Here is a 144,179-nt window from a genome sequence, read left to right as displayed (position 1 = left end):
TTCAAAAAGCATTTAGTAGGACATATATAAAACAAACTTAATTGAGATTTCCCAAAGTTGACAATTTCTATGAAATTATTAAAAATGTTATTTTCTGGATTTTGTAGTGTTTGTGGCCTTTGTAACCTTTTGTATTTATTTTAAGTAATTTTATTCTATATCCTTTATCTTATAGATACAACCCAAATAGTATGAGCTTCAGGCTCCAGAAAGCCTAGGTTTTGTCCCTGTTTAGCATATAAAAAATACTCTGTAAATATTGGTTGATATTTTTAAATAAGTAATAGTTAATGTTTCTGTATTATGTATCTAGGACATTCTATTTCAGGATTTTACATATAAAAGAATTATCTGGAGGTCAATAACTACTGAGACAACTGGGCTTTTCCTTTTTCCAAAATCAGTACTCATAATATAACTTTGTTTTAAAAAATTACTCAAGATTTAGGTCAAAGATGAAGTAACCACATTAGAAACTCTGAAGGAAAAAGTAAAATAGAGAAAATATCCAAATGTTTCCATTTATGTGGGTGGCAGAGGTAAGGTTAGTGTCCAGATTTTCCTTCTCAGACTATTATCCAACAGCTAACTTTTGCTTTTTTAAGAAAAGTAATGCAATAGTTTTGAAAATGACAGAAAATTGCCACGGTCTACTGAAAACTGAATGAATGAAAAGCTTATTAAATAAGCAAAAGGATAGTAAAAAAAATGAATGTTTTTACTAATTCAAAAAAACAGTTCTATCAATATCATTTATTCTTTTCCTATCTTTCAGTAAAAACTCTTCTAACCAATTTCTTAGACTATGAAATAGATAACCCCCCCCCCACCCAAGAACACTTACTCAGATCAGATAAATGTACTTCCACTTCCTGTCCTTAAGAGCTAGCTGCTGGCCCTTATTCCAGTCAATATTATTGTGTTTGCCTTACTGTTGACGTTAAGGTCTTGCTATTTCTCATTATGGAAAGGAATATGAGATGGTCATTATGCATAGGAGGAGAATCTTAGTCCAGGATAATCCCATTGGGATAAGGAAGTGATAGTAGAAGTTATGATGGGAATTATTATTCGGAACAGACCTCATCAATGGAGTCCTAAGCTTTGCTATAGTATACTCATAAATCAAAGTATAGGAATCATAGTACAAAATTGGGTCGTGTACAAGGAAGAATCATGCATAATAGAAGCATCAGTCTTCTGCGAGAGACTAATTTACTTTAATCAATTCAGGTGGTCCAAAACGAGGTAGAAACTTTGTTTCATCAAAGGTCATACAAGAAGCATCAGAGAAGTAATCCCCTACTCTGATAATTGCCTTTTTTATGCCTAATATTTGAGGGCATCAGATCTATACCTGTACCTCCAGTCCACAGAAAATAATAAATGCTGTTTAAACAGGTGATTGCCATTGTTTTGCTTATAAAAACCTTAATCGTTGAGCTATATAACATATTCCTGAGAAATTAAGTGAAGTAACAAATCTGAAAGCCTCTAGTCCTATACTTCTTGACAAGCATGCCGTGGGTTTTTCAGAGTCTAAGAATAAGTAATTTAATGTTCCCAGCTTTATTGAGATATAATTGGCATACAAAATCTGCCTATAATTAATATATGCAATTAATGAGCTTGGAGAAATATATATATTTCTATATACACACACACACACTCATGTTACCATCAACACAATCCAGGTAATAAACATCCATCCAAAAGTTTCCTTTTTTCTCTTTGTTATTTGTTTGTCTTATGGTAAGACACTTAACATGAGATATGCTCTCTTAATAATTTTTATGGACATAATACTTTATTATTAACTATAGGCATTATGTTATACAGCAGGTCTCTGGAACTTAGGCATCCTGTATAACTGTTAACTTTACAGCCACTGAACAAATACCCCATATCCTCTTACTCCTACCCCTGGATAATCATCATCTTAATGTCTACTTCTATACTGTTGACTATTTAAGATGTCTCATTTAGGAGGAAGCATGCAGTATTTGTTCTTCTGTGACTGACTTAATTTGCTTGACATAATGTCTCTCAGGTTCATCAACAGATGCATAGATAAAATGTGGTGTATACATACAATGGAATGTTATTCAGCCATTAAATAGAAGGAAATTCTACTATTTGCCACAACATGGATGCACCTGTATGAATATAAAATTATAACATTTTAAAAATACCTCAATAAAATAAACCCATTGGCACTGTGACTATCAAGTGAACTCAGACTTAAAGGACAGTCAAATGAGCTCAAGAAAAAGCATTTTGTTTGAGTTCCAAACTATCAGAAATACAACTAGTTTTACATATGACTACAGAGAATATTTTTATATACCTGGACCTTCCCTTCTTCCTTCCTCCCCATCTTCCTCCCTCTCTCTTTCCTTCCTTTCCTTCCCTTCTTCCTTTCTTCTTTTCTACAGTGTTTTCTGATATTGGCATCCTATGGATACCATTAAATTATTGTCAAAATCTTTACTGATAAATAAAAGGAAACAAAATAAGGAAGCTAATACATTAGGAAGTCTAATTGGATGAAGAAAGTAAAAATAGCAATCCTACCTAAAAAATTTTGAGCTAGAACTTTCCTAACATGAATGAATAATAAAGACAAACCTCATAAATATTAGAGATAATATTTTGTTCCAATACCAACTTTCATTGTTATAATTGGTTAAGAATTTAAAATTTGGTCAAAAGTAGTTAAAAGCAATCTTAATTTGGTGTTTTAAAGAAAGCAACATGGAAAAAATATATAAAACAACCTTTTTAGAAATTCATTTCATAAGTATTTTGAAAGCTCTAAGTTAATGAAGGAACTTTTCATTCAATATGTAAGACTTTATTTGGGGCATAATGTTTAACCTCTACTTATTTAACATGAAAGATGATTTTATGAAAAGTCATAAATACATGGACCTCTTCTTTAAAAATTTATTAAAGAAATGTATCTAGTTAGAACCATAGTTTCTAATTTGATATTATGGAAATGTAATGAACTCAACTGCTTTTTAGATTCTATAGATAAAAAAATGCATGGTAAATCATTTTTATCTTTCAATAAATTAGCAAACTATAATTTCAAGTTTGAAAGACATACTCATTTTCATAAATAAAGACAATAATCTCTTAACTGAGAGCTATCAGATTTTGGTGATATTTCACAACCTTAGAGATATCTATTAAGAGATATATACACACAAAAAAATTTACGCATAAAAATTAAACCTAAAGTTTTATTCCAGCTTTCTAAAATTTTGAATTGAGACCTTTTCATTAAAAAAATTTAAAAGTTACAGGAATTTATGCCTAAAATAATTCTCTGGAATAGAGTTTGGAAACCAGATTTAGCTGCTAGGTAAAAAGGAAAAAATGTTCTATGTTGCCAAATGAAATAGAAATGGTTATTAAAAAACAAAAAGCTGATGTTTGAAAACTTCCTTTCCTAATTAAACATGTGAATATGCCTCAAACCACCTTCCAAATCCTGACTGGATTTGAGATATGAAATTTGCATTTATTATTTCATATTGAGCATTGTTGCCAGAGAAAAATAGCCTGGCTAACTTTAATTCCAAAGAAAACATTTTATTTCAGCAAATATTTAGTTATGCAAACTTTTCCAGCTCCTCTTTGAGATATATTATTTATGTCCTGAGATATAAGAACAAAGTTTTTCTTTCTTTTCTCTCTTTTTTAAAATATTTTATTTATGAGAGACACACAAAGAGAGGGAGAGACATAGCGGGAGAAGCAGGCTCCTCATGGGGAGCCCAATGTGGGACTCAATCCCGTCCCCAGGATTACGCCCTGAGCTGAAGGCAAATGAGCAACCACTGAGCCATGCAGGCATCTCTGAACAAAGTTTTTCTTAAAAAGTACAATTTTTATCAATGTGAATAAATATTTACCCAAAAATATATGATGACTTATTGTACAAATCAAATGTAATCATATACTTTTGTTTGATCTTAATTTTTCCTGCATTCCTACATTTCAGTATAATGATTGGTACAAGCAATAAAAAAAATGTTGCATGTAATAAAAATGATTCCATGTTCTGTAATGCCAGGACCATCCACATAGGCTTAGTTTATTTAAGCCTGGTCCAGTATTTAAAAGTGCTATGAAAGCTACCATTAACTGTTTGCTGGATTTTTGCAAACTATTTCTCATTTAATCTCCACAAAATAATTTTTAAAAATATGGCTGTGTAGGGGTGAGACAGATCATTGGCTAGAAGATATGAGACTTGGAGAGTGCTTCTCTTCCTCCTCTTCCTCTTCTTCTTCTTTTGGAAATGCTTGTATAAAAGCGAATGGGATTTAGGATGCAGACAACCACATGAGAATGTTACTTCTACCCTAAGGTAAAATGTATAGCTGACAAAAACATAATTTTGGCATTTTCTTAAAATGTTAAATATACATCTAATGTGCAAACCAGCCATTACATTTTTAAGTATTCAACCATGTAATTTCAAAACATATATTCACACAAATACATATATGCAAATATTCATAGCAATATTTTTTGCAGTAGCCAAAACATGAAATTAACCAAATGTCAACAAGACTAGTGAATAAACAAATTCTGGTATATTCATACAATGGAATACTACTCAATAATTAAAAGACAGGAAATACTAATACAGGAAGCAATATGAACAGGGGTACCTGGGTGACTCAGTGGTTGAGCATCTGCCTTTGGCTCAGGCATGATCCCAGGGTCCTGGGATAGAGTTCCCCATCAGGCTCCCTACAGGGAGCCTGCTTCTCCCTCTGCTAATGTCTCTGCCTCTCTCCATGTCTCTCATGAGTAAAACAAATACAATCCTTTTGTAAAAAGGGAAGCGACATGAGCATCTTGGGAGTATTAAGCTAAGTGAAAGAAGTGAGACACAAAAAACTTATATACTATTTTATTCCAATGATAAGAAATTCTATATAACATAAACTATAATGACAGAAAAAAGATTGGCGGTTTCCAAAAATTGATGTAGGGGAGGCAATCATCTCCAAAGACACACAGGGCAATTCTTTGAGAGATGAAAATATTGTATATCTTGATTGTGGTAGTGGTTTCCATGATTGTATGCATGCCAAAACACACTGGATTTAAAGTAGGTAAATTTTATTAAATATAAGTTACACTTTTTTTTAGGGGGAAGATTCCATTGAGAAATACATTTGATGCATACAAGACTATGAATAGATAATTAAAAATAAAAGTTTATTGACAACACAGAGGAGACATGAAACAAAATGCAAAGGCAGTACTGGCCTAAGTAAGAAGTACAGCGTAGCTCTTGTTACAATAAGGAGGTTAGGGTAGGTACAGATGCAGACATGTATACATGTTTGGTTGCAGCTCTGATATTCCCAGCTTTGAAGTAATATGCTCTATCCCCATAGTACTATATTCATGTTGCTAATAGAAATGAGATTACATTCAAATTATTGTTGTATTTTGAGGGATCACTATGTGAAACTTGTATAATCAGAAGATCATGAGAATCTCTACCAAAAGGACTCATCAGTCATTGCATTAGATAGGTTTAGTCAGGATAGTAGAAGCCACTCTAGATATCTTAGTAGTAAAGTAAAACGGGAAATCTGTGATTTATAAAAACAACAAAAACAAAACCTAGAACTAGGGAAATGAGATCAGGAATGTTGCTTTTAGAAATTCAGAAGTGAGAACATCACACAAAAGCCACCATCAAAACTTATGGCTGGCTGTCATATTAAAATGAATGATTCTCAAGAGATATTTTGGAAGCTGCAGGCACAATTTCCCTCAATGTGCTGTCTGCCAGCCCCCATATGTCTGCCTACAGATGCTGCCAGAAAATAATGGCTACTCCCAGAGTTTATAGAAGTGTCTCCTGTTTATGGAATCTAATTGGAATCCTGCTGGCAAAAAATCTAGTTTCCAATCTTTTATCTTTAACAAGATAGGGAAATGTCTAGAAGTATGGAGATGATACTTAAACAGTAACTGTCATGGTATCATTTTACTCAATGAAACTTCCATGGTCTGTGATTGGGTCTTATTTCGCAGATGAAGAACTTTGATCTTTCTAGTTTCTCAGAGTTGCTGGACTTGGGAAGTTTAACTCAAAATATTTAGAATTATTTTATTTAATTATTTTATTTTAATTATTTAGAGTCCTAAACTAGTGCATCAAACAAATATAACTGTTACCTGAGCCATTTTAATAGGAGCAAGTCTTCCTACTTGTTGAATGGTCACCATGCATCAGGCTCTGGGCTAGACTTTATGCATTATTTAATTTAAACCTCATATTAACTCTAGGAGATAAACATATATTTACTTACTGATGAAGACAACTAGGATTTAGAAGTTAAGAAGTTTACCAAAGTTCTATTGAAGAGTACACTGGGAATTGAAGCAAACTCTCTAAGTTACTGTAAGTTACTGTACTGCCTTGAAATATGTGTTTCCACATGCTTAGTAGATTAATGCATTATCCATAATCTGCTTATTCTACATATAAAGCAAAATTATATGTCAGCCTGAAATCAGAACAGAGGACATTGAATAATCCAGAAGTAGTAGCATGTGCCTAACTCCATTATCACTAAAAACAACAACTGACTTTTACTTCTCATATATGCTGGCCACTGTTTTTCTATGTACTTTACATGTATTAACTCATTAAAGGCAGATATCATTAGTATCCTTTAAAGATAGGAAACTGAGGCACAGAGAGATTAAGTCACTCAACCAAAGAAACGTAACTAGTAAATGGTGGGCCAGGCAGTCTGGCTTCAGATGCTTTTCAAATCTTGTTTTGAAATTCTTTGTCTCTCAAATACCCACCGCTTCAACATGGATGGAACTGGAGGGTATTATGCTGAGTGAAGTAAGTCAATTGGAGAAGGACAAACATTATATGGTCTCATTCATTTGGGGAATATAAAAAAATAGTGAAAGGAGAGAAAATGAGTGGGAAATATCAGAGAGGGAGACAGAACATGAGAGACTCCTAACTCTGGGAAACAAACAAGGGGTGGTGGAAAGGGAGGTGGGCAGGGGTTAGGGTGACTGGTTGATCCCAACACTGGGCACTGAGGGGGGCACTTGACAGGATGAGCACTGGGTGTTATGCTATATGTTGCAAATTGAAGTCCAAAAAAAAATACACATACACAAAAAGAAATTCTTTGTCTCAGATCAAGACAATGTCTTTGAATGCTGATGAATCGATATTTAGCCATAGTTCTAATTTTCTCATGAATGTATTTCTAAAGGAAGTCAATCAAAATTTATTTGATTCATCAAAAACAAAACAAAAACTAAAACAAAACAAAAACTAAAAACCTGAATGAAAGAATGTTGCTACCAAACTTGCCTTTAAAAAAATTCTCTGACCAGAAAGGAAAAGGTAACAGAAGGCTTGAATTTCAGAAAGCAATGTTAAACACTATGCTTCATATAACAGGTTTCTCATGAGTTTCTAATAATACTTGATTGTTGAAGCAAAATTATAATACAATGTGATGTGGTACTCCATGCATACAGAAGAAATACTTCAGATAATTATATTTTCAAAGTAGGAAAGGTAAAGTATCTAATGAAAGTTTTCTACAAAACTTAAAGTGGCAAAACATCAGTAACAGTAGATTTATTGTAACGCTTAGAGCAACCATTAAGACAACTCTGTAAGGAGATATACCCAAAAATATTATAAATAAACCAGAATGGGATCCTAAAAAAGAGTTCAAATAATTCATAAGTTTAAAAAAAAAAGAGATAAAAATAGAGGAATAATAAACAAAGGAAACAGAAAACAAAATGGCAAACAAGACTTTACATGTTGACAATTATCTTAACTCTAGATCATCTATACCAGTTTATTTTATTTTTATTTTTTTATACCAGTTTAAAAAGAGGCATTAGCAGAGCGGATTAAAAAAAACATGAAAGACTCCTAACTCTGGGAAATGAACTAGGGGTGGTGGAAGGGGAGGTGGGTGGGGGGGGGTGACTGGGTGACAGGCACTGAGGTGGGCACTTGACGGGATGAGCACTGGGTGTTATTCTATATGTTGGCAAATTGAACACCAATAAAAAATAAATTTATAAAAAACCAATAAATGTAATCCAAAAATATGCTGTCTACAAGAAACTCATTTCACATACAATGAAATAGGTAGACTAAAAATAAAAGAATGGAAAAAATTATACTAAGTAAACAACCAAAAAGAAAATAAAAGAGGAGTTGTCCAATGACATCAGATAGAATACAAAGAAAATTATTAAAGCCAAATGGGTATATTTATAATTTAAAAAAGGGTTACTTTACACCAAAACAAAGCATAGGCTGTGGCTTCATGAAAAATAGCTAAAACTCATCAGAATAGCTCAACTATTTTTTTTAAGATTTTATTTATTTATTCATAGAGATGCAGAGAGAGAGAGAGAGAGGCAGAGACACAGGCAGAGGGAAAAGCAGGCTCCATGCAGAGAGCCTGACGTGGGACTCGATCCAGGGTCTCCAGATCACGCCCTGGGCTGCAGGCGGCGCTAAACTGCTGCACCACCGGGGCTGCCCAGAATGGCTCAACTATTAATTAAATGTGAAAAATACCAATCCGTAAAGGTTTCTGAGTAACTTTCATTGTGAATAGTGTGGCACTATGGTAAAGTGAATAAACTATCTCCCATTCTGATGTGTATCTTTCAAAGCCCCTGTAGATTTATATTGATGGATAATTTACGGTTGCAGTTCTCAAACTTTAGCATGCTTCTGAATCACCTCAATGCTTGTTAAATCACAGGTAACTGGGTCCCAATCCCATGGTTGCATCTCAAAGTTCCCAAATAATGCTGATGTTGTTGGTTTGAGAACTACCCTTTGAGAGCTACCACCTTGCCACATCACCAGGAGATCAGTGGACAATTAAATGTTCATTTTAATTCATCACTGGACATTAGAAATGTTCTTGTATCTCAACTATGTCAACTATTTTTTAACAATGATGCTAACTAAAATGAAGTACTTTACATATTATTACAAGTATATTCTAAACAACTACCAGCACCATATAAACTAAGCCAAACGAAAGAGGCAAATACAAAAAGAAATCACTCTTTTAAAAGTCAATTACAGTATAGCACTATATACTTGAAACAGTAATATTACAACAAAAATTGACAACTAGAAGGAGAGCTGGAAAATAATGTTCAAAGTGGAATTGAGAGGATCAACATGTCCATAAACAGTGGACAGTAAAGTAAAACAGTTGCCAAAATATAATCAAGCTGCAGACACAGTGAAGTTCTCTCACTCTGTAATTGTTCCCAAAACTGGCTGTAACTGAACTAGCAAAGATGGTTTACCCAGCTTTTTTGTTAAGAGCTTAGCAACATAAGTCATTAAGTAAAAAGTCAGTGTTATCATGTGTTTCTCAATCTATCTCTAGAACTCCTTTAAAATCATTTAAAATGGGTAAAGAGCAATGAAAGAATTGGTATATGCAAGTCTGGTATGTCAGTGCCTTGACACATGCATGTGATTCTTAAAGCATTTTTTCAGACACAGAGTCATGGTAATAAGCCTCAGATTCTGAGAAACACAGCATGTTAAAATAAGAGATGGTGAAAATAAAAAGAACTATAAATAGTAACTGGCTATAAAACCAGCAACTATAGCAAAAAAAAAAAGAAAAAGAAAACATATTTTTATACATGTATACATATTCTAAAAATCATTTTAATGTTGAAATTGTCAGATTATATCACATATATATAAGAGATTGTTAAAGATAAATTCTGAAAAGAAAGAATTGTATATAGAACAATAACTAAAAATAATGATGCTATTTTTAACAGCAGTCACTTTAGTTGGCCTTTCACTGGTTTGAATTACTACATTATTTTCAGCACATTCCTTCCAACATTCCTCATTTCTACTCCAGTATTTTTATTCTGACATGCACTTTCTTATCTTATCATTTTAATTTTTCATGCAGCAGACCTACAATATTTTATTTCTTTTAATGTAGTGATAATTTGGTGGCCTACAAACTAGGACAGTGGATTTTAATGTTTCATTGTCAGTGACCTCTATCTAATCTTAGATAAACAACTTGGCATAAGATTATCTGCCTATGTAAATGTAGATAGGAAGTAAAAGGAAATCCTAAAGGCATGCTCTGAACCAATTTGAATAATAACCTCTATTCTTGAAAATACATATTCCTTGAATGTAAATTTATTCCAATTTCTTTGTATGCAGGACGATATCTGTAACATTCCAGGAATATCATATAGTTTCATACCACCTATGATTTGCTTCTGTAATTAATATAATATTATCAGTTTTCTGGGGGCACCTGTGTGGCTCAGTCTGTTAAGCACTGAACTCTTGGTTTTGGATCAGGTCACAAGATCGGAGTCATGAGAGTTCAAGCCCTACATCGGCCTGTGTTCAGTGCGGAATCTGCTTGAGATTCTCTCCCTCTTCTCCTCTCTTCCTCTCTACCCCTCTCCTCACCCTCTCTCTCTCCTTCTCGCTCATAAATTAACTAATTAACCAATCAAAAAATTTAAAAAATATTAAGTTTTCCAGAAAAGAGGATCTCTAGTAACTTTCCCATGTTTAATTTTGTAAATATATTGTATTCTCTTTTCAAGAATTCAGATCTCTATCCAAGAGTTCAGTGACATCAGATAAGGGTCTAGAAAAATTGCAACAAATACTTCCCTGTGCTTTTCCTTCTGTATATTATTGAGTAACCAGTGCTATGTTGTTTGCTGTAGGTAAAGACACTGGAACTTGTTCTTGGGAGGCCTGCATTTTAAGCACTTTAAAGTTACCAAATATTTGAATAGCCTTGGGCATACTAATCATTCATTAAAAAATAATTATTGAGTGCTTGAGTGCTAGACATTGGGAATACTACAATTAAAGACAAAGTCTGTCCTTAAGTTGTTTACCAACTGGCAAGCAAAAACAGTTATATTATAGTTGCTAAATACTAGATAAGGTTAATTATAGGTTTCTAAGTATCTCAAAGCAGGATCACTAATAAACTATGGTTAGTCATAGGAGGCCTCCTAGCTTGACATGCAAAGACAAACTCAACTTGATCGGGCTGCCTGGAAACAGACTTTGAGATGGAGAATCATATGCATAAGAGGATGTAATAATGAGTTCTGCTAAAGAGAAAATCTGGAAAGGATATCATGTGTCCATTCATAACTAGTGTGTGTGTGTGTGTGTGTTTGTGTGTGTGTGTGTGAGAGAGAGAGAGAGAGAGAGAAAAGGGGCAGGGGGAAGGCCAGGGTGATTTCTTAGTTTCTGACTTTTTTTTAAAAAAGATTTATCTATTTATGTTAGAGAAAGAGGGCATGTGGGGGGGGGGAGTAGAGGGAGAGAATTGTCAAGCAGGGAGTCCACTCAAGGCTTAATCTCAGGACCCATGAGATCATGACCTGAGCTAAAGCCAAAAGTCAGATGCTTAACCAAATGAGCCACCCAGGCACCCCAGTTTCTGATTTTAATGACTGGATTAACATGGTTGTCATTGACAGGCATGAAAACACAAAAGGAAAAGTTTATGGAATATCCAGATGAAGATGTTTAATAAAGAGTTGGAAATGCAAATCTGTGTACTAATGATTTGGGTAACTTACAGAAAAAAATAGAAACAATTATATAGATTAAAACAATTTAGGAATAGTGTAGAAAACAAAAAAAAAAAGATGAAAACCATTATTTAAGGTTGCACTAAAGAGAAAGAATCTGTAAAGTAGATTATAAAGAAATAGTTCTGTAACTTTTAAAAATGAACTTGTAAAAACTATAAGAACAGGCACTTTGCCTCTCCTATCTTCAATTGGAGATGGAAGTAAATTGTCTGACAAGAAAATTCCTTGGAAAAAATAAATTACTAGACAACTACTATTACTTTATTTAGGTGACTATTCAACTTATACACCTACTTCTCTCACTGGTTCTTGTCTCCATATTTATTTTTCTGCCAGAACCTTAATCTTAGGGTTACCTCAAGATTCATTCCTGGTTCATTATTCTTTTTCCTCAGTTTCATTTCTTGGTTTACCTCTTCTCCTCTAAAGATTTCAAATGCCATTTATATACTTAGAAGTTTGAAATATTTCCAGGTCTGGCAAATTTTCTGAGGCTGAGTCACATTATGAGCTCCTAAAGAATACAGTCAATGATGTGCCCACTAAAATCCCAATTTAATTTGCCATCTTCCTCAGAACTTTTATTTCTATATTCTTGATAAAGTTAGGAGTACCATAGTCATATAGTTATCCAAGTCAAACTTGAGAACATATAGACTCCTCCCTTTCTTTAAATTCCATAGTCATTCTTATGATTATATATTTTTTAAATTAATAAACTGTATTTTTAGAGCAGTTTTAGGTTCACAGAAAACTTAAGTGGAAAGTACAAGTAATTCTCATTACCCCATCCCTGCCACACACACAATTTTCCTCATTATTCACACCCCTACCACAGTGGAACATTTGTTACAATCCATGAAACTCTCTTGACAAATCCTTATAACCCAGTCTATAGTTTACTTTAAGATTCACTGGTGTTGTAAATTCTACAGGTTTTGACAATTGCATAACGGCATGTATCCATTATTATAGCATCATATAGTAATTGTACTGCCTTCAAAATCTTCTGAGCTACGCCTATTCATAACTCCCTCTCCACTAAACACTGGGAATCACTGATCTTTTTATGCTTTTCATACTTTTGTCTTTTCCAAAATGTCATATAGTTGGAATCATAGAATATGTAGTCTTTTCAGATTGGCTTTTTTCATTTAGTAACATGCAATTAAGGTTCTCATGTCTTTTCATGGCCTGATAGCTCATCTCTTTTTAGAGCTTAATATTCCATTGTTTGGATGTACCATTGTTTATTTACGCACTCATCTGCTGAAGAGATTCTGATCACTTTCAAGTTTTGGCAATTAACATATGTGTGCAGATTTTTGGGTGGGCATAAGTTCTCAACTCCAGGAGGCACAATTGCTAGATTGCTCCATAAGAGTATGTTCATTTTGTAAGAAACCACCAAACTGTCTTCCAAAGCTGCTGTATCATTTTGCATTCCCACCATAACAAATGAAGACTACCTGTTGCTCCACATCCCGCCAGTATTCGATGCTGTAAATGTTCTGGATTTTGGCAATTCTAATAGGTGTATAGTAGTATCTCGCTGTCATTTTATTTTTTATTTAATTTTTATTTTTTAAAAGATTTTGTTTATTTATTAGAGACACAGAGAGAGAGAGGCAGAGACATAGGCAGAGGAAGAAGCAGGCTCATCTCAAGGAGCCCGATGCGGGACTTGATTCCAGATCCCAGGAATAACACCCTGAGCCAAAGGCAGATGCTCAGCAGCAACTGAGCCACTCACATCCCTCTCACTGTCATTTTAATTTGCAGTTCCCTGATGGCATATGATGTTGAAAATCTTGATATGCTTACTTCCATCTGTATATCTTTTTTGGAGAGGTGTCTGTTCAGCTCTTTGGGCATGTTTTTTTTACAACGGGTTGTTTTCTTAATGTTGGATTTTAAGAGTCACTGTATATTTTGGAGAACAGTACCTTTTGCAAATATTTTATCTCCATCTGGGTTTGTCTTCTCATTCTCTTGACATTATCCTTTACAGAGAAATTTTTAATTTAATGAAATCAGGCTTAACAATTCTTTCTCTCTTGGATTGTACTTTTCATGGTGTATCTAAAAAAATATCACCATACACAATATCACCTATATTTTCTCCTATGTTACCTAAGAATTTTATAATTTTGCATTTTACATGTAACTCTATGATACATTTTGAGCAAATTCTTATGACAAGTATAAGGTCTGTGTCTAGATTCATTCATATCTCTTTTCAATCTACCTTCTCCTCACCATCCCCATTACAATTTCCTTAGTCATTGCCTCAGCAGCCCTTTCTGGACTGTTGCATTATCCGCTTAAGTTCGTCTTCTTGAAATCAGGAAAATCTATCTAACAAGCAAATCATGCCACGTGACTGGTGAAAGCCTCCTCTGGCTTCCATTCCTAAAAGGCTTTTAGCATGATCTTTAGCATATCATACAAAGCCTTCGTATCCTCTACTTCTCTAGTTTCAGTTCTCAACCACCTTCCTCTAAAGTCACACATTATTGAACTATAATTCCTTGCATGAAATTTGTAATCCACATCTCTTTGCATTCATGAATATTATTCCTTTTGCTTGTTTTCCCTTCTGACTTTTTCTGTGGCTAAAACAATAATCCTTGAAAGCTCGATCCAAATATACTTCCCCAAGACAGCATTCCCCAATTCTACATCTTACTTTAAATTCTGCACACATTCTCTGAACTTCTCTAATGCTCTTATACACTCTTGGATATTCACACTTCAGAGACTTTATTGCTATTGCATGTGTTTATATGTCAGTATCTTCTCAAAGATAGCAACAATGTCTAAATCATGTTTGCAGATTTATATAGTCCCTGGCACAGGCTAAATCCTTCAGGAATATGTGTTGAGCTGAATTGAAAAAAGTAAATAATAATACCAATGTAGTACTACTAATGCCATCCCACCTGCACTATTCCAAAATATCTCTGATTTAACTTTTCACCTTTTGTTCCTATAACTGATGACTGAGAACAGAAGAAATAAAAGAAGGGTAAGTATTAAATTCAAGTTTAATAATACCTTCTGTTCTGGGCTTTATTTTTCTTTTAAAGCCTGTTAGACTCTTGCTTTCTTAAGCACCAAAATGAACTGAAATAAATGATGCCAAAATGGCTCACTCTTTCACCACCAAAAAGTGTCCAAAATCTGGCAGTTGTGCCAAGAACTTGGAGTGAGAAGGCCTGTTTACTATTTCTGGCTTTGATTCCAACTTGCTGAATGTCCTTGAGCAATTTCCTTAACCTCTCTATTTGCTTGCATTTCCTGTACTATAAAAGATGCCTATGAGTACTTCACATGAGACTCATGGGAATCCTTATTTGAAAGGCAGTACAGAAATGTTTTTATTTGCATCTCTTTGAGAGCAAGGTACTTGGATATCAGTAAAAAGAAAGGCACCCTCCCAAGAGATTAAAATCAAGAAGCAGAGAAAACTTGAAATCAAGTTAGGTGATGAATTGCAAAGCCTATTCTGTTTTTTAACATGAGTAAGTTTATTGCCCCAAACCAGTGTAGATCATCACTTCAAAACAAGAAGGCTTTATTTTCCAGTCATTTAAGGCAGGCCAACCTGTGTGGCCACCCTACAAGCTAACAAAATATGTTTTTGTACAGCAGCATGTATCCTACTTTTATGTTTATACAGTCATGTACAGTACACTTGCTTAAAAATTATTTTCCCAAAAAAATGACAAGTTGTTGAAATTTACTCTTCCTTAATTATGTACTTTTAACTACACAGATAGTTGAATACATAAAATTTACTTTGACAAGATATAAAGGGCCGGACAAATCAATATGGATTTTGAATATGGAAATCTAGGGTATTTTATTAAGTTATTTTTATGACATGAATGGTAAAATCTAAGAAAATATTCCACATGACCTCTTATGTAAAGGTTATAAAGTAGATATTTATAAGGTTTTAAAGGCCTTTATTAAAAAAAGATTTATTTGAGAGAGATAGAGAGTGCAAGAGTGGAGGGGAGAGGCAGAGAAAGAGGGAGAAGCAGGCTCTCCTGCTAACAGGGACCCTTATGTGGGACTCAATCCCAGGATGCTGAGATCATGACCTGAGCCAAAGGCAGATGCTTAACAAACTGAGCCACCCAGGTGCCCTTAAAGGCTCTTTTATTGTTGTTAATGGAGGAGAAAATACAGTTCTCAGGCCAAGCTATAATTTGTTAGAAAATATAAAGGTTGTGATAGAAAGCCTAAATAATGTATTTTCTATATTCTGATGCAGATACAAATCCCAAATATCCTTTAACTTTATAGCAAACTGATATAAGAATTAAACATTTCCATATTGCTTGTAACTAAACTTCCGGATTAAAGGCAGCTAATCATCTCCAGTGGCCTCTTTTTTTATACTGTCACATGAATAAGGAAGGGTTTTGGTTTGTTTGTTTGTTTGTTTGTTTGTTTGACAGAGAGATAGTGAGAGAGCACAAGCACAGGGAGCAGGCAGAGGGAGAGAAGCAGCCTAATGCAAGGCTCGATCCCTAGACCCTGAGATCATGACCTGAACCAAAGGTAGATGCTAATCAACTGAGCCACCCAGGCACCCAGGTTTTAAGTTAGAAAAGAATTTCTTAACTTTACTTAGAAAGCTAAGCCTATCTCCTCTATTTCATCTGTACATTCAGGCTCTTTCAACAATTAGCCTGAGTCTTTTATACACTGTTGCCAGGAGAGTTAGCTTTGGAAGGCCAAAAATCATAAAGTCTGCATGGTGACAAAAATAACTTTGATAGTTATTCACTGTTTTAAAATAACTACACAGGTGATGCCTGCTGCCTGGGTGGCTCAGCGGTTGGCTGTCTGCCTTTGGCTCAGGGCGTGACCCTGGAATCCCAGGATCGAGTCCTGCATCGGGCTCCCTGCATGGACCCTGCTTCTCCCTCTGCCTGTGTTTCTGCCTCTCTCTCTCTCTGTCGTTTATGAATAAATACATAAAATCTTTAAAAATAAATAAATAAAAAATAACTATACATTTACTCTAATCTTTCATAAATTGCTCCTCATCTGACATTCCTGTTTTATCTTTTAAGGAAGTCCTTCTTCCTACTAGTGAACATTTTTACCACTGTGATCTTATTTCAAAATCCAGATCAAAGCCCATAGTTCCATCCTCCTATGCTTTCCTTTGTCCCATGGCACATTGTTTAACTCTCACTATAATACTTATCATACTGTAACCTTATGAGAAATGGTTATGAAGTATTAGAGTATAATACAAAACACAATACTCATAGCACATAGAACAACCCTATTTAATTGGAGAAGATTATGTCTGAAAAATCCAGTGTTTTAAAGTCGCTGCTTTAAGACTCCATGCTGAGGTAGAAAATCACTCACCCATTCAGTCACTGCTTAACTGAGCATCTACTGGATAGTTAGGACTTTTTAAATCACCAGTGGTAGAGATTCATGAGTTAGCTAGCAAGCTTATTTGTAAGGCTATAGTTACGTTATGTGATCAATGATAGACAATGAAATGAAACTTTATTTAACATAAGCAAAAATAAGTTTTTAAAGACTTATTTATTTGACACAGAGTGAGAGAAAATGCAATGAGTAGGGGCAGAGGGAGAGGGAGAGAGAGTCTGAAGCAGACTCTGGCACTGAGCACAGAGCCCCATGCCAGTGTCAATCTCACGAACCTGAGATCACAACCAGAGCTGAAACCAAGCGTAGGATACTTAACAGACTGTGCCAACATTAGCAAAATTTTTAGAAATGAGAATACTCATTTCTGATGAGACTGTGGTTAAACAGATGTTCTTATGCACTATTTTCAGGGCATAAATTAATGCAATACTTTTGGAAACCTATTTTATTGCATGTATAAGAGCCTTAATATATTGATTCATTTCGATACAATAGTTCTACATAAAATAATTTACATTTAGATAATTATTTGAAACAAAATTTAAAATACTACTTTACAAAAAAAAAGATTATGTTACAAAATATGTACACATGCAAGGACATCCTAAAACTTTAGAAATGCCCCATGATAAAACATAGATAATTATGAGATAGCTTTAATTAGAATATATGTAGCAAGTTATTTCATCTTTCCATTTTAGCAATGAAGTAAATGAAATTTTTTCTAGTCAACAAATACTGAGTATTGATATGGGACAGAATATTCATGACATTCTGTTATAACATTTAACCAAAATATGAAAATCTCTGTCCTCAAGTAAATCACATTATCGTGGACTGAAAATAAAACAAAATAAAATATCTACATTATGTTGTGCTCTTTACTAGATAATTTCATACTCTATTTTGCTTACACTCAGAACAACACTGAGGGGTAGAAACCGAGGCTCAGAGAGGATAAGCAATTTGTCCCAAATCACATAGCCAAGTAGCAAGGCTAAGATTCAAACCTCTATTTATCTGATTTTAAAGCCAACAATTTTTCTCCAGTTAGATTTGTCAAATTTAGGGCATTTTTCAGTTCTCTCTTTTGTTAAATTCCCCTTGGGGTATGAATCCAATCCAAAGTTGCTATAGGACTGTTTTAATTAATGACTTTTGGAGGATGGTAGGGGGTGTTCATTTTATCTTTTTAATTACATTTTTAAAGGTGAAAAATTGACCTTAAGGCCTTAGCCTGGGGACAGATATGCCAACCACTGGAAAGGTTGCCTTGGAATTAAATAAAACAGTTCTCTAATAGAGCTGTAGAGCTGCAACTTAATGAGAACATTTATATAAGCTTTTGGAGTAAACTCAGTGCTCACTGGAAATCTACTGTATTCAGTTTCTGCTTTTAATACACACTAATAACTCAGAGTCCCCCTAGGAGAGCTTGAGAATTTGGTGTAAAATAAATAATATGGAATTAGTTTCTCTGGATTCATTCCCGATTGTCACAACTAACAAATTATTGATCCTACAAATTATTTATCAAAGGTAAAGTTGGCAGAAAAAAGTAAAAATATGCCATCATTCAAAATTTAATGATGTAAACAGCTAGTCTTACTCTAGCCTCACTAGGCTAACTTGCCAGTCTACAACCTATGCCAATCATAATAAGCAAGGCTGACCTCATGCCAAGATGTTGGAGTATAAAGCTGAAGCTATTACAAGGTTTCCATTCTATAATTTCGTATTAAGTTGCTCTACTCTTTTCCCCATGTAAACAAGTGAATTTTTTCACATATGAGGTATATTAAGTTCAGAGATGAACTGGATAATCATCTGGCTTTGATTGTACAACTGTTTATGTTCTCAGTATAGATAAATTCAAGTCTTGAGTGTTTTTTTGAAAGGTGGTGATTTAAGTTTTTTTATCTAAAAATGTTTCACTGACAACAACATAACCTAAGATTTTGGCATTACCTTTTCAAAAGTTCACAGGAAAAAGCCTCATTCCAAACTCACCAACCTAAGTATAGACACACATGTAAAGAAGAAGAAGAATTCATCAGCAATAACTGGCCTTCATTAACTTTCAAATTTTGGTAGAAATCATTCTAAAAGGAAAACATTATAACTCAGAACTATCAAAAGAAGATATAAGCTCCTGATAATGTTGTCTGAGAAGGCTTATCGCTCTAGGAGGTGATCCTTACCTTTATAGATCTCATCTTTTCTTCCACATGAAGCAATACAGCTCAGATATCTATATCCATATCTTTATCTTTATCTATATCTATGTCTATGTCTATACATATACACACACCCTCACTTTAACAGTAAACTAATGAAATGACAGAATTTTAATTTTTAATTTTAATTTCCTCATTATAATGAATATTGCTATGTCATACTAAGGATCAAGATATGTATTTCTATATTAAAATACAGTTCTTCCCCCCCAAAAAAATTAAATGCTTGAGAGACAAAATCAGTAGAGTTAAGGCTTCTTGCTGAATATGGAATTTAAATAAATGAGACTGAATATACTTAGAGGCTGTTTACTCCTTTAGGGAAAAGTCCATAGAATGATCTTTGGTCCACTGTAGAGTACAAAAATTTCATTTCAAGAATTCTTGTGTCTCCCAAGTAGTGCTTCATGTCATCATATTGTGGTAAGCAAATGCTGACAATTTTTAATTATGAAATATTTTAATTAGAAAACAGTAGTTTCATTAGAGGTAAAATACTGATTTCTCTACATTTGTTATATCCACATATTTCCTTTCCAAAAATGAATTGGCAAGGCTTTGAAATGTTTTCATCAGCAATTCCAGAAAGAAACAGGTTATATGTAGTTAGTGATCTTAACTCAAATTTGAAAATTTGGTCCAAACTCAAATTTGAAAATTTGGTCCAAAGAATGTTTAATTATTAGAATAGCTCTTCAAGCTAACCCAAGAGAAGTTGTATATTTCTTAATTTCACTCATGTAACCAGAAAATATTTACAAATTGATTCATTTCAATTCAGTCCAACAAATATTTATTGAACAGCCACTACATGCCAACCATTGTGTTGGCCACTGGAGGGTGAAAACACAAAGAGGTAATTATTACCCAGCCATTAATAAATGACTGGCAGTGGGAACAAATTTAGGTTTAAAACAGCTTTGGTTTCTCTAATGATATCTTATTATCATAAGAAAAACTATATGCTTCAGAAATTTTTTAAAGATAAGAGAAAAAATGTAAAAGTAAAATTCCAAATGGAATTCAGCATTCATTTTCTAAAAATGTCTATTTTTCCCCAAAAAAACAAAAAATTAGAGGATAAAAACAAAATATAGAGGTAGAAAAATAATCATGGTATTAAGTTATTATTGTCACTCAAAGTGGAAAATAAAATTTCAGAAATTGAATCAGTTAAAAATCATATAAAAATGGAATATTATGACTAATTTGAGTGGCATTTTTTCTAACTACTCTTTAAATAAATCACATAAGTTCTAAACATTAAAAACAAATAGAAATTTATTTTCAGTGTGAACATTTGGAGGTTTATATGGAGCATCAGAAAAACTGGCAAAAGTTAGGGCCACACAGATTAAATTCTGCATACCATGTTCCTTGTGCCCCCTTACATCATTCCATAAACCTCTATGGATTATGAACCCTGCTTCTGGTATTAACTATTAACTAATGCTCCCCTTGTCATAAGATTATGGTATCTGCCAGCACACTTTTTTAATATTCTCATTTGAATGTTGACATTTTCACCTATTTCATTATCGGGGCATACTATTGCCTTTCTTGGACCTGCCTAATGTCACATATTTCCCTTACAAAAATTTCTCTCACTCCAGCCATCTCAATATGTATCATGTTCTCTCTGACTCAAGGGCTCCCTTACATCTTTCTTCTGTCCCTCAAAGTCCATTTGTAGGACAAACCAGTTTAAAATTTCTCACTGTGGTTAATATTTCCATCCCCATAGCCCTTCAAGACATTATAATGATCACAAATTTGTATTTGATCAATAATATTGACAATAATGACAAACTGATTAGATGGGAGACAAACTGGAGCCAAGAAATCTATCCAAAACTCTACTTCCATTATCAAATGAAAAGATAATTAGGGTTTGAGCTAAGGCAATTTTAGAGTCAAAGTGTTGACTGTTCTACCATCATAATCCTGCCCACTAAGCTTCACCTTCTGATTTCCATCTCTTCTATTGTATCTTTTGAAATAACAGATGACCTTAAAATGATATATTTGCAAAGCCTGAGTTTATTTTCTATCATTTCATTAACCTCTTCCTTAACCCTGTATCTTCAGCTTCATCTTTCTGTCTAGTCTAATTTAAATTGTTTTGAAAAGTATTGATTGCCAAACACCTATAATGGCTGGAATGAAATAAATAATAGTAATTTAGCATATTTATATCAAAATTTCATATAAAGAGAACTTCTGAACTTCCTTTTATTTATTCCAAATACAAATTTTCCAACTTTAAAAGATAACATATATGTAGTAGCCTATGGTAGCTTTTGTTTTATCTATCCAGAATGTCCTATCATTCTTTTTCTATTAGAAACAATAGCCTCTTTTTTTTGGGGGGGGGGGGATAGCTACCCCCACCCCATCTCTATGAGGTTTAAGTAGAACTGTCAAACACATGCCCTCCATCCCTCAGCAGATACAGCAACAGCAACAGACAGATTATGTAAGTCTGGTCAGTCTAATTTCAGTTCAGAAATGACTAGTGACCCAACTCTATCCAGTAGTCATTGACCCAACACTGATTCCTCTCAGAAAATGTCTGTTAGAGATAGCAGGAGAGGCTCTCTTTCTTATGGGGCCAATATGCTGAAAGGAACAAGTCTAGACATCTTTGATGACATCTCACCCAGCTTTGAGATAATAAGAGGGAATTAGGGCAGTTTATGAAGAGTTTCATAAATAAATATGAGACACTGATGCATAGAGTGATTAAAGCATCATTTGTGCCTCTAGAATAGCTCTGGAATAAACATATGCAGAGTAAAATGTCTGGGTTTCAATTTAATTTTAATAGAACTCAACAAAATATCTATGTGCCAAGAACTGTTGTGTTTGTGTGAGGAAGACTGCAATTAAATTGGTTCCAAGAGCCTGGTGCCTGTATGCTCCCAAGGCAGGCACATTTCCTTTCCAAGCTTCCAGCCAAGCACAAACCTAAGTGCAGATTCATGAGCCATTCTTTCTGAGAAGGCTACTATAAACTCACACAGTCCCTACCTAGAACACTAACCATTCCTACAGTCATCAGTTCCTCAGCCAGGGTCTCAATAGGTTCCTGGATTTGGAAGAAGTTTGTATTCTCCAAGTCCATGCCCACATTCCACTGCCCACAATCCCCAGACAGAGGCCTAAACAGAGAACTCCAACACTGAGTATGAAGGGCGGTGTATCAACAGCACAGCTGCTTCACCTTTCCAGTTTTGTCTTACTGTCCTTCTCCATCAGAAATATTTACATCTAATTGTACTCAGTGTTTCTACCCCAGGCAACTTCCCTGGGGAGCCCTAAAATATCAACAGCTAATCAAAATCCAAACAAAATATAGGTTACTCAGATAATTTTTGGAAAATTGGTAGAAGTGGGAGAACACACCACATTAAGCAGAGACTGGCATAGGCTTGTAGGAAGATACTTAGGTGGAAAGTACTATCTGACCTTTTTGCATTACATGTGTAATCTGACCAGTAAGAAGCAAGAGACTGGTTCCCAGGGCTTTTTCACTGAGATAGAGGTAATTTTCCCATAGTTTTCTGACTTCTTCAACCTCCATCCAAGGGAATCCACCAGATAGTTCAAGTATGCCTTTTGCTCTCAGCCTGCAGAGACCCTACTCTTCACTCCGATATATCTGGAGGTCAAACTGAGAAAGCCTCTGTAAAACATCCTATGACTCTATGGCTGGCCTACTGCCTATCCTACTGGGGAAGGCCTGGGCCCAGAGAAACAATTGTGGGAACAGGCCTCCTATCTTGAAAATGATGCCAAGCATATTAAAAGCATTCAGTAATGTGAAGAAACCTGACTTCACACAATTCATGAAAATGTTCTGTACAGCCAGAGTGCTCTTAACATCTTCCCCTGATTCAGGTACACACCCCAGGCAACTTAAGAGCCTGAACCTAAGACTCTTCCCTTGCCTTAGCACTTGTCCTTTTAGTTGTCCTGTTACAGACCCCAGGGTCATGTACACTGTGCCTTTTTTTATCAAGGACACTGCCTTTTATCTTTTTGGGTTCCCTTGTGCTCATACCACACAGGTCAGTGTCATTCTATTTCCATAATCCAGCCAAAGAAAGCTCATTGGACACCTATTTGCCTCAAGAAGAAAAATATCTGTGCTAAAAATCTTTTTCCAAAAATATCTTGAACGTAACTGAACTAAATGAGCATTTCACTTTTCTACCAATGACTTCTTAGAGTCAATGAATATGATTGTGTTTATATTTCTTTGTATGAAACACAAGTGCATAAAGCAGATTTCACAGGATTAGAGGTAGAATTGGTAAAGCAGGCCTGGAAAGTACAAATCCTGCCAGACAGGTTCCAGAGATGGCATGTCACTATTACTCATTCTCTTCTCATATCAAAAATCCAAAAAAGTGAGAATTACCTCTTAGTTACAAATATCTGTATTCCCCCAACCACATGTGATCATGTCAATTGATATGCTTAAATACAAAAATACTCCTAATATCCAATATATTAAGAATAAATATCCTAGTCATCCTATGTATGTATATAGTTAAAGCCACTTGTACCATATGTAATAGATAAACATGCATAGAGTGAAAGAGATGCTGATGGACTCACTCAAATTCAGTATTGTTTTTCTTGCATCTAAGACTTGCACATGAACTAAATCAGAAATCAGTGGTTTGGGAGATACATATAGTACCAGCAACCAATCAGTGAATGTGACTATGTCATTGAGGAAAAGGAAGAAAATTTAATTAGGTGTTCTAGGCAAATCAAGCCACCCACGAGTGTATTTTCTGGACATGGTGGTATTTTTACTGGCATGGCATAGTTACATGATGCTGTTTTACTAAGTTAATATATTTTTTGAACAAAAGTTTGACCAAAGCAGTTGGCAAATATCAGATCTTTATTTTTTCAGTTGAAGAGGTGGTTCAGAGGAGGCATCACTTTGACGTTTGTCAAGTATAAATGGCTGTAGGTTCTAAAATTGCCTAAAAGTGCACTACTGGAGTAACATTAAGAATTCTTAGGAGGGAAAAATTAAAACCTGGTGAAATCTGAAAGGCTTGCCAGGAAAACTGACACTCTATTTCATTTACCATTCCATTACTATTAATAATTAGCTCATCTTCCTTAAGAGAAAAAAAATGTTTCAGATGGCCAGTGATGAAAAGAAACAATTGGAAACATTAAATAGATTAGGCAGCGAGAATCAATAAGCTAGTTAGCACTGTGCAAGCACTGTCAATAATATGAAGATTTATAAGATGTGATCACTATCAAGACACATTAAAATTGGAAACAGCTAAAATATGTAGCAAAGAAAACAAGATGGTATATAATGTTAAACTGTACAGCAATATTCTTTCTCACCATCTTTGCCTGGTTAATTCTTATTCGTCTTTAAGATTCATTCTACAGGGCAGCCCCAGTAGCTCAGCGGTTTAGCGCTGCCTTCGGCCAGGGGTGTGATCCTAGAGACCCGGGATCGAGTCCCACGTTGGGCTCCCGGCATGGAGCCTGTTTCTGTCTCTGCCTCTCTCTCTCTCTCTGTCTCTCTCTCTGATGAATAAATAAAATCTTTAAAAAAATTAAAAAAAGATTCATTCTACATATTGGGTCTTTCAGTAAGTATGCCCCAATTTACCACACACTTTCCTTGTCCCAGCCCCACATCACACTGGGTGGTATTTCACTGCACACTATGCCTATCCCTAAAGTATATTGGAGGTCACACTGTTATCATTACAATCTCCCCAACTGGGCAATGAGCTCTTGAGAGTCACATCTTTTCATTTTTGTTTTCCAGTACTTGGCATCACTGGCAGTTGAGTAGGAGCTCAGTAGGTGTTTGGTATATTAGTGTTAAACCATCAATGGAGACAGAAGGAAAAGGAGGGGATACAGAGGTAAGGTATATAGTGAATACGGATTTTAATATTTATCAATCCCTGAGTTAAAATGGACAGCTCTCTCTTCTCTGCCCAGCATCCCTCTTTCCAGAACAAAAGGACTCTTTTCTTATCCCTTGTGAGTCTAGGATGCCTACCCGTAATCATAGCCATGTGACCCCAAGCTATGTACAGAAATCAGTCAAAGAATTGAATATATAACTCAACAATAGCTGATTAGAACCATTTTTTTTTGAAATGCACCACCTAGCCACAGGGATGAGAGAGGGTCCTTCTTCCTTTTATATGTCAAGCTAGAAACCTGTCATCTACTACCTTGTCCTCCAGGTGTGTAGCACTATATGAAGGAGCAGAAGATGGTCAAGAAGAGAGGCAAGATTCACCAAGAAAAAGAATCACGGCAAGCATCAGATTCAGATTTGAACTTGCGATGCACATTGGTTTCATTTCAGCTAGAGTAAAAGGTATCTGTCACTTACAACCAATAGGAGCCCAGCCTAATCAATAAATTTATATTAAGCAGTACAGTAAACCTCTCCTATGATTAACTTTTAAATTCCCAAATGATCTTCTATGATTAACATTATTATTACTCCAGTTTTAAAAATCAGTAAGTTGAAGCTCAGAAGAGTCAAAATTATCTTGCTTATAATCTCACAGGAAATGTGTCAAATTTACCTAGAGAGATGCCTGGGTGACTCAGTGGTTGAGCATCTGCGTTTGGCTCAGGTCATGATCCGAGGGTCCTGGAATAAATTCCTGCATCAGGATCTCCACAGGGAGCCTGCTTCTGCCTCTACTTGTGTCTCTGCTTCTCTCTCCTTCTCATGAATAAATAAACAAAATATGTTTTAAAAATTTACCTAGATATTCTGATTTCAAATGCAGTGCGCTTTTCATTATACATTGCTGCTTTGGGTTAGAGTTAAGACTCCAGCTCAAATTTACAAAAGCACAAAACATGCTATGATGCAAATGTATAGTAGGTTGACCTAGGCTGAGTCTATCCCTCTGAGAATGAGGGCAGGAGAACAATAACTGTCCTCATTTCTGTGCAGAGTACAGGGTGGCTTTTGCTCAGAGAAAAGCATTTTTATCTTTTCTCCCCCTCTGGTCTTTCAGCAGCCCCATATGAAGTCATTCATACCCAATGTTATATGCTGTTTCAGCATGAAGCATACTCTACCCTTGAGAGGTCATATTTCAAGAATGACGTGATTTGTGTGTATAGGGTGGGGGATGGGAAGGTAAGGAGAAGAAGGAAAGGCTATGTATATATTCATATAAGGAACTGGGGCTTCCACCTGGTTGAAACACCATATAAACACATTATTGTTAGTAAAATTGAAGACCTGGTTAAACTGGAAAAACATAAGTAAGAAAGACTTTTTGTTTTTAAATATGGAAACAGAAGAAGCCATAACTGAAAATAAAGTGGGGTTCCTGGATAGTCAGTCTCCTGTGTTTTTAGTTGGTGAAAGTCAATGGAATCCTTTCATAGCAAGCAAAAGTTGGCTACAGGGGCAGCTGACATTGGAAACATAGCACAGAGCTCATGTTTTGTGGAGTTTATTGACTGCTTCCCAAACAGAAGAAATAAACAGAGGACTGGGTTTTTAATTTTAGGATCTATTTGCACCCTACTAAATTAGAGAACCCAAATGACGTCTGCCCAGAGGAGCTCCTGGCTGCACCAGTGCTTTCTTTCTAGCTTGACAAAAGAGGATTCAGTTCTAAGTAGGCACATATCACTCCCTTGGCCACAAGTACCAGTCAAGTCCTTGGGATGAAATAGAAAATAATGCTGTTGCCATTGTGTTTGTGATAATGTTACAACTTTAGCTCTGCCAATTATTTAGCTTGAATCAGTTTTAAGTCTATGCAAAAAACAAGTTATGTACTTAAAGTCACAAACCACCAAGTTTGCTAACCTGTGGCTTGAAGGGGGGGGGGGGGGGGAAGCTTACAGCTTCCCTCTCAAATTTCCCAATTAAATTTAATTTTGAACTTTATTTTATAAACATGCATCAAACATTTTCCATATATATTATTTTCTTCTTTAGACAGAATATAGTTTGTTTAGATATTTTATGACTACATTATCTCTTTTTAAAAGATTTTATTTATTTGCGAGTGAGAGAGAGTGCACATAGGAGGAGGAGCAGAGGGAAAGGGACAAGCAAACTCTGCACTGAGCACAGAGCCCAATGTGGGGTTTGATCTCCTGACCCTGAGATCGTGACCTGAGCAGAAATCAAGAGTCAGATGCTCAACTGACTGAGGCACCCAGGCACCCATATTGATTGTCTTTTAACATTAGAATGAGAGTTCAGAGAGTAAGGAAGAAAATTTTCTGTGTATTTGTGGGGCTGAGCATACTATCATATCGTAACTATACAATAAACAGTCATAAAACAGAAAAATAACGTGCACACACATACCTGTGAAAGATGGTGTGTTTGACTTCAGAATGATGTATTTTTAGCAACAGTTTTGCTCTGTATTATCTTATGACTTCCATAAAAATTAATGAATTATTATAAAAGACTTAACCTAAAATCTGTAAAGTGGCAACAGACAATGAACAATAAACTACGGATTTTTTTTCTTCCCAAAGTGGCTAAATTGTATAAGAGTCCATGTAGTTTTATAAACTTAAAGGCTTCCAGATGATTTGAACACTGCTTACCCAATCAGAAATAAATCTTATTCTAAAGACAGATAATAATTCCTGGATTTTTAGTTAAATGCTTCTATAATTGTAATGTTGAAAGAGAATGGTATTGATATTCTACTATCATTTTTTTTTACTTATGTAGCGACATAAAAGTTAAAAAACAAAAGGCAAGTTTTAAGAGACTACATTTTATTGTAATCTCAGGAAGAATATAGTTGAAATGATTCTTCAAAATAATGATTCATAAGTCTTCTTCCTTCCCCAAATGGAGGCACTATGGGGAAATTATGCTTTCGGGAGTTTAGTAGAAGTAGGCTTTTAGCATGCTTTCATGTTGTGGAGTCAAGCTGTTTATTTAAATCTAAATAACTTCTTCCAAGATTCAGTTCATAAATTCACAATGTAGGATGTTTAAAATAAAGACTACTTCATACAAATGTATACTGTATGTGTTTGCTGATTTCCTTTATTGTTAGAAAAAAATACCATACAAAGACATGGATTTGAAGAGTGGAGGCCAAAGTTACTAGTTAAGAAAAACAATACTATCTCTGTATCTTAGTGTTCTTATCCCCAAAACAGAAATATTACCTATTCTCTCTACCCCCCAAAGTCTATGTAAGGATTAAATAAAACTAACTTGCATTATAGTGTTTTTAGAATTCTAAAATACTATATAAACAAAAGATATTATATTCAATAATACAATTAAACTTGAACTTTCAGATAACCATAAAAAGTAAAAATCCAGGAAAATGTGGCAACTAGCCAAATTTAATTTAATTAAAAATATGTATTAATTGAGTATCACTATATATCAAACAATATTCAAGCATTTGAAATATGGTGAACAAAACAGACAAAAAACCCTGCCTTTAGGGAGTTTACCATCTTGCTGAGAGATGTGTCAGAGGGTCTGTTTTTAGAGAGTGAGGATATACATTTAAATGTGGGCAGAGAAGAAAGTTATTTTAAATCTTTTTTTTTTTTTTTTAAGATTTTATTTACTTATTCATGAGAGACACAAAGAGAGAGAGGCAGAGACACAGGCAGAAGGAGAAGCAGGCTCCATGCAGGGAGCCTGACATAGGACTCGATCCCAGGTCTCCAGGACTAGGCCCTGGAATGAAGGCGGCACTAAACCGCTGAGCCACGCCTGGGCTGCCCAGAAAGTTATTTAAATCTTAAATGTACTGTTTCTCCCTTTTGTTTCTATGAGACCTAGCCTAATTCATATCAAATGGTGTATACAGGTTTTTATTTCATTACATAGAGATGTATTGAAGGAAGGGAAAAAATAGGTGTAAACTTCAAAACCACTAAGTCCATTTTAGTTAACTAAATTAACTCATGAGAAGCCATTATGAGTCAAGAATTATGTGGAATTGCTTTACATGACAGGTGAGAGGGTTTGAGTCCCCTGGTAGAAAAGAGGGCCTGGAAAAGAAATGAAAAGGATAACAAGATGTAAAACATCACCAATCTGGCTGGTGTTGTCCATTGGGACAAAATATGTATTGAATTCAAATAATGGAATGCGGGATCCCTGGGTGGCGCAGCGGTTTAGCGCCTGCCTTTGGCCCAGGGCGCGATCCTGGAGACCTGGGATCGAATCCCACGTCGGGCTCCAATGCATGGAGCCTGCTTCTCCCTCTGCCTGTGTCTCTGCCTCTCTCTCTCTGTGTGTGTGACTATCATAAATAAATAAAAATTAAAAAAAAAAACAAATAATGGAATGCCTAACGGATTATTAAATAACAAGAACTTATAATCAATTTTGAATCATTTTTGTTGTTTCAATTTAAATGCTTTCTATTAGCCTACACTAAGATAAGGTCCACTATACCATGCACACGCTTGGGTTTTAAGAAACTCAAGTAAAGTAATTTTTTCTTCTTTTTTGCATCTGTAATGGTGAAGCAAAGAGCATAGAGAACAACAGTCCCAGAAAGTAAGACATGAGTAAAGATTAACTGAGACCAGGAACTGGGATCCCAGTGTCACCATAAAAAATAAGATCCTAGAAATGCACAGCAATCTAAGTGAAAACTCCGAGATACTGCCTCCCGTCTTACACATACAGAAACAGAATATCGATTTGTGTGTCTGAGTCACGTTTTTGCAAATATCATGCAAATTTAAATGGATGGCTTCAGTGAATGTTTTTCCAACATTCCAACATATTGTTTTATTCCAATGGAAAAGATTTCTTAAACAAGTAGAATCACAAAAGTAAAAAGCAATATACATTTAGATTGCGGAAATCTACAGATACCTTGGTGTAGTTGGGTCATAAATTCTGTAGCCAGAGTAGCAAGTAATAGGGCTGATTGTAAAGGAGACCCATTTCATAGTGATGGAAAGCTTTATATGGATCAAGAAGGAGCTTGGAATACCCCCACAGGCAATAGAGAACCTTGGAGATTTAAGCAGATAGGTGATTTATGACTTAGTAAAATCACTTGGCTTTGTGAATAACATGGTTATAAGGGAGATAGGTATAGAGTGAAAAAGACCACTCGTGAATCAGTTCAGCAACAGGATTAGCAGCCCTTCAGTTATCTAATACTTGAGTAAGTAGTTACATTCAAAATTTTCTTCAGAGGCCTAGCATCCCTGCCAGTGTAAAGTACTGAGGAGTAAGGAAATGCTGCCTAAAAAAATGGAAACTCAGATTCAAGTTAAAAAAGACAAAACCACAGAAGGATGAGTTTGGTATTTTCTTTTAACTAATGAAAACATCAAAAATTGCTAATACCCACAGTTTTCCAGGAAGAAAGAATTGCTTTACATGGGGCTTTCCTGCCAAAGTTTTCTTCTCCCCTACTTTTTAAAGGACAGCCTTTGGGGCACCTCATACACTATAAATTCAGTATTTGAGTAATTATTTTAGTTCTATAAATTTTGTACAGAAAGTTAATTTCTCTTACAAAAAAAATCTTACTAGAGGGTGACTGACAATCAAGGGTGCCAGAAAATTAAGATTTAAAAGATGTAATTCAATGTGTTCAATAGATAGAAAGGAGGATCTTTAAACTATGATAAACTGGAAAAATAATCATGAATATATACTGCAAACAAAATTGAATACAGAATCACTGAAGACTAACTTCTTAAATTTCCTACACAAAAGAGCTTTTTAATTATGTTTTAGGGGTTAACACAAAAAGAAAATGCCTAATCGTTAAAGACGATCAAAAGAAGGCCTATCTATTCAAATGCTATTTTCTTTCAATTTCTCTGTCAGAGTAGTCAGAAAAAAATGACTAAGAGGAAATTAATTCTTCCAATCCATGTAAAAGAATACCTTTCCATTTATTTGTTTCTTCAATTTCCTTCAGGAATGTTTTATAGTTTTCAGTGTACAGATGTTTCACCTCCACAGTTAAATCTATTCATAAGTATTTAATTTTTTGCATACTATTATACATGAGATTGTTTAATCAGTTTCTTTTTCAAATAGTTCATTTAGTGTATATAAATGTGAGTGATTTTTCTGTTGGTTTTATAACTTGCAACTTTACTAAATTCATTTATTAGTACTCAAAGATTTCTTTATTGAGTCTTTAAAGGGTATTCTATCTATAAGATCATTCATCTGTAAACAGAAACTATTTCACTTCTTCCTTCCGAATTCTAATACCTTTTATCTCTTTTTCTTACTTTATTGCCCTAAGACTTCTAGTACTCTGATGGATAGGAGTATAAGAATGGGCACTCGTGTCTAGTTTATGATCTTAGAGAAAAAGCTTTCAATCTTTCACCACTGAATATGATTTTAGCTGTAGGCTCGTCATATGTGTCTTTTATCATGTTGAGATATGTTCCTAATTTGTTGAGGAGTTTAAATCATGATTAGTTGTTGAATTTTGTCAAATGCTTTTTCAGTATCTATTGAGGTGATCATATAATTCTTATACTTCATTCTGTTAATGTAGCTTATCACATTTACTGATTTGTGTACACTGAACCATCCTTGCATCCCAGGGATAAAACCCACTTGATATGATGAGTGATCCTTCAAATGTACTGCTGCATATGGTTTGGTAGCATTTTATTGAGAAATTTTGTATCCATATTCACCAGGGATATTGGCCTATAGTTTTCTTTTCTAGTAATGTCCTCTTCTGGTTTTGATATCAACATAATGCTGATATTATAAAATAAGTTTGGGAGTATTCCCTCCTCTGGATTTCTTAGAAGAGTTTTGAGAAAGATTGGTGTTAATTCTTTAAATGTTTGGTAGAATTCACCAGTGAAACAAACTATTTGGTCCTGAACTTTCTTGGCTAGGAGGTTTTGGATTACTGATTAAATCTCCTAACTAGTAATTGGTCTATCCAGATTTTCTATTTCTTCCTGATTCAGTCTTGGTAACTGGCATGTTTCTAAGAATTTTCCCATTTCTTCTAGATTGTCTAGTTTGTTGGCATATAATTGTTCATAGTAGTCTCTGACGATCCTTTGAATTCATGAGTTATCAGTTATAATGTCTCCTTTTTATTTATAATTTTGTTAATGTGGGTTTTCTCTGATTAGTCTAGCCAAGGATTTGTCTTTTTTTAAATTTTTATTTTATCATTTCAAAGAAAGAACTCTTAGTTTGGATAATCTTTTCTATTTTTTGTTGGTTCCCTACTTCATTTATTTCTGCTCTCATTTCTATTATTTGCTTTTTTCTGCTAACTTTGAGCTTATTTGTTCTTCTTCTGGTTGCTTATAGCAAACAGTTAGGTAGTTTATTTGGGGTATTTCCTACTTCTTAATGTAGGCAGTAATTTACTTTTAGTCTATTTTCTGTTATTTAGATCAGGTAAACCCTTTTGATCTGTTATCAAGTTAATAATTTTATCCTCTGCCATCTCCACTTTTGTAATGAAACCATCCAGAGAGTTATGTGTTCAGTTATTGTATTTTAGAATTCAATAATTTCCATTTGGTTCTTTGATATTCCACTTTTTAACTGAGATTTTCCCTTTTTTATTCATTTGTTACAAGAGAATTTTTATTTTTTTAATATCTATTCATTTTAGAGAGAGCATGAGCTGGGGAGAAGAGGAAGAGGGAGAGAGAGAAGCAAGCTCCTTGTTTAGCATAGAACTGAACACAGGGCTGGACATGAGATTTGATCTCAGGACCCTGAGACCATGATCTGAGTGGAAATCAAGAGTCAGATGCTTAACCAACTGAGCCACCTAGGTGCCCCAGTTTCAAGAGAATTTTAAATTGCTTAAGTGCTCTTATGAAGGCTACTTTAAAATCTTTGTCAGATAATTCCAACATTTGATTTGTCTCTATGTTGCCACTGTTTTTTCTCATTCACGTTATGGTATTTTCCTGGTTTTTGACAGGATTTTTTTATTGCATCCTGGATTTTTTGATTTTGTAATATAAGAAAATGAAATACACACATACAAATTTATTTGTGCTATTTTCAGGGATTTTACATATATTTAAATAAGTTATAAAATATATTTATAAAAGACTTTCCTCCTGTTGAGGTATAGCAAGTAGTTATTTAAGGCTTGTTTCTTGCCTGGTCCTACCATACCACCCCACATAAGTGGGATACCTATTAATGGAACATTATTTTTTCCAAGTAGAGGTACAAGAGCACTTCCCTACCGGGTCCCATGCTATTCAAGGAAGAGAAAGGGAAAAGCAGATACAAACTAGTACTACATCTTACCATGTCATCAAATGCTGGGGCGGGAGGTAATAGAGGGGTAGGTAGCCTGTTTTGCATTACTTTTTTCAGTCTCCTTGATGTCAGGTAGTGGTGGAGGTTCACCAACCACTGGACCACACTGAAATTATCCGGTTGTAGTGAGGGGGGGATAGGAACACTGCCTGCTTCTGCTGGATGGGGAATGGAGATCAGTTTCCCATTCAGCCTCAGTACCACTACTCTAGCAAGGGAACCAAAATATCTCCTGATTAAGCTAGTTGAGAATGGAAGGTCAGCTGCTTGCTTGGGCCCACCAACATCCAATGGAACAATCAGCATCACTGGATGCTGTGAGGCAGATACAGTATGGAAGAGCAACTTCACCCTCCACCTCTCTGAAACCATAGGTATATGGTGGTTGTTTGTTGGTGTTAAACTGCAGTAAGGGAGGTATTGCCACAAATGTGTTGTCAGACTTTTTAAATCTGTACCCTCTAGACTAGAGGTTTCTGCACTACTCTGTCCAGAATGCATGAAGCAAAAAGAAAACCCAAGGAACTCCCATCCAAATAGTGAGTTCAAGTCTGAGTTTCCTAAGCAACCTATCTTCTTTCTGCCTTTGAGAGATGTCCTATGCTTCATTGTTGTGTGTTATGTCCAGGAATTTTTAGTTGTAAGGGAGAAGAGTTGGACAAATGGGCTACTCCATCCTGGTAGACTTCTTGAAGGATACTCTCAAAATAGTTTCTCCTCTTATTTACTACATCTAAGGGTATTTTCAATGTGTGTCTTTGTATGTAAAACCTTTTGAGATTGTGTATGCCTGAGAATATTGCTCTGATATCTTCACATTTGAATTTAATTTGCTTGAAAAGTCTAAAATTTTAATTTATTTTCAAAACATAAAAAATGCTATCCTTTTGATATTTTACACCTAGTGTGCTATTGAAATCTCTGATGTTCATCTGAAACTTCTTTTCCAGTTTTTTTTCCTTTCTTTCTAAAAATATTTACATTTTCCCTTAATCCTTTTAAAATTCACTGCACTAGGTGTGAATTTTCCTTTTTCCTATTTTGTACTCTCTGAATACTTGCAACCTCAGACTTTTTGTCTTTTGTTTTCAATCCTGGGAAATTTTGTTGTTTCCTCAATTTCTTTCTACTTTCATTTTTCTCTCTTCCGGGATCTTCAGTGCGAATTTACATTTTTTTAAAAGATTTATTTATTTATTCATGAGAGACACATACACACACACAGAGGCAGAAACACAGGCAGAGGGAGAAGCAGGCTCCATGCGGGGAGCCTGAAGTGGGACTCGATCCTGGGTCCCCAGGATCATGTCCTGGGCTGAAGGCGGCGCTAAACCACTGAGCCACCTGGGCTGCCCTGAATTTACATATTTCTATTTCTGGTCTCACTATCTCTTAGCATTTCTTGTATTTTTTCTATAACTTTATATTCTTTTACTGCTTTCTGGGAGAGTTCCTTAATTCAATCTGTCCAGCCTATTCATTCTCCAGCTATATCAATTCTATTATGAATGTGCAGAGATACATTATTTATCTGCCCTAAGCCAAAATCTTTAACCCTTTGATGTCTGTTCCATTATTTGAATTTGCTACGTCTGTCCTGTCTTCAATGTAATGCATCTATATCATGGATATTATTTTTACGCCTATCCTTTGAATTCTAAGTTCTAGCAATATCTTATCTTGCTTATACACATCCAGCTCGTCAAAGGTATCTGAACTGTTCCTTAAACAATGTTTATGAAAATTTACATATCTATACTCTTATATTGCATTTGTTTACAGAAAAATCTGATTGAAAGGTTGATGTTGGCAAGTTTTTTCTGTCTTGTCTATTCACAGATGTCTACTCATCTGTTGATACTACAAGAAAAAGTGGTTTATTGTTCTCTCTTCACGCAACTTAATCTGTACATATTCAGTTTATGAAAGGGGTTTGCTTGTAGGACAAGTGTAATGACATTAATAACCTTAAATATTTTAACCTTTACTTGTAGTTATTTTTAATGGTGTTTCCTGAAAATATATTTTTATTACAAGAGCTTAATTATTTGTTCCTGATCTTCACCGTTATCTTTCCAAAAATGAAATTTTTAGGTTTTATTACATAAAGTATAGAATAAATTATATGCACCTAGAACATACAAATACATGTTTTATTTACTATTATGATAGTTATGGTATGTTAGTTATGGTTATATTATTCTTAGGAATTCACTAATACTTCACTTTGGTTAATACCTTATAATTAAACATTCTTTTTTTAAAAAAAGATTTTATTCATTTATTCATGATAGACATAGGGAGAGAGAGGCAGAGACACAGGCAGAAGGAGAAGCAGGCTCCATGCCAGAAGCCTGACGCAGGACTCGATCCCGGGACTCCAGGATCACACCCTAGGCCAAAGGCAGGCGCTGAACCACTGAGTCACCCAGGGATCCCCATAATTAAACATTCTTAATGCAAACAAACATAAATCTTTATTTTTAATTAACATATACTATTTCTTTCACTTACTCTGTGAGTATTAGGTTTTGAATAGAAATATTTTTCAACATCTGTTCAACATCAAGTCCTCTCAATCTGACAATTTTTACCTGAGTGAAACAAATTACTAGTTTCTTGTGAAGACATAACTGGAAATGATAGCTAGTATACATTTATCTGTAACATTCTGAAGAAGACTCCAAAGGACGAAAACAGATTGGCTAAATTTGGCTCAAAAATGTTGAGAACAAAGACAGCATTTCCTTAACTATTATGGTAGCATGTTTCCCTGGAAGTAAATTTTCATCTTGTCTTGTGAGAACTGCATTTCTTCCAAGTATAAATAATTTATAAGAAGTCAATACTGTTGATATTTTTATTGAAACACTTTTTCCATTGTATTGTGTTGTTTTAAAAATCCATGGAAGCAGCAGTTAGGTGGCTATGAATTATACATGAATATTTTCCCCTTTGATTCATCATTCTAAAATTTTTATTTTTTTATTTTTAAGGAAAAGAATTGTTAAATCCTTTCCCCTCTTTTCCCCCTGAACTTTTCCATGTCTTCTCCCTCTCCTTCAACCCAAGTTTTAACATCTATGTTTCTCCTTTCCAGTCAAGGGCTCCAACCAGTGGGCAAGGCTGCCAGTAAAGTAAAGATTTACTCAACGTGTGAGGATGTGGATGAATATTGGCTGCTGCATGCACAGGCTAGCTTTCTCTGGCAGTGCTACACTAACAGCTACTGTCAAATAGAACATCATATTGACCAAAAGACCTGGGGAAGAGCCATTAGAACCAGTAGAAATTACCTGTGGCTCAGTATAATTTTTTGCTTTTTTTTAAACTCCTTTTTTCCTTACAGGATTGTCACAGATCTTCAATTGACACAAGGAAAATGCTTAAATGGTTTAAATAGGATGACTCATATAAAGAAGGAAACACAATTCAACATATGCAATAAAGATTATATTTATTAATAACTACTAGTAAAAAGCATATAAAAGACTTACTCATATTCTCATTTTCAAATGTTTGCAAAATCCTCACATTTATTGTATTACATGCCAAATGCCATAATTTCAACACTTTATCATCTGTGGTGTTATGAGGCAATAGATAAAAAGAACAGATAAAAAATAATGCATATATAAGAAATAAATTGTCTTGTGCTCATACTTAAATGATTCTTAATATGTATATACTGTATGTGTATACATTCTTGTATATAAATTCTTAAGTGTGCCAATATTTATGGACACTGTGATGCATAAAAATATTTTTAAATTATTAAAATGTAGTAATAGTTAAAGAAACCCTGATTTATACTGCAACGTCTCCTAAAGGCTGTACACATTCAAACTAGATCTTGCATTGCAATGGACTAACATTCCCTCAGATAATCTTAAGTGGGTCCACACCACATCACACGCATTACTACTTCCTTTTTATATAGAGAGTGGATCAGACATTTCAATTGATTACACTATTTCAACAAAGGAATGGTACAATGATGAACTCTCTGAGAATAATATGTTCCAGATACACATTAACACCTAACTCTGTTGTATCTAATTTACACAAGCCTCCAGACCAGCTGTATATACATTTCTACTTGAAGTCACAAACAAACCTGTCCAGATACTTAATTTCTTCTGCATTTGCCCTGTCTTTATTTTTCTGTTATGTTTACCTTAACTTTAGGTATTCCAGGCTCCCGCCTAATTTAGCAACCAAGAACTGATCCCCACCATTTTTTGATCTTCCAGATCTTGGATTCCCCCAATGTCTTGAAACTATGAAAGCAAAATTTGATGACTCATTGACTTTGGTCCTAAGTGTCTGCTCTATCTGTGTAACTGTTAATAGCCTTGTTTCAGTTTGGCATCAATCAAATTAATGGAGGATAATTCCCCAGGTATAGCCAGGTATTTAAAAGTTTTTACTATTTACAATAATGTGATGAATATGTGGAGCAGATAGAGAGTTAGGAACTAAGTGAGAATATAAACTAAGTTAAGTGCATAATTCAATGTTGAAACATATTTTGCTACACTGGTCTTTTTGGTGCTGACTACAACTTATTGCCCATTTATATTAGGTAATTTTTTGTGATATGGTTTATACATTTATGTCATCAAAGTCCCATTTAAATGGACTAGGGCTGGTTTTGTAACAGGGGATAGAAAAAGAAAAGGAGGTGTCAAGGGGCTCTGAGATGTATATGGGGGAAGTAGGGATACCAGCACATCACAGAGCATGACATATGACCTCAGGTCATAGCCTCTAGGGATACACTTGGCCCAGTTTAACAAGAAGGATAGAAATTATGGTGGCAGGAACTGCAATTATGACCAAAGCAAAAGCATAGGGTGTTCAATATTATATCTTTGTTTCTCAAACTGAACTATTTAATTTACCATAAAAATGACTTCTTACACTGAAAATATAAATTATGAGACTGGGAAAATTTTAAAATAGGAGCAGTAAGCCACACCAAACATTAAAAATATACTACAAAATAAATTAATAAAACATGCTAGTACTGGCTGATAGATAGCTAATCAGAAGAGGATAACAGATCAGAAGATAGAGTCAATAATTATATCAAATATTTATAAAAATTTAGTTAAAAAAAAGAAATTTATTTAAAATACAACAGTATTTTCAAACTTATGTAGAAAAGATGAATTATTCAAAAAACAATATTACAATAAACAGCTTTTTGGAAAAATATAGCTGGATTTCTCCTTCCCTCAGTTCTTATCCCAATACAAATTTCAGATTGATTCAGTATTTCAACATAATAAATGAAAACTTTCAAGTGCCTGAAGAAAACACTGAAGATTTTTTTGACATATGCTTGGAATAGGATGACCCTTCTAAGCAGATGACACAGAATTCACAAATTATTAAGGAAAAGGTTTGATAAATTTAACAACATACAAGTGGTTTAAATTAAAAGGAAGTGTTATTTCTTAATTAGAGTGGCATAATGTTATGAGTTCACATGCATGTTTGTACAGATTCATAAATACAGATAAAGATATGCATATCTGTGATTGTAAATGGACATGAAGCTTACTGAATTTATAAAAGGAAACCAGGAGTCAGAGTAATATATTTTTCATCATACATCTTTCAAACTTCTATATTCTTTTTCTTTGTCATCATGGGTTACATTATCTCTTCTGAATATAATACAATTTATGAAAATAAACGTGTGGCCTTCTGGTTCCAGCCATAGTAGTTTAGCTTGTTTTGGACTAATCCTCCAGCACAAAACGACTATAAAAGCTGGAAAAATTTATAAAGCATGGATTTGAAGGTTTTGGAAAGCTTCCAATATAGAAAAGGCTCAAAAAGCTAACCTCCTTGAGAGAAGGGAATGTATAACATGAGATTCATATTCTCTCTGGCCTTGTTTACTAAAGTCATTTTCTAAATATCAGACAAGGGAAATCACGCATAGACAGGAAGTCCAAGTCTTGCTGCACTGAGCAGAGTGAGGGCAGATTTTGGAGCTGTCATACTGAGTGCCATTTAAAGGACAAGCACCAGGGGAGAAGGAAGCACCAGAGACAGAATTCAAAAATTATAATACAAATCTCCCCTAAATCATTGGGTGACTTCTAAACTGTAGTCAGAGAATAAGACTTAGAAAATTTTTGTTAAGACTATAGAGACAGCATGTGAGAGGTTAAAATGCTAAAGCAGAGATCACAACAGCCACACAGTGTTCAGAGAATAGCTGGAGCTCAAACTCTGCCAAGGTGGGGTGGTAAAACCCAGGCTGTAATCTGAGACCCCAGAAAGGTAATGCTGTAATATTAAGGGCTACACCTTAGGAATAAAAACAAAAATAAAACAGCCCTAACAAAGACTAACACCAAGCCTTAATAGGACCAAAAGGATCCACTAGTGCTCTGGCTGTTTTCCAAAAGAAAATTCAGCCCACCTGGAGGAAGATAACATTTTGAATTTCTTTTTTTTTTTTTTTAAGATTTTATTTATTTATTCATGAGACACACACAGAGAGAGAGATAGAGAGAGGCATAGACACAGGCAGAGGGAGAAGCAGGTTCCACGCTGGGAGCCCGACGTGGGACTCGATCCCAGGTCTCTAGGATCACACCCTGGGCCGAAGGTGGCGCTAAACCACTGAGCCACTGGGGCTGCCCAACATTTTGAATTTCTATAGTTTTGATCCAGTCCAAACATATGAGGCATGCAAAATGAAAATAAACAAATGACTAAAAAAGAAAAATAAGAAAGAAAAAGAAAAATCTATAGGTGATTTAGATGTTTCAGTTACTTGTTAGTTATTAGTTAGGTTGTCAAAAAATAAAGAGAAAGAAAAATTTTAAAAGCAGCCAAAGAAAATCATACTTTGCTTTCAAAGGAGCACCTAAATAAAATATAAATAAATAAAACTTCCAGCTTCAGGATCATCATTGGTATGGAAGGCAGAAGACAATGGAATATCTTCAAAGTGATCAAAAAGAAAAAGACAATCCATCTAGAATTCTAACAAAAATACCCTTCAAAAATGATGGCAAAGTAAAGATGTTTCAGATAAATAAAAACTGAGCAAATACACAATCAGTAAGCTTCACTAGAGGATAAGATAGTTCCTTATATTGAATATATATGACACTATATAGAAACACAGAACATCAGAAGTAATGACAAACATTGGAAAAGTAAATACAAATGAGTATTGACTACTTTGGTGAACAACAACAATGTCTTATAAGGCAAATCACAAATGCAGAAGTAAAATTTAGGAAAATACAAACCCAAAAGGCAGGAGTGCAGTAAACAGTGAAATTGAAAGTGTTTGCATTGAGAAGTGACAAATGTGCTGATTTAAAGGTAGACAGTAATATGTAAAAAAATGCAAATTATAATTCTAGAGATTAAAGTTAGACAATAATACACAAAAATGCATATTATATTCTTTAAAAATTAACACTGTAAGAAAAGAGAGCTAAATTGTTAATGGAGAAGGAAAATATGGAACCGTGAAAATCAATTTTAAACAACCTTTGAAAAGGCGTCAAGAGTCAAGAGGCTAGCATGGAGCTCTCCTGCCCTACTATTCCTATTTCCTGCAAACCCAACAGGAAAGTTGCAAGTCCATACTATTTTAGCTACTACTTCACCCGGGAGAGGAAAAGATTCTTCCCTTTTCTCTACCACAGTTCAGTCAATGAGAGGCCCAGTTTAGCCAATGTCTGAACTCCCTGTTACTCCAATGGACTTAAAATATATATATATTTATTTATTCATGAGACACACACAGAGAGAGGCAAAGACATAAGCAGAGCCTGATGCAAGGCTCAATCTCAGGACTCCGAGATCACAACCTGAGCAGAAGGCCGACGCTCAACCAATGAGCCAGCCAGCTGCCCCTATTCCTGTGGACTTTTTGTTTACAACGGCCTCACAATTTCCCCTGTTCTTCCTTGAAAAAGTGTTCCTTTGCTTTGTTCTGCAGACTTGCCTATGGTTTTGCTGTAGCTTGCTTGTCTCAGATTGCAATGCTCTACTATTCCCAAAATAAACCTATTTTTTTTTTCTGGTTCAATAACTGGCAGTTTATTTATTTTTACTTTTTAAAAGATTTATTTATTCATTTATTTAGAGAGAGAGACAGAGAGTTATGGGGAGAGGGAGGAGAGAAAGTATCAAGCAGACTCCTTGCTGAGCACAAAGTCCTAGGTGGGCTCAAATTCTTACATCTTGAGATTACAACCTGAGTCAGAAATGAGAGTGGGGCACTCAACCTACCGTACCACGCAGGTACCCCAACCGACATTTTTATCTTTAAGATTAACAGAAAAATTAAATTAAACCTGATTCATCCAAAAGTAGATGAGAGGAGGCACAAATGAATAAAAAACAGATGTGCAAACGGAAAATATATACCAGCCACAGGGGGTAAATATATTTCAGAGCTGGTCAAGGAAAAATATATAACCACAGGTGGAAAGAGCACAAACTTTACTGGGCAATGAATGCTCTGACAAGTTTGCACGGGGGGACGGACAGCCCTCACAACATGAGACTGCTCAGAAGCAAAGTTCAGGGGGACAGAGGGGAAGAAAAGAGAACATAGTCGAGGGGCCAGGGGATCTCATAAGGGACTTACGTGTCTAAGTGATGTCCCTTAGGAGCCCAGCGGGGAGCCTGTCTGGTTACTGGAAGCCTCCTCTGCAGTAAATGACTTCTTCAGGGCATTTGTTTAGAACAAAAATACCTTCACACTTTGTACATATTCTGAAAAAGATGTTTACATACAGAGATTAGACTGTCTATACAACTAATGTAAAAGATGCTGGCTATAGGAGGAGAAATAATTATTTAGAGCACAGAATCCAGAGCCATATTTTAGCAGTTCGAATCCTGGCTCCAGTATTTATTTTTGGGGTGATTTTGAGAAAGTTACTGAATGAACTCTTCTTGTCATCCATAAAATGAACATGATAATAACAGCATTCTCCTCACTGGATTTTAGTGTGTAATATATGAGTTTAGGTAAAAACTACTTAGGACAGTGCCTCGCACAAACACTATGTAAAATAGCTATTATTCATATTGTTTTTTAAAAACACTTGATACGCTTCTAGTTCACACAGAAATACTACTTGTCTGGTTGCTTTGTAATGTCTTTGAGAGTGTATATATGGTAAAGATGTATTTTACTTTTTAAAAAATAAGTTCTTGGGCACCCTGGGTGGCCCAGCAGTCGAGTGCAGCCTTCGGTCCAGGGTGTGATCCTGGAGACCCGGGATGGAGTCCCACATCCGGCTCCCTGCGTGAAGCCTGCTTCTCCCTCTGCCTGTGTCTCTGCCTCTCTCTCTCTCTGTGTGTCTCTCATGAATAAATAAATAAAAATCTTTAAAAAAAAAGTTCTCACGCAACAAATAAATATGCTCCTAAATTGACACATTTAAATACCCAATTAGGCTTATTTCTTATTAGTGTGGCACTCACCCTCACATGTACAGTATTTGATTACACTGCAATGGCTTTGGATATTTTCTGAAGTTTGTGAGGATGTATTCAAAGTATTTAGGCATCAGGACTCTAACATTTGGTTTGTGCTCTTATTTCTGGCTGTATCTCAGGGAAATATAGAGAATATGATTGGAAATATAAAGAATTTATTTGAAATTAATCACGGCTCTATGTGACTTTGGTGAAGGTAGTGCATATTCGATGTTTCCATCAGCAAACTGGAGAGAATCAATGGTGGCTACGTGAGCTCTCAGACATTTATCCAACACAGCATCACTCTGTGACAAATGGAAATTCACACACACACACAAACTCACACACAACACAGGCAGAGGTTGTCCGACTTCAGTTCTCAAAGGAGTCTAAGATGTTTTTGTTTGTTTGTTTTGTTTTGTTTTGTCGATTAAAACCATATCAAAGTTATGGGGCAAACTTCCAGCACATCTGTTCTGTATAATATTTCCATAATCATTTCCTTCCATCGAACATCTCAGCAGTACCAAAGCAACGAGCCAAGGAGGAGCAAAAATCTTATTATTAGGCAGTAACAACACTCTCCAATTCTTTTCTTCCTTTCATGTATGATAAGTGAAGCCAATTAAAAACTTCTGGTGGAGTTCTTTCAATTAACATAAAGGTCCTTTGTACTCAACAGCTCGAAAATGGACACTCACCTCTCAGCCAAGTGCAGATACGGGACGACCTGGGGTCTGACTCCTGCCAGGTCCAGGCCGCGCCCGACCTGGCTCCGGAGGCGGAGGCGGAGGCGGAGGGCGGACCGGGCCACAGGTGCAACGTCCGGGGAACACGCCGACCGCCAAGTTCCAGGATGCCCGTTGCCCTGCGGCCAGATCCCTCCCACAGGGGCTGCTTGGTCCCGCCATCAGGGCGCTGTCGGGAAGTGGGCCGAGGGGCACCTGGGGGAGCTGACTTCCGCCGCGGGCCTCCGCGCCGGCCCCGCACCTCTGGCTCACGTGGCGGCCTCCGCGGCGAGGGGCACCCAGGAGGAGGAACCCCGGGCCGGGAGTGCCAGCATCGCGACTGCGCACGCGCGGTGCTTGCTGACTTGGCGTTCAGGCTTCCCGGGACCTTGCAGGATCTGCGTGCGTTGCGAAGACCGAGGGCCCCCCGAGGGCGCCAACTTGAACACCCAGAGCTGCGAGGTTCCCTCTTCCTCCTCCTGCTGCGACGGAAGTGCTAAAGCCACGAACGCCAGATCTCGCGATACCTCAGAGCCCACGCTCCCCGGATCCCAGAAGCCAGCGCGGGCAGCCCGCGCACAGGGAGGCACGTGGGAGTTGCGGTTGACGGACAGGTGTCAAGGCCGCAGGGCCTTACCGAGTGTCACGGGATCACCTTTCCCGACTGAATCCACGAGACACAGTGGCAGCGCCCTGGTGCTTTTAAAAAATTGAAACTGAAAAAAAAATAAAAATAAAAATAAAAATAAAAAAAATAAAAATAAAAATAAAAATAAAATAAAAAAATAAAATAAAATATAAAATAAAATAAATAAAAATAAAAATAAAAAAATAAAAATAAAATAAAAAAATAAAATTAAAATAAAATATAATATAAAATAAAATAAATAAAATAAAATAAAATAAAATAAAAAATAAAAAATTGAAACTGATCTAATTTAGCCTTGAATTCTATTATATTGGTGAAACGATCACATTATTTGGCTGAATTATTTCTTCAGTTCCTGAAAATTATGGTGCCAGCGTTGAAATAGCACCTCGGATAACTGTTTTAAGTCAACCTAAATAATAGGATTCTTCGTGCAGCACATTAGTTTGAACTCCAAATCTGAAGTCTGGTACATTTGCAAAACAGATAGCTCTGTTTGTTTAGCTCACTATGTTCCAAGAGTTTACGGTTCTTTTTAGACCATTTTAGAAGTGCTAGAGAACTCAGTATTCCAAAATATTGAAATATCTCCCAAATATTGAACTCAATATTGCAAAATGTAATATTGAATAGAAAAGCATACATTATAATGAGCCAATTATCTTAACAGATGAGAAGACAAATCTTGGAGAATTCTGCTTTGCGTGAAATACACAGATCACTTTTATTACATGCAGATATTGAAATACTGAAATATCTCCAAATATTGAACTCAATATTGCAAAATATAATATTGAATAGAAAAAGCATACATTACACAGATCACTTTTATTAGATGCAGATATTGAAGTATTGAAATATCTCCAAATATTGAACTCAGTATTGCAAAATATAGTATTGAATAGAAAAGCATACATTACAATGAGCCAATTATCTAACACATGAGGAGAGAAATCTTGGAGAATTCTGCTTTGTGTGAAATACACAGATCACTTTTATCAGATGCAGAACATTAAAGAAATAACACATGGTCTGGTAAACTGTAAAAGTTGAAACAATAATGTTAATACTATTTTATAAGCATTGACCTCTGTTTTATATCCACATTTAGAATGTTCATCAATGAACTACTTTCATTAGTTATAGTATCTTCTGCTGTGATAATATGAAACAATATTCATTTATGTCATCAAGAATAAAATTAAGAACTGTTGGAATATTCATTTAGCAATTTTGACCATTTATAAAATGTAAAAATCATTGTATCTCTGGGGTAAAAAGATAACTGTTAAAATTCTCAAGGAGCTTATCCTTAAGTTTAAAGAACTAAATATAATACAGGGCAAAAATCTAAAAATTAGTATGGTCAAATTAAAAGGGCATAATAGAAAGCATTATTTAATTCTTACCAGGAGAATTGCAGGAAGATTCCTAGAGGATTTCACTTTAAGTGTGAAAGATCAGTAGTGTAGGATGCCAGATACATAGTTTCGCCAAGGTAAATAACAACAGAAATTATTATATTAATAAGAAGAACTAACATATATTGATTGCATACTATGTGTTTGATGTTAAGTACATTTTGCATAATATCTCAATTCTTGGAGCAAACCCTATTAGGTACTATTCTTTCCATTTTTCAAATGAGGTAATTAGAGTGTAGAAAGTTAAATAATTTACTCAAGGCTGCATCTTGTGTACAAAAGCATAGGTAAGCAATATATACAAGACTACAGGGGTTCTTAAATGTTTTTATAAGATGATTTGGTTTTCCTAGGAAACAGAGTAATTCCAGTGAAAAAATTAAAGATGGATTGCAAAGGAATGGAAAGAAACTAAATGAGGCTCCAGTTGAAGACAATGTAATAGTATAGGAAATTTTTGATGAGCATCTAAACTAAGGACATTTATGAGAATCTTTATACTGACAAGAAAATATAGGGCTTCCGCACTGGGAGGGGGAAACAATGGGGAGCAGAAGATGAATATGGGTAAAGTTTTCATTTCAATCATGTTATTTAAGAAGGTGTAATGTGTCTTTCGGGAAAAAAATGTTCCCACAGATCTGCTTTAAATTTTTAGTTTTTTAAGCTACAGATGCTTAAGTTTTGACTACCAAATTTTGAACCACTTAATTTCTGGCCAGTGCTTGATAAATGATCATGATATTATTTCTTTACCATTTACTCTCCAGCAAGGTCTATATGAGCCTCTCTTGTTTTTCCATTATTCAGTTCTCTTGTTTTTCCAGATGCCTGTATGCAATTTATCTCCCTTTTATCTGATCCTAAACACGTAGTCATTTATTTTCTGAAAATATATGAAGTATTTATTGCCTTGTCAATTTTAAAAAATTACTTTACATCCTTCAGTCTTTCCTCGTTTTATTCAAATTTTCACCTGATGCTTCTAAATAAGTGATTGTCTTCTCTTTCATTACAAACACCTAAATAATCAAGTTGACTTTGCAGACTTCTAGTATTAAGGATGTTAATCACATTAATGTCAATAACCCCAATTTAAAAGACTTACAATAATTTTAATTTAAAATTATTTCTAAATCAAAATAAGGAATAAAGGGGACTAAAAATATTTTGAAACATGATTAATTTTAATATGTTTACAGGGAAAGAGTAAATTCACCAGCAGAAAAAAAAAATACCAAAATTAACATTTTACAGGTTTTTAGTCTCAAAGCACAATACATTTTTCATAGAAACAAATATATCACCATCATAGGTACCATAATATGGCAATATTTATACACAAGGCCATTTACCATTAATAAAATCAGTGGCAATGGTGATGCAATACATTAGTTTATCTTTGTTAAAATTTTGCTATCATACTTCCTGGCCTGCAGGAGTATTTGCCAGGATACAAAAGAAAAATGTGTGACCTCACTTTGAACAATACATAGAAAGCTCTGGCTGCCTGTGCTTAACCCTAGATTTACAATATTATCACTAGGAATGTTTCCATACCACTACTCTACCAAGGAAACAAATAACGCATTCCACTTACTATTAAAGCCATTCCCAAGGAATCAAACATTTTAATAGATTCATTTGGATATCAAGGTATTATTTTATACAAAATAAGAAGTGCAATATTAGGACATAATATTTGATCTGCCTAAACTTAACAGAAGAGAAAAACTATACAGGTATTACGTGGAAAACAATTTCCCAATTTCAGATTATTTGGAGTAGGTAATGGCATAGTATTGAACTGGGGAAAATGTGATAATATGGTTCTTTTCATTTTTCAAGAGTTGATTTTTTTTAAATGCACAAGATGATTTTCTGAGGACCATTCACATTCAATGTTTAGATTCATTTTATTAGTGGCATATACAAAGCACCATATAAAATAACACGTGAAATGTAGAACAATCATGACTATGTAATTAACTATAGAAATAACTGCTAAGAAAATATAGCAATATTTAACACAGGATTTCTAAAACCATTACATATTCATTACTTTCCCCAAAGCTAATACTGTCCCATGTTTAATTTTTACAGAATTTATCTATCAAGATTTATATGCATTTGGCACTTTTGGGGGGGAGGGCTGAAAATAGTTGATATCTTCTGTACAGTAATGTTACAATTTTATACAAACTTTAGAAATATGGCATTTGGAATAGTCTTTAGGATCCTCTTCCAAGTGTTCCACTTCACACAACAGCAAATACTCTGAATGCCTTTCCTCCTGGAGGATTCTGTAAACTGCAAAAAAATACAGAAAGTATACTGATGTCACCTCCACACATAATCCTCCAAATAAATCATGCTTACTTATGACAGTCAAGAAAGCAGCTCTATGAATCCAGATGACCAACTTTCTTAGGCTACTATAATTTATAGTTATTGGAAAGCTTGAGTGAGGATGACATAATTCTTTAAATCTTGGCTCTATACTGGGCTGTAAGTTTACTAAAATTTAAGATGCACAGTGGTAATAATAGTATTTTATATAGAACTTAACAGATTCCAGATCATGTTTTCCTGAATTACCACCTTTCATTTTAATAAAGCAGAGTTAGGCAGCTGTTATTCCATTTTACTGGGGGAATATTGAGATCCAGGTTTACAACTGACCAATATGGTTAAAAGTTTACTGCAAGTTAAGAGGATAGTGATACTTAAGCAATATTCTAGAGTACTATTATTTTTGAGCACCTACCATGAATTTCCCAGATTAACAGATGCTAAAGGCAAAGCTGTCTTTTTTTTTTTTTTTTTTTTTTTTTTACGGTGGCACTCAGATGGTTATGTGGAAGGCAATCTAGATACCCTGCAAAGCATATCCTTCAGTATCCTTTAGAGAAACTACCGTATATATAAAACTTCCACTGGCAATTTTAAATAACCCAGTAAATATCTAAAAGTTAGGGATTTTTCAGTATCTATACAATATACATGAAAGTTAATGTTACTTCCCCACGTATAAATGATTTGAAAAATGTGTATAGTTCTTTGCTCTTAACTTTTTAAAGATACTTGATAAAGTAAGTTATATGAATTTTCCTAAACCACTAAAATATATAATACTAATGGACTGAATAATATGAGATGACCAGAAGGTATTCATTTATGTAATATTAGATATCCAACTTCAATCAAAAAAAGAATATGGTTCTGGGGAAAATCAGACTCATTCTTTTGTCAAACACTTTGTCATATAACTGGATTAGAGAAATATCCAGTGCCCTGCTCACCTAGAAAGAATTACATATAAAAACTAATCTAGAAAATCCAAAGAGGATGAAAGAAATTTCCGTATTATAAAATCAATTAACAAAAGAGTGGTTCTGACTAATAATCCGATTTTCATGTTGATTTTTATAAGCCTGTAAGAGACAGGCACCTCTGGTACTACAGCTTCTCCCATTCCTGGAAGACCAACTATTTACACAGTATGCAAAGGAAACACACTGACGCAGTCACATAACTCCAAACCCATACTAAAATGAGTTGGTTATAAAGTAAGCATAAAGGGGTGTGTGTGTGTGGAAGGAGAGAGAGACAGAGAAGGAAAGAGAGAGACTATAAATATATAAAATACATGTGTACATTTTAAATTTTACCTTTCTGAGAAGATTCCATTCTGAAAAGAAGCAGTGTAAGTCTTTCTTTTGTCCACAGGCATGACGTCAACATAACCACCATGATTTCGAACCACCCCAGCATGTACTGCTGCTCTGCAGATACTGGACAGCTGAGGGGATGAGAAAAATCTTTTCGTTATTAGGAAATTCCTGCTGAACTTACCCTGACTACTCTTCTATTAGGCTGAAGACACTGACACTTGTCTCTATATGGATATTCAGCAGTTACAGGTTGATGTTTTGTGCATAAAGGAATGTTTCAAAAGTCACAAAGTTAAAGCAAATTCTGAACAAGTCTGAAGCAGATCTTAAGGGTGGCTACAATGGTAAAATCCTTTCATCATTTAATCTAACAAACACTTGCCTTTCCAAATAGCAGGCTTTTTCTGAAATGAAGCAATCAGATGCAAATTTGCCTCTTTCATCTCTTGAAGGGCCTATTTATCATTCTTAAATTTCAGCCTTGCTAGTCCCAACTAGAGTCACTGTGACCAAATGTTCACAGGCTTATTACCTGTACCTCATTTATGTTTAGTTTTGACTTAGAAACAGATCATAGCTCTGTATATCTTTATGGTCCCTTTTCCAAAATACAGGTATATGTTAAATGGGGAGTTTTCTTCTATGAAATAATGTAATCTACTCAGAGAAAATTTGCCCAAGAAGAAAAATATAAAGAACAATCATAGCTTCTTATCTATATTTGCAACATCTATCACCCTGGTTTAAAGGGTCGGATATAAAGTACTAGGAAAGTGCTATGATTATTTGTTCCAGTTATATAGTCTTAACTGAATTGGATTTCTACGGAAGAGAAAATAATTTTCAGGTCTATGGATTTCTAGAAGTCTACTCTTTTCCTCTGCCCCATTAAAGTCTTTTCCAGATTTTGACATTTGCTTTAATCCTAATGTTCTACTGAAATTTGTCAATAGCTGAATACAGCCTGAGGAAATCCCACAAAATGAAACACTTGAACTGTTTCGGTAGAAAACAATCCCCCTCATATCCGAGGGGTCTTTTCTGATCCCACTGGTGTGTTCTTTTTTTATCTCTATGCACATGTGAGTGACTTAATGTGCTTTTTTTACGTTCACATAAGCATGTGCATCTTACATGACCTTGCTTTATTACTGTGCTCTGAACTTTGTGGCATCAGTCAGAACTTATTAGATCAGAGAGAGCCTGAATGCCAAGCTGTTTAATCCTTTTCATGTTTTTGCTATATCACAAAATACCATATATCTAAAACCTCGTATCCTTACTCTAAGGAGGCATTTTATTCAGTTTAAAGTCCCTCATTGAATTAATGTTTGTATCCAATATGGTTCATAAAAGATGAAGTTAAAAATAATTCTGTACACATTTCAGTATTTATCTTGTTCTGTTAAAAGAGTATTATCAGCATTTTCCCTAAGGCAATAAAAGTGCTTAGATATAGCATTCACTAAATCCAAGCACTTAATATGTTTTGAAACTATTGTTTTGCCCATAACTATGCAGTCAGCAGGCATTCCTATTTGAGTTCAAAGGTCAGAAGAGATTTTCTTTTTACGCCGCACTTCGTAAGAATTAATATATCATGAAAAAAAATTTATCTGTGAAAACACTGAAACATTTTTAATGAATTCAGAAATTAACTTTATTTGTAACAAATGAGAAAAGTTCAAAGGAATAGAAGGTACAAGTTGTAGCCATGTAAACAGAGAGAGACAGAGAGAAAAGTGGGGAGGGATGGAGAAAGAAGATATCTTTCCATATCTTGTATTTAAAGAGATCATGTATTTTGTGGTGGGTGGAAAGATTGGCAGTTAATGGCTGAATCTCCATCTGACTCTGTGCTGACCACACATAATAGTTATCTCTGTATTTCCAACTTACTCTTAAAAGGATCTACATAATAATACATAATCAACTCTGCATTGCATAATAATACATAATCACCTATGCACTGCACTAAGTAGGAAGATAAAATGACCTCAAGATATAAGTTCTAACAAAACATTAACTCTAGAAAAATAGATGGCTTATAAGCATAGAAGTGTATAGGATATTTTGAGATTTTCATCAGGCATGACTAAAGGGACAATCTAAAAAGAATACCTTTTGAAATCTCTGATGATTCTAGATAGGCTTATTCATGTACATTTACCTTTTTTTTCTTTTCTTTTGTACCTTTTTTTTTTTCAACACATATTTATGTGCAAGGTATGTGCTTAATTTCTAATGTCACTGTGTTCTCTAAGTTTGTTAAGGCAGGATGTAATTATGTCTTGTTCACAGGCTGGCACACATCAAATTGTTGATGAAAAAGTGGTGCACAAATTGCACAGCTGTCACCCTCAAGGAACTTCAAAATAATAAAAGAGATGAAGAAACAATCATAACACTAACAGAATCAGCTAAGTGCTAACAGGAAAAAAATAGTCATAGGGGTTGAAAGACAGGCTACATTATATATGTATTAGGAGATCCCGCAATACATTCCACAGAGGAAGTGGCAATAATTTAGGATGTGAAGAATGACCATGATTTTAACTAACAGAAAGACAAGAAGATAAGCACAACATGAGGACTAATAAATTAGATACCAGCAAGACATTTCAGCTGCAGATAAGTGCAAAGCTGAAGTCTGGGAGGGATTCAGATGTGGAGAAAATTTCAGAGCTAAAGCTGAACTAAAAACAAAAAACTGACCTCAATGAACTCACCAACAGAAATAAGGTGGTAAATACTATTTCCGGCCTCTTTTCACAAACCTATTTCCATAGTACTCTATTGCATATGTGCTTCAAGAATGTATTTCCTGAATTGGTTTTTGCAACTCTCTGGTTTAGGAATTTGTAATTTTTTTTAAATGTCTGCCACATAAAATCTAAACTCTTCACCATGCATTCAGACTCTCCATTTACATGTTTCAAGACCCAGACCCCCACCATCTCTCACACAAAATTGGCTGCAGTCCCTTTGATCACCTGCTCAGAGATAAGCAAATCTATGTGTTATGCATGCATCTCACCTGCTGTCACTTCTCAGTCTTTGTAGATGCCATTCATCCCACCTAGAATGTGTCCCTCATCCAGTTTATCAACCCATACTTGAATTCTGGTTCAAAGAGCACTTGTCCATACTGAAGCCCTTCCAGCTAATTATCCTTGTCCAACTCCGTAATGTTGTCTATTATAACATCCTCTCAAGTGGTTTCCTTTTGTAAGTATTTTAACATATTATATGTGATTGATTCTATGCTACTTAACTGCTCCTTTGGCAGAGAAAGATATTGTTTATACATTTGACGATTTCTTAATTATCAAGTTAACACTGCAAATTACTGAAGAACCAAAAGGAAGATTTAAAAAAGCAAAATGAACTTTTCCTTCGGAAGGATGTCTCTGTACTATTTAGTAAGTGTCTGATGTACAATGTATGGGTAGGATATAAAGAAAAATATAGTAAAACAAATTATTATGCACTCATAATTGCAAAAGGATTGTCATTTTCAGTGTTATTGCTGACCAGCTTCTCTGAGAATGTCTATCAACATAGAATCTGTTCTCTTATTCTATGTATAAATGTACATACATACATTTAAATGTATATATACACATATATACACGAAGACAGAGCTGCATAAATTAGGATACTTACATCAGAATAAACTCTAGTTCCAATTACACGAGCATAATGTGGATTTGCCTGCATACAGTTACGAGGACAGTAGACTCTGAAAAACAAAATACACATATATATTTTAAGTAGCTGGTTATTTCAGTCATTCTTACTAGTAAGGCCACAAACAGGCATGCACAATAGTTAGCAGCATTCTCAACCCTTCTCATCTTTTTTTCTTCTGAAATAGGTCAATTTTACAAGCCAGGCAGTATATGCAATTGCTTCTGCTTAATTTACCCACTTCTAGCTTTTGGCACAAACGTGTTCTTTTCTTTTTTAACTTAGCCAGGAAGCTTTCAAATTTAGGGATTAAGCAGAAAGAAACATCAGGGTGCATCTCAGAGTATCTGGGAATTGGTTTCCAACGTGTCTGTAAGAATTTGGTAAACAGATAACTTGAAAAACTTGACTCATTGTCTGCCTCATACATTTCATAGTTTCTTTCTTCTGTGTTCACATCTCTGGTATGTGGTTTTAATTATGATGATAAATTATTGACTCCCAAATTTATACCTTCAGTCGAGACCTCTTAATTACAAATTTGCATGTCCTATTGCTTATTCAATATATCCACTAACCCTAATAACCATTTCAAACTCTAGTCTTTATCATCTGGTGTCTAGCTTACCACTATAGGTTCTCCTATGATCTCCTTGCTTCCAACCTTGCCCCGTCTATTCTTTTATCCCCCTACTTAAAGCATACAGGTCCAAGCATATCATTCCTCTGCTCCAAATACTCCAGTGGTTTTCCATCTTATTCAGAATAAATGACAAGATCTTTACAAAATGGCCAATAAACCCTGCATATCCTGTTCCCCCACTACCTTTCTGATCTTATATCCTCCTCTTCCACTTTCTCCCCCAGATCCAGTCATACTGCCCTAATAGTTATTTCTCAAACGTACAAAAATAGTTTTTGCACTTATCTTTTCCTTTGCATGGAATATTCTTTCTCCAGATACCCTACTGCCTTACTGATATCTGATTGGCTTAGCTCATTTAAAAAACATATCCAAAGGCCTTTTATTTAAACACAGGGTCCAATTATCACTGTTCAATCAATTACATGTTTAAAAACTCACTCCAAGAGTTTAAGAAGCTATCAAATGGAACTTTTTTTTAGCAATGGGCTCTTTGATTCATACATACAGATACACAGACACTCATGAACTAAAAAGAAATTAAAAATTACAACTGGAGAAAACAGAATTCATTTTAGTAAGTAGTAAATCAGAGTCTCAGCAAAATGACTACATGAAAATCCTTGTGTGATAAAGGAATCAATGATTTTCCCAAAACTATTCCAAAAAAACTTCAATTGCAACTACCTTTTCCAATTGAAGCTATTCCTTCTTAAGATAGCTCTTAAGAAATAGCTGCATTTTGGGACCCTTGCGTGGCTCAGTTGGTTAACTGTCTGTCTTCAGCTCAGGTCATGATCCCAGGGTCCTGGGATCAAGCCCCATATTGGACTCCATGCTCCAGGAGTAGTATGCTTCTCAGCTCTCCCTCTGCCACCCTTCCCCACCCCACGCTCATGTTTTCTCTCTTTCTTTCTCTCTCTCTCTCTCTCAGATAAATAAAATATTTAAAATAAAAAAAAGAAATAGCTACATTTCTTATTTCTAAAATTTATATAACATTGTACACTTTAGCATATACACGTTTCTTATAACAACTAAACTAGAATCATTTAAATATAAATAATAAATGAGTCTGAGTTTTTATAACCTTAAAGAGCTGACTTTTATAAAAGATGCTGTGGGGATTTCTATAGGAGGAATGTTGTCCCCGTTGACTGCAATGTTTCCTCCAGGTGTTTGAGAACAGCTGGGCATTCACTATCCATCCTGTAGTCATAAAATCATCTGTTCTGCCTTTAGGATCACACTGTGCAAGCTCTACCTTGACTATACTTAGCACTTAGTTTGTGAGAGGCAAAGGTCAGTAGCTCCAAACTGAGTTAGCTTCCACCTAGGCAAGTTCAGGTCAAAGACCGAAGGAGATTTTTACTTGCTTGTGTTCTACTCCCTGGTTTTAGCACATTATGTACTTCTGAGAATGCAGATAGTGACCTGGTACACGTTCCTTTATACACAACTCAATCGTTATAAGTATTGAATAAAAATTTTGATACATTTTAATGATACCTGCTTTTACATCTTGAACACTCAATAAGTTTCAAAGATAGAGTTCTTTATAAATATATGTAAATCAGGATATGATTTCTGCCCTTCCTCTCTGTGCCTCCATCCCCAGGCAAGGAAAAAAAAAAAAGATTTCTAGTAACACACACAAAACATATGATATTTAGAAGGTTATGGTATTAAATAATAGAGATTGCTTATTCGGCGCTATTTGCCTGCTAGGGAATCTCTCAAGGACACAACTGTACAGGTAAATATTGTTTCTTCATCCTTGTCTTGAGCTAATTTCCTTTCATGTATTTGCTCTTGGCATTTTCTCCAAGATTTATGTCCCAACTTATTTAAGTTATATGAAATTCTGAAACAGATGTACCAACCAGATGGTTCCCTAAAAGTTATAAACTGTTATATAAATAATACCATGATAGCATGCATAATTTATGAAACTGTTAAAAATTTTATATAAGAAAAGACAACCCTTGGTTTTACTAGACTTTAAAAGAAAACAGGAGGGAGACTTTCCAGACTACTATAAGGTCAAAATTATGTATAATTCATACTTCTACCAATTTGTTGTGTGGATAACAGTATGAGGTAAGTTTACTTTTTTTAAGATTGCATTTATTTATTTATTTATTTATTTATTTATTTATTTATGAGTACCCACACACAAGGGGAGGGGCAAAGGGACAGAGAGAGAGAGAGAGAGAGAGAGAGAGAGAGAGAGAATCCAGAGCAGACTCTATGCTGAGCATGGGGCTCAATCCCACTACCCTGAGATCATGACCTGAGTGGAAATCAAGAGTTGGATGCTAAACCAACTGCCCACCTAGGCACCATGACTAAATTTAGCTTTAAAAATTTCTCTCTTGGGGAAATATTTCCCTTCCTGGAGAAACCAAAGAAATAGGAAACATTTATCAATATTTACATCAGTGATTTTTATTTCTTTTGGAACAATATTGCCATAAATTTTTCCACAGATATTAAAATAACCATTTACTGAGCATCTACTAGAAGGAAGCTTTATGCTGTGATGCTCTACTGAGATTTTACTTACTATTTGGTCCTCATAAGCCTGTTCACATGGCAGAGATATGGCCTAGTAGCACACTGCATATAGCAGGTATTTAATAAATATTTATAAATGGATGATTCTAAAATATTTTGGGTTTTTTTCATCATATCTTAATGGTAGAATTTACCAGCTTCACCTACTTGTAAGTAGTAACTACTTTTTATATCATCAAGTCTTTTATTACCTTATGAACAACCAATCTCATTCTTTAAGCAAAACACTGCTTTATCTTTAAAAAGCTAAGTGATGAAGCTGTTCCAAAATAAACTTTTCCACAAAAAGTGAGTTCCCTCAATTTTTAGTAATTACAGTTTATCAATTACAATTCTATCTCTAAATCTCATTACTAGTTCTTGGAATTATCATGTGCTTTCTTGGCATTAATGGAGGAAGTGTGGATAGAAATAAGACTGGATATGAAAAGACATATTTCGTCTTTCCTATGTATGGTTATGACTTATGGTCATAATACTTCTAACAATTTTCACCTTTGTGAGGTCAAGATAAATGAAGTACTTTTCCACTATTGTATAGTAGATAAACTCTATTATAATTTTCAAAATGATAGTAAACAAAACAAAAATAAAAGAAAGGCAGAAGATGGGCTTTTTGACTTACCAATCACACTTAAATTTATCCAATTTAGGAACTGGATGGCAATGCTTAAAAATATGTTACATCATTGTAGGTGTTGTAGTAATGACTTGTGATAGACCAAATGTTGGTGTCCCTCCAAATTCATATGCTGAAGCCCAAGTCCCAATGTGACTGTATTTGGAAATGGGCCCTTATGGAGTTAATTAAGGTTAAATGAGATTCCAGGAAAGGAGAGTCTTCTCTCTCCTTCTCTGTCTTTGTCTCTCTTTCTCTCCATCCCTAACTCCCCTGCCTTGTGAGAACACAGAGGACAAGGCAGCCATCTGCAACAAGGAGAGAGGCTTTGGAAGAAACCAAACCTGCCAACACCTTGATCTTAGTCTTCCATCTTCCAGAGTTAAGTAAAGATAAATTTCTATTTTTTATACCACCCAGTCTGTGATATCTTGTAAGAGCAGCCTGAGCAGACCAAAACAAGTCTTCATGGCACAGGTGAACATACAGAGTATACCCACAGCCCTGGTAGTATGAGAGAGCCAAAAGCACTCTGGTATTTGCAGAAAGCAGACTTGAAGTGCCTAGAGTGCAGAAGTTTGTGATGAACAACTGCTCCCTTCTGCTTCCCAGCTCAAGACTAAACACCTTTCATATCTGCAGACAGCCGAACTGCAGGCAAAAACAGGTATCACAGAGTAAGAGCCCCATCGATGTATATTCACTGGTCAAGAAGAATGAGAAAATTTAGAAAACATTACCTTGGACAATGTGAAGCAGGCTTATGAAACGGACAGAGCTGTTCCACAGTTGTTTCACAAGTGATAGCCTGGACTAAAGAGTTGAAACAGGAAACAGTAAGCAAATCTTTGGTAACAATAACATGCAACATGGTCTTAAGAAAATAAGATTTAAAAAAGTGCTAACCTGTTACTTTAGAGACTGTGAAGGAATTAGCAGACTGATATTTGCTGAAGATAAAAATATAAAGATGTCAATCATTTTTTAAATGAATCATCATCAACGTAACTTCTGGTATTATTTAGGTCTATGAATACTTTGTTTCTCCTGGAGCATTCTTACTTAAATATATAAATAAGCAGCAGTATAAGATTGCATCATCTATTTTAGACTAAGCTGATATTATCTTCAAGTAGGAACCAAATCAATGCCAACCAAATTAATCATTCTTGATATTGGAGAATGGTCTCTTCTCATGATCAATCTCAAAATGTATAAATAATAGCATAAAACCACACAGATTTATATCTACATACTTGTTTTAATTAAAATTTTTAAAGTTAAAATTAGAACTCTAAACATACAAATTCTGTCACCATAGAACTAAATTATTTAATCTCTCACAATAGTAAATACAAGGTAGTATTGTGAAAAGACTACTGAATCATCAGTACCTTAAAGGAGCGTGTTTTATTCACATTTTTGTTCCCCCAAGTATCTTGTAAAATATCTACAATGAATGAACTCCCCATTATATGCATCGTGCATCATTAAAAAGCAGGGATAGAAGAACAGGTAAGCTATTATATATCCAAATTTTAATTGGTTTATTTATACCCAGATTTTCAGAAAAATATCTATTACTAAGGCTTATTTGTGATAGTATTTTAATGACACACTCTTCACATTTCAACAGTTTCTGTTATAAATACAATAAAAAACTAAGTTCACACAAAAACAGTAAATAGGATAAATATTCCTTAATCCAACACCCAGTGTTTGGTTTACTAAAGCTAATAACTTTAATTATTTGTTGAAGGCAATTAATAAATGCCTGCTGAATCACTAAGCTAATCAATAAATGCTTCTATAAAGTTTCACTTAAAGTAATCGCTAATGACTAAAACCACACATAAAGTCTTTGAACAAAATTGTATACATTGAATGTCATTCCACCAAATCTGTAAAGGTTTTTAATAAATTCTTTCTTATCATTATGAATCCTCTACTTGTGGAGTTTCATGCAAATCTATACTTAAAAGAAACTATGTCATATATCTTAAGCCATTCCATATGAGGCTCAAAGTTTGTTTTTTACATAGAAGAAAAACACTACAAAGCTATTTCAAAAGGCCACATTGTTCTAATTTCTTAGAGTATATATCAAAATATGTAGTCTTCTAAAATATGTTTCATATATTTAATACAAGAAACATTTCAAAAGTTAATGCTTTTATGTTGAGTTAAATTACATTGAGATGGACAAGGGTACATGTATATGACATATTAGAGAACTTTTCAGAATGCTCTTCTACCTATTAATCTATCTCATTAACAAAGTTACTGTTGCATAAAATAAACCATTTTCCATAAGGAGGGCAAGGAAAATATGCAAATCAATGAGCCTTCTCTGGAATATTTTCTTTCACAGCTGAATAATCTGTTGCTTCACATCAGGAAAAACTGTAACTTGTACATTCTTAATGAAACTCCACAAAATGTGGAGCTTTAACATGTTCTTTATCAGTAAAACTGTTCAACTCTAAATTTACATACTTTGGCTCCTTTTTGTCTGGAAATTACAGAGCTCAAATGAGCCTTGACAATTACCAACTTCTCTATAAATTCTTCTATGCTGGGCTCTGAAAGAATTTGCCAACTCATTATTACAATTTAAAATCATCTCATCCAACAGGTCATTTGGGTACTTACCCAATTGTTTGAACACCATTTCTGTTGGATTTGATGAAATAATGTTTTCTTCCTTGTCTAGTGATATCTACCCAACCACCATCATTGTCTATTATACCATAATGAATTGCAGCTCTACAGATGCTGGATTGCTTGGAGAGAAAAAAAGGAAGAGAAGGATATTAAGATGTTAAGAGTTCTGCATAAGACACAACTAATTACTATTTACATGACTTTAAATTAAATGAACATATCTGAGCAAAATATCTATACTTATATAAATTGTTATTTTTGCATTTAAAAAATCAAATATTATAAAAAAAGATCCTATTCCGGGATCATTGTATTTATCGTACTTACCATTTCATAATGTACACTGCCAATAACTTTAGCTTTACTATCCAAACAGCCAGCAGGGCATTCATATCTAAATGAAAGAAGTTGGAACAAAATTTAGTTTCTCTGAATGTCAGTGTAAAATGAAAGTCTCTCTTATGTTTTGTCAGGTAATTTTGAGAATCAATAACAAACATTACCTATTGCAGGTTGTCCCTTTGCACTGATCTCTTAATCTTACTTCACAAGAAACAATCTGGGCTGAAAAAGAGAAAAATACCAAAATAATTTAGATAATGTAAAAGCTGTTACTGTTCATCACAGATAGTCTAATGTCAAGCTTTTGCCATCCTAAAACTGTCCCAATTAATAAAATACAGTTGCATATGCCATCTATGTCAACTTTAAATTTTGTGTAAATACTGCAGAGGCCTTACACATTTGCTGTGTGCTTATGACTTCATTTCTGTTACTATCGTCTGCTCTTGTCCGAACGTGGGTGTCACGGACTTGGGACTGTTGCCGTTCAATTTCATTTGTTTCTTCTTCTCGAGGAGGGTAGTATCTGTCTGAGCCTTCTGTTAGAGAGAAAGGATTTAAGAACTGTGAACTCATCTGAAATGTGCACAAATTATCAAATAATGATATACCTAATCATATACCAATGATAGTGATATACACAGTCTATGGCTGTGTAACATTTAAAACTAGAAAAATTCATAGTTTTTGACACTGGTGTTGACTTCAGGTGGTCTACTGCATTGGAATACATGAAATACATGGATAAGGTTTTGAACTCTTGAATCATTTATGCTTCTATGGGCTAACATTAAATGGAGTCAGTTCTAAACTCGCTTTATATTTGAAAGTGGTATCAGTGATTGCCTTTCATAATGGTACCATTTAGTCTACGCAGTGATCTAATGAACTATTTGTGTGCTTAGTGTATTTGAATGCAGTTTCCCAAATGAAATCATTTTGTTTAGAGGTTCACATTTAAAATTTTCAAAAGGGTCACATTTAAAATACTCCCCAAAGGAAATTCAGCCTAAAGAAGGCTTGCCCTTTTAATTTACTACAATGTCAGTTTCGATGGAAAGTTTTTCCCTTTTAGAAGGAAACTTAATGTGCAAAAATTTATACTTAACAATGGAGAATTTAATTTTTTTCCAGGTTGACTTATATCAAGGCTTTAACAGTGAAATACTTTGGAAAGGTATGTTATTTTCATGGATGTCCAAGAACTCAGAACATAGAAAAGGGAAGTATGAATTCAGAGGAGAGTCAATTTTAAGTAAAATAGGGGTTTGTTGGTGAAGGGGCAAGTAGGCTGGAAGTTTAGGGGTATAGAAGACGGAAAAACACGCACACAATGAAAAATGCTTCCACGAATGAAAAATGGTTCATGTAACAGAGTGAAATAAATTGTAACCTCTCATCAGCTCATTATACTAATGAGTATTTGGTTGTCAAGGAAAAAAGACATCTCTTTATGAATACTAAAAAAAAAAGTTGCATTAATTTATTTTTTTTAAGATTTTATTTATTTATTCATTAGAGACACAGAGAGGCAGAGACATAGGCAGAGTAGCAGCAGGCTCCCTGCAGGAAGCCCAATGTGGGACTCGATCCCAGAACCCCGGGATCATGACCCAAGCCAAAGGCTCAACCACCGAGCCATCCAGGCGTCCCTAATTCATATTTTCTAAAACAGTCTACTTTAATCTCCATTTGGTCGTCATTAAGAAAAAAGTACAAGGGAATAGAAATGTTCACCTGGATGCCCAACAAGACAGGATTATCACAAAGCTTTGTCATATAAGTTTTCTCTTCGTGTGCTGTAAACAGGATACCATATTTATATGTACATTTTGGCATGTCAAATACATTTCAGAGCACTGCTTTTACAACAGTTTTACAATACTACTATAGCTTTTTAATTTGTTACTTTGGCATGAGAAATTATGTATTCTGTAGTAAGGAACACAGAATTAGTATAATTCATTGAGCATGATTTAGTAAGATTCATGGATAGGTATTTTGGCAAAAACTCTTGAAGTGCTAAAACCAAACTGTATTAGACTGCTAAATCCTTCAAAATTGAAGACACTTATAAAAATAACTCTAGTCAATAACATACTAAGGTGTTTTTTAAAAATGTAAATGTATTTGGGGATCCCTGGGTGGCTCAGAGGTTTAGTGCCTGCTTTTCTGCTCAGGGCATGATCCTGGAGTGCTGGGATCGAGTCCCATGTCAGGCTCCCTGCATGGAGTCTGCTTCTCCCTCTGCCTGTGTCTCTGCCTCTCTCTTTCTCTCTCTCTCGAATAAATAAGTAAAATTTTTTAAAAATGTAAATGTATTTGTCACTCTGGGGTAATTTCAAAGTAGAATTAGAAGTGGTTATCTGAAAAAATAAAAAATAAAAAAAAGAAGTGGTTATCTGATAGAATGATGAAACTTTAAGAACATATTAGGAATGACAGACTTCCTAATATTTTATTTTGAAAATATTTGAAATGGCTTCAAAATATTTCAAATAGAGTTCTGGGAACTTTACACATAATAATAATAATAATAATTTGCTGTTTTTTTAAGGATTTTATTTATTCATGAGAGACACACAGAGAGAGAGGCAGAGATACAGGCAGAGGGAGAAGCAGTCTCCCTGCGGGGAGCCTGATGCAGAACTCCATCGCAGGACTCTAGGATCCCGACCTGAGCCAAAGGGAGATGCTCAACTGCTGAGCCATTCAAGTGCCCTCATGTAATAATTAAATGTGCTTTTTGCCTTTTAAGTACAAATGCTGGATTAAAACATAAATCACACGGATATTATGACACAACGGCACATACCTTTATAGCACAGATTTTCTCGACAGCCACCTCCAAAACTGGGTGGGCAAGCAGAACACGGACGTCCATGTTTATAGGGAGCATGGCCCCACCAGTTCCCCCTTAAAAAGATGATCCATTCTATTAAGAGGTAGTCTAATATAGAATCATTTAGAAGACACTGTAAAATATTACTATATTCTAAGTAATGATTTTGATGTATAGATTTAAGACATTTATATCTTCCATCACAGAGTCCCTTCAGTTACTAGGTTTATATATGAACTGCTGCCTCATTCTTTTGAAAATATTCAAAGTAAAATGCTATGTATACTGTTAAAAATTACAAATTTAAACTTTTACAGAATGCTAAGCTCTGTTATGAAATATTCATCCCTATTCCATTTGTTTTAATGAAGAGATCTGAGACTTAGATTTGACCCTAAGTACAGGTGTAATATTTTCAACATAATCATTCAATGCTCTTTACAAAGGTGAAAATACATTTCTCAGTTAATCTGTCATTTTTTATCTCTAATAAATCCAAAGTATTAAAAATATTTATGTAATATAATAATGTAATGAGTAATACTTAAGACATAAAAATATAATTCCTGTCTTCACAAAGATCATATTTTCAATCTTTATATTCCTTTAAGCACTGATTTTATGCATCGGGCAACCATAATTGTTGCCATATTAAGTAAATAGAGTTAAAACAATACATTTTACTCAATAATTCACAATGAAAATGAGAAAAAATTGAAAATATAAAGTTACTTCATGTGGTCAGGCAAAATTTACATATAAAAGTAATGTTTTGTCTACTTACTTTGGGGAATAATTGCACACCAAATAGACAGCTTTGGGCCATATCTGCCCCCAGATGTTCATGTTATGACACAAATTAATGGCACAGCCTATTCTGCTACTTGTTGCCCACACCACCTACATTAAGAGAAATTTTCAGAAAAAGTAGGCTGAGACAAAATAAGACAATATATCTCAGAGAGAAATGTATAAAACTCAACTTGAGAAATGAACCTTTATCATTCATGATGTAACAAGGCAATGTCAAAAGAATATTTTTCCTGAAACTTTGGGAAGTGATTCAATTTAAAGAGTACTACAGGGCAGCCCCGGTGGCTCAGCGGTTTAGCGCTGCCTTCAGCCCAGGGTGTGATCCTAGAGACAGGGGATCAAGTCCCACATCAGGCTCCCTGCATGGAGCATGCTTCTCCCTCTGCCTTGTCTCTGCCTCTCTTTCTCTCTCTCTCTCTCTCTCTCTCTCTCTCTCTGTCTCTCGTGAATAAATAAATAAAATCTTAAAAAAAAAAGAGCACTACAGGTAAATAACCCTGTCTATCTGTTAAAGGTAAGTATCTTCAAAATATGTGTTTAGTAAATAGTTCAAAAGTTACATCCTCACAAACCTAAATTGCTGTGTTCATGTTTCTATGAAGAGGCTTACCTAACAAAGAATAGAATTTCTCATCTTAAACTGTACTGGAACAAAAATGTAGAGGCTCAAACTTCTTATACAATGTATATTTTAATCGCATGACTGCTTATTAGGGAATTCAGTGCTAATCTTACACTTGTCACAGGCAAAGACGGAACAATTTGCTTTATATTCACTAATAATCAGCTATAGAAATTCTAGTAACTCAGATCTGTGGTGGGATTTATCTAGTTGAATTTAGCCTCAGTTGTTTGACTTAGAGGTTTACAACTAATCCAAATACCAAAAGTAGACACTTAATAAAAATAAATAAATGTACATAAATGCTGCACATATGTAAATATTGAGTGTCATGGTAAATAAAACTATATTTTTATTTTTTTGGAAAATAAAAAATAATGATACCTAACGTTGAAGATGGTAAACTTCTCCCCATGCGCATTTCCTGGGGCCAGATTAAAAATGTTTCACACAGAAAATCACTGAAATACTGTCTTTTTTAAATTGATGTTTGGACTTTTCCTAGTAACTACTTTTATTATTTATAGAAATCGATAAGTCTATTCCACATAAATCAATATTTATGTTTTTTAAATAATCATACCAGATTACATTAGACACAAGTTTAGCAGCATAAAACACTTAGAAAAATGAAGTATAATATACCCAAAACATACCTGTGTATAATGAGTACACACAGGACCGGAACATCTGAATGGACAATATGGGTTGCATTCATGTTCATACGGGTAGCTAAAGTCTCTTACTTCATCATACCATGCTTGTACATGAAATGTTGGGGGCCTGTATCTATTTGAAAGACAATAACCACTGAGAGTAAGTAAAGTTGGAAAAAATGTAAAACCAAATATTGCAAAATAGATTGATGAAGTTTGGTAGAGAGATAGTCTTCTGTAAGTTATACATGTTAAATACTTATGCCCATTACATTACTAATATGTCAATGATTTAAACAAAAGTAAGTCTAAAATATTGCTGGTCATTCTGCTATGACATTTTTAAAAATTATTTGTATTATTTGTATATTGTGATTATTTTTTTTCCTTAGGCTCTAAAAGAAATTTTAGAAAATTTTCAGTGCTGAATTAATAAGCATTTCAAGCCTTTATGTTAATCAAAAAAAAAAGTTACATTTTACGCTACCTTCCCCAGTGTGCTCCCAAATTCTGTCCAATTGACGGAAGCAAATTTGCAGGTCCATGTTCCCATAAACAAGTTTCAGCCCAGGATTCTGCAGATCTTTCCAGTTCTACATCCCAAGTCTATAGTTTAAAACAAAAACAACGTACAGACACAAACATATAAAGTATATGTAGAGTCTGGACATTTCTTCAAAATATTGTATGTTTCAGTTAGTTTCTTCCCTTCCTACTGCTTTGCAAAGTCAACATCTTAGTCTGCGTTCTCAATATCTCTCACCTAGATTTTTTTGCGCTAGTCTCCTAACTAGTCTCTTTGCTGCCATCTCTTTTCCCTCCAATCTGCCCCAAGGTATTTAGACTACCTAAGTGAGCACAAATACATCTAGGTGATTGCTCTGTCTAAGCACATTCAATAAATTCCCATATACATAAAGTCCAAGATCTCCTTGGTCCCATTGTTCCTTATAAAACATGCCATTTCTTGCTCTTGCTGGCATTGTTTCTTGTCTTAAAACATCCTTCTCCCAATTATTTGTCAGACCCCTATTCTTTCCTCATAACCCAGCTTTACATAATACACTCTAGATACCTTGTATACTTTCAGATGTAGGTTTCTCCCTCCTTGGGGCTCTTTTTTTTTTAATTTTTATTTATTTATGATAGTCACACACACACAGAGAGAGAGAGAGAGAGAAAGTGAGGCAGAGACATAGGCAGAGGGAGAAGCAGGCTCCATGCACCAGGAGCCCGACGTGGGATTTGATCCCGGGTCTCCAGGATCACGCCCTGAGCCAAAGGCAGGCGCTAAACCGCTGCGCCACCCAGGGATCCCAGCTCCTTGGGGCTCTTAAAACTTTGTAATACTTCTTCATTTAGCAGCTATTAGAATGCAATGTTAGTATTCGTCTACATGTCCATCTCTTTCATAAGACTATGAGTTTCTTGGAGGCAGTCATTTAATTCACTCCAGTATCTTTGGCCTATTTTTTGTGCTTTGTGTCTATCATATAGACAAGATGATTAATAAATACTTATTGAGTATATGAATGATTAATGAATTTGATTCCTATAAAACATATATGGATTATTATATATAACATTCAATGAGGGTGATTAATTTTTACTTTTAAAATAATTTACAAAGAAATATTTAAAATTACAAAATTATTACTGAAATTATTTTGAATGTCCTCGGTTTAATGTTCAATTTTTTATTTAGAAAACAGGCAGCATAGTGGTTGTAAAAACATAGGTAGAGCTAGGTTCAGTCTTGGCACAATAACAGAACTCTGGGCATGTTAGGGGATAGGAAACTGGAACATGAGGACCCAACCTAAGGTGATAGCAATGAGACTGGAGAAATGCAGACAAACTGAAATCATGTTTCAGAATTTAAATTCCTAGAAGTTGATGGATGACTGAAGGTAGGTGGTGAGGGGGGGGGAAAAAAAAAAGAAAAAGATGAAGATGATGAAGGTTACCAAATTAGGAGAAAGAAAATACAGGAAAAGAAATAGATTGTTGCCATGGAAATGTGTTTAATGTATTTTGATGTCAATTTTTTGGGTGCCACATGAGATGTGTGTTATACATACAGCATGTATGCCAAGGAGAGAGTGGAAAGATATGACTGGGGTTCTGGGGAAAGAAATCTGTGAAGATATGAATTTTGAAGTTATTCATCTAGAGATGACTTTCTTCAGGAAGATGATATAGAATAAAAAGAGAAATGAAAAGAAAATTCTGGGATTATTAACCTTGGAAAGGGAGAAAAAAACAATGAATTAGTAAAATAAACCAAGGAAATTGGGATCAGAAAGGTGAAAGGAAAACTGTAAGAGAGTTCAATTATAGAAGTAATGGGACAAGGATTCTAGGAGTAGAGTGGGCAACAAGATCAAATGCCACAGAGAAGTCCAGAAAGACAAGAGCTGCTAAGGGCTAATTCATGATTTCAGATCAATGCTTAGGAGAAAAATCAGAGCACATGGGCACATACTTGGCTGGAAGGAGAAAGAAGAGAAGACAAGTATGCATTACTTTGTTAATGCTTCAGAAAGGAAAGGAAAAAAAAAAAGAGAGAGAGAGAGAGAGATGTCCAGAAGCTAAAAAAAAAAAAGTAACATGCCAGGTTCTAAGGAGAATTTGTTTGCTTTGATTTTTTTAAAGTGTGGAAGAAACCTAATCATGACTGTAGGCCAAAGGAAGGCACACTAGGGAAAAAGCAGCACAAAAAAAAAAAGAAAAAAAAAATGGTGTGGTGATTTTAAAACACTCTTTTCCACAAAGGTGGAGCTAAATTCCCTTCCCCTCCCTTCAATTTGAGCTGGATGGTAACTCCCTTCTAATACACAGAAGGACACTACAAGACTTCTCAGGCTAGGTTAGGAAATACAGCCTCTCTACAGTCAGTTCATTATCTTTTAAGACACACATCTTGGGGCACCTGAGTAGCACAGTGATTTAAACATCTGATTCTTGGTCAGGGTCCTGATCTCAGGGTTCTCATCTCATGGTTGTGAGACCCAGCCCTGGGCTCCATGTTTAGCGTGGAGTCAGCTTGGGTTTTGCTCTCTCTCTCCCTCTGCCCATCCACACATATCTTGACAGACCTGAGCCAAGAAATTGAGTCTAGCTACCCTGAAGGGGTAGCTGGCAAAATACTGTAGAGAGATCACACAGAGCCTAAAAAATGCAAGAGGGGTTTTGGTGGTTTGGGTTTTCCTAGCCCATGCATGAGGCCTAGCAGTTTGCAAGTCCAGGTCACTGCAAACTAACATGTGAGAGACTCAGAGTATGAACCACCCATCTGAGCTGGTAAAAGAGACCATAGTGATTAAGGGACAAGCAGGGCTAGACAGGGAAAGACAGACGGGAGGGGAGGGGGGGCTACGGAATCAGGTTCACAGAAATCCCAAGGATGCTGAGATATAAAAACCAGAGATAAGGGAATAGTCTAGAGGACTTGGCCCTGGATATTAAGGAATATCTTTCTTTGACAGCTGCAAAATAATCACAGAAATTCACCAGACCACAAAGAAATAAGTCATTAAGGATGTTATCAATAGTTCTTGCTCAAACCAAGACTGCACAAGAATCTCAAGGCCACAAGCTTCCTAGTCAGTTCTCAATAAAAGACTGTCATTAAAAGTGGTTACCCTCAGTGGCAACCTTGCCGGGACCCCTCTCACTTCCAAGAGCTTTCTCTATATCCTCACTTAATAAAATTTTTATCACTTTACTCACTCTTTGTCCACAAGGTTCATTCTTCAACTCCATGAGACAAGAGCCTAGCTCTCTCACATCATTAAGACCCTTATTCAAGGCCAATCTACTCTTGTTTTATACATGATTCTACAATCTCAGATGTTAGTTTTTCTGAAGACATTGAAGATGGATGCTTTTTGTAGAGGATAAACAACCAGCTCCCAGTTCACAAATACATTATATTGCAAAAGTTTGTGTACATATCTTTGTACAGACATTGAAATAAAATCTAAAGCACATCATTCAAATGCTTTAGGCTAAGTTTTCTTATTTGCAAAGTGAGTAACAGAAGATAACTCAGGTCCCTTCAAGGACTAAAATATTCAATTACTGAGTATGTACTATGGATAAGCTGTTTTTTAAGCCATGGCAATTTTTCTATGTAATGCACTAAAAATATGAGGGGGAATCATTATCAAATGAACTATAATATAATGTTAAAATAAGGACACATTATTTTAATATAAGAACTGAAGTAGAGGAGCATGCAACTAAAATTTACTACTAATATTTAACAAATATTAATTAGTGACAGTTTGTAAAGTAATTATCTATTTAAAGAATATAATCAAGCACAGGTGTTTAGGTAAATTCAATAATACAAATCAAGAAGACTCTTTAAAAAACTTAATGAAAATACAGTTGTCCTGGAGGAAACATTATTATGAAAACACTGTATTTTCATGCCCTAATGTTATATTACATGTTTTAAGGGCACCAATAATTCATAACTCATCCCATTTATTTTTTTGTGGTTTTTCTTTTTTTTACATTTGTTTTTATTTAAGTTCAATTTGCCAATATATCATATAACACCCAGTGCTCATCCCATCAAGTGCCCTCCTCAGTGCCCATCACCCAGTTACCCCATCCTCCTACTCACCTCCCCTTCTGCAACCCTTTGTTTGTTTCCCAGAGTTAAGAGTCTCTCAGGGTCATACCCATCCCATTTAAATGTAAGTTAGTCTCTACACGTTTCTATTTAAGTTCAAGTTTGTAAATAAAATCAAGATGGCTTGACAGACTTTTTTTTTCTCTATGAACTATTCACCCAGCACTAATTTAAAGCCAAACCACACTTAAAATTACCATTTCTTTATAAAATGGGTACTTGAGGTGTGTAGAAATGAAAACCACTCTATTTTCCAATTACATCTGTAAGCTGTTCCTCCTTAGACCACAGTCAAGTGTTCAATGAATTTTTATTACTAAAAGAAACATTTAGAAAACTACTAAATTCTTTGTCTCCAATGATATTTTTAAAGCCAGTTCAACATGAAGGTTTTATCATTTCTTCTGTGTATTTGTGTGCCTATCTGAGGAATCCTAAATGTTAACAAAGGACTTTCAAAAGTAAACCTAGAAATAAAGTAATTTTGGTAATAAAATATTAAACTGGTAGAAATCAGAAAGTATGTAGCTATCTAAACACGTACAGGAAACCAGGACTGCTATCCTCCTGTGAAACATGAGTGGACATATACAATTCATATTCCTATCATAATACCTGCAATCCTGCTCTAATAATAATAATCCACAGTGAGGACAGCTGGAAATCATTCAAGGATGTAGTTTTTAACAGAATTAATATTGGTAGGTTACCAGTAAGTTGTATCACTGTACATTAGCCAAAAATTGTCATTAGTGAATATTACCTTTTCCTTCTCTTTGTTACTGAGAATAGTTCTGTCTCTTAAAATTGCTTAAGTATTTTCATATGTATCTTCTTGACCACAATAAATTTATAACTCTTTCTAGATTAATAAAATTTGAAAATCCATGTCCCGGCTGGGATCTGTATCATGATAATTAGTCTACCAAAGAGAATACCCTAGGTGACACTAAAGTAAAGTAGTTTCATAGAGTTAGATTCACCAACAAAGAAAATATATAAATGATTAAAGACATTTTAAATAGACCAGCCTTAAATGGTCTGACACCTTTAAATGCACAAAGAAATTATTAACTAGAAACTCACATAATTTCATAACTGTAAAATCTCTTTCTCAGTAGAGAGAAATAGGATTGTAAGATTTTCTACCATTTTACAAAATTCTACCTAAGTGGACAAAGCTATAATAGGTCTTTTCAAAGACATGCTGAGAAAAATGCCTTTAAATAGTAAAGATAATTTTTTTTCCAAAACAACTGGAAAATATAATTAGTGTTGCATTAGCTAACAAATGGAAAGAATATCTAAATAATATAGAAACAATACATTATACCTTCTAATACATTATACTTTTTGCAAAATTTATACAGTTTTAGTGGATTTCCAACAGGGATAAATGCAATAGACAAAATTGATCTTTGATTATCATACTATTAGGTAGCCTAATTAAATGACAAACATTAGTCCATAATATGATTTGCAATTTAATATAGACTTTTTAAATCTGCATTGCTTTATGGCAAAGTAACAATATTATAAAAACACAGTGGTTTGAAAAAGGCAATTATGTTGGAAGTCTGGTCTAGGCTAGAAACTCTGGTCTACTTCTACCACTGAAAACTTGAAATAGCATGATGAAATTATTTTAAAAAATTATCTTAGCATTTGCAATAAATTTTGACAAAAGGAATTTCACATTCTTGTTTTGGAACATATATATCTACATACCTAATTCAGAAAACTACCCTTACATCTCCAAGCCTACCTCAGTCCTGAGCAATCAATGGCTGACAGAAATAATAATAGTATGCTAGCTTTCAATGGTATTGAAAATACCCTTTCCCTAGTGCTACGTCTTCTGGACACAAGCAAGTAAGGTCATTAGTCATAAATTTTCCTCTCGTTTTCTTGTATAGATAGTAAAAATAACCTTTTATTTGTTCAAAGTACTTCAATGGGTAATTCAAATAAATACACAGGGCACCTGAATGGCTCAGTTGGTTAAGCATCTTCCATCAGCTCAGACCATGATCCCAGGGTCCCTCCTCGCTGAGCAGGGAGCCTGATTCTCCCTCTCCCTCTGCCTGCCACTCCCCCTGCTTGTGCTTTCTCTAAAATCTTTTTTAAAAAATAAAATACATGATACACTCTGGAAGAGTTTTCTTTCTTAATTTATGTACTTTCAAATTTGTCTCTTGATTATGTCAAGTTTGGTTTCTGTTTCCTTATCTGAAATAATAAAAAGCTAGAATAAGTCTTTTCAAATTCTTTCAGCTTTAAAATTCTATTATTTTGCACTTATAGTTTCTTATAGAGTGCTCTTTATTGCTTATAGAAATGGATAAATACTTGCAAACTCTAAAATAATCTTTCTTATGACAATTAAAGGCATTTCTAAGAAGCAAAAGCTATTTTGTGATTAAAAAGTGGGCAGATAAAAAAAAAAGTGGGCAGAGGATTTGAATAGACATTTTTCCAAAGAAGACATGCAGATGAGCAACAGAAACTTGAAAAGATGCTCAGCACCACTAATCAGGAAATGCATATCGAAACAATAATGAGATATCGCTCACACCAGTCAGAATGGTTAGCATTAAAAAAAAAATAGAAAGAAATAACAAGTGTTAGAGAGGATGTGGAAAGAAAGGAACCCTCCTGCACTGTTGGTGGGAATACAAACTGGTGCAACCACTGTGAAAAACAGTAAGTTCCCCTCCAAAAAATAAAAATAAAAATACCATAGAATCCAGTAATTCCACTACTGGGTATCTAACCAAAGAAAACAAAAACATGAATTCAAAAAGATATATCTACCCCTATGTTCGCTGTAGCATTATTTACAAAAATAAGGTATGGAAGCAACCCAAATGTCTATCAATAAATGAATAGATAAAGAAGTTATGTTATTAGAATACAACAGACTATTACTCAGCCACAAAAAAGAATGAGATCTTGCCATTTGCAATAACATGGATGAACCCCTAGAGGATGTTACGCTAAGTAAAATAATTCAGTCAAGTAAAGAAAAATACCATATGATTTTATTTATATGTGGAATCTAAACAAACAAACAGAAACAGAAACAGACTCATAAGTGCAGAGAACAAACTGGTAGTTACCAGAGAGGATAAGGTTGGATAAATTGGCAAAATAGTTGAAAGGGATTAAGAGACACAAATGGCCAGTTATAAATAAGCAGATGAAAAATACAGCATAGAAAATGCAGTAAATAAAACTATATAACATTATGTATAACAGATGGTAACTATAGTTATGGTAGTGAGCACTGTGTATCATATAGAATTGTAAAATTAGAATATATAGAATTGTCAAATCTGTTGTGAACCTGAAACTAATATAACATTGTATACCAACTACACTTAATTTTTTTTAAAAAAAAAAGCTGTACTGTGACTTACAAGATTGCAAAACCGAAAAGGTTTCAGATCTTCCAATTATGAATCTAGAGAAAAGCTCAATTATTTCTGAATTATCCCTATTTAAGAAAGTTTTAATATTGTCCAAAACAGATAAACTGAAACGTAACTGAATATGACAAGAATATATTCTCAGTAAGAAGTTAAAACCAGGCTTCTTGCAGTTTAATGCCGAAAACACAATGGTAAAACCTTTGACTTCTACATGTAATTTTTCTGCACAGCCAAACAGCACAGTATTTTTTAGTCAGCTAGTACATTTTTATAAAATTGATATAGTTTTATGGATTTTCAAGATATAATATACATGTAACATATATACAACTTGTCTGCACAGCTAAAGGGAACAAGAATTTTTCAGCCAGCTCATGAACGTAGATGTCGCTGGAGAAAACCAAACCCTAAGAAGTTAGGTCTTTCTAAATACCACCTATGAAAGATAATTCTTGCTGTGCTATCACCTCTGGAAAAACAGGTTTGTAAATTATCCATCAGGTGTCAAAAATAAATCCCTCTCCAAATCACTGTTGTGTTCTCCTATTTGAATAAGAAAGTGCAATCCAAAAATCTGACAGGATAAATTGTCAACATGATCCTCTTGACAGCAATAACCTGACCCTCAAAAAAGAATCTGTTATTCTATGCGAGTCACACATTTGACACTTCACGAGATTTCAGATTCAAATTCCAAACATAATGCCTCATTATACCTTCTTTGCTCCCTGTTGGTGGCATTATCTGAACTACAATGAAGAAACTGACATCAGTGAAATAAATAAATAAGCAAGTCAATCTATGTTCAAAGAATGTATGATGGTTTTTGTGTGTGTATGTGATAAAGTCCTCCGGTATAGAAAGCACTATGGAAATCTGCAGCAACGCATTCCTTACAACTCTAAAACTACCTCAGGTGTTTAACTACTGTGCTTCACCTGTCCTGAAAAGACTTTGTAGTGACAGGGAAAATGCACAAGGCTCAGATTTCAAAGGGAACACCTGTGCTACTATGCACACAGGCCAGATACTGAGAAAGCTGCATTACCTCCGGGCATTGCACTTCTGAGGGTTTCCTGGAAGTTACAGAGATAAGAGGCAGATGTGCCAGTATTTTACTTAAAGCCCACTTTAAAACAAGGCCTTAAAACCTTAAAAAAGTAGCAACCTGTAATTTCAGGAACTGCCTCTTCATTTCTTTAAAATTGAAATATTATTGAAATGGAAATTTAATGTGTGGATAAACACACAAGATGATTTCAATTAAATCCACAGTTTGAATATTACACAGGGAGACTGAAAGTATAGTGTATGGAAGAATGTCCTTGTGAGACAGCAGAGCCATTAACTGAACACAAGTCTTACACAGAAATGTCTATTGATTCATCTCATCTCACTGCCAATGCCCACACCAGTCTGGCCATAACTGACTCACATATGTACCACCCCTATTCAACAGGACCCTTAACAACTGACTCTGAAATTTTCAAGAGTCCATAAATCACCAGAAGATCTTTTTTTAAAATGTTGATTCTCAGGGTATCTGGGTGATGCAGTCAGGTAAGAAGCTGATTCTTGATTTTGGCTCAGGTCATGATCTCAGGGTCCTGGGATCATCAGGCTCCTTGCTCAGCAGGAAGTCACGTTGAAGATTCTCTCTCCTTCTCTCTCTGCCCCTCCCCACCCCCACCTCATCCCCGGGGCCATGTGTGTGCACTCTCTCTCTAAAATAATTTTTAAAAAATTCAGATTCTGATTTGGTAGTTTAGGAGACAAATCTAAACTATAGTATTTCTATATGGTCCTAGGACCATACACTGAATAACCACACTTAGAGTTACAAGGTTCTAGCAAGGTTCTAGTCCAGTTTCTTGGCCAACTGAATCCATTAGAGATTTTCCCCAAAAGGAACTGTCCTTTTTCTGCTCTCCTACTTAGTTACTTAAACTTTATCCTTTCACCGAAGTCCTATTCACAATCTCTCTCCTTTTGAAAGTCATTCCAACTATAATATTCCATTTATCACACTCTTCTTTGAACCTTCTTAAACATGTAATTTATCAGTTACTATATATTCCCCTTGATTTGTCTCCATTGTTTTGGGTCTTAATTCCCAAACTAGAATTCAAAACAAACAAACAAACCTGTGTCTCACACTTTTTTGTGTGCTTTTCATGGCACCTAATATAAAACATGGCATAAAAATACATTGCCAGTATGTACTCATCAATTATCTCTTGTCCCACAACTGGCCTGGGAATGAGCAATAACTTAGATCAAAGACATATGACCTAAATTCTATGCTTCAAACGTACATGTGTGACATAAACTCAGATGGAAGAGTATTCATAATGTACCTATGCTAAACAAAAGGTAAACCTCTGAAAAGCTGACCTGTTGGATTATTTTTGTACATGTCATATCTTTGTTTTAATTTTGTGATTAATCCAAGGTGATGATGCTTTCATTATTTTTATTGTCATTTAAAACTGAAGTAGTTAATCTTCAAGACTATGTTCTACATGTTTGAGGAGACTAGTATTTAAGGAAACCCTTTAGTAACTGAGAAAGTACCATTTATCAGTTCTCTAAGTCTCCATTTATAGCACTGGGTCAATTTGCAAGAATTAACACCTGTGTTTTAGTTATTTATAGCTCATAAATTTTAGATGGATGCAAGATTGATCAGTAAGTCAAGCCTAGAAAAACAGATGATAGGAAAGATAACCTCTCATAACAAATCACTCTACAGTATCTACTTATGCATTAGTTTATATTTTATATTTCAATATTTCAACATAATGGGTTTTGAAAGTAAATATTAATTGCTTCTATTTATTGTACTTAGAGATGCTTCTCTACTCAGAAAGTAAAAAATGGGTTAGCAAATGAAAAACTTCTTCATAGGCAGATTAGTAAAAGAAAAAGCTGATAGACACATAGAAACCGAGACTTATAATTTAACACCATAACTTTAATTTAAACCAAACACTAATACCAGAAACATTTAAATGAATACGTTTACATAGTTTTCATGAATATGCTATAGTAAGTTGCTCATTGTTCCTATAGTGAGAATTTTGTTAACTCTTCACTAAGAATTCCTCTCTCAAGAATGATAAGTTGGTTTGTTTCCCAGCAGTCAATAAGAGCTATGTACACAGTTCCCTGTTTTCCTTGGCTGCTGGGAAACTCAACGCTAATTTAATAACCACAGCATGGGATCCCTGGGTGGCGCAGCGGTTTAGCGCCTGCCTTTGGCCCAGGGCGCGATCCTGGAGACCCGGGATCGAATCCCACGTCAGGCTCCCGGTGCATGGAGCCTGCTTCTCCCTCTGCCTATGTCTCTGCCTCTCTCTCTCTCTCTGTGTGACTATCATAAATAAATGAAAAAAAAATAAAAAAAAGACTTTAAAAAAAATAATAATAATAATAACCACCACAGCAATCAGGTTTTTAGGTGTCCTTCAGGAATATGCCTTTAGCTTTTTCTTCTTCAGTAACTGAACAATGACAAAGATGATGATTTTAAGAAATATGATTTTCAAAAGTCCTTATTTTGAAAATCTGAGAAAGAATATGTGTACAGTATTCTTCATTTGTTTCCCTAAGCACCATTCTTTATGTCCCGAAAGGCTGAATTCTACATAGTAAGTCTCTTCAGGCTCTCTCAGCCTCTGGATTCCAATTGGATTTGGCTAAAGGGAGACACAAACAGTAAGTCAGAGGGTGTGAGGTGAATTTAAGTCTGTATTACTCCCTCACCAACTCTATGCATTCCCTTGGAATTCTATGCCTCACTGTGATGGTGACAGTGTCCTGTCATACAGCCCTACTTCCAGGCAATAGTCCTGACCAGGCTGTGACATCACCATTCAAGCCTAGGTGACCCCTGTCTCTTATGGCTCACTTTAGGCCTAGCCACAATTCTGCATATAGATCTTCATTTTTTTTTCTGGTGAACTCTTGTTATTGTGGCATTTTTTTCCTGCTAAAAAATAATATTTGAGAATTAGACTATCTCACAAAATTTATATTAGCAAACTGCCTAACGTATTAGCCGATATCTATTAGATCTTAATAAATGTTATCTTATTCCCTCATTCCTTTAAGAACTTGCTAAATTTTCTATGATTTGCATAGCCTTTTAATGGAACATTGCTGATATCCATGTGACTAAGGAAGAAACTCAAATCCAGTATTTTGAATGACTGAAAAACAAGATAATCATTGTCACCTAAAATCCCAATGAAAAAGTAAGTAATCCCCTTACAATTCAAATTTAACACAATATTAATTACACAAAGTTTAGAGTAAGTTATTCCCGGATTTGCTTTGAGTCTATTAACAATAAACATTGAAACCTAAGATCTTTGTTCCTATTAAATTTCTAGGATGATAGTTCCACAGGAGCCCCCAGCTACCTCTGAAGTTTAGGTATATATGATACACAAAAATACATACAGGAATAATTTTAAAAGTGTTCACAAACCTCAAGTTTATAAATCCATTGTCATAACGTTCACTTGCAAAAACCAAATGAATACTGCCAAATTATGTCAAAGAAAATGTTTCTTTTTCTTTCTTTTTAGATATGAATGGAAAGATGAGTAGGGTTATGCCGCTCCAATCTGTTCCATTTACATTTGAAAAAGGTTCTTTTCATCATACATAGAAAAAATACATCCCCAGATATCTCCATAATAGAAGCTTGGATCAGTTTTAACACAGTGTGGCTACAATGTCCTTGCCTTCAAATCACCTGTACACATACTCTTGTATCAACCCCTTTGCTAAGAAGGTTCTCATCCTCCAAATGCTCTCTTCAAACTCCCCACCACACAATAACTATAACATCTTTCAAATGCTATTTTAAAACATACCTCTTCTATGAAGCCCTTCCTGATTATGGCTTTATTCTGAAATTCTTTAAGGTTTATAGGCACTTTAAAATATATGAATTGTAACCACATTATGATTTACATCTTACAAATAGTTCTCTGGGAAAAGCCTTTTTTTAAGATTTTATTTATTTATTCATGAGAGACACAGAGAGAGAGGCAGAGACAAGGCAGAGGGAGAAACAGGCTCCCTGCAGGGAGTCTGATGCAGAACTCGATCCCAGGACCCCGGGATCATGGCCCGAGCCAAAGGCAGACGCTAAAGAACTGAGCCACCCAGGTGTCCCATCTGGAAAAAGTCTTCATAGTCTGGTCCCTATACCTCCTGAAAGAGTCTCTGGACTTGCTGAGGGGTCTAAACATCCTCACTTCATGAGATAGAGTTATCCATAAATCAATGTAACTCTCAAAGTCACTGAAATCCAGTGCCAATTTAGCCACCTGTCATACTTATTAAAGACTTACTTTATCTGACCCAAATGCAACTGCACTTAAAAATACAAAGTAAAATATTAAATATAATACTTCATTAAAAGGAATGTTTTTTTCAATTTTAAGAACATTTTCTCGTCAGAATTAATCAAATTCTTTTACATTCTACCCATTTTAAAACTGTTGTTGAAAATCTAATCATTTTTTCATTTATTCATGTCAGTTTTACCCCTTCCAACTAGCATGAATTGAGCTTGGAGTATCTGTCAGCCACTCACCAGGGAAATGCAAAAATTACTAAAGCACAGCCCCTTTACATAAAGGAATGTAAGGTTAGATAAAGAGTCAGGATGCAAATACCAGAAGCAGAGGCAAATACGAAATGCTATGGGAGTCCGGGAAGTGAGTGGGAGTGCACCTAACACTATATGGAAGGGTTTAGACAAAAGTAGATTCTTAAGGAAGAGGAAAGAAAGTCATTAGAGAGAAAACAAGGAGGTTATAAGCCAGCCTCACAGTGCTAAGGTGATCAGGTTTAGCAAGCTCTGTACAGCATCAAAAAAAAAAAAAAAAAAAAAAAACCCAAAGCATATGGAATAATGGCATAGATGCTCCTGTGAAATGGTGATGCTTTTCGTTTAGTTTTCTGTGTTCACAGACTTCTTGGTGAACAGACCTCTCTGCTTTCTCTTTCTAGGCAGCAGTTTTGATGCTCAATCCAGAACCACAGCTCCCCCAGTACTTCTAGGGCTCTGGTTTCTCTTCTCTGGACAACAGCTGATCTTATTATCAGCCAATTATCCAGTTTTTCAGATACAGATCTGCCATGTCTTGAGGAAATGTAAGATGCATTTTTGTGTTTCAATCCCAGCACCTTTACTGGATTGCCCCCTTTGCAGGATTACCTTCTATTGTCTAAGGTACAACAATATATGTGGTAAAGTCTACGAACAGGAACTCTTGTGCTCATTCCTGGGTCTTATTCAATAGCTCATTATCCTTCTATCCAGTGGCACCTCCGTACTAGCCCAATTTGACATTCTACTTTCTTCCTCCTCACTCATATGCCCTCTTTATTTATCCTATCATTGACTGCACCTCTCTTGTCACCATCCCACAGAACTGTCCCATTAGCTAATTTTAAGATTTCATTTTCCACTTCTCTTCCATTTAGACTGATTTAAATATTAGGCAATGGGGAATTTTACCATTCAAATGTCCTCCTTATCTTTGGTAAGTTCTAGTGACCCACAACTCCAAGTCACATATTTGAATTGGTCCCATAATTTCATTTTTGGAATTCCCATATATCTATCTGTATTTAGCATTCAGTTTGCAATCTGAACCCCAAACATACTATTTGGTCTGTATCTATATTTGATTAGGATTATGTAGTATCTGAACACTTTAAAACTCGAACTCCACTAACATGTCTTTAATCACCTCTTTCTCATATCCAGAAGCTGCCTTAGTCAAATGTCTTCAAAGGTCAAGCAGGTGACATCACACAAAGTGGTTGGAAAAGAGTGATGGGACCTACAGCAAGTCAGAGCAGGAATCATTATTTTAAATGTCCCCATTTTTTGGAAACATTCTGACATACTTATATAGGAAACCTATCTATATCTGTCAGTTTTTAAACTTAAAGCATTATGAACCAAATGAACTGCAAACATCTCAAAGCATCCCAAACATTTGACTCCACATGGATCTTCATGCAATATGTCCAAAATTACCATTTTGTAATGTCCTATCCTCAACACTTATCATTCCTGCCTTCTCCATCTCTGCTGATGATCTCGCTTTATAATCTCACTGGGAAAAAAACAGAGGCACCCATATGAAAATTCTCTTCTTTCTCTTCCTCATCAAATACACCAAACCGTGTATATAAGCTTCTGAACCTACATTCTCAGTGCTTCCTGTTAAATAAACGAGGTGACTTTGTGGTTATATTTTCTCCCTTCCATTGCCAAGTAATTTCTCAACTTATTCATTCTCATTAATCTACAAATATACTCTTTAAAAAAAAATGGAAAAAAGCCCATATTCCCCTCTACCAATAGCTAGTTTCCCTTCTCTGATCTTCACAGCAACATCATCTTAAAGAGTTACTTGAGGTAATTTCTCTACTACCTCACCTTCCATTCTCTTCTTCCCACTTGAGTAAGACTTCCAGTCATACCCCATCACTGAAATTACTCTTACTGAGATCACCCACAACCTCCATGTTGGCAAGAACATTGTTGGCTTTTCTTCATTTTACCCAGCCTCTCAGCAATACTGAAACACTGACTTCTACCCTGATGAACTCTTGTGCTTTCTGGGACACCAGGCTACACTGTCTTTTCCTCCAATCTTGCTGACCACTTTTTCTCAGCTTCCTTTATTAGTTGCTCTTTTCTGTTCAACCTCTACATATTCCAGGACCTTAGGGCTCAATCCAAGGCATTCAACTGGCATTTGTCCATAAAATCTTCTCCTTGAAGGATTTTGTTCAGTCAGTTAATGAATAACATCTACATAATTTCCACATTTTATCTCCAGTCCCACCTCCCTACTGACCATTAACATCCAAATAAAGATGACATTTGGCATCACAATGAAGCTTGACCAGGAAGAAACTTGCAATTTCATCGTCACCTACTCCTGTCTGCTTCTCAGAAAATAATTCTACCATCCACCAATACGCTTAAGTAAAACCTATGAACATTTCAGACTTCTCCTTTTCCTTCATCCTTCACATTAAAGCTATCAACCAAACCATTGACAATGCCATGAATCATATCTTGAAACCACCCACCTCTCGCCATCTTTACCACTATCACCCTGGTCCCAGTCACCATCCTATCACACCCAGAATATAGCAAGGGCTTCCTAACTGTCTCTCTGCTTTCAGCCTTAGCTATCCTTCAGACCACTCTCCATAATGTGGTGAGGAATAGTTTTTGAAGTGGAAACTGACCAGGGCAATTCCTTGCAAGGCATTCTCCAATGATTTCCATCTCACTCAGCATAAAATTCAAAAACTTCCTCACCTATAAGCCAAAAGGACTTCTGGCCCATGCTACCTCATTTTCTAACACCTTACCCATTGTGGAATAAAATTCAGTCATACTAGCCTTCTTTGTGACCCCTGAAAAACCCCACTTAATTTTGGATTTAGAGACTTTGTGTCTGGTATTCCTTCTGCCTAGATTTCTGACTTTTGTTTAGCTGACTCCTTCTTGTAACTGAGCTCTCAGCTCAAGAGCCACCAACGCAGGGAAGTCTTCCCCAGCTCAAAGTCCACCAACATGATTAGCTCCACCTTTATCCTTCTCTATCATTCATTCTCCCTATTTTCATTAAGTTGTTGAACTTTTTATACACTGATGTATTCTCCAGCATCAAGAACAGTGCCTGGCACAAAAATGCTCAATCAGTATTTGTCGAATTAAATGCTTTCTTTTTTAAAAAAAAAAAAATATTTATTTATTTATGAGAGAGAGAGAGAGAGAGAGAGAGAGAGGCTGAGACACAGGCAGAGGGAGAAGCAGGCTCTGTGCAGGGAGCCTGATGTGGGACTCGATCCTGGGACTCCAGGATCGCGCCCTGGGCCAAAGGCAGGCGCCAAAACGCTGAGCCACCCAGGGATCCCCCGAATTAAATGCTTTCTAAAACACAAGGTTATCAATAACAAATTGGTTTAATCAATTTTAAAAGCTTTTCTGTAACTTATTAAAATTTTGAATGCAACAGACATACAGGAAAATAAGGAAACAGTTACTTAGACATATTGTAATACCTTCACTAGACAATTCATTACCACCTGAATTTGTACATTTTCGTCCAATGAACCAGTATTATATATAACAATATGTAAGATATATATGTCAGTTTTAGAAATATTTGGTTTTAACTGAATTAGTAAAAATTATTAAAAACAGAATTTAAATTTTAAATCACGTGTAATTATTTGTATAAAATCTAAAAGGACTGTGTAAGAGGACACAGCTGAACAATAGCAAAGAATGTTCTTGAACTAAATGTCATTCAAAATTTATAATTTATAAATTATTAAAAATGATTATTTTTTTTAATGAAGGTATTCAGTAAAAGTAAAAAAAAATAATTACTTAAAGAAATTGCATTGTCCTATTACCATCATTGTAAATTTGGGATATGTTCCCTATTTGAGTTATGTCTTTTAAAACTAAGTTGAAAATTTTTGGTTAGAAAACAGTTAACACTGCAGATACCACCTGGCCCATAAAAAATGAAAGACACATGTTTGATGAATAAGTGAATGAACATGCATGCTTATTTTTTTCATCCCATTCTGCCCAGCTGCCCTAGAATCACTATGAACTTAGCCAAACTGTTTTTTCAGGCTTTCAATGTGGCCTCCATATTGTTAAACTCAAACCTCCTCATTTTATTTAATCTTTATAACCATCTTCTAACAGAACTGATCATGATTTTTCCCTTTCTTCATTTAGCTTCCAGGATATCGTGCTCCCAGGTTTTTTGTTATTGTTATTGTTTTTTACTAATTTTTAATTCTCTTTGTTGTTTCTCCCCACCTCTCTTACCTCTACACTATAAAGTATATCTAGGGCTCACTTCTCAATAATCTCTATCTATACTCACTTCCTTAATGATCTACCTCTCTTCATGGCTTTAAATACCATCTAAATGCTGATAAACTCTAGTTTTATGTTCCAGATTAGATTATATCACTTTTGTCTAATTGCATACTTGACAAATTCACTTGGATATTTAAGCTAAATTTTAAGTTTATACGTCCAAAATTGAGCTCCAGCTTTCTCTACCAAAAGTTGATCTATCCACAGTCTTCCCTATCTTAAAAATATGGTAACTCCAATACTTCTAGTTCCTCAGGCAAAAACTATACAGCCATACACCATATCCAAAATCTGTTAACTCCAAAACGAAATAGAATCCTAATGTTAACCCCCATGATAAAGAAATGGGTGATTACTGGACAAGAACTAGGCCACAGTCCTGTTCTGCTTCTCATGCTAAAGTTCTCATCTTCTGTTGTTAATGGAGGGAAAGAGAGAATAGACTGGCTTTTGGAAGAGGAGAGAAAACTATGTGGGAAAACAGCAGGCATCCTTATCCCGGGAAGTAAGGAGGCAGAGGTTGGTTACTAATCTCTTGGAATTTGGTTGGCAAAATGGGTATCAAGTAACTGGGTGACTTCTGGGATCTCTCTAAACATTCTGAAAGCCACCAAGTTGAAAGACACAGAATCTTGCCCATTGATCTTTAAACCAGAATAGAAAATGACATCAATGGGACGCCTTGGTGGCTCAGCAGTTGAGCTCAGGGCGCGACCCCAGAATCCTGGGATGGATTCCAACATCAGGCTCCCTTCGTGGAGCCTGCTTCTCCCTCTGCCTATGTCTCTGCCTCTCTCTCTCTCTCACGAATAAAATCTTTTTTTTTTTTGAGATTTCCCCCCAAATCCTCTGATCATCTTAATCGTTTTATTTTGAAAATGCTCATCTACTGTAAATACTCTACTGATTACTTTTTTCTAAGATTTTATTTCTTTATTCATGAGAGAGACAGAGAGAAGGCAGAGGAAGAAGCAGATTCCTCACAGGGGACCCAATGTGGGACTCAATCCCCAAACTGGAATCATGTCCTGAGCTGAAGGCAGACACTCAACCACTGAGCCACCCAGGCATCCCAATAAATGAAATCTTTTTTAAAAATTTTTTTTAATTTATTTATTTATTTATTTATTTATTTATTTATTTATTTATTTGAGACACAGAGGGAGAGAGAGAGGCAGAGACACAGGCAGAAGGAGAAGCAGGCTTCATGCAGGGAGCCTGATGGGGACTTGATCCCAGGTCTCCAGGATCACGCCCTGGACTGAAGATGGTGCTAAACCGCTGAGCCACCCAGGCGTCCCGATAAATAAAATCTTAAAAAAAAAAAAAAGAAAAGAGAAAGAAAAAAGAAACCGCCATCAATTTTCAAGAAACTGGATTGAGTGGATTTAGATCTTGCTTCAGATGCAGAAACCCCCAGCCTACTGGCTGCCTGGCTCACCAAGGCAATTTCATTAGTCCAGCAACCAGGCTTCCTTGAATTTGTCAAGACTGATGTTATGATTACAAAGGAGTTTTGGTGTGTACTCACACTCTTGCCACTTCTCACCACCTTCATGTCAACCAGCCAGCAGTGTTAAGTTGATTACTGCAAGAGGTTTGTCTACCTGCTTACACTTTTGCCCCACCTCCCACCACCCAACTTCTATTCCCAAAAAAGCCAAGTGATTCTGAATAAGTATAAGATTATAGTATTCCTCTGTTCAAACAGTTCAGATGGCTTCTTACTGCTCAGACTAAAAGTGAGTTTCTACAATGATCTGTATCTGTCCTTCTCAGTTAAATTTCTGATCTCATTTTCTACATTACTTCCCACCCTCACTCTGTGTCAACAACATGGGGCCCTTTGCTGGGTATGGTGATTTAGGGTCTTCACACCTATTCTAGGCAAGGAAGAATGTTTGTTGTATTTACTTCTGGGTTCTAAAGGTGCCTGCCATATGGTAAACTGCTAAATGAAGCAATAAATAACAACAATTTCAAAATTTTGTGGCATTTTCTTGCTTTGAGTGTTCCATTCTCCTACTAAAACTACTTCTCTTTCCTTTCTGAGATGCTAGGTTTTCTTACATTTAAGGAGGCATCTTCACTCTCTCAGAACTCCAGGGTAATAACTAAATTACATAAAACTGGCCTTAATGTCACTTTCTTCCTATCAGTATTACCATTTACAATGCAACTTCTGAAAAGAAAAATACATTAAATATAAGTATCATTGTCTTTAAAAAACAATAGCTATCTATTCAAATTAAGGTCCAGTTTCTATGAGTATCTACTATACTAAAGTATAGGAAAAAACAGTAACAACTAGACTTTACTTCCTGTGTTAAACATAGCCATAGGAAAAAAATCTAAGTGACAAATCGGAACCAAGCTATTACAATATGCACCATGGATCAAAAGTACCAGTAGTTTTTTGGCTCAGAGACTGGATGCCTAGCAAAAGGAGAGGTATCCAGATGTATTTTGTTTTACATTTAGAAAAGTGCTAAGCCAAAGTTCTGACCATAGTTTCGCCCATATGTGAGGTGAGAACAAGCAGGCACAGCCACCAACCCTCCCAGCAGTATCTGTCAACGGTTCCCTAAAAGACATGGAAATAGATTTAAGAGCGGAAAATGGCTTATATAATTGGCCCATGTGTCCCTTTTTAGGCAAAGTATCCTGGCTGCTAAAGCGCATTCTAGACTTAGGTACCCTTTGCATCACAGTGAATTACTTGGGATTTCAGTCATTCTATAGTGTTGTAGGGGGTCTATGTCAAAAATTTGTAGCAAGAGGTAAATATCCACTAACTCATTTTAGTATCTGAATTCCAGAACATTTGAACATATTTATTATTATCTCATTAGCTCCATATTATAGGATAATTTTTAGTGTACCATAAATATTTTAAATATTGACTTATTTGAAACATTTATTCCCTCATCTCTAGCATTTCCAATTTCAGTATATCTCCGGTGTTACTGATATCCTACCTTCCACAACTTTTATTATTTTAATTCCTCTTTCTTATCTGTCCTTATATTTATCTCATACATAATCTTTACTCTTCCATCCATCCCTTCATTCAACGTATATTTGTTGAACAATCAACAATATTCAATCAACGAGTATTTAGTGAGTACTTCTATCCATCAGCCACAGGGTTATAAAAATAATTAAGGTATGATGCTTATCCTTCTAGGAATTTTAAGTCTTAGAAAGGAAAATAGACATGTAAATATTTAATTCCAACAAAATTTTGATACTACCAATACATTTTAATAAATGCTTTAGGAGCATAGTAGAAAGGCAGAGGAATGCATGCACCAGTGACAGCTTTGCAGAAAGACAACATTTGAGCTTAGTCTTGAGTAAGACATTATGAGGAGACAGGAAATGCAGAAATTCTGGGCACAGAAAAAACTGATAAGCAAAGAGACAGAGGAAACACAACCATCCTTAAGAACAGTGAATAGATAAATGTGAACACAGATTTAGATATACACAAGGGAGCTGAGGGCCATGGGCAAAACTGACAGGATATACCTCCTTGTATACATTAATCAAGGTAAGCTTCAACTTGTGAGCATCCAGAAGTTAACAGAAGTGTCATGCAGCTGAGTAACCACTATTATAGAAGTGTTTGAGGAAAAAAAAAAAACAGACTTAGTAACAATGAGGAAGGTGGACTCAAGTAAAAAGTAAAAATAAAGTAGGAACAAACTGGTATAGTCTGCTGGGTGAGAAGCTGTGGTACCAATCTTTAGGTGACATAATTAGCAAAGCTTAGGATGAAATGGAAGAGATGAATTCAAAAGACATTTCTGAGACAGAATCTACAGAGTTTGGCAAGTAATCGTATATTTATGTTTGCAGGTATATGTTATGTGAAAGTGGGAAGAATGAGAGTGTGGCAAGAGCTGGGGATGGGCCCAATTTTCTATTTTGTAAGATGTTTTGCTTTGATTTGCTTACAGAAGACTCAGCAAATGTTGATGAGATCCACTAAGAATCCAGGAAAAGAAGCAGGATCACAGATAAGGGTGGAGGTGGTTCATTTTCTTTTCAGACACCTTAAGCCTAAACTAGTAGGCAGCAGGAAATATGAAAATGAAGCTCAAATATGAAAGCGGAGCTCAATGAGATGACTGTTGGATGGAGATAAAGACTACGCTATGGACTAAATACCATCAATATATGGATGGTATTTAAAGTCAATGGAGTAGATATGGTCCTGTAGGAAGGGAGATGGCCAAAAGGAAAAACCTGAAAAACAAAGTTTCAAGAAACGAAGAAAACAAGAACATGTTGATGAAATAACTAGAAAAACAAAACAACCAAAGGATAAGGTGAAAACCCATGGGAAAGGAAAGGCTTGAAAAAAGACAGTATGTGCAACAGTATCAGATGTCTTATTATAGATTGTGGTTTTATTCTTTACACCAGTTTTACTAACAAGAAAAGCAATGCCAAGTATGGTTGCTGGCTAAGTTCACATCCCAATAAGCAGCAGAGGCAAAGTGAACGCACTGCTACTGAAGTCCAAAGCTAGTATTTTTTTCTTTTAAAAATCTATTGCCTCCTCAGCAACAAGAGTTCTAGTTTCTCAACTTACCCAAAATCAAGTGTAAAAAAAATTATAGGACTTCTTCATTTATGAACTTTTAAAAAGAAAGCCAATTAGGGGGATCCCTGGGTGGCGCAGCGGTTTGGCGCCTGCCTTTGGCCCAGGGCGCGATCCTGGAGACCCGGGATCGAATCCCACATCAGGCTCCCGGTGCATGGAGCCTGCTTCTCCCTCTGCCTGTGTCTCTGCCTCTCTCTCTCTCTCTCTCTGTGACTATCATAAATAAAAATTAAAAAAAAAAAAAAAAAAAAAGAAAGCCAATTAGGGAGCCTTTCCAATCATCACTGATTTCCATAATCAATAATTTATTTCTCCCCTTCCTTATCCTGCCACAAGTCTGTGTTTCTTCAACCTACTCTTCTTCTGGAAGGTTCCCTGGAACAGCACTTGTCAGTTTCTCTTCCTCTAGTTGAGATATGCCCTCCACTCTCTGCCATAATTTAGGGTCCTGATCACCTTCCAGGAACACCTATTAACCATCTTCCTCACTGATTAACTCTCACCATTAGGAATATTCCATTATTTTGGGCTCCTTTGGCATTATTCATACACTTTAGCAGAGAATTTTACAACGTTGTTTACTTGAGCATTTTCAAATGTATCTATTCTTTCTTCTAAATCAGCCTATAAGCTCTTCAATGGAAGATGTGGCTTTCCAGAGTCCACTTTTAACCCTATTATTTAAATGAGGGTAAGAGTAGGGGTAGGTATGTGATGTTAATAAATGCGGATGTGGCTTGGCTGCCATAGGTTCCAGGATAAACAGTACACTAAATAAAGCACCAAGTGTGAATAAGGTAATTGGCTATTCACATTTTTAATGTGATATGGCAAATAGCATACAAGCAGACAAAGTTGTGGCACCTATAGGGTATTGCGTATTTTACAGGAAATAGCTCTTTAAGCCAAATTTTAATTTTGTTTTCTCAGAATTAATATATTTTAAATAACTATTTAAATAAATATCATTTTCACAAGGTTGATCAACATCTGTACTTCTGCTGCTATATATGTTAACAGTATTTCAAATAAAATAGAAGTGTTCTTTAAGACTTCCCCTTAAATGTGTATTCTAGAAAATGTGTTCCAGTATACTTGGGCAACGAAGTCCTTTGCAGCCCAGTTAATGGCCAAGACACAGTTCCAGTGCTAATAGTATCTAAGGGCAACACAACATAAACCCTGGCTGGTTTCTAAATCTACATTTCAAGGATAGAATGAAACCAGTGAAACTAAAAAGAAACTCATATAAACAGCCCAGACTAGACATCATACAATAGGCAGTTATTTTCTTTGGATTTGTTTCTGTGAAAAACGAATCACTGAACTAACTTCTTTCATTATTTCCATATTACTTAAAACACACACAAATATTCTCAGATTTCTTTTTGTGGGTTCAAACTCCCAAGGTTTTCCTTATTTTAAGTAAAAAGCAACAGAACACCTATCCACATGGAATAAGCATATGGTGGCCTACTTGGAAAGGCTCCATAATTGGCTCTTTCTGTTTGAAAGCTCACAGTGAAGAACTCCTAGAATTTTTTACTTCGGACAAACATTTTAAAATATACAAAAAGGAGAAATGTATCATAGCCTGCACAGAATTTTGAAAAGAGCTAACAATTTCCTTATGTATTTTATTTAAACAGTATGGGGAGACATAGAATTAACTATCAGTCTATAGTAACATTTACTAAGACCTTGCAATATGCCTGACAAACTTTACTACCTAGGTTATCTCCTTCAATCCCCACAACAACCCTCTGAGGTGAATATACATGCTAGACACGAGGGAATGGAAGTAGAAAGAAATTAAGTTTCCCTAAATCACACAGCTAATGCATATCAGTGCCAAATTTTAAACCTAGATCACCAGATTGCCAGGCCCCATTCTTAACCTCTCATGCATTTTCTTGAGTGCTACCTACTTTCTTCAGGGTAAATTGTTTTTCTAGTTAAAGTTAAAATAATATGCTAAATTTTGTAATGGGTAATGTGAATTTAGAACTTCCATATATCATGAAGGTTGCCTAGAGAATATCCATCAGCACTAATGTGAATGCAGAAGAAGAAAAACTAGAATGCATTAAAATTAGCTATGCCCTACAATGTATCCAAAGGAGAAATGTAATTCCCAATGTTTATTACACATGTGTTGCTATCACCAATGATTATTTATCTCAGTTTTTGCTAGTACATTCCTAATTTTAGTATAATAGATATTTGAATTTTTTTCTAAATTTTCAAGGTACAAATATATTAATGAGCTATATCCTAATAGCCTTTAAAAAGTAAGTGTGTGTGGTGCCTGGGTGACTCAGATGATTAAGCATCCGACTCTTGATTTCGGCTCAGGTCATGATCTCAGGGTTGTGAGAGCTAGCATCTGGCTTTGCACTGGGCAGGGAACCTGCTTAGGATTCTGTCTCTGCCTCTCCCCACCTCTCTAAAAAAAAATTAAAATAATAATAATAAAATGTAAGTTTTATTATTGTTTGCTACTGTACTCTAAAAATAAATGAGATTATTAAGGATAAGTCACATATATATTTTGTAATCTTTGTCCAAGCTTGTTTTCACATGACAAAGTGCATAAATAAATCCACAAGAATAAATAAATCCACAAGAAAAAAAAAAGTCATTTCCAAAGCACTCCTTAATATAAAGCAACCAGAAAAGTGTACAATTTACAAGGTAATTTACATACTGGTAAGCAGCAAGGATCTATTGGAAAGTTATCACCAATCCAGAAAACTACTTCAAATTATTGGTCCCTGACTTTTCAGATCCACCATTCATAAGTTCCATCAGCTAGGAAGAGGAATTAGGAAGCAGTTGGTTCCACTAACTCACTTAAAAGCAAATGTGTTAGCTGTTCAGCATTTCAGTATAGGAATCTTCCTGGTAAGAGTAGAATTCAGAGTTTTTAGTAGGAACATTGCATCTAAAGGTATTTAATTCTACTATGAAATTCAAAGAGCTCTTAGAATAGAGGGAACACTAATAAGAATATACAGAGGAAGATACTCCCCCAAAAATCTTTTTTTTTTTAATTTCATACAGGACAAATGGCAAAGATTAAATAACAGCATGAAGAAATTTAACCAGGAAGACTGAAAGCATTAATAAACATTTTTTGTACATACCATTTGAATAATTTCCTTACCATATACTGCATATTAGATGCTGTTGGATACACCTGACTCCGTAGTTTATTATGAAGGTCCAAGATACTCTGCATGTCATTGTCTGTGATGGCCCTCTTCCCTCTTTGCTTGGCCATCCACCACTCACCATCCTCATCCATGTACTTTTCCAAAAGTTTCTCCAATAAAGTAGCATTGGGAACCACCATGGCTGGAATTGCTCTAGCCATGAATAGCACTGTGGTCACTCTGAGCCACTCCTGCGCGGTACACTTCATAATGAATGATCTCAGGATTTCCCCGGGAAAATCTCCAAGACAGGCTCTTCCACTCCTTTTGGCTATAACGACATGCAGTGTGATTAAGGTGAAAATCTAGGCAGGTACTAACTTTCCAATAACAAAAGTAAAATAGCAGTCACAAAGGAAGTGTGCCAGATGGATTGGTTTACATAACGCCAACAAACGGACATGGGTTTTGGATTGGAGAGAAGTTATTTTTAAAATAACTTCTCTCTAATCCATTTTTCCTCCAGAGGTTTTCCACGATGCATTATTTTCACCAAATAGACAACTATATTTACCAAGATAACACGCAAGAAGCCAAGATAAATGGCAAAAGTAGCCCCAAAGAGTCAAAGCTTGAGATTCTATTTCTGAATGGAAAAGCTTTAAGAGGCTACATATTACATACATACAGCTTGCAAAGGGGTATCATCCACCTTACAGCGTTTTCTATCAACCTAGAGGTCCAAATTTCGCTGTCTTAAGGTATTATTTTATACCAGAGTCCTAGCTCCAGTTCGCAGACACTCAGGATGTCCACAACATGCTGAAATTGAGGTGAATGTTTTGAAGGAGTAGAAAATATCATTCATAGGTATATCCACGGGTATATGCATCTAGAGGGCCCATGGGAACTAATGCGAAAGAATGGCCTGGGAGGAAGTCTCCTCTTCCCCAGGCGCAGGGCAAGAAGAATTCAATCATATTTCCTAGAAAGTGTGTGCCCAACCTGTGGCCCGCACCCGATAAAGCTAACAGGTCGCCAGCACCTCTAGCTCTTCCTCCCACGTGCCGCAGGCGCGCGCTCCCCACTTAACCCAAACGGAAAGCGCACGAGGATGAGGAAGAGGAGGGAGAGGAGGGAGAGGAGGGAGAGGGAGAGGAGGAGGAGGGAGAGGAGGAGGAGAGAAGGGAGAGGAGGAGGGAGAGGAGGAGGGGAGGAGGAGGGGAGAAGGGAGGGGAGGAGGAGGGGAGTAGGGAGAGGACAAGGAGGAGAGGAGGAGCAGGAAGAGGCGAGGAGGAGGTGGAGGAGGAGGAGGGAGAGGAGGAGGGGAGGAGGAGGGGAGGAGGGAGGGGAGGAGGAGGGGAGGAGGGAGAGGACAAGGAGGAGAGGAGGAGCAGGAAGAGGCGTGGAGGAGGAGGAGGGAGAGGAGGAGGGAGAGGAAGAGGAGGAGGAGAGGACGAGGACGAGGAGGAAGAGGTGAGGAGGAGGTAGAGGAGGAGGAGGGAGAGGAAGAGGAGGAGGAGGTGGAGGAGGAGGAGGGAGAAGACGAGTAGGAGAGGAGGAGGAGGAATGAGAGAAGGAGGGAGAGGAGGAGGAGGAGGTGGGGAGGAGGAGGTAGAGGAGGAGGAGGGAGAGGACGAGGGGGAAAGGAAGAGGAGGAGGAGGTGGAGGAGGAGGAGGAGAAGACGAGTAGAAGAGGAGGAGGGAGAGGAGGAGGAGGTGGGGAGGAGGGAGAGGACGAGGACGAGAGGATGAGGACGAGGAGCAAGAGGTGAGGAGGAGGCAGAGGAGGAGGAGGAGGGAGAGGAGGAGGGGGAGAGGAAGAGGAGGAGGAGGTGGAGGAGGAGGAGGAGGTGGAGGAGGAGGAGGAGGTAGAGGAGGAGGGAGAGGTGGAGGAGGAGGAGGGGAGGAGGGAGAGGACGAGGAGGAGAGGATGAGGACGAGGAGGGAAAGGAGGAGGAGGAGAGGAGGAGGAGGAGGGAGAGGACGAGGGGGAGAGGAAGAGGAGGAGGAGGAGGTAGAGGAGGAGGGGGAGGTGGAGGAGGAGGGGAGGAGGGAGAGGACGAGGAGGAGAGGATGAGGGATGAGGACGAGGAGAGGATGAGGGATGAGGACGAGGAGAGGAGGAGGAGGAGGAGGAGGGAGAGGAGGAGGAGGAAGCCACGGTCACTTGGAAGCACCAGCTCCCGCAGATCTCCATCGCTGCAGCTTTGCAAGCAGCGCACTCACCCTCCGCGTCCGCCCATTCTCTACAAGTTGCCTTTTTTTTTTTAAGTTTTAGAAGGAAAAAAAGGTAGACGGGAGAAGGTGGGAGCGACGCGGTTTAGAAACGCCCTTACCTCTCCAGCGTGGGGCTCCCGAGGCGAGCGGGGCGGAGCAGCACGGCGGCCTCCCGCAGCCGCCCCAGCCCGCGCACAGTCGGGTCGGGAAGGGCCGGGGCGCGGCGGAGGGCGGAGGGCGGAGGGTGGACGCGAGCCTGGGCCTCCCGCGCTCGGCGAGGACCTGCAGCGGGCCCGGCGCCCCACGGCGAGAGGCCGGACCTGGGGCTGCGAGGGAGCTGGGGGTTGGCCGGCCAGGGGGGGCGCCGCGCGTCCGAGCGGCCGCGGCGCGAGCGCGGCTGCGAGGCGACGGCTGGCGGCGGCCCCGACTCCCGCCCGGGGCGGCCGAGGTGCGCAGAGCCGGGCGCCGAGCGCTTCCGCCGCTCCCGCGAGCTCCCGGGCATTTATTGCGGCCCCTGCGCGCGCACGTGACGTGAGCGCCCCTCCTCGCCCACCCCCACCCCTCCCCGGCCTGGCCCCGTGCCCGCGGCGGAGCGGGGAGCAGCCGCCCTGCTTCTCCCCCGGCCCCGCCAAGCCGGGACGCCTGGCCTTTGTGGGCGCGCTTTGGGCGGCAGAGCCCGGCGTGCAGGTCTGGACCGTGCGGGAGGCGTGGGCTGGGAGGGCCCCAACTCCTCCCCACCCCCACCCCCACCCCCACCCCCACCCCCAGCTCCTCTGCTTCCAGAGGTCTTCCTAGTAGCTTCCAGACGGGATGCAAGGATGACTTCAGCAACCCTGACGGGAGAGGAGGCGCCCCCGGGAGCCTGCGGAGGGGGAGCGGGGATGGCTTCGCATCTCAGGCTCCTGGAGATGCAGAAGAGGTGCTGGGGGGCGGGGTGGGGAGGAACGGCTTTACCTTTTATCCCCAACAGGAGATCACTTCTGTTTCCAGGACCCAGTGTCTAGCATAGAGAAGCTGTTCCTTTTGGTTCCATTAAACCTTTATGATGACCAGATGGGGAAGGAGTTTCATAGAGGGATGTAGTTAGGGATGTGTCACTTGGGATTGCCTGACAGTTGAGAGTCTCACTTTATCTATAAAACATGTGGCATTTGCTTCCCAAGTTGACCAGAGCACTTTGTTTTTCTGTTTTTTCTTTCTAATGATGTAGGTATTTTTGGAGTTGATATATGAAGGCTACCCTCAATTAATTCATCAGCGTTATATTAACAGGGATTTAAAACCCAGCCCTAGAACTGATAGTGAAATGAGTGCCGATTTCCCGGTTGTCCATATTGTAATCCGGAGTAAAAAAAAAAAAATGCTATCTTTAAATTATGGTACCGTGTCTACAAGTAGGTTTCTTTAAATTAAGAAGCATTTATTTAATTCATTTACCTTTGCTTGCCTCATAGTGACCCATGATTCTAAGTCCTTATTTCTAAATGCTACAGTATATATAGCATGTGATCAAATGAAGTAAAACATTTTGATAGTAACTCCCAAATCATCCTGAACTGCTACCTCTTTCCACAACATACTTAAACTTTATCAAACCTAAAAACTGAGATTTAAGCCTCTAGTGAACTTGAGACCTTGCTTCCTCTCACAATGAAGAAAAGGGAGGCATCATCTATTAGGACACAGGAGGTGAAAGGTTTTGGTGCACACATGACTTTCATTGAAGGCTTTTGCAGCTTCATAGCAGTTTAAACACAAAAAGATTATTGCTTTGTACTTTTTCAGTTATTTATAACTCTTTTGCACAGGATTCAGGAAACCCGCTTTCCCTCCTGGAAACTACAATTTTAATGTAGTATTGAAAAGTATACTAAGTATCAAATTAAAACATCTTGAGAGTAATAACATTACTTGAAATATTTTCAAAGTGAATTTGAATTGGGATGCAGGGAAGTAAGATGATAAGGACCAGAAGCTAAATGCATTGACTCTTGAATGTTTCCATCACAAGCATTTCCACACAATATACAAATCAGACACCTAAAGGATTGCATTAAAAAAAAATAAGATTTGGTTTTAAGGCTTTATTTCCAAACTTTCCAGACAAGAAAAAAAAAAAAGTTTATATCCCTTGACTCAGCATTTAAATTGGCTTCCAATTTGGTACTTCAGGTCATATTTTTATGTAAAAGAATGATTCAAATTTTCATTATATTAAACATTAATTTTTGGATAGCACAGCTTTTCGATCTGATTTAATATATATGCCTGAACTGTTTTGAAGAGAAGTGACAATATTCTTGAACACTTAAAGATGGTATTTTCACATTTTTATTTGTTATTGAGAAATCTGTATGTAGACAGGGGAAACATCTTCTCCACACTGAATTCATGTAAAAATGGCACTTTGGTTTGTGGCTAGGATGTTACTTATAAAGCCATGGTTGTTTTTAGCATTACTACTTTCTTGTGGCAGAGGCTGTTGATTGCCTAACCAACAACCAACCTTCCACTCCTTTCTTCCAACCTTCCAGTTTACTGAAGCGGTCACTCTCTTGCATGCTGTCCAGCTGGCTTCTTTGGGAAGTGAATGTTGATTAGTTAAAGCCAATCATCACAATTTATCCCTGCTACAGTGACTGATTTAGCAGGGACATGCCTGCAGGGACAACCTTGGTTACTGAAAGGGTGGAAGAAATCATCTTAGGTATGAGAAGAAGGGTTGGCAAGGTTTTCTTTGAGATAAAAAGAGATACAAAAAGAGAAAATGTCCCTGAAGGTGCTGGTAAGTTTGTGAAATTTAGAGACAGCTGTTATTGTGCAAAGAAGGGCAAGCCTGAGAGCAGAGACCTTGGACGGACATATTGCATCTGACTCTCTTTGCCACTGACCAGTCACTGAACACCTACTCTCCATTTTTCTGCTGACAAGAGATAGTAAATGCATTGCTTAGGCCACATTGACTTGGGTATTCAGTTACCTGCAGCTCTAAGTACTCTAACAGACATATCCCACCAAGAAGATACCTTCCTCTGGAAATGTCATTTTGTCCACGCTGCTATCATTTTCTGCTAATGTCCATACTTAGGTGGTATGTTTCAATATATTCTTATGTGTTTTTCTATCCCTGCCCTTGCAAAAGTAGGTACAGGCATACCTCAGAGATATTGTGGTTTCATTTCCAGACCATTCAATAAAGCAAATATTGTAATAAAGCAAGTCAAATGAATTGTTTTGTTTCCCAGTGCATATAAAAGCTATGTCTATACTATACTATAGTCTATTAAGAGTGCAATAGCATTATGTCTAAAAATACATATAAAAATGCCTTAATCAAAAATATTTCTAAAAAATGCTAACAACCATCTTTTTACTGATGGATGTTGAGTGTTTACTGAGTGCTGATGGCTGCCAACACATCAAGGGAGCGGTTACTGAAGGTTGAGGTGGCTGTGCAATTTCTTAGAACAACAATGAAGTTTGCCATGTTGATTGACTCTTCCTTTGAGGAATGATTTCTCTGTAGCATGTGATGCTGTTTGAGAGCCTTTTACCCACAGGAGGACTTCTTTCAAAATTGGAGTCAGTCCTCTCAAACCTTGCTGCTGCCTCACCAACTAAGTTTATGTGATACTCTAAATCCTTTATTGTCATTTTAAAAACCTTCACAGCATCTTCAATAGGAGTAGACGCCATCTCGAGAAGCCATTTTCTTTGCTCATCCGTAAGAAGCAACTCCTCATCCATTCCGGTTTTACCATGATGTTACAGCAATTCAATCATAAATCATATATTCAGGCTCCACTTCTAATTCTAGTTCTGTTGCTATTTCCACCCTATCTGCAGTGACTTCCTCCACTCAAGTCATGATCCCTCAAAATCATCCATGAGAATTGGAATCAACTTCTTCCAGACTCCTACTGATACTGATATTTTGCCCTTTTCCCATGAATCACACATGTTCTTAATGGCATCTAGAATAGTGAAATCTTTCCAGAGGTTTTCAAATTTACTTTGCCCAAATCCACCAGAGAAATTATTACCTATGGAAGCTATAACCTTATGATATGTATTTTTTTTAATAATAAGATTTGGAAGTCAAATTACTCTTTGATCCATAAGCAGCAGAATGGATGTTGTGTTATCAGGCATGAAAACAACATTAATCTCATTGTACATCTCCATCAGAGTTCTTGGATGATCAGATGCTTGTCAATGAGCAGAAATATTTTATAAGGAATCTTTTTTTCTTAGCAATAGGTCATACCAGTGGACTAAAAAAATTCAGTGAACCAGGTTGTAAACATGGTAGATGTGCTATCATACAGGCATTGTTGTTTCATTTATACAGCTTAAGCAGAGTAGATTTAGCATAGTTCTTAAGAGCCCCAGGATTTTCAGGATGGTAAATCAACAGAGGCTTTGACTTAAAGTCATCAGCTGCATTAGCCCCAACTAAAAAGTGAGCCTGTCCTTTGAAGCTTTGAAGCCAGACATTGACTTCTCTCTAGCTCTGACAGTCCTAGATGTCATTTTTTTCCCTAATACAGGGCTGTTTTGTCTACATTGAAAGTCTGTTATTTAGTGTAGCCACCTTCATTAATTATCTTAACTGGATCTTCTGGAGAACTTCCTGCAGCATCTACATTAGCATCTGCTGCTTCACCTTGCGCTTTGATGTTATGGAGATGGCTTCTTCCATAAACCGCTTAAATCAATCTCTTGTATTCACAGCTTGGCCTACTGGCCAAGAGGCCTAGCTTTGGGTCTGTCTCTGATTTCAGCATACCTTCCTCACTAAGATTAATCTTTTCTAGGTATTTTTATTATTATTATTCAAAGTGAGAGATGGTGATTCTTCATTCACTTGGACACTTAGAAGCTATTATAGGGTTATTAGCTTAATTTTAATATTGTTGTGTTTCAGGAAATTGGAAGGTTCAGTAAAAGGGAAAAAGACCAAGTAATGGCCAGTCAATGGAACATTGAGTCCTCACATTTATTAAGTTCAAAGTCTTATATGGGCATGGTTCATAGCACCCTAAAAGTTAAGTTACGGTAGTAACATCAAAGATCACTGATCAGAGATCATCATAACAAACACAATAACAAGGAAAAAGTTTGAAATATTTTGAGAATTACCAAAAGTGTGACGTAGAGACAAGAAGTGAGCAAATGTTTTTGGAAAAATGGCATGATAGCCTTGCTTGACGCAGGGTTGCCACAAAACTTCAATTTGTAAAAACGCAGTATCTATAAAGTGTAATGAAACAAAATACGATAAAATGAGGTATGCCTTTATATTCATCTGTATATATTCATCTATATGTATTCCCCTGTAGGCATTTCATCTGCTGTATGGTTTCATGACCCTTAAACCTGAATCTCAAGCCAAGGCCCTGGTTGTTCTGTTAATATATCATGATAAGCCCATCCTCCCTAGTGGGTTTTAAGAGATGGAATCAGTGTAGTGGAATGTTTTAAAACACGGAATTTTAAATTAAGATGCTGGAGTTAAGCTCCATGACATGCTGCTAGTTGTGGAATGTTGATTATGCTACTTGGCCACTATGAACCCTTGATCCTTCCTCTTAAAAAGGAAACATAGGGGTACCTGGGTGGCTCTATTCTGTTAAGCATCTGTCTTCAACTCATGTCATGATCCTGGAGTCCCAGGAGCCAGCTCCTGGAGGGATCCTGCTTCTCCTTCTGACGCTCCCTGCCTTGTGCTCTCTCTCTCTCACTCTCTCAAACAAATAAAACATTTTTTTAAAAAAGGAAATAATAATAGTAGCTATCTTAAACTTTGTTACTTTGTGTATTAAGATGAGTTAATAATAAAAAAAAATAAGATGAGTTAATAGGGGTGCCTGGGTGGTAGAGTTGGTTAAGAGTGAGACTCTTGGTTTCGGCTCCACTCATGATCTTGGGGTTGTGGGATCCTTGAACTCCATTCTCAGTACAGAGTCAGCTTGAGACTCTCTCTCCATCTCTCTCTCTGCCCCTCCCCACTGCACATAAACTCTCTCTCTAAAATAAATAAGTGGATCTTTAAAAGAATGAGTTAATGCATGGGAGCACTAAAACAGTAACAAGTAAATAGAAAGTTCTGAATAAGAGTTAAAAATTATTATAAGAACCAAACTAGAGACTTTATATATGCTATTTTATAAACTCAATGGGATTTAATCAAAGTACTGTGCAGACTAGAAATTTAACTTTTAAATAGAAGACAAGTAACTGGCCAGGGTGCCTGGGTGGATCAGTCAGTTAAGCAGCTACTTTCAGCTTAGGTCCTGATCTCAGGGATCGAGCCCCACATTGGGCTCCCTGCGCAGTGGAGAGTCTGCTTCTCCCTCTCCCTCTGCTGTGCCCTCTGCTTGTGATCTCTTGCTCACACACACTCTCTCTCTTATAAATCAATCAATCAATCAATCTTTAAAAAATTAAATAATTGGCTATAGACATGATGAAAACAATCTAGAATATTTCTGGCAAATTTAGTCAATTTTCTTCTCACTGCACATATAGAATTTAATTCAGCTTACCATAGGAAACCATCTCCCTTCTTATTCAAAGCAGATCTTATCCAAGATCTGAAATATATATATATATATATATATATATGTATATATATGTCTTTCATATATATGATTGACTTTTAATAAATGCCATACTAGTCTTTCTATTCTAACTGCAAGAATATAATCAGTTATTAAACTTGATTATTGAAATGTAATATACATGCATTAAAATGCAAAAAATTAAGTGTGCAGCTTGATGGAATTTTACAAAGTTAAGACACCTGTGTGAAAACAACTCAGATCCAAATAGAGAACATAGTGATTTTAATGAAGTTCATTTTATCAGTCTTTTTCTTTTGGTAAGTGATGTGTGTGACCTGTTGGGGAGATATTTACCTATTCTTACGTCATGAAGAAATTTCTCCTATGCTATCTTCAGGCTTTATTATTTTATACTTTACAATCAGGTCTTTGATCCATCTAGAATGGATTTTTGGAGAACTTTTTTTGAAATTGGACTCCTCTACAACCACTGAGTTCAGTGATTCATTTTTAAGATATCTTCTTTTACCACCAGTGCTGTCCTTTATTATCTGGAAAAAAATGTTTGTCAATAATTTCCAGAAATACTTCTGTGCCTTTCTTGATCCTGTTCTCACTGCTGGAAGTATCTTCCATTTATTCTTTTCTGAGTTCCCACTCTCTAACCATTTTTCTCCACAAATATTTTAACTGATCCAGCCAACGATTATCTCTGTTATTTCATTTTCCTCTAACTCTTATTAATATCTATGGTATAAATGATCACTATTGAATTGATGTACTTATCTCTAACAATGCCAAGCTCCTAGAGAAGGGAGATCATGTTTATGTGACTTTTGTATTATTTACAATTTAGATTAAGTAAACAGATGAATTGGATTGTTAGAATATTCAGTATTTCTCAGAACGGTACACACATGTCCCTGGATATACAAGCCTGTGGTAAGGAGAACTAGAATCCACAAAACAAGGCACATAATACTAGAGATGATTTTTCACTTGGAGCTTTTTTCTTTAAGGAAAACATGTTGAAAAAATGTTTATTCATAAATGAATTGCAATGCAGATGTGCAATTCAGATTAATTTTAAAATGAAAACCAAGCTTGGCATAACTTTTTTAAAAAAGAAGAATGCAATCCACTTTTAAGCCATTCATTCTTTTCAATATGTCACTTCTAAACATTAATAGGAAAATTATGTTTGCTAAAGTAAAGAGAAACAGGTCAAATGTTAATTAAAAATTATATTTCAGAATGATACACTACTTAACTGATATCCTCCTATGTATGTTTTACCTATTGATGTCTTGCTCATACTTCCATAGATCTCTTTACAACTTATATAAAGACAGAGGAAGGCAAACCAAAGCTTCTCTTTGCTCATTTATTTTGTTTCTGAAATTCCACATTTGAGTAAAATTACGTGGTGTTTATATTTCTCTGACTTATTTCACTTAGCATAATACTCTCTAGCTCCATCCACATATTGCCAATGACAAGATTTCATTCTTTTTGTGGTTTAGTAATATTTCATTGTGTATATATATACCACATGTTCTTTATCCTTTGATCAGTCAACGGATATTTGGCCCGGTCCATAATTTGCCATCATAGGACTACCCTACCATCCAGCAATTGCACTACTAGCTATTTACCCAAAGAATACAAAACAGTAATTCAAAGGGATGTAGCTTCCTTCATCTTTTAATAATCACTGTTCTATCTAGATCTGCAGAAGTGATTCACTATGTGCTGGGTCTAGAGTTTGTCTTTCAGGTTTACCAGGAAGGTCTGTTGTAAGGTAAGCATTATAAAAGGAAATATATTCATCCGTTCATTTACAGAATTAATGTCAAAGACAGGTTTTTCATCCTAATATAAGGAGAATGAAAATGTTCTCCACTATTGTTAGCTAACAAAACCCCTGAAGTCCACTTTTAATGATAATTTTAAAGGATCACATTTAACAAAAGTGAAACAATTAAAATGTCTGATGTTTTCTACAAATACGGACTCTCCACAATTAAAAAATATATATGGTTATAAAATACAAAAAATCACATATATAAAGTATATATAAACACATATGTGTGTATTGTATCTGAATGTTAAATATATTATTTTGCTAGATGATGGGAGAGATGAAGAAAATTTAATTTTAAGTTGATAAGTTATAGGGGAAAACACTGGAAATATGGAAGAAAATGTGCAAATTTTGATTTGATATATGTTACCTTCGGTTCTGCTCCTGAATATAAACCCAAGAATTAATACAGATGTTAAAAATGCTTTGATCTAAAATAGTTGAAATAACAAGAAACTGAAGGCTTTGGAAAATCGTAACTTTATAAATAATAAACAGAGCACATGGGCAAATAAAAATATGCTGAAATAAACAGCTTCGCAAACAGATCTGAAACATTCATAATCTCAATATTGTGTAGCTGAATTTACACGAAGTGACTTTTGCTTCTGCTCCTGTCTGGCTTTGTACTGTACCTTTAGCTTCAGGACCCATTCTTGGTATGTCAATGTACCTCACTCTCTCCTAAATATTACTACCTCCGTGCTCTTTGCCCAAATTCTTCCCCAAATTATAACATTGTTCTGAACTACTGCATGGATATCTCTGCCCCTTTCTTTAAAGGTTTCATCTCAAATCCCAATTCTTCCAAGAAATCATTCTAATTGTCCTCCTATATAGATATTCTATCTATCCTCTAAAATCTCTGTGTATCTGCAAACATCAAAGGAAAAACATTTTTAATAGTAAAAGCATACTTTTTAGACCTAAAAAGGCCCTATTTTTTTTAAGTGGAAGGGTTCATTACACTGGTGATTCAGATATTAGAATCTTTAAAATATAAACCCTTTTATTTAAAAGAAATACTTAAAAATCTAAAATCATGAGAAACTCAAAATAAGAAAAATGAAACAATATATACTTGTTAGAATTTAGGTGAAAATGTGACATTTTAGGTATAAAATGTGACATTTTTAAGGAAGCGTCATGCTTTTTTTTGAAAAGCACTCACTGAAAACCTAGCATATTTTAGCTGGTGTTAAATTGAATTATTTGCCTACAAATCTTTCTCTTGCCATTGACTTTGGTCTTGTCCATATTGCTTTGCTCAATAGAACGCAGGTAGAAACTGAGACTTTTGGAGGCTTGGTAATTTCTACTCAACCTTTTGGAGCTTCTGTCTTCTGTCATGAGAAGAGCATGCCCAGACACCTGTTGCTTTTTTTAGTTCCCAAACCTTGGAGTTCAGCCTTGTCCAACTGAGGCCAGCCAAGATTAGAGCCAACCTTTCAGATTTATTTAGAAGTAAATACTTCTAAAAGCTCCTAGGGTTTTGTTGTGTGCTGCATAAAACTATCACAGCAAGACTGTTGAGTAAATATTTTTATATTTAATGCATCCATATTATAACAATCCTGTGAAATATATATTGTTGACGTTTAGAAAGACTAAGTGACTTGCACAGAATGAAAATAAATCTTTTTCTTAAGACCAGTGTGCTCACCACAACCCCCTCTTCCTACCTCGACCCCACTGCTCTTTTCCTTTCTTTTTCAGGTACAAGTAAAGAATCTTTTCAAATGCAAATGTTGGTAGTAGGGAACAGGAGGTAAGGAGTAGCAAACTAATAGAGAATATCTATGCCAAATATATTTTGTTTTGAAGTTTCCAATTCTTCCTCATGGCTAAATACCCTCATTTGTGACTTTTAACAATATGAGAATATTTTTGTGAGCCTTAGCAAAATGCTGATTTATGTATCTTAGCAAAATTACACTGCATGTAAGTAGTACTATATATGTAATCTAATGGATAAGAGTAAAAGGCAGATGGTGGGTGAAAGGTTAGGTTGTATCATGAAACCACAAATTTCAAGAATTTGATATTGCCCCTCTTTCGCAGAACTGTATCACTCCTTTAAAAGGTTTTTAATTTAAAAAGTTTGTTAGGCAAATTTTTGTTTTAGTCCATCCTAGGATAATGTTATATTTTAAGAAACAATAGTGTTATATATTTTTTTAAATCACATTTTTCCACATTATAGAAAAACAACCTTGGGAGACTGGTTCAATCCTGAGCAGAACTGTTGAGTTCAGAAGGGTCTGACGGTGCAAAGAAGTATATTCAATTGAGTGAGGAAACGAACAACAGGAAGCATATAGGCTCAAATCCAAGGCAAGACATATTTCTTGATATTGGAAAAAGGGAAAATGAAGTACAAAGGCTCTCTGCCCTCAACAATATTATATAAAGGAAGTTATGTTCTGAAAAGTAGAATCAAGCTGGTGCCAGGCAGGAAGAGGTAGGTGTGCGTGTTTTGAGATGTGAAGAATGGCTGTTATCCAGATGGCAGACAGGACGACTGAAGGAGGAATCAGAAGAATTCAAGACACGTTCTTCGTTTTGCCAAAGCAGCAGTCTATCCAAGTTTACTCAAGATTTAATACTTTAAATTTGAGGTGAAACTTTAATTATACATTTGGAATATTTGAAAATTAAGATTGCCTGTAGTTATAAAAAGAACATCTGGAAAGAAATATGTAAGAAAAACCATTACTTGTGCAAATCCCATAAGACAAATTCAATTTCTATTTCAAATTAATAGCTTATCTGTTAGTAACAATTCAGCTCACAGACCATCTATTAACAAGATGAAGCAGCAGTCTATCCAAGTTTACTCAAGATTTAATACTTTAAATTTGAGGTGAAACTTTAATTATACATTTGGAATATTTGAAAATTAAGATTGCCTGTAGTTATAAAAAGAACATCTGGAAAGAAATATGTAAGAAAAACCATTACTTGTGCAAATCCCATAAGACAAATTCAATTTCTATTTCAAATTAATAGCTTATCTGTTAGTAACAATTCAGCTCACAGACCATCTATTAACAAGATGAAGCACTTCTCCCACATGTTGAACAAATTGCCTTCGCTTTATCAAACCAGGTTTCCTGTTCCACTTCTGGCTTCTCAGAATTTGTTTAAAGTCTGCCCTTGGCTTGCTTTGTTAGACCAAGGGATAGGAATAGAATTGGAAGAATGCAAACACAAAGAAAACGAATTCCAAGTTATACAATATACTCTTTTTTTCACTGTTTCCCTTTTTACTATTCTATCTGCTATAACTCTTTTCCTATCTCTTTTAAAAGACAACTCATTTTTGTGTCATTCTATTTTAGTTTTAATATCAATGTGTTTGTAATTTAAGTATGCATTTTTAAAAAGATACTATTTATGTATTTGACAGAGGGAGAGGGCAAAAGCAGGGGGAGCGGCAGGCAGAGGGAGAAGGAGAATCAAGCTCCTTGCTGAACAAGGAGCCCAATGCAACGCGGGGCTCAATCTTAAAACCAGGGATCATGACCCCAGCAAAGGCAGACGCTTAACAGACTGAGCCACCTAGGCGCCCCTAAACATGCATTTAACTAGGAATCATTTCTGCTTTTTAAAGCTATTTAATTTGGTAAATAATACCTTGCTATTGATCTTCAGTTTGTGGCATAACACTGGCATCCCTTACTACTGTTGCCATCTAAGGGAGATTATAATATCTTTAAACAGAAGTAGTTCTGTTTTGGCATTTCATGAATACTCAGTAATTATGACTTACTACATGACTTTGGTTGCTTTCCATTGGCAATCAACACCATGAAAATACCTACAGAGGGCTTCAATAAACCTCTGCAAATGCATTTTATTCATAACTTTAGTTTTTACTTACTCATCTGTTTTATAATAACATAGAAAATACTTTCAGGTGGTATAAAAATGAATAGCTTCAAATTATTATAGTCATAATGATATATAAAAAGGCAGGTTAAAAAGAATTTTCTTTATTCATGTTTATTGAAAAGTAATCTCCAGTTAAAAAAGATAACCATTCACCATTGTTTATGCATTTACTAAACCAGCTTATTTGCAAAGCATTGTTAATTTTTAAAAATTAAAACTTCACTGCCTTCGAGAGTTTTATTATGAGAAAATGTCATAATTTGGTTTGATGTGGTCTGTTCTGAAATACAAGAATCGTGTCTTTTATTACCATAAGAAAATAGTGAAATCATCTAGTCTTCAGGCTTAACCACTGGAGATACTATTTCAAAAGACAAAAGTGTTCAACATACCAATTTTATTTTTATGTGCAGTTATTTAAATATGACAAACTCAAAGGCTCTCATGCCTGCTAAGGGCAACTAGCAACATTGGTTCCGTATTCTGAGATAATATTTCCCCCTATTTTGTCACCTTTATTAAGACTATTTTCTTTGGTTAATAGCTATTTCTAGATTTTTGGCACAAGAAATAACTTTTGTTTCTGGACTCAAGTCTGCTAGAATCACAATTTAACCCATAAAACTGAATAAATTCAAAAGAATGGAGGACTCAGTACATGAACATTTTCTATAGCCCTTCGTATTTTTTATAGAAGAATAAATTTCTAATAAAATCAATCACTCAGCTTTGCATTTATTCTGTCTAAAAGTTGATTTCTTAGAACTCTAGTCAAAGCACTCTCTACTTGGTTGAGCTTCTCGTGGAATTATTACATTACCTTCAAGAAAATTTGAATATTAGTCCTCAAAGCTACATTAGATCAAATTCTCAGGCATATTTGCCAAAGTGATGGCCTTTTACCTACTGTCAGGATCAGACACCTTATCTGCCATGGGTGCTCATAGTGTAAAGGGAAAGTGGGGGAGACATCACTGGGAAAGTGAAGTTTTAATGAATTTAATGGGTGAACCATCTGATTATAAAACTGGTCTGTCGGGTTCTACTCCATTAGTCTATTTAGGTGGCAGATTTTCAGAGATATTCTAATTGTTTTGTACAGAACCCAGTTTATGGGGATGAAAATTCCATAAATGTATGAGGATTTCAATTCCTTCCATGTAGCAAAGTCATATTCTTTTTGACTTCTGATCTCAAAGCAGGTAAAATACATCTACATAGAAGCCAATTCTCCCAAGGACAAACCTTGAAGTATGGAATGATCCTAGCTACAAATTCAGGTGATTTTGGAAATTTGGGAAAAGTAGAAAACGATTTCAGTAATGATTCAAAAGAGGTAACTTAAATGAGACCTCTTCTGGTCAAGACACTTATTAAAAGATTAGGTATTGGGGAAAGCAATGCTTTCAAGTTGGAGCAGCATGGTTGGCAAACTTTGGTGGAATTTGTTTTAATAATGAACACTTACAATAGATTTTCTATGATTCTATCTCTCCAAGTTCATATTTTTTCAGAGATCAAATATATATGGGAACATCATGATCATTGATTTGGAAATTCAGCTGGATTATAATAAGGATTTTAATGACCATTCAAGTAGTCAGCAAGTCAAGAATTCAAAACAAAGTTGGCAAAGAGCCACTTCATGCTTAGATAGCATCCTATGATGATTTCTGCACAATGGAAGTGAGGTTGTTAAAGATCTCTAAGTATGACCTGAAGGAAAAATAGTCAATGCTATCCATGTGTTTGGCTGCAGACCTTCTTGTTAATTACATTCTATTAATAAAGTACTTTCTACCTGTCATTAAAAATGCTCACTGGTGCAGGTATTGACTATTTGAACCAATGCGTCAGAACACAATAATCTAAGGCATATTTGGAAATTTGGTATATAATAAGTATGGCATTAAATATAAAGAAGTGGGACTGGATCACTCAATAAATGGTCTTATGAAAAATTGCTTTAATTGTGGAAAAATAAAATTCTGTACTTATTTCACATCACAAATATAAACAATATCAGTTTCATTAAAGACATTCATAGAGGAGCTTGAAACTTATAGAATAAATATAGGTGGGATAGCTTTTTAATACTAGGAGAGGAAAGAATTTCTTCCAAGATAGAAAAATCACAATATCCAGAAGAAAACTTGACATATTTAACTATTATAAAAATTAATGGTTTTTGTATAATAAAAGAACCATTAAAAGAGTTAAAAGACAAACCACAGATTAAAAGAAGATAATTGTAGCTTATATAACTAATAGATTTATATTCAGAACAAGCAAAGAAACTAAAACATTATTAAGAAAAACAGAAATGACCCAATCAGAGAAAATGACCTTAGAACAGAAGAAGAAAATTGAAAGGCTAATAAATTTCTGAAATGTATTACCCCATTATTAATGAGGAAAATTCAAATTAAAATAATAAATATCATTTTAAATAATCCTGTTGGCAATATCAATATCTGACACCAGCATGCAGAAAAAGACTCTTAAACTAACATAATATTTACTATACTTATGATAGTCTCTGTTAAGGACATACTACTACTAACACAAATTTACATATGGATAAATTATAAAACATGTAAGTACTACTTAGTGATAAAAAAGAATGAAATATTCCCATTTGCAACAACATGGGTGGAGCTAGAGAGTCAAGTCAGAGAAAGGCAAATACTATCTAATTTCACTCATGTAGAATTTAAGAAACAAAACAGACAAGCAAAAGGAAAATAATAAGAGAGAAAGTCAAATCAAGAAACAGACTCTAATAGAAAACAAACAGATGGTCACCAGAGGGGTGGTGAATGGGGGAGATGGGTTAAGTAGGTGATGGAGATTAAGGAGTACACTTGTCCTGATGAGCACTGGGTGATGTATAGAAGGGTTGATTCACTATATCGTACACCTGAAATTAATATCGCACTGTATATTAACTACTGGAATTAAAATTAAAACTTTAAAAAAGTATAAAACATGCGAGGCACCTGGGTGGCTCAGTGGTTGAGCGTCTGCCTTTGGCTTAGGTCATGATCCCAGGGTTCTGGGATCCAGTCCCACATTGGGCTTCCTGCATGGAGCCTGCTTCTCCCTTTGGCTATGTCTCTGCCTCTCTGTGTGTGTCTCTCATAAATAAATAAATAAATAAAAATCTTTAAAAAACTTATAAAACATGCATAGGAATGACACATAATAGCATAGAGTAGAGAATGCCTTTAGGAATAATGATAGAGGAATGCAATCAGGGAATACAGTTCCAAAAAAGGTATGTCTGTAACTGTTTGTTATCTTTTTTTTTTTTAAGATTTTATTTATGTATTCATGAGAGACACACAGAGACAGAGAGAGAGAGGCAGAGACACAGGCAGAGGGAGAAGCAAGCTCCATGCAAGGAGCCTGACGTGGGACTCGATCCAGGGTCTCCAGGATCACGCCCTGGGCTGAAGGCAGCGCTAAATGCTGAGCCACCTGGGCTACCCATGTTATCTTTTTAGTTGAAAGAGATAGACAAAGACAGAAACAGACAGAAATTGGAGCCAAGAGGATCATTATTAGATTGTGTGCCTTCTGGTGTGTCCTCACCTCTGTCCTTTAACAGTCTCATCCCACAACTTGTGCTCTTAGTATCTCTATAAATGCTCATAGCAAGTTGAGATTATTATTATTATTCCACTTAATGTAGAAGGAAACAGAAACTGCAAGATATTAATTTATTTGCTTTAAGCTAGCAATTGAGGAAGGCATAATTAGAACCTACATTTGATATGGCTCAAAAAAAAGTCTGGCAAAGCATTCTACGAGCTATGACCAACTAAACGAGGGGACACACTGGCATCATCTGTAGCACAGAGGGAAGGCTATGTGGTCCAGGAGGTCTAATCCAAACTCTGCCCTTTATGAGCAGCATGACCTCAGGAGAGTCACATAAACTCTCAGAGGCTCTCTGAGACTTCTCTACTCATCTCTTAAAAAAAAGATGCAATAACACCTACTGCAAAGAGTTGTGTGGGTCAAATGTAATGCTAAATATAATGTATTTTATCAATGCAAAGAGAGGGACAATTTCCTTTAGAAAATGAAACAATTTCTTCTGCTTAGAACTTAGCAACCCCCAAATTTCCATTACCTAGCCCAGTGTTTGCACATAGATACCATTCGATAAATATTTGTTGTGATGTTGACTAGTCCACACAAGAACCTAGAAGTCAGTCATAACTGGCAGCTCTCATATAAAGGAGTAAAGGATCTCAGGTGGATATATTTGGGCTTGTTGCTAAAAGCCATTCATTTAGAAAGTAAATAGGAGAACACGGAGGAGGCTGTCTTGTTGGGATCTCAATAGACTCCCAGGACAGAGGGAAAAGCAGGACTGGGAGGATATGCATATCATATATTTCTTTGTTTTCTTCCTTAAATACTCAGGATAAAATGCGGAAAGATTAGGAAGTCCATAAAGTTTATGAAGGTCAGGATAAAAGTTCCTATGTGTAGCAGATGCATGATGGAAGGTGCCCACGTTCTGACAAGAAGCAATTAATTTCATCGGGTATAATCAGGAATCTACTTGTCCTTTGAGTCAGAGCCTGAGCTTTTGTTGACAAATCTATCAACTTAGAAAAATCTCGGGGCTCTCTTTAAGAAAGAGAAAACAAAATTATGAAACAACAAAATTCAACAATGACTATTATTTAAAATGAAAAATAAATTAGAATTCGCAGCAAAGTGCAAGTTTTAAAAAACCAACAAACCATACTAATATCTAATATAAAATTAGAAAGAGAACATAGTATATTTATCAATTACCATATGAAACACTTCTATAATATATAACCTTTGAGTCTTTGGATGCATAGTCTTTGATTGCCTTTTCAAAGGCAATAGTCTTGTGGTATTTCTTTTTTTTATCATTGACGTATGGTTGATACACAATGTTACCTTAGTTTCATGTCTTGTAATATTTTCTAAAGGGACAATGGAAAGGTATTTAGTTTTTCTTCCAGCATGGTTGATCAAAGAAGCCATTTCCAATGCAGACAGCTTGTTGTAAGCTGGTTGTAATAACAACCATATCTAGAAGAGACTGTGAATCACATGAATATATTCTAAACTGAATAGGTAACTGTCTAACTCAACTCCTATTTTCCCAACAGTCCGGGGAACACTTCAACATCAACCCTTTAAAAAGTGTGATAAAGGGGAGTTCTTAACAAGCTGTCATAAAAATACAGTATTTTGCAAATTTTACAAAAATATAATACCACGTGAATGTATTTCTTGAGATTCTGCGAGGGCAGAATGATGCAAGTGATGCATCATGAAGCATTATCTTCATCAGCTTCAGTTAATCTTTGTTCAGCTTGCCCTCTGCCCACCAAGATACACCATGGAGTGTAAAATCAGGATGTTAGTAACTAATGGTTAGGGAGAGGAGGAGCATCCCTCCCAGTCCTGTTAGTTCTTATTGCCATTATAATAATCCTAGTTGTCAATCCTCCCTGAAAACTGGCCAGAACTCCAAGTCTGCTCTCCAGTGGAAATTGTAAAAAGAACACCACCTTCCTGCCAAAGCTCATGCTCTTTCACTGTTAAAGAAATTAAAATCAGAATGCCATTTCATTGATGTTTAAAGTAACTTAGCCTGACAGAAATGGCTTTTTGTTATCTTTGGAGAGAATTTTAGTACTCCATGATAATGGATTAGGTAGATGCTTCACCACTCAGGCTTGAAAAGTCTAACTGGCACTATTAAAGCTCTGTGTTACCAAACTGTGTGCTGAAGGAAAGATTGGAATGCAACACATGTGAATTCGATTGCCTATTGGGTCGCCATTAATGTTTCCTTCCATGTGCTACATGGAATCTTGGTGGTTTACAGAATCTCTGTCCACCTGGGTTATCACTGCCAAGCGACATAACATACATGTTGTTATAGCTAGAAGACACATTTGGCATAAAGGAAAATAGGGATTGATGTGAGATGCAGCTCTCTTTTGCCTTTCCATCTAGGCTACAAGGGAGAAAGAACCAAGAACCGGAGGTTCAACTAGGGACAGCTTCACAAGGCAACAAGAAAAAAAAAAAAAGAAGAAGAAAACGAAAAAGAAAAAAAAAGAAAGAAAAAGAAAAAAAAAAAAAAAACTTTAAAACCAAACCACAACCATGCTCATACTAACCTGGCCCTGTGAAGCCCTAATTCCAGTAACACCCTTGGATTGCATCCACTCTTCCCAAGACTCTCTCCAAGACCGAATGAGTTGAGTAGTGCCTTTTTGCTCAACAGAGACAGTGAAGAACAGATTAAGAAATATGGTAAATCTCTTGGTTCTTCTGGGCAGAGGAGCAGGGTGACCAGCTTTGAAGGATACATTGATTCTTCTGACTCATGGGCCTCGGGTTGATAGCATGTGGATAACAGAGTCACCAAAATTTACCTTCTTTCATGGTAGCCTCTGAAAAAATCATTCCTGTACTTAAATCTAACAGGTGCATTTTATTTTACACCTGTATGTTCATGATTTCATATTTCATATATTTTCCATAATTCTAATAGTTAATATGGATAAGCGATTTGTTATTTAAAGGACATATACAGAGAAATGTAATAATCTTCAAAAGCATCTTATCTATCATGGCTAGTTTAGTCATGAGGCAAATCAGGCTGACATAAGTATTTTTCTCATCATTTAAATTGAAAAACAATCTTTGACACATTTTTGGGCAAGGTCATCTAAGACAATATGTTGAATATATCATTGGTAATAAAAAGTGAAAACAATGAAAATTTATATCTGATATCATCCCTTTCCTCCAGTCTTCAAATGGCTGGTCTAAGGTAATTTTATATTGGCCATGAATCCATTTCCACATGTTATATTTATTAAGATATTAAAAAACAAGAAGTAAAAGATCAAAAGCATTATCTCACACCACTTAATCTGTCATTGGTTAAATAGTAAAAAATGACATTGATGCAATGGAAGAAAGATGGATAGCAATAACTATCTCAAGGCCATTAAACTATCTTTTGGCATTCTCTTTCTCTGTGGTTCCATCCTAACTGTGTCAATAGCTTATTTAATTTTTTCAGGAAAGGAAGGTAATTAAAAAATGATTTGTTCCTCGAAATTTATTGAAGTTTCTTATTATAATTTAGAAACTCTAATTTTCTTACCTTTTAAGGACATTAAAATTTAAGGTTCCAAAACAGGTCCAGATAAAACTGTAGCTAGCTTTCAAAGGTTCCATGTTGGTATAAATTATAGGAAGGTGGACAGATCAAGTGGAGACTAGATAGATTGCTCCCTCTTCTGGCAAATCAATATATTTGAAACATAAAATATGAACGTGTGGCACACGGTTTGCAGTAGTTTTAATTGTTCAAAGAAATAAAAGTTACTATAAACTATTTAAAAACAATTATAATTAATAGAGTCCCCAAACTGAAACCTTAAAAGGTAGCTTTAAAATAGGATCTCTGAGGGCTAAAGTGAAGTTCTCTTGCCCTTGGTAAACAATGAACATTTTTTAGCCTAAAAACACTTAAGTATGCTGCTGACCATTACTCTCGCATACAATTACAATTCAAATTAAAACTTGAGATGTTTCATAAGCACTATATTGTAGCGAGGGTGGATAAGAAAGGAAAGCACTGAAGCAAAAATATGTTTTTCTGATTCTTTATGAGGAGGTCCAAAAGAAGATATTACCAAAACTCACTTTCCCCTGAGATTGTATTTATTTAATTTTGCCTCTTGATCAGCAGGGCAGATTAGGGACTGGGTATAAATGTGACAGAGCATGTTATAGCCAGAGAAAAGCAAACCAGACACTTTGGAATAAAGGATAAAAATGAAAATTTATCCTTTTCTTTGTCTGTCTTGTTTGTTCGTTATTTCTGAGAGTCATTCATTTATGAGTGGATTGTGTCTAAAGTCAATTTGTAAATCATTGATTTGGAATTTGTAATTTTTTTCGGAGAATCAAGACTATAAATGATGAATAGTTTTATTTTTATAAGTTATTAAAAAGCCTAATAAACATGTAACATAGTAGAAAAGAGACTTTTTTTTTTTTTTTACTTTACCACTTGTTATCAAGAGGTAAGAGTTACTCAGGAAAATATCTCAAGAGGCTCCTTTGGAGGAGGAAAAGCTATAGCCCTGAGGATTTAGTTTGCAAAGAAGCACCAGATTTGAAATTTGCTGTGTGCTGAGAAATAGGAGAGGAACCCGGAGAGCAATAAGTGAAAGGGGTGCAACAGAGTAGAAGACCACCTTGGGGAAAATAAAGGTGATCAAAGGAACTATCAGGAGAATAATGAACTTGTAATAGTAGTGATGTCTTCTTGGTCTTCCCCAACCTTGATCTAAAGTAGTGAGAAGGCTGGTGCCCTCTAGAGGACCATTCTTGAAATGCGTTAGGGTTTGAAGTTTGGGGAATTACTTAGTTTCATGGTTTGGGGGTGGGGAAGATGTCCCTGGTCTGGTGTGGTCACTGGCCTGGATACTAGGCAACCATGAATGTTCTTATTCAAAGTGGTCTCTCAAAGTAGTTCTGTAAATAAAACATGTCTCTCCTTCCAGGTGCTACAATAACAGTTTCTTCAAATCGGCTACATTTACTACATGTACATGTTAATTTGCCTTTTCAACTTGGGTTAAGAACTTACCACTATTTGTGGCCGTGTTTCTTAAGAAAAAGAAAGAGAAAGAGAAGAGGAGAGAGAGAAAGGGGGAGAGAGAGAGGGAGAGAGAAACAAGAGTGTACAAATTACATAGTGATTGAACAAGTCTCTACGTTAGCTCTGCTCACCACAAGCATAGCTACCATTGGTCACTGTAGCCCATTACAATACCATTGACTGTATTCCCTATGCTGTACAGTTCACATGTTGTTTATTCTTTTTAAATCTTCTATGATTTGAGGTTTGAGATATCACTTTGGTATAGAATCTTCATTATTTTATCTCTGTTCCTAAGGGCTGTTTCCTATCAAAATTGAAAGACAGTTTTTAGGCTACTTTTAAACAATAGAGACTGAATGGTTGCCTTAACATATGGTGCGGTTTTAAACAGGAGCAATGGTTTCTTTCTTTCTTTTTTTTTTTTTAAGATTTTATTTCTTTATTCATGAGAGAGACAGAGACAGGCAGAGACATAGACAAAGGGAGAAGCAAGCTCCTAGAGGTGAGCCTGTGTGGGACTCGATCCCGGGATGGCAGGATCATGACTTGAGCCAAAGGCACACATTCAACCCCTGGGCCACCCAGGTGCCCCAGGAGCAACGTTTTCTCTTTTATTTATGAAAAGTCATTAGGAATTAGTTTGATGCTACATTTAAAAATAAAGTTCAGTTTATTTGCAAGTACTTCCTTATTTCTTCCCTTCAACAGTTAGTAATGTTTTTTGGCACAATATACTTACTTCAATTATGGTTATTTCCACCTTCTTATTACACACAAATTACTCTGGTTTGTTATTATTTGTCCTAACAGTTTCCTATTTCTTCTAATTGTCTTTATCTCTTCTTTCCAAATGTTTTATTATAATTATGTTCAGCCATCATCATCTTGTCTCCCAGTGTAGTCAACTAGGAGTTTTAACAATACAAATGCATAGTTTTATTATACATTATTTTCCTTCTATTTCTGCTTGCTGCTTTTAAACATTATATTTTCAGGTTAAAATTAGATTATATGAGATACACACTGGCAATTAAAAAAAAAGGGCAAGCTATCACTTCACACAAAAACATGGTAAAAAGGTAAACAAATCTTCCCTAAATTCTGAACAAAACCCTCCCGCATTTTACATAGTCGTTGCATCTCCAGAAAATTCAGAATATACTAAAACCAAACAAAAATTCCTGTTTTTATCAAGAAGAAAGATTTCAGCTCACATAATTAAAATCACATTTTTCATTGTTGAAGCCTAAGAAGACTTTTGAAAGATATGCATGATCTGGAAAAATTCCTTATTGTGGAGGATGGTTCTACAAAGTGAACTCTTATATTACATCACATTTTTCTACTTTTAAAATTAATTTTTATCTCTATTATATTTAATTTGAAAATTCTGTATTTGATATAGATAATCATGACATGGTAACTTACATAAACTTCTAGTTATTTTCAAAACTAAAAACCTGACAATATTACATCAAAATATGTGAATTTCCCAGATATCAGTTTGGTTTCATATAAAGAAAATCTATAAAGTCTAATTAAATGATTTTTGATGAAATATTTTTAATTAAATTATTTTGATGGTTTCCTATTTCACGTATGGGACTTTCATCCACTTTGAATTTATTTTTGTGTATGGTGTAAGAAAATGGCTCTAGTTTTATTCTTTTCCATATCACTGTCCAGTTTTCCCAACACCATTTGTTGAAGAAGAGACATTCCTTTTTCCACTGGATATTCATTCCTGCTTTGTGAAAGATTAACTGACCATTTAGTTATGGGTTCATTTCTGGGTTTTCCATTTTATTTTATTGATGTCTGTGTCTATTTTTGTACCAGTATCATACTGTTTTGATCACTACAGCTTTGTAATATAACTTGAAATCCTGAATTGTGATGCCTCCAGATTTGATTTTTTTTCAAGGTTGCTTTGACTACTCAAGGTCTTTTGTGGCTCCAGGCAAATTTTAGTATTGTGTGTTTCTGCTCTGTGAAAAACGCTGTTGGAAATTTTGATAGAGATTGCATTAAGTGTGTAGATTGCTTTGGGTAGTATAGACATTTTAACAATATTCATTCTTCCAATCCATGAGCATGGAATGTCTTTCCATTTCTTTGTGTCATCTTCAATTTCTTTCATCAGTGTTTTATAATTTTCAGAGTTCAAGGCTTTTAAAATCTTTAATTAGATTTATTCCTAGGAATCATATTGCAAAACTAAAACAATTTGAACAAGAAATAAAGAAGAACTTGATATAACTAAGTGGAGATAGAGATATAACGTAAAATATCCATGAGTCCATATTGATATTAATACATGAATAAGTCAATAAATGGGGAAGAATAAACAGTCTTTCTAGCAGAAAAATCCAGGTAATTACTATAGCTATCTGCCCTCATAGTGGAGCATAACTCCCCACCCTTAAGAATGGACTTGTGCACCATGACTATCTTCTAAAGCATACAGAATGGAAGGAAGCATAAAAAAATAACTTTACAAGTGGAGAAACCTGACAAATATTACTTCAATCAGGTAATCAAGGTCAGTATTTACAGTGATAAATCATGTTGAGAGTGTGAACATTTGATATGATGTGATGAAAATGGTACTTTACCTCTGTGATCTTCCTCCCCAAATGACAAAACTACTGTCGAATCATGAGAAACACCAGATAGATCCAGACAGATCTTCATTAAGGACATTCTACAAAAGATCTGACCATGATTCCTCATGTCTGTGAAGGTAATTGAAAATAAAGGAAGTCTGAGAAACTGTCACAGCCTAAGTAACAAGCCTAAGAAGACATGGTGCTAACTGTATTGCGATATCCCAGATGGAAATTTGGAACAGAAAAAGGACATTAGGTAAAAACACAGAAAATCAGTGTTATGTTTTAGTTGATAATAATGTGTCAGTATGTGTCTACTGATTGTAACAAACATAGCTTCCTAATATGAGATATTAATAGCATGAGGTATATGGGAATTCTTACTATCTTCAATTTTTTATGTTACAATCTTCCAATTACTATCTATAATTTTTAATCTGAAACTATTCTTAAATAAAATGTTAATTTAAAAAAATGTCTTTAATCATAGATCTCATTTTCTAAATAATATTACCCAACAAAAAGAACCAGAGTTTCTTGGAGAAATGCCTTTTCTTCAAAGGGTGAGACATGATATATGTAAGATGAACTTGGAGCATTCTTTTTGCCAGAAAAGTAAGGCAGCATTTTCCTCAAAAAACTACAAAACAATAATAACGAAATAGAGGTAGGAACATGAAAAAAAGAACATAGGAGTCAAACCAAAAGAACTCCAAATTGCCAAAAGTAGGACAATTTAAGTAACAAAATTAGTAATTAGAAAACATGAGACAAACACAAATACAAAGACATCCTACAAACTACCTAACCAGCACTCTTTGAAACTCTCAAAATCATAAGAAAGCAAGAAAAAACAAACTGTCACAGATCACAGAAGAATAAGGAGATATGGTGAGTAAATGCAACATGGTGCCCTTGATAAAATCCTAGAACAGAAAAAAGGACATGAGAGGAAAACTGGTGAAATTCAAATAAAATTTGTAGTTTTGTTAATAGTGTCATACCAATGATTTTTTTAGTTTTGACAAATGTGCCCTGAGTGTGTAAAATTGTCACCATTAGGGGAAGCTGAGTGCAGGGTATGTGGGTATCGTATCTACTATCTTTGCAACTTTTCTGCACATCTAAAACTATTTTGTAGTAGCTGTCTTTTTAAGACAACCAAGAATTAGTAAATCTATTGACTTTTTGAATCTGGATATGAGGAAATCAACAAAAAGAAAGGTGGATGGGGGATGGGGTAAATGAATGCCAGGCAATGAGGAAGGTACTATACTATATGTTGACAAATTTAATTTGAATTTTTAAAAATGTAAAAAAAAAAAAAAGGAGGTATTTTGAAAAACTATACTTTGTGAATAACAAAATATCCAATAAATATATGAAGACCACATCTGATAATTGGAAAAAATGAAGTTAATATACTCTTATCTAACAAATCCCAGGTTTTAGACAGAATTTAATGGTAGACTTTTTCCATTTAAGCTGACCTTATACTATAGAACTTACATATTCCATACGAACCATCTTTTGTCACTTTTTAATATAATTTGAAATTTACCAACTGAAATCACTTTATTCTACAATTTTCAACCAGCCTGCTGAAATATCCAAGAGAACATGGGTAACTGTGATTTACCCCCATTCATTTACTTATTTGATAAATACTTGGTGAGCATCTACTAAGTTGATGAGTATTTGACTTTCAGAATACGTACTGCTCTATTAACATCAATTCTCTCATATCCATGTGAAATGTAACTCTAGTTATTGACTGCTCCATCAGTGATTAGGAAAATTTTCAAGCTCTGTTTATTATTGCATCATTGTGAGGGATGAGACAAGAAGAGTAGGAGTCAGCTTGTTATGAGGAATGTCCAAATGAATACTATTTTTATGATTGTCTCATTTGGGAAAAAAGAAGTCTAAATACGGTTAGTTTAGAATATGTTATTTTTAATGATTTTGAGCATATAATTGAGACCTGGCCATGGAATTATTTTGATTTCAATTCATAAATTCAAAAACTGAAGGGAAAAAAACCAGTAGAATTGACAAATGAATGCCTTAATTACAAAAATGGATATTTTTCAGAGGAATCACAAGGGTTTAAAATTGACCAGAGGTAGAATATTTGAATAGCAAGTGATCATGAGAGGAACTAAGATGGTTGCCAAATAACACTACTCTACCCCCAGAGAAAACACTGGCACAGGATGACTTTAATGTAAAATTCTTTCAAAATTTCATGTGATAAGAATACATATTCTATTTAAAATGATCCACAAAAAGAATTATTTTTACCTGAAGACACGTATAAAGCTAACACAAGCCTAAAAAACATTATAGAAATACCTCAAAGTTTACAAAAAATTAGTAGAAAAATAAGGAAAAATGGAAAAATGGAAAAATTAAAAACAATACATCAATATTACTGATCATTTGTGACTCAAAATCTAAAATAAAATTTAGCAAATTGAATTTAGCAATATATTAATATAATCATTCAGTATGGTCAGGTAAATTTTATTCTAAGAATTCAGTGTGATTTAACATTGAGTAGTTAGTTGATGGGCATTTTCATTACAAACAAGGCAGTTGAAAAAATTATATGATAATCCTGATATATTTTAAAAGTTATTTCATAAATCTTCAGGTTTATTTTAGATTTATAAAGGTATTAATATAACGGGAATCAGAGGATGATTTAGAAAACTCCATTTCAAACTCAGAACCAAGATTGTTTAGGAGTTTGGATTAATATCACTCCCTTTAAAATAATAGTGTAATAATAAAGATAAGGTAATTACTGTAACAAACAGTCCCCAGATTTTAGTGACTTACCTAAGAGAAGTTCTCAGTCTGACAGTTCTACTAGGTAGCTCCTTTAAGGGGTAACACGAGAATTAGAATCTTCCTTTTTTTTTTTTGCCTCAACATCCACTAAGGAATCAAACTTTTTCTTCTAGCCTCAGATGAGAAAAGAGAAGGAAAAAGGAAGATCACTGGGGAAGTTTTTAGGGAACAGGTCTGGGAATGATGTCTATTATTTCTGCCCACATCCCATCTATTTATATGGTCTCGCCTGACTACAAAGTTAGATGGAAAATATAGTCTAGTTGGGTACTGAAAAGGATAAGGGGTTTGGTAAATGCACAGCAGTCAGCAGAAGCTACAGCTCCCCTATATCACTCTAAAACCATCATTCCGGAAAATGTTAGCTAATACAACCATCTCATATAGTTACAGATTGGTAAAAATACTGGCAAAGGTAGGAAAAATTATAAGGCATTTTTCCTAATATTTAGAATCATTTGATTCAAAGTTTATGTTTATGTTAATGTTAGAAAGCAAAAATAAGAAATGTTTAAGAGATGCCCTATAATTATTTGGATGACTGCACAAAATACTTGCTTAAGCCTTAGAAGAGAGTGTGCAGGACTTAGAGAAAGTGTATGGAGGATTTGTTATTTAGACAAAGTGTACAGTACTTAATACATACTTTAAAATATTTTCAAGTTCAACAATCAATGTGGGTCTTTTTTTTTTTTTTCCATTTCCCTGAAGAGTTGGGAGGAATTCACTGTCACTCAGACATGACTAAGGAAGTTTCTGGAAACTGATAAGATAATCAGCTTTATAATTTATCTTTTTATAACTTAAATTTTGAAGAACGCCATCTATTGATTATTTCTAGTGTGTTATTCATTAATATAAAGAGCTATTTTTCCTTTTGAAACTTCCACTGTAGATTTTTATTTTGATCACAAATTTTACTTGGCTTTGGTTCTTTTTCTCATTTCAGGACAGGCTGGTATTTGAAGTGTATATCCCCAAATTTGAAGGAAATATATATCTATCTGAGGTACTATAATAATCTATTTTTTTACATTCTCTGATGTGTTTTGAATCATGCATGAGGTAATATTCACCTTAGTGTGAATTCTCCTAGAGGATGAGTTATTAATGATAGTGAGAAAACAAAGAGTACCAAAGAGTTAACAAATACAACATTTCATGAAAGATTTTATTGTTAGTGTGATTGATATAAAATTGCTGAATAGAACAGAGTAACCATTTGTTACTTTCTATTGCAACATTATTCCAAAAGGAGTGAGAAAGGAATTAGGTGGTAGAATGGGAAGGGTAGTAGTCGAGCATACCTGACACTTTTTGCTCTTGGAGTCAGACGTTTCATCATAGCAATCCACCTACTTACTAGCTGCTTGTCTACCTTACTTTCCCTCTCATAAAATAGGCAAAATAAAGAAAATCTCGGGATCCCTGGGTGGCGCAGCGGTTTGGCGCCTGCCTTTGGCCCAGGGCACGATCCTGGAGACCTAGGATCGAATCCCACATCGGGCTCCTGGTGCATGGAGCCTGCTTCTCCCTCTGCCTGTGTCTCTGCCTCTCTCTCCCTCTCTCTGTGTGACTATCATAAATAAATAAAAATTAAAAAAAAATTAAAAAAAAAAAATGAACCTTTAAAAAAAAAAAAAAAAAAAAAAAGAAAATCTCCATGGTCTGTGGTGAGGATTAATTGAGATATCAAAGCACCTGCCATATAACAGCGTATTCTTGTTGATTTTTTTCCTTCATTGGGTCACATAGCTAGTCTGAAAAAAGTAGGACTATATGTCAGTAGGTGGCATGAATGTGACATATAAGAAACAAAATAAATGTGTGTTGAAATAGACAAAAAAGATGAGTAAATATAATATTTGATATTATAAAATGGAAAAGGAGATAGTTTTGGTCAAAGACTCTACACAAGACTTCTCAAATTATATCCATGTGTGTGCAAGTAAGGTGGCCTCCTGTACTATTCAACAACTAGTACTTCTCCAGACATTCTCTTTCCAGTGTCTAATCCTAATTATATATTCATTTGTAATTATTCTCCATTAATGAATATCTACTTGAGGGAGATTGAGGATTAAGGGATGGGCTGCTGGATATTTAGACAATGATAGAGTCAGACTATCTACGGAATTTGTGATAGAAATATTTACTTTATTGAGAGCACCAGGATATAGAGAACTATTTACTCATTTATTTATCAAATAATTACTGAGTCTGTACCATATACTGGGTACTATTTTAGTTATCTAGAGATATATTAGTGAATGAAACAGATAAACTTAACTACTCTCAAAACATTATACCCTAGAAGAAATTATGCAAGTATTAAATAATATAATAAATAGTGAATTATATGACATTCCATGAAAAAATGTAAAGGAAGGCTATCTGTACTGATCATGGAGGAAGTGATATTTAATAGGCAAATAAGGTGGATTTCACTGAGAAGATGAGATTTCAGCAAAGAACTTGAGGTGACAGATCAATCTAATGGACATTTGGGGGAAAGGGACTCTGCACAGGCATTAGGAACAACTGGAGGAAAGGTCCTGAGAGAAAACATACCTGGAGCAATATCAAGAGGAAAAGGTGGTAACACATGACAAAAGAAATTAAGAGAGACTATATCATGAGGGCCCTGTGAGCCTTTGTCAGACTTTGGCTTTACCCTGAGTGAAATGAAAAGATGATGTAGCTTTCTGAAAAAAGTTAATATGATAAGGCTTAGATACGAAAAGGTCCACTCTGAGAGCTATGCCAAAAAGGACTGTAGGTAGACAGAGACAGAAGCTAAGGGATACAGTAGGAAGGAACTGTAGAAAACCAAGTTGTAGAAGTGATGACTTGCAAAAGTTTACCAACAGTGGTCAGATTTGGGGTATATTTTAATGGTAGAGCCAAGAGATTTTCCTGGTGGTTTGGAAGTAGGGTGTGTGGAAAAGAGGTTCAATAGAAGACCAAGGTTTCTGTTATGAACAACTTCAATGATGGGGTCAACTGAGAGTAGGGAGGTGAAGTTAGAGCAGTTTTAGGGGAAATATTAGAAGCTTAGTTGTAGAAATATTAAATTTCAGATTCACATCAAGTGGTGGCAGGTGGATTAATAAATCAGAAGTTCAGGAGAGAGTTCTAGGGTAGAGATATAAATTCTGAGCTTGTTAGAATATAGGTGAGATTTAATATCATTTATATGTGATGAGATCACCAAGGTGGAGAATACAGATGAAGAAGAGAAGAGTACCAAAAAATTAAGCTCTATGGGCATATTGTACATGGATAATTTCACAGTAGTAAGTATAGTCTGGAGATCATGCCTCCTTACTGGATTAGGGACTACTGATGACTCCAGACAGAGTGTGCTTACTTGTAATGGAATAAACAATCTAATTTTGAATCATCATAACCAAAGCATAAATCCTTAACAAGCTGGGGTGGTGTGAGTTTGTTAGGTCTTGGCCAAGGCCCTTTGAAAGAAGATGAGAATAAAAATAAAAGGATAGCCTGATTAGTTGGCTGATTCCAATCAAATGAAGATAATTCCAGGTAATTCACAGGACTTTGCTACAGATGCAACAAACCAATTTGTTTTGCATTACTGCCAACATTTATGAATTCACTGAGTTCTGTAGTCCCTTGCAAAGATTTTATAATCTGAAAATTACAGAAGGACATTCATGCAGTGACACAAGTGTAAAAACATCATTCATGCCAATGTTATTTTCTTTGGCAGAAAGTTTATGAGTTCCTGTTTCAACTTTAAACAGCAGGAGGGTATACATGACTCATAGAGTTTATTTTTTACCTTCATTTACTAATAATTGTTTTAAATGGGAGCTCTCAACTTTTCAGAGTGATGACTGAAGTCCTGGGAATAAGCTTTATACTTTTCAGAATTTCACAAGAAAAAACTGCTCTGATGATGACAATGACAGACAGAGAGAAGGATTGGTAAACTGTTCTTTTGTTGTTGTTTTGTTTTGTGTTTGTTTTTTAATCAACCTACCAGTAGCAACTCTCCCAGCAAATTTTTGCTAGTCCCCCATCTGCCTTCATAGAAGTAATCATCTGATCACTCTCTGTAATCACATGATCAATGGGTTCTGTAAGAAGGTTTCAGTGACACGGGGAACTAATAAAACGGGAACTAATAAAATGGGGAACTAATAAAAAAGGACAATATGTTTTTACACTTATGGGCTAATGGGTCATCTCCTGTGCCCCCAGTAGGAGAACCAAGAAAGTTCAGCAGACAGGAAAAATTAGAATCAGCTGGTAAAAGGCCTTATTTGGACAAATAAATATGGAGTTGATGGGATTAATTAGATGAAGTTACTTTCTAAATAAGTAGACTTTTTTCAAAATAAGGAGGGCATTTAATAACCATTTCTACCCTTTTTTGTAAAGTTTGACTTAGGAGTTGTCTTGTCCATTCAATGATCTATCGCTCATGTACGTGCTTCTCAGAGTCTGTTCGGTTCCCACATCTGCCAGCTGCTTTGCTTCACCTCAGGCACAGCTGGTCCATTCATCTGCCTATTTGCTCAAGTTATTGAAAGACTTGACCTTAGTTTGCCTTATGAGATTTCTTATTAGCAGTGCATGTGCTTTTGCCTCTGATTTCATTATTTACTCATTATTTAAGTCAAAAATAAAAGAGCACTGCTTCTTAATGCAATTAAAAGTGACTTGATTAAAATAGAAAATATTCTCTTTCTTTTTTTAAAAAAATACACAAAATTTCTTTTTTCTCTCTTTTTAAAATCTAAATTCAATTAGCCAACATACAGTAGTCTCAGATGTAGTGTTCAACAATTCATCAGATGTGTATAACACCCAGTACTACTCATCATATCACTTGCCCTCCTTAATGCCCATCACCCAGTTACTGCATTCACCCACCGACCTCCCATCCGGCAATGCTCAGTTTATTTCCTATAGTTAAGAATCTCTCATGGTTTTTCTCCCTCAATTTATCAATCTTCTCCTTTATGGTTTGTGCTTTGGGGTCTATCTCAAATATTTATAAGTAAATATTTATTTATAAACAAATCTGTCAACATTTTCCTAAACATTTAAAATGTTTATTTTTCATAGTCAATTATATAATATGACTAGAAAGTATTGATACCTTTAACCCGTCTCCACTAATTTACAATGTCACCTTTGACATACATGTATGAACCTATTTATTAATTTCTTTTCTATTCCATCAGTTTATTTGCCCATTCTTTCACAAATACCACACTGTTTTAATTACTATTGCTTTTAGGGTCTTTACTTACTCTCTGATAGAGGAAGCACTTCCACTTCAGCATTTGGCTGGAGGTTTTTGGTCATCTGTTCTAATATGAATTTTAAAATTAGCCTTTACATTTACACAAAAATTGTGTTGTACTTTTATGTGTATTGAATGAACTTGAAAGAATTGGTACCTGGATACTACTGAGTCTTCTCTTACAAGTTTTACATCAGTGATCTTAAGTAAATTTTATAGATTTCTCCATAAACATCTTACACATATTTTATTACATTTATTACTATTTGCTATATATGTAGTATATATACTATCACATATATATATATTACTACATATATTTTAATATATACATGCTATATATTGATGAAGACATAGCAAAGGGGCAGAGAAGCCAAGTGAAAGATATGGGGAGTAGTGACATCAGTCCCAGCAGTGACTCAGAGGAGGAAAAGGAGAGTGAAATACGCACACAAGTGGAACTGAAAGAAAGCCTCTCCTATGCGGGGGGAGGGTCATTGCAAAAGGACTACCCACGGTCCTCCGAGATCTCCCTACTCAATGATCCCCCTACCAGTCTGTGGGCACACCTCAACCCCAAGCGCTAGGTACTCCCCTTACTCTGCTACCATACCCTCCTTTTTTTCCTACTAGCTTTCTTTTTTCTTAAATGTGTGGCTCCCAACCTTAGCAAGTTAGCTCTATTACAATAAATCAAAAACTTGTTACTATAATGCCTCCTTCTAGAAAACAAAGACTCCTATTTATCAGCTGTCAGAATCAAAATAAACAAAGTCTTATACCTTTAACAAAGAAAGTATTGGTGACTTTAAATGCTGGAGCAGTCTCTTTTCATCAAACACCATGAAAAATTACAGTAATGTGGTATCACAAAAAGAAAAAGACAATTTTCCATCAAGCAGACCCAAAGATGTGGAATATTGTAATCTCACTAATAAAGAATTCAAAGTAGCTGTTACATGAAAATTCAACAAGTTATAAGAAAACACAGGAAGGCAATGTAATGACCTCAGGAATAAAGTCAATGAACAGAAGGAGTATTTTACTAAGGAGATTGAAATTCTTACAGAAATTCTTGGGGTAAAGAACTCAATAAATGAGCTGAAGAGTGCATTAGAATGCTTTGGAAATAGAGCACATCAGCTGGAAAAGAGAATTGGGGAGCTCAATGCTAGGACTATAGCAATGATTCAGGTAGAATAGGAGAGAGAACTAAGATTTTTAAAAAGTGAAGAAGCCCTACAAGAACTCTCAGACTCACTCACATGAGCCAAAGTAAGATTAATGGGTATACCAGAAGGAGAAGAGAGAGAAGGGGGAACAGGTGGGTATTTAAAGAAATAATAGCTGAGAACATCCCATGTCAGGGGAAGAAACCAGATATACAAGTGCATGAAGCCAATAGAAAAAAGATCTTCTCCAAGACACATTATATTTGAACTATCAAAAGTCAACGATAAAGAATTTTAAAGGCAGCTGGGTGGATCGGGGGAACCCAGTAACCTGCAACAGTACTTCTGCTAGGCTATAAGCAGATTCCTCAGCAGAAACTCTGGAGGCCAGGAGAGAGTGGAATGACATATTCAAAATAGTGAAAGATAAACAGCCAGCCAAGAATACTCTATCCAGTAATGTTATCCTTCAGATATGAAGGAGAAACAAAAGCTTTCCCAAGCAAACAAAAGCTGAGGGAGTTCACTGCCACTAGACTTGCCTTTCAAGAAATACTGAAAGGAGTTCTTCAAGCTGAAATGAAAAACCAAAAGTGTACAAAATTCTAAGTAAGGGAATAGTCAGAAAACTCTAACTCTTTCTTAGAATAGTATTTTAAGATGATAAATTAGATTCGATCAACATTTTAAATTTCTGCTTATCAGAACAGTTCCTAAGAAAATAAATACATAATCCATACCTCAGGACAAAATATCCATAAAATATATACATGGCCAAGAACTATATATATATCACTTAAGAATAGATAAATATCCCAAATAAAAATGGGTAAATGATTAAATCGCCCTTCACAAAAGAAGATAAATCAATAACCAACAAATACTTAAGTGCTCAATATCATTAGACACCAAAGAATCTAAAGCTAAAACCACAATGAGATATCATTGCATAGCAACAATAATGGCTAGAATTTAAAAGAATGACAATACCAAATGTTGACAATGTTTTATAAGGAAACTGGAACTCTTGTACATTGTTGGTAGAGATATAAAATGATACAAATACTTTTGGAAAATCTGACAATGGCTCATAAAACCAACATTATACCTCCCCTAAAACCAGTAATTTCATTCCTAGATATTTACTCAAGAAAAATAAAACCACATTTTCACAAAAAGTTTTGTGTGTCTTAGCAGATCTAGTTAAAACAGCTTCAAACTGAAAGCAACTTGTGTCCATCAACAGGAAAATATATAAACTAACAGAGTCTTGCAAATGAATGGCACTCAGCAATAAAAAGGGAACCAACTACTGATACACAAAACAAAAATGGATGAATGCCCAAACCACACTAAGTGAAATGAGTAGTACATAAGGAGCGTGTGCTACGTGTCTACATGTGAAAGTCTAGAAAACGTGGTGCTTGGGTGGCTCAGCTGGTTAAGTGTCTGCCTTCAGCTCAGGTCATGATCCTGGGGTCCTGGGATGGAGTCCAGCATCGGTATCTGGTCAGTGAGGGCTCTCTGCCTGACACTCTGCGTAATTGTGTCCTTTTTCCTCTTTCTCTCTATAAAATAAATAAATAAAATCTTTTAAAAAAAGAAAGTCTGGAAAACAATATATAATCAATGTTTTTTTATTTTTATATAACCAATGTTTGATGGAAAAATGAGAAGAGTGGTTTCTTCTGGAGTAAAGATTGGAGACTGGGAAAGAGGTGAGGAAATTTTCTGCCATCATCTTAACGTTCTATATCTTGACAGGAATGCATTACCCACGTGTATTCATTAGTGAAAACTTTGCAAAGTGCCTTAATATTTGTACGTTTTGTATCTAAATTTATATAATTTTAAGCAAATAATTGAACTCCAGCTAATGACATGAATGCTAAAGTAGTTAGGCACAAGTGTATTGATATCTGCATCAACAGAATGAGAAAAATGAGATAGATTAATGTTGGCAGGAGGGATGGAGATGTGATAAGGCAAATGTAGTAAAATATTAATGATTAAATCTACATTATGGATAAATGTTCACTCTAAAAGTCTTTCAATTAATGTTTGAATTTTTAAATAAAATACCAGGGAGAGTTGATGCTGAATATTAGCTACAATATACCCTTGACTAAGTATAAATTATCCTCAGAATGTATCATAATTTTTTTTAAATGTGCATCAACAAAATGAAAATATATTTTTAAAATTTTTGGTTTGTCTTCTGTTGGAGAATGTGGTAAAAAAGAAAAAAAGACGTGACTGTCAATGGACCCATGAACTGGGCCAGGCACTCTGACTCCTCACTGGCTCCATTGTCCTTGGAATGCGGATTCCACTTGCCTTTCCCACTCCCAGAGGCTGCTCTAAGGACACAGCCTTGAGATGGTGATGTGATCTTGAATCATCTGCATGGTATATGTGACTGAGCCCAATATGTCCTCTTTATAACTTTTAAGATTTGGAGAGTGAGTACAGGGATCCATTCATCCTGCCACCACCAAAGGCATGCGTCATATGTAAGTTCCCTTTGCTATTACTAAAACTACCACCTACCAACCTGGAATGGACTACCTCTTTTCCTTTGATCTCCCCTGCCCTCTGTGTTTGGGGGCTGCTTTCAGATTATACCCAGGAAGCTCCTGAGAGGGTTGTGAACGTACATCTTCTAAAGGGGATGCTGAGTTACTGCATGACACCTCTCACATTGTTTGAAGATGGTTATTGAAGTACACTAGCACGTATGAAAAGCTGTATGTAATGTTTTTCAAAAATGATTTCTCAAGATTTGGGTCTCCTCCAATGTTCACATTTCTTGCCCTTTATCTACATCTTTCTCCAAAATAAAAACCTATCCACCAATATTGCCAAGTCCTCTTAAATTATTAATAACCTCAATAATATGAATACCTTATTGGCACATTTCAGTTCAATCCAGGGGGAGAAAATCTTTGACTAGTATGAATTTTAAAAAATAATCCTATCATTTTTATCTCAGTCCTGTGTATTGATTGAGACTTATAACTATTATAGAGAGTAAGAATGGAAGTCCCTAGATATATTTCTTGAATAGAATCGTCATTCCAATAGGCTTATTCTCAATAATACAGGGAAATTTCATCTTACTCAAAAGGGCACATACCTTTATCTCCAAAGTACACAGGAATGTTTAATGTAAATTGATCTGTACATGAGAAACTTAAAAAAAAAACCACAAAGGATTTTGGATACAGATGAAATCCAATAGATGGCAGTGAAATACAGAAAATTCACTGATTCTTGACTTCTTGCTCGATTGCTTTCAGCAGTAAGCTGCTAGTCTATTGCCAATTAAAAACTCCCATAAATTGTAGAATCTTTTTAGAATCCTATTACACTTTTAAAATACTGTGAGGTCTTGGACAAGGAATAGCTCCAACTTTACTGGGTCCATGAGGATACTGTGGCTTTGTGGGATGAAAGGACTTGTTTGAGGTTACATAAGCAAGTTTGTGGTAAATTCAAGTGTGGCATCAACATGATTCAATGGTCCTTGTGTGAATTCTAAATCCATCTCACAGCTAATGATTCTTGAAAGATGAAAGCTGTATTTAATTAATACTAATAATCCGTGGGTAGAAAAATGGTGCAAGATGAGCCTGGAGATGGGCAGGGATTATGCTATACAGGACCTGTTAGGCTCTATTAAAGATTAGAGGTTTCACTGTTAAGTGCAAAGCATAATACAATGGAGCTTAACTCTAACTTTTCATTTTTATAACTATTTGAGGAGTTAAAAAAAAAACAAAAACAGCCCACTTCCCTGCAGATCTCCAGAGATAACCGATTTGATTTTTCTGGGAAGGGAGGGGTTTGGGAATTGGCATTTTTAAGTCTACCCAAATGATTCTAATGTGCAGCCAGGGCTGAGAACCTCTGGCACAGTAGTAAAGACCATGGGCTTTGGAATCAGAGAGTTGGAATTTGATCCGTGCTCGCCCCACTTCCTAGATCAGCGAACTGTTTTTTTTTTTTTTTTTTTTAAGATTTTATTTATTTATTTGAGAGAGGGATAGAGAGAGAAAGCATGAACAGGGGGAGGGCAATGGGAGAAGTAGTCTCCCCGCTGAGCTGGGAGCCCAACCTGGGGTTCGATCCCAGAACTTTGGGATCATGACCTGAGCCAATGGCAGGCACTTAACCGACTGAGTCACCCAGGCACCCCCTTAGTGAACTTGTATGCATAATTTCATCTCTTTAGGCCTGAGTTGACACCAGTGTAAAAGGGTGGTAACAGTTTTACCTATCTCATAGGATTAGTTTTGGAATTACATATAAATTGTGACATTTCTGATCTTTTACTTTAAATAGTTCTATGAATTCAATGTATATGTGACTGCTTTTGAATGTGTTCTTTGCCTCTCGTCTGTGGAATTCTATTTTACTTTTATTATTACTGTGGTATTTTCTGTTAGCATCGATTCATAAATTGCAAAGTTGACATTTATATGATTCATTCAAAGACATTCATGGTGACATGAATACACATTAGTATTATCAAATTTGAAAGTAATGCTATTGAATCAAATGGTATTTTTCTGAATAAAGTCACCATAGAATTGTTTTTTACAGCACAGGTGTAAAGATTGCCACATTGAAAGGAATTTGTCTTCATATTACTGAGGCTTAAAACCATTTATTTAACTTTCAGTTCTGTCAGTCAATTCAGGCTGGTCTCAGATGGGCAGTTCTGGTTTCAGGTGATCGTCACTGCAATTCTTCATGAGTCAACGCTTAGCTATTGGGTCTGCTCTGGGCTGGCTCCAGGTGATTTCTAATCTTCCAGAGTGCTAGTTTGGGTTTCTTCTCATAGCGTGACAGTGTATGCAAAGTCTCTTGATGCCAAGGCTCAAAATTGGTATATCATTATTTCCGGTGCTTTCTGTCGTCAGAGTGAGTCACAAGATCAGCCCAGATTTAAGGGGTAGGAAATAGTTCCCATCCCTTTATGGGGAGAGATGCAAGGGAGGTAGACACAGAGAAGTGTGAAAGATTGGGGCATTTTTGCAATTTACCATGGTCTTCTTTGGGGTTTCCCCCCAAATAAAAACTCTAGTTAATTACTGGGAATTACAGAGACAAATATCAGTTAATTTTGAGGAAGAACTTTATCATGGTTGAAATGATGAGCTCCCTGTCACTATGAGCAATCAAACTTGGCTAGATGCCATTTTGTACACATAATGTGGGAATGACTGATGCATTAGTTGGAAGATTTGATAAGAAGCTATTGACATCATCTTTGAATTTTAAAGTTTCATCCTTTGAGATATTGTATTCTGGAAAATGGAAAGTCAGTAAAAATATAAATTATAGGTGAGTGAAAGGATCAAATAAGAAAGGTAAATCTAGAAAATTTTAGATAAAATATCAGAGGATATCTTTATGACACACACTAAAAAACATTAAAAGCTGTTCATCTTCATGCTAATAATAATAAGGTAGGTAGAATAACCAGGGGAATGTAAATTAAATGATAATGAAATACTATTTATTACATACTTCCTAGATTAGAAAAAAATAATTAAAGATCTGTCCCTATTAAGTATAGGTAGGAAGGTGGATCAATAGGAACTCATGCCTCTCTTTTGTTGGGAGTACAAATTAGATGACCACTTTGGAAAGAATCTAGCATTTTCCTATAAGGCAAAGATAGGCATAATGTGTCAGCCAGCAATTTGATTCCCAGCTTAGGAGAAAATATTTCACATGTGCACAAGGAAGCATAAAAAAGAGTCTTCAGAGGAGTATTATTCTCAATAATAATAATAATACAAAAACAAGCCAAATGTCCATCAGCAGAATGAATAAAATAGCAGTGTATTCACAGCATGAAATACAATTCAACACTGACATAGAGGAGATTATAGCTTCAATTATTGTGGTTTCTACAACAGTGTCTTAGCTCATTAAATATCAACCTTTTGCCCGGATGCCAACCTCTGTGTCTGCAGTCCTGCTCATCTGCAAATGATAATGATTAAAGGCAGCACACTATTCTGACATGAGTTAGAACTGATCAGCTATGTGGGGCTCCATCATACTGCTGAAAGGGATCTGGAAATAGTCTGCTGTTTCCAAAACAAATATCCTTAGAAGATAGTTGTAGTGAAAAGAATTCAATCCTAGACTACCTGCTAAAGCATCAACTGTGGTTTCTCTGCCCAATCCACACTAATTAGGATTATTCTGACTGACTGGATTCCTACCTTCATTCCTACCTTCATCATTCAGATGTTTGCTTGGACTAGTGCTCACACCTCTCCCTTGGCTCTTCCTGCCTCACTATCCCTAAAACTATTTCTAGCATTCTTCTAGGGGATGTGTGTGGAGGGGAGCATCTCAACAGTGCTGATGAATTAATCCTCCGTGGTTACATCATCTTTTACCAACCCAGTGACCCCAAGTAGTGACTTTAGCTTGAGTTGAACTCAAATCCAAATGTGTCTCTTGGTCTTACTGATTTAGACAGAGGACCCCCTGCTGGCATGGGCCAGGCCTTCTCCCCAGATTGTTGCCCATGCTCCATGTATTCAGTTCCATCAGATTTTGCTCACCTGCTGCCTACCTAGAAGGACCTTCCAGCACATCCCATGGTATAGCCATGTGACTTACAAAAACTGGTTACTGGGATATCTGGGTGGCTCAGCCGGTTTTGCATCCAACTCTTGATTTTGGCTCAGGTCATGATTTCAGGGTCTTGAGATCCAGCCTTTCCTTGGGCTCTGTGCTCAGTGGGGAGTATGCTTGAGGATTCCCTCTCTTCCTCTCGCTCTGTCCTTCCCTACCCCTGCTCACACACATGATTTCTCCTTCTATCTCTCAAATAAATAAATAAATAAATAAATAAATAAATAAATCTTAAAAAAAAAAAAAACTTGTTTTCTACCAGTTCTCCTGGGGAGTCCTTCATGATTCACATCTTGTTAACTTACTGTCACCAAGTTAACTCTTAATTCTACCCTGAAAGACTGATAACTCCATCCTCAATTTCTACCAATTATTACAGAAATTTAATTCATGAATATTTTTCCACATGTATATTTCTTGCATTTCAATTTTTTTAATTTTCTTCCTCTATCCTACACATACATACACACCTACTCATTTTGAACATAATACCCTGCATTACAGTAAGCACACTACAGGTGTCACTATTTTGGAAAATAAGTCTCTTTAAGGCTTAACTGCTTAAATACACAGCTTCCTGGAATAATTTAACTCTCTAAACATCACTACAGTTATATCCCTTGAGCTGCAAACATCTTATAGGCAGTTAATTTGCTGGTTGCCCAAGATTAAAGTTAGAATTATAGCATTAACCGGAAAATTTTCTAACAAGTCTCTAGATATAATAAAGCATATTAACCATGAGCCTTTCGTTTTTCTCTGTGATTGCTATCTTTGGAAGGGGCTTCCTAGTGTAAACAAGGAACTAATTAAGGCATTTTGAAGCCATTGGCCTCAACTGGAGTGGAGAAAAAAAATGTTTAAGAGAAGAATCTCAGAAAATGGCTAGAAGAGAGATATCTGTGGAAAGGGTGTCAAAATAAAGAAAAAACAATGGTGGGTCGCCTAGGTGGCTCAGTCGGTTAAGTGTCTGTCTTTGCCTCAGGTCTTGATCCCAGGGTCCTGGAATGGAGCCCCAGGTTGGGCTCCCTGCTCAGTGGGGATCGTGCTTCTCCTCCTCCCTGCTCTCGCTTTCTCTGTCTCTCAAATAAATAAAATCTTTTTAAAAAGGAAAAAATAATGATTATTGAAATAAAACAAACACTATGCAAAATAAACACATTTCTTTGCTACCTAAGCTGATGGGAATCTTAATATACAAATATGAAGGGCACCATAAGATTTGATGGTAGTATCATCAGGAACTGTCTTGGGATGGGAGGCAGGGACACAGTTCCAATAGTTTTCCAATCCTTTGTACCACTTCAGCCCCATTTGGTAAAGTAGAGAAGTTGTCAGAAGCAAGTGGAAAGAAGGTTCAGAAAGATAAAGAAAAAAAAATTCCTTGTGAATTCAATTAGTATGTACTGAGTCCCCACTGCATGCCACAAACTTTCCCAGGCACCAGGGTATGCCACTGCACGAAGCAGACAAAAATCCATGTCCTCTTGGAGCATTTTGTGGTGGGAAAACACACAGAATAGCACACATTGCACGTCATTTTTAATATTTGGTGTAGCTGAAAGGGCTTGTGGTGAGTGAAGAAGACAAATATTCATGTGATGTTGTTTAAACAGTATTTATAAGATCATCTGGTTCCTCTAGACTTTCAATATTTTTACTGCATTAAGTGCTGCTATATGCCAGAAACCAGTGGAAGCACACGAAGGCAGCCTGCAACAGCCTTCTGCCCATTCCATCCCCCACAAAGCAGTCAGAATGCTTACAAAGTAAACAGACAAAGACAAATAAAAGTAGGAAGGAAATGTAGGGAGGAAGAGTAGGAGACAGAAAGGGAGAAGGGAGGGCAAAAGGGAAGGAGGAAGGAAGAGACGAAAGGTGGAAGGGAAGGACAGGAAGAGGGGAGGGGTGGAGGAAGACAGGAAGACAGGAAGTGGGGAGGAAGACAGGAAGGGAGGAAGAAAAAGGAGAAAGGAGTGACAGGATGCATGGTAGGAGGGAGGGAATTAAAAACCAAATCTGATTACATATTCCTTGTCATGGGACCCTAAGGATGCTTCCCTTCATTCAGGATAAATTCAAATTCTGTCTTGATATACAGGAGTCTGCATAATCTGGTCCCTCTTACCCTCTTCACATTACTTCACTCTCCTTCTCACCTGAGGTGCACTAGCCAGGCTGCCTTTTTTTTTTTTTTTAGTTTCTCTACCACCAAGTGTGTACCTGAAGGTCTGGTAGGAAGTGTTCCCTGTACCTGAAAGACCCTGTTGCTGGCTCTTCAGAGAGCTGGTTAATTCAGATCTGAGCTCAAATACCACCTTTCTGATCACATTTACAAACCATGCTTTATTGTTCTACCTTATTTTCATTTTCTGTGGATCCCTCTCAATATCTGTTATATTTCTTAATTATAACTTTATTTATCTACTTATCAAACCCCATTAGAATCTGAGTTCCATGAGATCCTAGATGTTGTCCATTTATAAAAGATGAGTGGGTATCATTCTCCCTCACAAATCCCGATATAATGTGAGAAATACAGTTAAATAACATTCTTTTTATTGAAAAGAAAAAAAATAACCATTTGATAGGTACACGTAGGATTCAATGAGACATATAGAATGATGGAAAAGTGATCTGCACTGGGACTATCAAAATATTTCCTGAAATAAGTAAGCAGTAATATTTAAAGTAGCAGACTTTGAATACAGGGAACAAAAGGGAATAATTTTTTTTCTGGGTTGAAAGATCAGTAGAAGAATTCCACATCTTAGAAAGGGCTACAAAACTCTCCCATGTTACCAAGAACAGGGACTCTCAGGAGGTCATAGTGAGAGTTACAGTTATACAAAACCCATGATTTGAACTGAGAACGTCCTTCATAAAGAAGAAGATGCCCCCTCCTTCACATACATCCAAGGAAATAGTAGAGTCCAGGCATCCATCAGAAGCTTCTCTCGGGGAGTAGTGAGTATGTCTCATGATCTAGAAAACAAGGTGCCAGTGAAGGATCTATGTAGTTCATCCACTAAGTGAAGTGGCTACTGACAACTTCCAATTTTCATTTACAAGGTAGAATGGGAGGAACATGCTAATGAAAATAGAAATAAACCTTGGCAATAGAAAAGATGTAAGAGAAGCAAAGACCTTGAGTTTCTCAGTGGAAAAATCAGTGTATCTATTGTTTTAAGCAGTAGCTGTGAAGCACCTGCTGTATGCCAGGAGATAATGTCTAGTAGTGAACAAGGCAGATAAAGTCCTTACCACAATGTGTACATTTTAGAGTGTAAAGACAAGAAATAAGTATATAAATGAGTAAATATACAATATGTCCTACACTGAAGAGTGTGATTTCAACCCATCTGCCCGATGACCAGGTTTGTTCTCCACAGAGCCCATGTGTAGCTCAAACTGGAACAATCAGAACTTCTATGAACATCTTTCCCAAACAAAGTTGGGAGCATTATGTTTTATAAATTTTTGCAACTTTTAAAAACTTGCCTCAAAATCTGATAAGAATCATTGCAATGCTTGAGATAATTCTATTATATATATATATATATAGCTCATGATGAGATATCCAAGATCACTTTTAATTTCTCTTCAATGTGCCCTGTCACCCAGGTGAATATTGGACACATTCTAAGGGAATTTAAGAATGTTTATGTAATAGTAGTCCATGTTTCAGAAGAACATGAAAAGTGCCCACTCTCTTGCAATATTTCCTACTATACACTCTTGGATCAGATGGACTTTTGCTCTAAACTATAGCATTTATGGCATTCATATGTCTTCAATTTTGACTCTGGAGGTAGTATTCATGGGAAATGAGATTTTATCTTGAAGCTAATGAAGTATTCATTTAGAATACAAGAAGTTGGACCGTGAACAATTAAATCTGAGGTAAAATGTGATTGTATTAAAACAGAAAAATCTATCTGAAGAACATTCTGGAAAATTATCAAGTACTCTTGACATGGAGGGTGAACTGTGGAAAGGATAAATGCATTTATCCCTATGAAAAAATTACTTCTGTCTTCTCAGTCTTGATTTTTCTGATAATATACAGAGTTCTCATTGGGCAATATGTTTGACAGCATCATAAAATTAGAGAACCTCCCAATTTTTTCATTTCCCTGCTGTTTTTGCCTTGTTTTAAGTTTCACTTACTTCCAGTGTTGGTGCATATATACTTTCCACGATTCCTCGTGCTGAGAAATATGACACTGTGTAACTTTCAGTGTGTGACTGGCTCATAATGAGAGAGCCTGGAAAGAATCAAATATCTTAAGCAAGAATAAAACATGTCTTTCCTTCTCTGAAATCCTTTGACTCTTATGATTCTTTAAAAGTATTTTCTTTCTTTCTTCCCCCAAATAGACTATTTAAACTATACTTAAGAACGTTACTAACTATAAAATTTATTAAAGATGGACAGAAAGCCATTATGGTTTATGGAGCTCTGTTTACTATAGTTCATGCTGTAGAACAAGTATAGAATGGTTCACGGTTTCCCCTTTCTATTAACAATTCAATGGAAAAACATTCGATAAAAATTGAAATAATTAAGTGGAAACAATGACTGTAGAATTACGATTTCAGAAGAAGATGTTTCTCCAAATGGGCAGTGGGGATGTCAAGCACTTAGTTTTCTATGGACATGTCTTTTGTTGTCTTCATAAAGTCTTCATGAATGTTTTCATAAAGTGGAAACCAATACCTTCCATATTGCTACCAGGAACTACACTAATCTAGAAATCACAAACCCGTGTTTGGAGGGGACTTTGTAGCTCTGAGAGATTCCAGAACTCATAATTAGCACTCCTACAGAAAAGTTATGAACAAAGCCACATTTACTCATTTGTCTTATTCTGCAAAGGATTGTGATCTCCAAGGGCAGACACAGCTGGGTTGAACAAAATAGCTACACAAATTAAAAAGAAATGTTAAGAAGCTTATATACGTAAAGCCAATATGTTTCACTTATGATCATCATCTAGTACTGCTCCATGTGCTAGTATAACAACAAAAAAGTAAATGTTTAAAAAGGAAAGAAAAAGAAAAAAAAAAGGAGGGAGAGGGGGAGAGACAGAGACAGAATGAGAACTACATCAAACTCACCGACCCATGAAGATAATTTCCATGAGTAAGTGAATATATTACAGGGGGCTATACAAAAGTGAACAAAGCTGCCCTGGAAACAGTGAGTTGTTAGATTTGTTACCATATTTGTGTTCAGGTCAACAGTAAATATATTTTCTCAGGGACAATTACCTAATTGAGTTCTGGTATAGCAGAAAGGACAACAATCTTGGTGTCAGAAGTTTCATTTCAAAATCTACCTTAGCCATTACCACTGTGTCCCTTTTTTTTTTCTCACCTGTGCAATAAAGCTAGTAAAGCAGCCTAGGATTCCACCTCTCTCACATCTCACTTATCCAGCTCCACTGCAATCACACGTTGCTGCTTCATCCTTGGGTACCTGCTTTACCTAATATCCTCCTAACTGGACTCTGCATATTCTTCCAACTTATTCTCCACTAATCTTCTAAAGCAGAAATATGAATATGCCACACCCTCCATTCTTTACTTCTATCCAAAGTTAAAGACATTAGGAATTTTAATTACCTAAACAGTAGTTATGTCTTGATATGGAAAGACTCTTAATCGAGAGTTGGCACCATATTTACTCTTCAGGACAGAATTTCTTACTTTGGAAAATGTCTTGTTGCACTAAAGAGCAGTTCTCATAATTTCTGGTATTATGAGCCCTTCTACACTTAAAAAGTATTGGGGATCCCAATGGGCTATTGCTTCTTTGTGTTGTACCTATTCATCTTTACTGTATTCAAAACCAATCCTGAAAGTTTCTAAAAAACTAAAGTTTAAAAAAAAATAACCAAACATTCCATTACCATGGGAAGGATGCTGTCATCTCAAGTCTGTAGCACCTAGAAAATTCCACTTAACCCTCGTGAGACAATAAAAATGAAAAGGCACATCATTTCTTAATAACACAATGAAAATAGTTTTGACCTTGCAGAACCCCTGATGACCACATTTGTAGAATTGTTGCTCTGAGAGCAAAAGAATCCTAGGAATTCACAGGAATCTGGGGAGGGTTTCAGTGTTCCACAAGCCATGGAGTTAGCAGTCATCTGAATATGCTTATCAAGATCTTAAAAGTCTAGAAAACCCTTAAGTGGCATAAGGGTTAGGTTTATGTATAATGATAATACATTGGAAAGAACTCAGTAACCAACAGTAATTGGATGATGTAATAATTTTATGGTTAGGCCAAATCCAAAAGCTAAAAATAATGGTTTCAACAAATATTTAATGGAAAGTAAAACACGAATACATTAAGAGAATAAAACAAAACTTAAATGATTTAATTCAAGTGATAAATGTAATATATACCCTTAAAACACAATCAGAAAATATGCTCGAAGGAAATATATTTCAAAATTGATTTTCTCTGGATGTAGATTAATGAAAGATTTTCCTGTCTTTACAGTTTTCTGTATTTATTTACATTTCTACTCCAAATGCATTATAGATCAGAAAATTTATAAAACCAGAAAATAATGTTTAAAGATCTTTTCATAGTTTATTGTTACTTTTGGGATACAATCCAAGATGTTTAGCTTTGCTCACCAGGCCACTGTGGTGGTTGCCCATCTTCCCAGCTCAAACTCCTCCTCTATATCCATGATATACTCATCTTTAGTGATACTGGCCTGCTCAGAACTCAGGCCATGGTCTTCATGACTCCATACTTTTGAGCACACTTCTCTGGGTATATGAAATACACTTTTACCTCTTTTTCCGTGTGGTTAAACATCACCATTCAGCACTTGGCTTGTCATTCCTTTTCTTTAAGAAGTTTCTCCTCATGCTTCTGTGGCAAACTTTGCATGTGTGCATTTCTGTGTTAGGTTCTCTGTTTCTCCTTCTAAATGGAGAACTCCTTGGAGTCAGGGACTTTATTTTTGTTATTTTGTTTCCTGTTTGTTTGTTTAGTTTTGGGTTTTGGTTGTTTGTTTTCCTATACCTAGTACTGAGTAGCAGATTGAGTGAGAGCATGGGGGAAGCTGGAGGAGGAACATGTTTCTCTGGAATACAGTCTCCCATGTGTTGCCTCTTCAACAGTATTTGAAGTAACATGTTGCCATTGTTGTTGTTCAAACTGATTTGAAAAATAGATGAAACAGCATGAGACCCAGAAGTTGAGATATGTAGAGAAGGATTCGGGGGTTAAGGCTTTTTTATGTGTTTCCTTTCTTTTTTAAAAAAAATATTTTATTATGTTAGGTGGGGAGAGCACCAGTAGCAAGGTGCGGGGAGAGGGAGGAGGAGAAGCAGGCTCCCCGCTGAGCAGTGAGTCCAATGCAGGGCTTGATCCCAGGACCCAGAATCATGACCTGAGCAGAAGGCAGACGCTTAACCAACTGAAGCACCAAGGTGCCCCCCTATGTGTTTCTGACAAGACATTATCTTCTACCCCCAACCATGGCTCATTTCCTCTGATCTTTAAACCTGGCAATTCTTTGATTAAGAATGGATAAGTTCTCATGAAGTTTTCTTTTCTTTTAATGACTGGATAACAAAAGAAGGAATGACTGGTGAGGAAAATTTAAGCTGTGATACATTATTGAAGCAAAGCCCATTGCAATAATATTTTATTGACATAGACATTTATGAATAATAGATGGCTGGAGACATTCAGGTAGCTGCTATATTGTGAATAAAGTGGATCATCAAATGGAAGGAAGATGCACAGAATGAAAAACACTGTTTAAAGAAACACTGAAGCACAATTTCACATTCTGGACCACAGTTGAAGTCGGCCAGGAAACCGCAGTTGGAAACCAACTAACCCAGCACAGAACAGTCCAACTTTGGATAGCCTAAGAGATAAAATTTAATGTAGGAAATAGTGCCAGAAACCAAAGGACTTTCTTAATTATCTTCACCATAATGAGGAAAACACTTTTGAGCAGTGATCAAACTCAGTGTGACAATCTCAGATGCAAAGAGCAATGTGAAACAAATACCTGTATTTGTTTATAGGGGATTCAAACTTTTAGCAACATCTTTAGTTTTCATAATAGTGGCAACTTATTTGCTCAGTAAATTTTAGATGACACAAGGTTTCATCAGTACATTCATGGCTGGAAAGAAAATTCCAACCTATTTATTTAGAAGTCCATGATGAAAAAGTTTAATATATATGTATGAGCATAATAGTACAATTGTGGTTTTTCACTTCAACTTGTATCTGGATCACTTAGCTACTTTGAATTTCAGGGTTTGGTTTGGTTTTGTTTTCTAAAAGTTGAGGGGTTGGTATAGATGACCTGTAAGATAACTTCCAAGTCCAAACTCACTCTATAATTCAGTGATGGATTTAATCATTCTTAATTCCATTTTGTTCTGAGATGTTAAGAATTTGAACTCATAGGGGAAGAAAGATAATTTTCAAATAACACTAAATCTGATTTAAAACCACAGACTCCAGAGAATTTATTATATATATATATATATATATATATATATATATATATATATATAATAACCATATCTCTATCTTTATTCAATTGTCCTTTTATACTGATTGGCTGGTTGTTTCAAAATGTAAGCCTAATGGGGTTAATTAAGGACCTCAAATATAATTTGAAAATGTTTACAGACAGCACATTTTAGGTTGCCAATCCCATCTGTGGACACTGCTATATTAATGACACAATATTTGTTTTAGAGGTCATAGTGCTATTTGCCAGGTTAAACATTTGTAATCTGGATCCAGCTTTAATATACCCTTTCAAAGAAAGCCACAGGCTGCTATACACTACATCAACAGTACTCTTCAATCGAACGGTTTGTCAGGATTACAGAGGCAACTGAGCCAACAATAACAGGCACCTTCCGTGTGGATGCTAATTAGAATGTTGACATAGTAAAACCCCTTACTAGGGACAAGTCAGTGCTCAGTACTCACAACCCAACATCATACTGAAGGCAAAGCTGTTAATAGAACTTGTCCCCAGAATGACCAATGGTGGAGCACAAAGAGCTTCAGCCCCTTTTGGTGGTGGTGAGTGTGTGGTGTAAACTCCTGGCTGCACACTGCCTTCTGATGACCACACAGTGGTTAATTTGTATTTCTCCTCTCAAATATCATTTTTAAAGGTCTATCTTCTGTTTACTAAACTATACATAGGTAAGCAACATCAGAATAGAGACCTAAGCGTGCACTGCATTACAGGTTCACTATCATCATACTTTATAAATGATTTCAAGGATGTATAACTTTTATTATACTTTCTATGATATTCTAGATTTTTGTGTTTATATAGTGTCTCTCACCCTTTTGGGCTTAGCATTATTGCACATACATCTCATGATCTCATCCACATTTCTAGCATTCCTCTGAAATATGAAAGAGATGTTTTCAAAAAATTTACAACAATATAGACAAAGAAAATAAGACACAGAAAGATAGAACTTGTCAAAGTTAAAAGAGGAGTTTTAGCAGGATACTATAGCAATAGCAACAAAAACAAAAAGGCAATGAGATGGAATATCAAAGGAGGTAAATGACTTTTAAGACTATGCTTCCCCAATAACTTCTAAAATCTCAGAGTTGTGGGATATAAAGACAACTGGCCAAGCAACCATTATTAGGCATCTGTGACATGCCTGGTTGTATTTGCTACTTTTATAGTACACTAATATTTTACTTATATTGAAAAATTAATCTTACTTGGATATTGTCAGAGTAGAAACAGTATAAAATTACTTCCCTCTTGTAACTGTCATGAAGTAAGTTCTATCTGTCATTGTCTCTACGGTGACCAGAAACTAAGATGGTCCCAGATGATCCCAGTGTCTAATCCCTTCCTCTTGAGTGTGCAGTAGCCTAGTGACTTGCTTCTAATAAACAAGCTATAGCAAAAGTAGCAGAATGTCACTTTTGTGATGAGATGACATGAGATAGTAACATTAAAGCCTTGTTGGCTTTGAGGAAGCTAGCTGCCATATGGTGAAGCCTTATGAAGTTGAGGGTGGCCTCCAGCCAATGTCCAGTGAGAAACTGAGGTCCTTAGGTCAGCAACCCTCAAGGAATTGAGTCTTGCCAACAACCGCACAGGCTTGGAAGTGGATCTTTCCCTGCGAGAGCCTTCATATGAGACCACAACCTAACTGATGACTTAATTGCAGCCTGTGGGAAACCCTGAAGGAGAGAATCCAGATAAGCTATGCCTGGACTGCAGGATAACAACTATGTGTTGCTTTAAGCCACTAAGTTTGTGGTAATTTGTTATGCATCATTAGATACCCAATACTGTCTCTGACTTAGTGAAAATATGTTTCAGGTTTGAGATTTATAATTTACTTCAAAGGATGTCTTGGCCTAATTGCTGGCACAGGATAACCCACAAGAATTTCACACCCTAAGGATATGCTAGTAAATAACCAGATACTAGAAATCACTGTTCATTTTCATGTCTGAATTAACTTCACAATAATTACCTATTGTCGATACCACTAGATGTTACATAAAATGCACTAAAATCTTCTCCACATTAGTCTATCACAGAAGCTCTTTTCTGTATTGAAATATCTATTAAAGTAGAAAATTTAACTTGGAAAAATATTTTTATCTAATTATAGCATAGAAAAGTATAGGAATTAGAGATCAGATCAGTGAATTCATTCTAGGAATGTTATTCGTAAAAGTCAGTTTGTGTGTCCCGATGCTGAAACTTAATCAAAACTATTTTAAAGGTGGGGCACCTGAATAGCTCAGTCAGTTACGTGTCTGACTCTTGTTTTTGGCTCAGGTCATGATGTCAGGGTTGTGAGATTGAGCCCCATGTGGGGCTCTGTGCTGAGCATGGAGCCTGCTTAAGATTCTCTCCCTCTCCCCCTACTCCCTCCCTCTCTTAAAAACAAAACAAAACTATTTTAGAGTCTTAAAAACCACAGTGAAAGTCCATGACACTGTTTGGAATAAGGAGGCTACCAGTGCTATTAATTGCCATATAATATAATAATCCTAAAATTTGGACCCAAATATAAATTCTGGAGCTTTATCTCAACTTCCACATGCTAATTTCAATGTACAGTGGTGAATTTCAAAAAGTTAACATTTACACTATTCACAGGATTTCTGACTTTACACCCTTGGTTTATATTAATGAACCACTGTAACTTTTGTACATTAAGAGCTCCTATTTTTTTAAAAAAATGTTATTGCATCATACATGAAGACTCTTTATTACTTTATTATGCTAACTACACTTTCCTAAAATGAATCCAGTTTATACCATCCATGACCTGCTAAAATATTCCAGATGCAAAATAAGAGAGTATATTGTCTCCCAGAATCCTGACTAAGGAGATGGCCTATTTTGCTTGACCATGGCTTTGCTACATGGTGCCACTGAGTTCACGTATTGCATT

General features: G+C 35.7%; 1 protein-coding gene and 1 long non-coding RNA gene across 3 annotated transcripts; both read right to left on the bottom strand.

The window, feature by feature from the left end:
• Positions 1 to 40,128: 40,128 nt before the first annotated feature.
• LOC125754010 (uncharacterized) lies at positions 40,129 to 44,359 on the bottom strand. Its single transcript, XR_007407176.1, has 2 exons — positions 43,845 to 44,359; positions 40,129 to 42,429 (listed from the first exon to the last, which is right to left on the bottom strand). It is a non-coding gene; the product is annotated as an uncharacterized LOC125754010 (long non-coding RNA).
• Positions 44,360 to 45,333: 974 nt separating this feature from the next.
• On the bottom strand, positions 45,334 to 93,377 carry CRISPLD1 (cysteine rich secretory protein LCCL domain containing 1). 2 transcript variants are annotated; one of them, XM_025478045.3, is made up of 15 exons: positions 93,230 to 93,377; positions 90,902 to 91,221; positions 65,574 to 65,692; positions 65,087 to 65,219; positions 63,780 to 63,895; positions 62,969 to 63,069; positions 60,552 to 60,692; positions 60,315 to 60,375; positions 60,139 to 60,205; positions 59,800 to 59,930; positions 58,054 to 58,097; positions 57,888 to 57,960; positions 53,285 to 53,360; positions 49,616 to 49,746; positions 45,334 to 48,254 (listed from the first exon to the last, which is right to left on the bottom strand). In XM_025478045.3, exons 2-15 carry the CDS (start codon positions 91,157 to 91,159, stop codon positions 48,203 to 48,205), a joined length of 1,503 nt encoding a protein of 500 aa, XP_025333830.1. In that variant the 5' UTR covers positions 91,160 to 91,221; positions 93,230 to 93,377; the 3' UTR covers positions 45,334 to 48,202. The 2 variants fall into 2 exon arrangements, with proteins under 2 accessions (XP_025333830.1, XP_025333831.1); XM_025478046.3 differs by lacking the exons at positions 63,780 to 63,895; positions 65,574 to 65,692; positions 90,902 to 91,221; positions 93,230 to 93,377 and having other exon boundaries at positions 65,087 to 65,154.
• Between the last annotated feature and the right edge of the window lie 50,802 nt (positions 93,378 to 144,179).

The sequence above is a fragment of the Canis lupus genome, chromosome 29 (genome assembly GCF_003254725.2).
Source record: "Canis lupus dingo isolate Sandy chromosome 29, ASM325472v2, whole genome shotgun sequence".
NCBI classification, from domain to species: domain Eukaryota; kingdom Metazoa; phylum Chordata; class Mammalia; order Carnivora; family Canidae; genus Canis; species Canis lupus.
Note: the sequence above shows the minus strand (reverse complement) of the source record. Positions and strands in the feature narration are given on the sequence as shown.

Excerpts from the sequence above, each read along its gene's own strand:
- CRISPLD1 (XM_025478045.3), bottom strand. The coding sequence starts at position 91,159 with ATGAAGTGTACCGCGCAGGAGTGGCTCAGAGTGACCACAGTGCTATTC. Across the intron at positions 65,220-65,573 it reads TTGGGAGCACACTGGGGAAG|ATACAGGCCCCCAACATTTC; the intron begins GTAGCGTAAAAT and ends TCTTTCAAATAG. Across the intron at positions 53,361-57,887 it reads CCTGCTTCACATTGTCCAAG|AGTCTACTGTCCTCGTAACT; the intron begins GTAATGTTTTCT and ends TTTGTTTTTCAG.